At 44.2% G+C, this 121896-nt stretch overlaps 1 protein-coding gene across 1 annotated transcript; it reads left to right on the top strand.

Moving 5' to 3' along the window:
- The first annotated feature begins 36617 nt into the window (after window positions 1-36617).
- On the top strand, window positions 36618-121663 carry EPB41 (erythrocyte membrane protein band 4.1). The gene is made up of 21 exons (XM_069971577.1): window positions 36618-36708; window positions 60380-60839; window positions 62030-62230; window positions 72290-72394; window positions 76167-76209; window positions 84073-84148; window positions 86514-86732; window positions 88809-88896; window positions 91082-91234; window positions 92448-92545; window positions 93351-93523; window positions 95717-95833; window positions 98594-98778; window positions 98863-98922; window positions 100053-100094; window positions 102277-102339; window positions 107932-108111; window positions 119561-119689; window positions 120181-120282; window positions 121334-121414; window positions 121557-121663. The coding sequence occupies exons 1-21, from the start codon at window positions 36671-36673 to the stop codon at window positions 121653-121655; spliced, it is 2712 nt and encodes a 903-aa protein (XP_069827678.1). The 5' UTR covers window positions 36618-36670; the 3' UTR covers window positions 121656-121663.
- The last annotated feature ends 233 nt before the right edge of the window (window positions 121664-121896 follow it).

Below are 121896 nucleotides of genomic sequence, written 5' to 3' on the forward strand. Positions count from 1 at the left end.
TGATTGCGCAAGCGCGTCCAGCGCTAGTGGCTTGTCCGACTGGCATAGGGAATAGAATACTTTGGTCTTCTTGTTCTGACGGGAGGCGAACAGGTCTATCTGTGGATAGCCCCATAGAAGGCAAATCTGCTGGAATACTTCCTGATTTAACTCCCACTCCCCCTGGTGCAGCTGATGTCGGCTCAGGAAGTCCGCTCTGCAGTTGTCTACCCCCTTGAGATGTAGAGCTGAGAGGGAGAGAAGGTGAAGTTCTGCCAGCCTGAATATAAAGTGGGAAATCCTCATTAGTTCCACTGACCTGGTGCCCCCCTGGTGGTTTAGGTAGGCTACTGCTGTCGCATTGTCCGTGAGGATTCTCACATTTCTTCCCTTGATGACTGGAAGTGCCTGTGATAGTGCCAGAAACACTGCCCTTAGTTCTCTCACATTTTGTGACTGTCCGGAGTGCTCCGGGTTCCATACCCCTTGAAGAACTAGTGATTCTGAGTGAGCCCCCCAACCGTATGGGCTTGCGTCTGTAGTTATCGTTAGTAACTCTCGTATGTTCCAAGGTATACCCCTGTTCAAGTTGTTTCTTTCTGTCCACCAGGATAGCGACCTGAGAGTCTGTGGAGATAAAACAAACACATCGTCTAGATTGTCAGTCTCTCTATTCCATACCTCTAATATCTGTAATTGTAAGGTCCTTGAATGATACTGGGCCCACTGAACTGCCGGGATGCAGGAGGTAAAAAGTCCCAACACTGACATTGCTCCCCTAATAGCGACTTCCGGGTGGTCTATTAGTTCCTGGACCCTTTGGATGACCGACAGTATCTTATTTTCAGGCAGAAAGGATCTTTGAGAAACCGAATCTAGGCATATTCCAAGGAATTTACAATACTGTGATGGGGTCTTATTAGACTTTTCATCATTTACTTCCCATCCTAGCCTAGAGAACACCTCTTCCACTATGGAGATGTCTGCTGTCACTGAGGCCATGGACTCACCGACCAAAAGAAAATCGTCAAGGTATGGGATAATAATAATGTCTCTCTCCCTGACATGGGCCATCACCTCAGCCATAACTTTGGTGAAAATCCTAGGTGCCTGGGAAATACCAAATGGCATGGCCGTGTACTGATAGTGAAACACCGATCCCTCTATATTCACTGCTACTCTCAGGAATTTTTGGTGATCTGGATGAACGGGGATGTGGTAATACGCGTCCCGAAGATCAATCGTGGCCATATAGCAATTATGGGATAAGTTTAGAATAGCCGTGGAGATGGACTCCATTCTAAATTTTTCGTAGGAGAGAGCTTGGTTAAGGGGTTTGAGGTTGATAATGGTCCGAAAGGAGCCATTGGGCTTCTTAACCAAGAAGAGGGTCGAATAAAACCCTCTACCTTTCTGGTCCTCCGGTACCGGAACAAGGACCCGCTTATCTATTAATGACCTGACCTCCGTCACCATGGCCGTATGTTTCTCGGGATTAGAGGTAACATTAGTAATAATAAATCTTTCTCCTGGGGAGGACAAAAAAGAAATCTTAAGTCCAGACTTTATTATGTCACACACAAAAGAACTGTTGGAAATCGCAAACCATTCTGAACAAAAAAATTGTAATCGCCCTCCCACAGGAATCTGGCGTCATTGTGATTGTTTCTTAGAGGTATCCCCTCCTGAAAACATAAGACCTCTACCTTTTTTAGGGGGCCTCCAGTCCTTTCTTCCTACTTGGGTGCCACCTCTGCCTCTTCTGCCTCTACCTCTGGAAGGCCTGGTTGCTTGTGTAGAGACTAGTGGGAAGCTCTTTTTCTTATCTGAGGCCTTCTCTAGTACCTTCTCTAAGGCCGAGCCAAATAAAAGATTGCCCTCACAAGGGACCGCACAGAGCTTAGCTCTGGATGTGACATCTCCCTTCCAGTCCCTAAGCCATAGGGTCCTCCTCGCAGAATTAGAAAGGGCTGCCGACCTGGCCGACAATCTTAAAGCATCCGCAGAGGCCTCTGCCATGAAGGAAACCGAACCCTCTATGATGGGAAACTTGCTCAGCAATTCCTCTGTAGTGGCCCCCGATCTAATCTGTTCCTTTAGTTGTGCCACCCAGATTTCTGTAGCCCTTGCTAGCGAGGTAGTAGCTACGAGAGGTTTAAAAGTGGCAGTAGTTGCTTCCCAATTCTTCCTTAAATAGACCTCTGCCCTTTTATCCATAGGGTCCTTCATGGATGCGGAATCCTCAAAGGGCAAAGCATCTTTCCTTGTTAATTTTGCCACCGGAGGATCAATCTTAGGTGCTGATTCCCACGTTGATACCTCCTCAGCATTAAACGGATATTTTCTCTTATACTAAGAAAGGAAAAAATTCAAATAAGTACAAGGAATAATATAAGGTATCCTTTGTATAAAAAAGGAGAGACCCACAGTCTGTGGAACTTACAGCCCGAGGAACAAAGAACTTTCTATCCGGGCGAGCCCATTCGTTTGTAATCAATGTCTTTAGACTCTGATGTATAGGAAAGACTGGACGTTGTCTGGGGGCCAGACCCTCGAACATAATGTCCTGAATGGACTTAGGCTGTGGATTGTCTTCTATGGCCATGGTCTGCCTGACAGCCTTTACAATATTGTCCACCAGCTCAACTGGCATGAGCTTTTTTGCCGTATCTTCCCCCTGGGTTTCTATGGTCTGTGAAAGCTCTCCTGGTTCCTCCAGGCCAGATAGCTGTTCATCCCCTTCAGCCTCTTCCTCCTCCTCATCCTCCACCTCCTCATAGGGAATATTCGGAGCCTCCCCACTAGGACCTGGGATCTCCCTAGGAGGGATCTCCACCACGGGATCTACTGCAGGGGGAGTAGAAGTGGATGTGGAAGGGAGAGAGGCCTGAAATACACAGAAAAAAATGTACTATAAAATATTCTCTTCTCTCTCTCTTTTTCTTTTTAAAAGATAAAAATAGGAATTAACACACCTACCCGAATCTGCCTTTTAATTAATCCCTTCATACTTCTCAAGAATGCTGGTCCCTGGTCATCCAGCACTCTATTCATGCAGCCCCCACATAAGGTCTTTGTGTAGGAACTACTTAGTCTCTTCTTACATATAGGGCAATCCCTAGGTTTAGCCCTGGCTTTAGCAACCTCCTAGATTAATATACAGAGAGAGAGAGAGAAAAAAACCTATTTAGACTCTAATAAGAAACAAGACTTCATTGGGGGGAACCCCTCTTACCCACACCATACCGCAATGGTCTCAGGTTGAGGATTATCCGATTGTTCAGCGCCTTGTGACTCCATGATATTCCTCTTATTGGAACTTTTGGGAGTTTGTAAAGAGAAAACAACCACCAAACAGTGGCTGAGTACACCTGTACTAGCAGCAAGCTCTCCTGGATGTACACTGCCTCAGCGACAGAATCCAGCTTTTATTCCTGGCACCTGCTGATAGAAGACCGGCTGGCTCCGCCCCCTGCCGCGGCGCTGATGCGGCACACCCTCCCGTGTGTGTGGAACCCCACCCCCGACAGGCCGAGGCCCGGATGCTGCCGGCAAGGCCGCAGGATATCCTACTCACAGGCCCCAGCGCGTGACGTCATCTCGGGGCGCCGGCGTCCTGCGTCGTGACGTAAGCGCGTCCCGCACGCACGCCGACGGCGGCTGCCAGGAACCACCAGGGCGCGCGCGCGCCGCCGCGCCCAGAGGCCCAAGCAGGACCCAGCACCAGAGGAGACCACGCTGCTCGGGACTGGAGCGCCGGGGTCACACGGGGACCCTCTCCAGGAGGTGCTGGGGCGGAGGGCAGACTTGGCCGTGGCTCCTACAGCGGAGACTTATACGGCCGGGATGATGGCACTATAGGTACGCCGGGTGCCCCAGTCTTAAAAGCTTCTGAAAAGGAAAAAAAAAAAACAAAAAACCAGCAAGCAGGAGGATATACACTCCTGCACGTCCTGCTCCCATGGACAGGAAACAGAAACTGGCGTGAGTGGGGCGAGATGCTTCTTTTAAAGGTCCAGTGGTCCTGTTTCCTGTCCAATGGGAGGAGGTGGTCCTCTCCAGGGGTGCCGTCATAGGGCGAGAGGAGAAAAATCAGTGTGTGAATCAGGGGTATTCCACTCAAATGTAACTTTTGATATGTTGCTGCCCATGGCAAGACTAACAATTTATTCCATACTTGTTATTATCTATTCAGTCTCCTTGCCCCAGTTCTCAGCTTCTGCTTTCTGCTGAAAAAAAAAATCTGTGTGTGAGCTATTCTCTCTGTCTCTCCCTCCCTTCTGAAACTGGCTGACTGGCTGTATCTGCAACTTTGTAACTTCTTTGTTATGCTGAGAGGATTATTCTGAGGTGAATTTGCTAATGAACTTACTGCAATTAATCCTCCCAGGATTACAAAGAAGGTACAAAATTGCAGATAAAGCCTGCCAGGGACTTTTTTACATAAACTGTCTCAGAAGGGAGGGGGAAGGAGGGAGTGATGGAGAGAAAAACTCACACAGTTTTTTTGTTTTCAACAGAAAGCAGCAGCTCAAAACTGGGGGAAGGAGACTGAAGGGATATTACCAAGTATGGAAGAAATTGTTAGTCTCACCATGGGCAACAACATATCAAGAGTTATGTTTGAGAGGAATACCCCTTTAAAATAATGGCTGCTGTTTGCGAAATAATAGCCACCAATAAACATTAATTTGACGGCCGCTGCAAACAATGGCCATAATTCTATGCATTGTGTGAACGGCTGCTGTTTCCATAGATTTCAATGGAAATCATTGAAAACTGAAAACAATGGGCGTTAAGTGACTGTACCACCAGGCCCAGGCTGGGCCGACCCACCCCCAGTGGGAAGAAACCCCAGCCCCTCCATGACGTGACTCCATTAGAAACAATGGAACCCTATCATAGAGGGGCTGGGGTTTCCTCCCACTAAGGGTGGGTCGGCCCGCCTCCAGTACTTCAGTCTGGGCCTGGTGGTACAGTCACTTTAAAGGAGAAGTCAGCGTTTTCTAAAAGTCGGCAGCCAGCAGGGGCAGCGAGTAAAAAGATTTAAAGTAAGAAATTACCTCTCTCCGTGCCCGCGGTGAGCGTCTTGAGCAGCCCCTGGACCCCCACTAGAAGTCATTTTCCCCCCAAGTTGTGATGACGTCATGAAAATGGCTGCCCGGCTGATGGACTCTCGCTCAGCCAATCAGTGACTGGAGCAGCGTCCTTGGGTCAATCCAGTGGATGAGACAATCCAGCAAGACAATGTGACACATTCACACGTTCCATGTGTCAGTACAGTACTGTGTAGATTTAAACACTTACGGCACTCCCAGCATCATAATGAGGAGGTGTGTAAATCCGGTGTGTTGCACATCTTTTGTGCACGGACCATAGTCACAGAACGTGTGACTGCACCCTTAGAATGCTGGAAATGTCAAGTATTGGTTGGAAGAGAGTGACCAAGCCTTCCAAATACCACGCACACCTCCTAATTCCTCAGACTGGAACCAAACTGAGCATCTGGAAGACCACCTAGGTTAAGGGGAAACTCTAGAGATCCCATAAAAAATAACATGCACAAAAAGCATATAGGTCACTGATCCCCACCGATTGTTTTCCCGCTTGTCTTTGCTGCTCCTAACCCCAGATTCAAACTTTTACAAATGATCCCAGTGTTACATTATGGCAACCGGGCTGGAAACTACATCTCCCAGCATGCAGTGCACCTCAGGGCCAACTACTAAGTATCCGCCCCTGTCTTGTAGAATCTGCCCATCGCTGGCTCAATCTGCTTCTGCTTTACGCAGTTAACAAAGGGGGAGATTTATCAAACATTGTGCAAATGTGAGGATGTTGCCCATAGCAACCAATCAGAATGCTTCTTTCATTTTTTTTGAAAATGCCTTTGTAAAATGAAAGCTGAAATCTGATTGGTAGCTATGGGCAACTGCTCCACTGTCCCTCTTCACAATGTTTGATAAATCTTCCCAAAAGATCTTTCTCTTTATCTACATGGATAGATTAGAAAGAGAAATGAAACAGCAGGGTCGCCTTTCCCCTATACTGCTCAGGAGGCTGTCACTGTTCTGTTGTTTCCCTGCTCTTGGCCAGGTGCTCACTGATTGGTGTGATGTCAGTGGTGGGTGGGGTTACAGATTAGGTTTTACAGCTTCCCTGGCAACAAAAGAGACAGAGATCATGTGACCTCTGTCTCAGAAGGGAGGGGACAGAGGAGTGGAGACAGAGTAAAGCCGGCAGTGAGGATTTTCAGCAGCTTCGGGATGTGAGTCAGGATGTGCTGAAAACGAATGGACCAATTCATGTAATAGAAACCTGTTGCACACAAGCTTAGATTATGGGTGGGGACTGAATAGGGTTAAGTCTTTCTTAAAGTAAATGTACCATCACGTACATAATTTTTCTTTTACATTAGCTGATCGGTGTGGACGCTGGGATCCCGGTGGTCCAGTCCTTTTTTTGAAACGCTGCCCGGTTACCGCACTTGGCGCTGTTCTTTTGCCTTGAACCGCCTCTACTGGAGGGATTGCCGACCCCAGTGTGAGGATATCCCCACTGTGACTCGGCTCCATTAGAATCAATTAGAAGCAGAGTGAATGAGAAACAATTAAAAGAATGCCTTAGAGCGCGGGAATCCGGTTGCATTTGAAAAAAAAGGACAGCAGCATCGGGATCCCCGCGCTGGCGCCAATTGGCTAATGAAAAAAAAAGTGATATACCTGATGGTACATTCACTTTAAAGCGACTCTGTACCCACAATCTGACACCCCTCCCCCCCAAACTGCTTGTACCTTTGGAGCTATTGTCCTAAAAAACAACTTTTAAACTTGCAGCCGTGTGTCAAATTGGCGTGGCCTAGAGTGTCTGTGCCCAAGCCTTGCACTGCCTCTCTGTCCTCCCCATTTTTCCTATTCTTCACTTGTCTGAACACTGCACAGGTGCCTTAAAGGGAACCTGTCACCCCCTGTGCCAGGGTGAAGGCCACCCGACCCACCCTAGAGCCCCGGATACTTACCCCATCTCGCCAAGTCCCGCTCCTGGAGCCAGTCCCAGGACGGAGATATCCTTGTTGGAAGCCCGGCGCACGTGCTGTATAGATGAGCCCAACGCCCATAGAGAATGAATGGAGTCCTCATTCTCTATGGGCGTCAAACTCATCTGTGCAGCACACGCCGGGCTTCTGATAAGGATATCTCCGTCCCGGGACTGGCTCCAGGAGCGGGACTTGGCGAGATGGGGTAAGTATCCGGGGCTCTAGGGTGGGTCCAGCTCATGTGCAGTGTTCACACAGGTGATGAATAGCAGAAATTGTTCTAGGGGCATTCCTAATGATGAAGAGGTTGGGGAGGAGGGACGGAGAGGCGGTGCAAGCCTAGGTCAGGGGTACTCTAGGCCATGCCAATTTAACACAGGGCTGCAAGTTTAAAAGTTGTTTTTTAGGACAATAACTGCATCACCTGCCAAACGGACCCCAGGACAGATCTTGGATTAAAAGCAGCTATCCGAAGGTACAAGTGGTTTGGGGTGGGGGGTCAGATTGTGGGTACAGAGTCGCTTTAAGTGAAGTAACCCATTAACTTGTTCACTCTTTGGATCCTCCCTCACACACCCTCCCCAGCGGTGGGATGCTCTGCAGTCAGCATGGCTCCAGATACCTGTGACAACCCACCAGGACCTTATTGCATCACAGCCTGTCTAGCTGCCGTCTCTGTTGCACTAACCTTCAAAGCAAACTAAAGCAGTGTTTGGTTACATATAATCTTACATTTCCAGCAGTACATTATGTTAATGTAATGAGCCCAAAGCCTCCGTGTCTTATCTCTCGTGGTGTAGGGATGGGTTGCATTCTGCTACAGTAACAGGGGGCTCTGGCAGATCGCTTTTTGCTGTTTCAGCACAAAATACTTTTGCACATTTTGAACATATGCCAGAACAAAGCTACAACTACAAAGCTTTAGCTGTCCAGGCTTTGCAACAGCTGGATATATATTATACATTTTTAATACATACTAAATATATATATATACACACACACTCTCAATATATATATACATATATATACATATATATATATATATATATACACATATATATATATACACATATATATATACACACATATATATATACACACATATATATATATATATATATATATCCTTCAATTGTGACACCACCTGTATCCCTGATTTACCTCAGCAGTGAGAGGGTTAAGCATTAGTCAGTACTTGGAGCAATGAGTCAGCTCTATGTGTTACAGACTGATAACTCTTTCCAGGAGAAGGGTGGAGTGGAGCCGAGTGCTGCGCCATCACTACTGGATAAACAGGACTTTCTGAACATTCTGTAAAACCAATTGATACAGTGAAACATGTCTGACCACAAAGAGGTAATAAATGTGGCTGAGGGGCCGAGCGATCACAATGAACAATGGTACAATGATACAAACGGCTTCCCATAAAAGAGCCGCTATAGAAGTCTACGTTATATGTCGTGCAAAACAAACTAAAGTAGCTGCAAATACAAGACTGTAAGGTTGGACAGAAATCATAGCCTTAACATGGACTTTAGAGTACTTTATAATGTCCCTTAAAGGGGTACTCCGCTCATACATAACTTCCGATATGTTGCTGCCCATGGGGATAACATAACAAACAGCCTATTCTTACCTTTTCACCCCGCCGGTGTTCTCCTTTGGCGCCTTCAGGTCCCATCCATGACAATTCCGCCTCCACTGCTGTGTTGTTACATGTTTTTATGAGCAGGGTGCCCCTTTAATATTGAACCTTTGTCCCACTGAATGGATTCTGATCTATTTTAACTCTATTTCAAGGCACCTATAAAATGCTTTGCAAAATGGAACATGAATACTTTGGTCAAACCTGGTATTGTGACCCTCATATCGGTGCGTATCACGCGCCACATCGAGCCTCGAAAACCGCTCCGATATGCAGCGCACCCCAATGCTTGCATGTGCCGCACTTTACACTATGGGGCTATGTTCACACTACGTATATATATGTAAAACTGCAATCGGCAACAACGGCCGTGATTAATACGAATATATACGTTACTTTTCCATCTATGGAATCCCGGCCGGAATGTATATACATAGTATACGCTCCGGCCGGGATCCCTAGCGGCGCCGCGAGAAACTGACATGTGAGTTTTCTGCGGCCGCTATTCACTGAATAGCGGCTGCAGAAAACCCTATCAGTGCACACAGTGGAGCGAGCGGCTCCGGACGCACGCTCCATAGTGTGCAGTGAGGAGTTTTGATGCGGACGCGCACTGATGCACAATAGAACTCAGCGGTGCAAAAGATCATCCGGACAGTACTGCAGTACAAGGTCTGAACGTGGCCTGATAGTGGTGCCCATCATTCTGAGAATGCGATCTCCGTACATATCGCTTATTCCAAGCCTACTGCTGCAGAAAGCGACAGTCGCCTATTAGCCCCCGAATCATTTCCATGACAGCGAGAAACATACGAGACGGAATAGGAAGCGACCATAGGAATTTCTGACAAGTATCGCATCCTCTAAGGGCAAGTAGGCAGATTTAATAGTATTTTGTAGAACAGAGCACGGTGCCGGTTAGAGAGGTCAATTTCCCAGCTTCCCATCCATCGAAATACAGTTTTGGGCTCGGTTCACAACGGCCGCTGTTTATACATAGTGTGAACCAAGCCTGGATGTTTGTTCTGTAATATGGGATTATAACACTACCTGCACAGTGCTGTCGGTGTATGGTCCACAGAGGGCATACTGCCAGCTTATGGGGTAACTTTTCTGGGTAAGCTGCCTTGTGTACATGGGGAGCAGCACTATTCCCATAATATTTGCTCCATCTATAGGGGTCCTATTACACGATGCGATTTCTAACGATCAACGACTAACGATAGACGATCGCAAACGAGATAGTTTATTGTTAAAATCGTTAGTCATCGTTAGTTATGATCGTTATGCCGCGTTTACACGGAGCGATTATCGTTCGAATTTTTGCATAAACGATCGCATTTGAGCGATAATCGTACCGTGTAAACACAGCAAACGATCAAACGACGAGCGAGAAATCGTTCATTTTGATCTTTCAACATGTTCTTAAATCGTCGTTGGTCGTAAATTCGCAGATCGCTTCGTGTAAACAGTCTTTCACCGATTTACCCTATGTAAAAGATGGGCTTAAGCGATCTTAAAAACGATGGCAATAACGATTTTTCTTACGAACTTTCTAACGATTTATTCGTCTAAACGCTGATCGTTATAAAAACCACATCGTTGCTTCAAAATCGTTAAACGATCGATTGGGAGAATTATCGCTCGGTGTAAATGCAGCATTACTACGATTGTTATTGCGATCGTTACTATGATCGTTTATTCCAACATGAAATTGCCGCCCAGGATAGCCAGCATAGCGTTATCAATACTCATCGTTCGGGGCAGTGCGTCAGCGGAAGTTGTGAAGGAAAGGACAGCGTTGGTCAGCGGACGGCCCGGCAGAGAGCGGTACAGGTAAGTATACAGTTTATGCCGGATAAAGAAGTATATGGAGGTCTGTACAGCAGAACTGACAGGAGCAGAAGTGTCACACAGGTCAGAGGTCAGGAGCAGAGGACAGAATTGTGTTAACCCCTTCCTCCCTATGGGGTATTATTATTATTATTTATAAAGCGCCCTTAATTCCAAAGCGCTAAGCCTATGCTGTTCCCCCACAAGGGTTATAAATCAATTATTTCATTGCTGGACAGGTGGAAAGATGGGGCCCAGCTGCTGTGACCCGCATACTAATGTATATAGGACATCCCAGTGTATGTGCCATCATTTTACCTGCTGACACCTGGGGACAGATACAGTGCTGAACACAAACAACAATAGCAGCAAAACATAAAAAAAAAACAAAGCTTTGTCCGATCCTTCCAGCCCTGCAAGTCTGATCACTCTGTCCTAAGCCCAGACACTTGCCCTGAATGGGTTAACACGTAAAGTCACTGCAGCAAAGAGCTGCATATAGCTCCGCCCAGGTGGGAAGGGCAGCCAATGAGGGCAGGCCCACAGCTGACGAGCCCCTCCCCGGCTCTGCAAATCCTAATACTGAGACGCTCGGGTGGGCGGTACCTTTCCCTAAAAGTGGGCGGGGCGGAACAATGACGTATGACAAGGACGGTTTCAGTGCAGGTGGAAGGGGCCTGAGCTGTCAGCTTGTGGTGACCCTATGAGCACCTTGATGACGTCAGTCAGGTAGGTGCCCTTGTGTATGAGCCGGGCGGGGCGGGACTCGGCGGGCTGAGGGCTGCGGGCGGCCGGGGATCTGTTTAGGATGAAACTCAGAGTGGCTGCGGAGTGATCGGAGTTTGATCGGTATGGCGCCCCCTCCGCCCCGGTGCAGTTTGTGTCCTGCAGCCGTCAGTGATGCCGGTCCCGGTGTCCCCGGCCCCCGCTGTGAGGAGTTCGGTGCGGGGCGGCTGTGTGACCGCGCGGAGACTGTTACCGCGTCCGAAAATAGATGCAGCAGCGGAGCAGCCCACTAGTGTCCGGGGCAAATCCTGAGGCGAACTATTCCAGGCCGGAGGGGGGAGCCCGAGCAACTTCCACCGGGTATAGATCCCGGGCCGGGGGCATGGTGGGGTACGGCGGGGGCATGGTGGGGTACGGCGGGGGCATGGCGGGGTACGGCGGGGGCATGGCGGTCCTTCCCCAGGCTGAGACCATTTATGGGGGGGAAGATCTGCTGTCATCTCCCTGCAGCGCTCTCTTCTCCGCAGCCTGCAGCGCTCTCTACTCCCCGTCCTGCAGCGCTCTCTTCTCCGCAGCCTGCAGCGTTCTCTACTCCCCGTCCTGCAGCGCTCTCTTCTCCGCAGCCTGCAGCGCTCTCTACTCCCCGTCCTGCAGCGCTCTCTACTCCGCAGCCTGCAGCGCTCTCTACTTCCTCCCGTCCTGCAGCGCTCTCTACCCCCCAGCCTGCAGCGCTCTCTACTCCCCGTCCTGCAGCGCTCTCTTCTCCGCAGCCTGCAGCGCTCTCTACTCCCCGTCCTGCAGCGCTCTCTACTCCCCGTCCTGCAGCGCTCTCTACTCCCCGTCCTGCAGCGCTCTCTACTCCCCAGCCTGCAGCGCTCTCTACTCCGCAGCCTGCAGCGCTCTCTACCCCCCAGCCTGCAGCGCTCTCTACTCCCCGTCCTGCAGCGCTCTCTACTCCCCGTCCTGCAGCGCTCTCTTCTCCGCAGCCTGCAGCGCTCTCTACCCCCCGTCCTGCAGCGCTCTCTACTCCCCGTCCTGCAGCGCTCTCTACTCCCCGTCCTGCAGCGCTCTCTACTCCCCGTCCTGCAGCGCTCTCTACTCCCCGTCCTGCAGCGCTCTCTACTCCCCGTCCTGCAGCGCTCTCTACTCCCCGTCCTGCAGCGCTCTCTACTCCCCGTCCTGCAGCGCTCTCTACTCCGCAGCCTGCAGCGCTCTCTACTCCGCAGCCTGCAGCGCTCTCTACTCCGCAGCCTGCAGCGCTCTCTACTCCGCAGCCTGCAGCGCTCTCTACTCCGCAGCCTGCAGCGCTCTCTACTCCGCAGCCTGCAGCGCTCTCTTCTCCGCAGCCTGCAGCGCTCTCTTCTACGCAGCCTGCAGCGCTCTCTACTCCCCATCGTGCAGTGCGTTTCACTCCCTATTCTTCCCGCAGTACACTCAACTCCCCATCCTGCAGTGCACACCCTATTGCTCAGTGCTCGCCCCATCCTGCAGTGCACACCCTATTGCTCAGTGCTCGCCCCATCCTATAGTGCACACCCTATTCCTCAGTGCTCTCCCCATCCTGCAGTGCACTCCGCTCCACTCCCCATCCTGCAGTGCACTCCGCTCCACTCTCCATCCTGCAGTGCACTCCGCTCCACTCTCCATCCTGCAGTGCACTCCGCTCCACTCTCCATCCTGCAGTGCACTCCGCTCCACTCTCCATCCTGCAGTGCACTCCGCTCCACTCCCCATCCTGCAGTGCACTCCGCTCCACTCCCCATCCTGCAGTGCACTCCGCTCCACTCCCCATCCTGCAGTGCCATATACTCTCTATTCTTCAGTGCACAACCTGCCCTGGAGTGCGCTCCACTCCCTGCCCAGCTGTGATGTCCACTCCCTGCAGTGCTCTCCCTATCCTGGCCGGCTCTCTACTCTCTATACACTGTAGCAGCTGTAGTACGATCAGTCAGCAGAATCTCCACCATATGATCCTTGGGCCACAGACTGACGCCTCCGGCATTGTATTTGGTGGACGGGGGTTGAACCCTGCAGCAGTCTGTTTGCTTTCCCCACAGCGACGCTGAAAGTACGGCAGACTCTGGGTGTCAGTGTTCCTGTCGGTAATACCAGGTAGAAGATGGTCCAGAGTATATAAAGGGTTATTCCACTCAGGTATAAAACATGTTGACTCATCCCCTCTTCTGGAGACTAATAATTCGTTCTGCACTTGCAATCTTTTCTGTCTCCTTCCCCCAGCTCTGAGTTGCCACTTTCTCCTGAGACAGTTTGTGTAAACAGCGTCCTTGGTCATCTGTCTCTGCACTCTCTGATGCCGGGAGCGTTAATGACCGTGAGGTCACCAGCAACTTGACCTCTGGTTAAAGTGACTGTACCATCAGGCCTGGGCTGAAGCACTGGAGGTGGCCCGACCCACCCCTAGCGGGAGGAAACCCCCACCCCTCTATAATGCGGTTCCATTGATTCTAATGGAGCCGTGTCAGAGGGTTGGGGGTTTCCTCCCACTGGGTGTGTGTTGGTACATTCACCTTAAAGGGGTTATCCAGCATTAGAAAAAAAATGGCCACTTTCTTCCACGGATAGCAGGACTCCTGTCCCCAGTTTGGGTGCAGGTTTTGCAACTCGGTTCCATTGAAACGAATGGAGCTTAATTGCAACATTGATTCAACATGTAATTTACCTGAGCGGAGTGCCCCTTTAATAATAGCACTAGGGTAGAAAACTGAATTGCCCAAGGAGAGTCCCAGCTATAATTCTGATACTATGGAAGTCACCTGCTATATTATTCTAAGGGATTCCCAACCCCATTACCCCTAAATGTTCTCACTTTCTGGGAACTCCCACTCCTCTTCTTGCTTAAAGGGGTACTCCAGCGAAAATCTTTTTCTTTCAAATCAGCTGATATCAGAAAGTTATATAGATTTGTAATTTACTTTTATTAAAAAATCTCAAGTCTTCCCATACTTATCAGCTACTGTATGTCATGCAGGAAATGTTTTATTTTCAGTCTGACACACTGCTCTCTGCTGACATCTCTGGTTGAGACAGGAACTGTCCAGAGCAGGAGAGGTTTTCTATGGGGACTCATATAAAACCTAGACAGAGTTCCTGTCTCAGCAGTGTCAGACTGAAAATAAAACACCACTTCCTGCAGGACATACAGCAGCTAATAAGTATGGGAAGACTTGAGATTTTTTAATAGAAGTAAATTACAAATCTATATGACTTTCTGATATCAGTTGATTTGAAAGAAAAAGATTTTCGCTGGACAACCCCTTTAAAAGGAACTTGTAGGGCAGGGGTAGGGAACCTTGGCTCTCCAGCTGTTGCAAAACTACAACTCCTATCATGCCTGGACAGCCAAAGCTTTAGCTGGAGAGCCAAGGTTCCCTACCCCTATTGTAGGGGTGGAAATGATTCTATACCTTTATATCCTGTCTGAGATTTATTGCCTGTACCCAATCTATGTATAGGGTGAATTTGCCTCCTTGCCATAGAAGTTGCTGTCTTCCAGGGAGCCTCGGATCTCTCTAATCCTTGTGCTTATTCTGTACATATGTCTCCTCTGGTCACTGTTTACAAATTCCCATTGTAGAAATTTCATGTAACAGGATTATCTGCCAGGATCACCGTCTCCCGGGATAGTCCGGCTCAGAGCAGCAGGCTCACCGACAAGTTCATTCCGAAGCCGAGGATTTCTCCTATAATCTGGCCTCGGCCTGCTTTAGGTGATGCTCATGCAAGAAAACCCCAGGTTGTCTGGCCATTAAATAGACAGTACATTGGTACCTTGGTTTAAGAGTAACTTGGTTTAAGAGCGTTTTGGTTTCAGAGCTCAGTTTTTCAAAATTGTGACTTGGTTTAAGAGCATTGCTTTGGTTTAAGAGCTCCCTGTATTGAGTGGGGGAGGGGCATGGTCTACATAGCGGGGTCTACAGCACTGTACTCTGACCTAGGAAGTCTCCCTCACCTTCCGAATCATAGCAGATCCACTTCAGGCTGGGGCTTACATCAGGGGACAGGACTGTGGGAGTAATCTCTCCATAGCTGTAACCCCTCTCTCCCCGGACAGAGAGTGCTGCATGTATGTGCCCACATCTGCCCTGCTCATTCCTTCATGCTCCCTGCAGTCTCTGTCCGCCCTTGTGTTTCCCATCCTCTCCATTACTGTACAGTAACTTATTCTGCTTCTTCTGAATGTTTTTTCATCTGTTTTACATGTTATTCAGAATAATAAATCATTATTTTTGGGGTGTGGAACCAATTGTCTAAATGTCTATGATTTCTTATGGGAAAATTTGCTTTGGTTTAAGAGTGGATTTGGATTACAAGTGCGGCCCTGGAACAAATTATGCTCGTAATCCAAGGCACCACTGTGAGAGAACCTCAAACACGCTCAGGTTCGTCCAAACCTGAAGGCACTGCATGTGATTACTGGTGGCAGAAGAAGTTTGATGCAGCCCTAGGGAGTCCTGGAAAACAAGACAGGGGACTGTCATAGGCGGAGAGCGATATATGAGTAAGGGTGGTATTACACGTAACGATTATCGTTCGAAAAATCGTTAAATCGTTCGGATTTGAACGATAATCATTTAGTGTAATAGCAGACAACGATTAAATGACCAACGAGAAATCGTTGTTCATTTAATAGAATTTGGAACAATTTTTTTCATTGATCGTTTGCATGTAATAAGACGTTGTTCGCAGTAGCGGCGACAGAACGAATGCAATAACGATCATAAGTAACGATCATCGTTCCTTGTAATTGGGTGAACAATTTCAGGTAATTCATCATAGCAGTCGTTTGAGTTTGTTTATCGTTAATCGTTGAAAAATCGCTTTGTGTAATAGTACCCTAAGGGTATGTGCACACTACAGAATCCCGACGGAAAGTCTGTTGCGGATTCCGCAGCTCATGGCCGCGCGCATCTCCCCCCTGCCATAGACTCCATTCTATGCACAGGCGGATTCCACCGTCCGTCCAAAGAATGAACAGGGGTTATCTGACAGACTTTTGAAGCCAAAGCCAGGAATGGATTTGAAAAGAGGAGAGAAATCTCAGTCTTTCCTTTATGACCTGATCTCTGTTCCTGGGTTTAATCTACCAAATCTCTGTCTAAACACACCATAAAACTATCTAATTCTTAGACAGTGTAAATTTAGAGTACCTTTACACTGAGAGATTTACCAGACAGATTTTTGAAGCCAAAGCCAGGAACAGACTATAAACAGAGAACAGGTTATAAAGGAAAGACTTGGAACTCTCCTTTTCTCAAATCCATTCCTGGCTTTGGCTTCAAAAATCTGTCAGATAAATCTCTGTGTAATAGCACCCTTAGAACAGAAAGGCTAATAAAGTGCCCCATGCTTCTTGTTAAACCTGTTACATTGTTAAGGAGCCCTGGCGCTTTATATAAAAGTCTGGGTTTGGCTGACTGTATAGGGTGTTTGATGGCCTCCTGACTCTCCACCAACAGATGATGTTGGGCGTGATGGATTTTCACAGTTGGACCCTTTTGTTCTCAAAGGGATAAGCCAGTGCCAGAGGGATAACCCCTTCCCTTACCTGGCTGAAAGTTGTTTATGGTGTATAGATACCTTTTTAGATTTCCCAGTTTAAAGTTTAGATTATTAGTTGGCTGAAAGGGGTACTCTGTCAAAAGGTTATTTATATATATATATATATATATATATATATATATATATATATATATATATATATTAATTTTTTTTTTTTTTTTTTTTTTTTTTTTTTTTTTTTTTTTTCATAAGTCAACTGGTTTCAGAAAATTTATAGATTTGTAATTTTACTTTTATTTAAATATCACAAATTTTCCAGTACTTATTAGGTGCTGTGTGTTCTGCAGGAAGTGGTGTATTCTTTCCAGTCTGACACAGTGCTCTCTGCTGCCACCTCTGTCCATGTCAGGAACTGTCCAGAGCAGGAACGTTTTTCTGTCACGGACAGAGGTGGGTGCAGTGAACACTGTGTCAGACTGTAAAAAAAATGTACACCAATTCCTGCAGGACATACAACAGCTGATAAGTACTGGAAGACTGGCAATTTTTTTTTTTTTAAGTTGAAGCAAATTAAAAATCTGTATAGATTGTAAAAGTAAAAACTAGAAATTTTTTCATAAAACTCACCTAAAAACCTTATTTAAACAATAGGTCATTTTGTGATGACACAAAACTGTAAAGTGCAGCCTGTCTGGGCACATACACACCCACAGACACACATATATTTCATACTTACCATCCCTCCGATGACGATCGCCACTTGAATCTCCTGCCGGCCGCGACTCAGTCACCTCCGGCCGGCGTCTTCTGAACTCTCTCACTTCCGGGTTTAAGTGAAGTGAGTGGGAGAGAAAAGGCTGCCATTGGCTGGAACGCATCACATGGCTTCCAGCAAGCTCAGCCAATCAGGGCTTAGCAAGCTAGAAGCCATGTGATGCGGTCCAGTCAATGAAAAGGCTGCTGGTGCGCCCCCTGCTGTGACGACATTGTCACAAAATGGCGCCCGGGAGAAGAGGACGGGATGGACTGTAATTGGGTGGGGGGGAGGGAACGGGGCTACACAGATTATTAATGCACATTACAAAGTTATATAACTTTGTAACGTGTGTTAAAATAAGCTAAAAAAGAAAATGGCCGGAGTTGTCCTTTAAAATAGTTGTTGCTCTCCCCCACAGTATTTTTGATCCACTATGCTGTAATGGCTATGTCCTCTCACAAATCCTATTCTCTACCAAAAAAATTCAAAAATCGACTACTTACACTGTTTAATGCTCTGAGGCAGACTCTATGACTAGACTGCCAATGGGACCACATGGAGGTAAGTATTAGGGCCCTATTACACCAACAGATATCTAACAGATTATCGGAAAGATTTTTACAGCCAAAGCCAGGAATGGATTTGATAAGAGGAGAAACATCAGTTTTTGCTTTATGACCTGTTCACTGTTTATAGTCTGTTCCTGGCTTTGGCTTCAAACATCTGTCAGCTATCTGTTGGTGTAATAGGGCCCTTATACCTCCTGCAGTCAGGGAAAGCGATTGGGACTCCTACGGTCACACTGTAGGCGTCCCGAATAGGTCAGTAACAGGTACCACTCCTGTCAGTGACGTTTAAACCCCGTAATCACTGCGTTTAAGGGGTTAATGACTGGCAGCAGCATGATCGCTGCTGTCTTGCACAGTGAGCTTGTATACAGGCCATAGAGGTAGAGTGCATTATGTATTCTTTTCTCTGAAACAATTGTACCTGCTGATTCAGGGTCTTTCTGTAGTTCCCCACAGGTGGTCTTTGGCTCCTGACAACTCTTATGATAATTCTTTTCACTCTTCTGTCTGAAATTTTGTAGGGAGCACTGGGTAGTGGCTAGTCTATAGTGAATTAAAGGGGTTATCCAGCGCTACAAAAACATGGCCACTTTTCCCCCTACTGTTGTCTCCAGTTCAGGTGTGGTTTGCAATTAAGCTCCATTTACTTCAATAGAGCGGAGTTTCAAAACCCCACCCAAACTGGAGACAACAGTAGGGGGAAAGTGGGCATGTTTTTGTAGCGCTGGATAACCCCTTTAGAGTGCGTTCACACCTACAGGATCCGCAGCGTATTTTAATGCTGCGAGTTTGCAGCTAAATCAGCTGCGGATCCTGTACTGGGAAGCTCAATGGGTCCCATACACGCAGCAGATCCGCTGCCTGCATGGGACTCGGCCCCTTTAACCCCTGCGCCGCTGCCGGCCGCCCGCAGCTTACAGCCCCGGCCCCCTTAACTCCTGCACGCCCAATTGCCGCCCCGCAGCCCCGGCCTTGAGCAAACATCACCTGTTCGGGCCGTGGCTGTGATGCTCCCCTGCACGGCTGCACTGATGCTGATGGGCAGCGAGGGGAGCCGGGAGCGTCACACAGCCTGCGATCGGGCATGCGGGGGCGGTGCGGCGATCAGGCGTGCGGGGGTTTAAGGGGGCTGTAAGCTGCAGGCGGCCAGCGGCAGCGCAGGGGTTAAGGGGGCTGGGTCCCATGCAGGCAGCGGATACGCTGCATGTATGGGACCCATTGAGCTTCACAGTACAGGATCCGCAGCTGATTTCGCTGCAAACTCGCAGCATGAAAATCCGCTGCGGATCCTGTAGGTGTTCTTTCTGCTTCTGCATTATGGCCCCTACAGTGGTCACTGGAACCTTCAGTACTTTAGAAATTCTTCTGTAACCAATGTAATCGGTATGTTTTACAACACTAAGGCCTTGAGGTGGCTCACTGGTTTTACCCATCTTGAGATGTTTTTTTGGGTGGTAATTGCATATCTTAATATAGGTGAACAGTTAAACCAGCTGATATTGTTTGTGACTAATGGTCCGTTTACACGAAGCGATAATTCACCCAATCGATCATTTAACGATTTTGAAGCAACAATTTGGTTTCTATAACGATCAGCGTTTAGATGATTAAATCGTTATTGCGATCGTTTTTTTTAAGATCGCTTAAGCCCATCTCACACATAGAGTGAATCGGTGAAAGACTGTTTACACGAAGCGATCTGCGAATTTATAGCGAACGACCAACGACTATTTAAGAACATCACAATGAACGATTTTTTTCTCCTCATCTTCACGACGGCACCACAGGAGTTAACTCTACCCCCTAGGGATAGGAAAAGCACAAACACGAGAGGTTAAAAGCCCCTCCCCTTCCCACAATCACCAGTGCTTTTCCTAACAGGGCAGGCACGAGAGATGGGGGATCCGTCATGAAGATGGGAGACCCCATGAAGATTGCAAGAAAGTTTTACCCCTCAGCCGGGTTGATCGGGGTCCATCCTCCTTCCTCCCTGGGAGCAGCTGTTGATCTCTGGATCCGGGGTAGCAGGATGGTCCGGTCCGGCTCAATCCTGGTGTGTGGGGTCTGCTGGGGTCCCGTCCTTCGTCCGGCTCTCCCTGGCGCACGCAGACCCATAACTGACCCGCCGCCAGGTAAGTACACTGCCGCCTTGCCTCCGGGTAAGCGCGGCCTGATTGCGGCCTACCTCTGGTGCGGCTAAGTGGGTCCGACGCTACTTCCGGTCACGCGGTCTCACCAGAAGTGGGGCGGCGGGTCACAGTGACGTCCTCATGTTACACCCGGAAGTCTTTGCACTCCGGAGCGCCATATTCAAATTGCGGGGATGGCATATAAGGAGAGCGGGTCGTCCGCCTGATGAGGTCTGACCAGTCAGGATGGATTCCTCTTCTTCCTCGGCAAGTACTGCTGCGGCTGATAAGCCTCCCCATGTGTCCCATGCGGTGAGTTCTCATTCTGTTACTTCAGGTTTGACTATTCTTGTGGGGGTTCTGAAATTTCTATCTGACACCCTCTCCTATTCCTTATTGCACCGGGTGATTACCCCCCCTTGTGTATTAATATCCCTATACCTTCTAGGATAAGGATAAAGATAAGGAAAAGGAGTCTACTCAAAAGGAGAAGTCTAAAGCGGCCCCCACAAGGAAATGTGTCACTTGTAATAACCGCCTATCATCATCCTACAAAAAGAATATCTGCTCCACATGCATTGGAGACATTGTTAAGGAGGACAGATCTTCATTTCTAGCTGAAATAAGGAAGATGATGAAGGATGAAATAAGAGCTTCTATATCTGTACCTACTCCAGTAGTAGTAGTACCTCCAGCTCCTCTTACGTTCCCTATTATTCCTCCAGTGATTCCAAACTAAATCCTACTCCCCTAAACATAGCCCCTCCAGATCCTGCTCCGGCTAGTGTTTCAGGGGATTCCACAAGATCTAAAAGACGTAGCTCTACGTCTTCAGAATCTGAGCCCGAGTCTGGTCAGATATCGGATTCAGTAATTGTTTGTGAGGAGGAGGTTGTCACACAGGAACATGCCAAGAGATACCTCTTTCCTACTGAACGTACTGGGCCATTTATTGAAGCTGTTAGACAGGCCCTAGGTATGGAAGAGATTCAGGAGGACATTGACCCCCAAAGATAAGCTCTTTGCGGGACTCAAAGCAAGGAAAAAGACAGTTTTTCCCATCCATGAAACCCTTCAATCTCTGGTTCTTGAAGAATGGAAGGAACCGGAGAAAAGATTTATTATTCCAGGGGAAATTAGGAGGAGACTACCCTTCAAAGATGAAGATATTGTAAACTGGGATGAAGCACCAAAAATTGATGCGCAGTTAGCTAAAGTTTCCAAGAAAATGGTGCTCTCCTTTGAGGACTCCTCCAAGTTAAAAGATCCCATGGACCGCAAGGCAGAAAGCTTGTTGAAGAAGTACTGGGATATAAGTTCCTTTACCATTAATAACAATATTGCAGCTACGAGTGTGGCACGCGCTATGCATGTGTGGTTGGAACAATTAGATGAGAATTTAAAAAGTGAAGCGAATAAAGAGGATAGTTCTAACTCTATCGTACTACTTAAGGATGCAGCAGCCTTTTTGGCTGATTCATCTGCTGAGTTGGTAAGAGCAGCTGCCAGGGACGGGGCCCTTACTACCGCAGCACGACGAACCTTATGGTTAAAGGACTGGTCTGGGGACAACATATCTAGTCTAAATTGTGTGGCATCCCCTTTGAAGGCAACTATGTATTTGGAACAGCCTTGGATAAAGTCTGTGAGAAGACCTCAGATAAAAAGAAGGCCTTGCCAGAGGTTAAGACCCCAAGGAAAGAACCATATAAAAGACCTAGATACCAGGACCAGACTAAAAACAAAGGCAAAGCTGGGGGTTGCTGGAGCTACCAAAAAGGCGGGAAAAGCAAGAATATTTTTTACCCCGCCAAGAGCTCTTAACATAAACAGTGACCATGTCCCTGTTGGGGAGACTGTCCAGGTATGGGGAAACCTGGAAGCTGATAACTCAGAATCCATGGATTCTGGACATTGTTCATCATGGTTACAGTATAGAATTCACCCAGTCTCCTCCAAGAGATTTCTAATCTCTCGCCAATCCTCCCCTCACACACAGTTGGAACTCAAACAGTGTAAGAAAACTTATCCTTTCAGAAGTAGTATCCACTGTCCCAGTGACGGAACTGGAAGAAGGACATTACTCCAACCTGTTTCTGGTGAAAAAACCAAACGGGTCTTACAGACTAATTATCAATCTGAAACCTTTAAACAAGGCAGTGAAATACAAGAGGTTCAAGATGGAGTCCATAAAGTCTACCACTCCTCTTATCTCAAGAGATGCGGTGATGGCTTCAATCGACCTAACAGATGCGTATTACCACATCCCTATTCATACAGCATCTCAACGCTACCTGAGATTCGCACTGTGGATGGGCGGTAAAATAACATTTTCAGTTTAAAGCTCTTCCTTTTGGGATTTCTTCAGCTCCCAGAATTTTTTCTAGTGTCATGGGGGAGGTTGCCTCCTATTTACACTTAAAAGGGATAGGCATTGTCTGTTATTTGGATGACCTTCTTTTAATTGCAGATACCCCTCAAAGGCTTCTCCCAAACCTGGAAGTGACATCAGACCTCCTAAAGAACCTGGGATGGCTCCTAAACGAGCAAAAATTGGACTTAGTCCCAAACACCCAAAAGGTATTCTTCCAAACAAATGTCTTTTCTTCCTGCAGATAAGAAGTTATCTCTAATAGACAAAGTAAACAACTTCAAACGGAAGAGATCATGCAGAATCAGGGAAGCCATGTCTTTGATGGGATCATTCACAGCCTGCATCCCAGCCGTGCCCTGGAGTCAAGACCACTCCAGAGTATTACAGAGACAGATTTTGTCGGTCTGGAACCATCAGAAATCAGGTGTGGACAAACTAATGTCTTTTTCTCCACAGGTACTCAGATCCCTCCAGAAAATCTATCAAAGGGCGTCCACTGGAATCCAGCTCCCAGGATAACGATGACCATGGACGCAAGTCTGACAGGATTGGGAGCCCAAGTGGAAGATCTTCTCTTTCAAGGCCTATGGTCTCAGGAAGTAAGGGCACGGTCCTCCAATTACAGAGAACTATTGGCAGTCTGGATGTCTCTAAAACAAGCAGAAGATACACTAAGATGTGCAGATTCTCTCAGACAATATCACAACAGTCGCCCATCTTCGACACCAAGGCAGTGCAAAGGAAAATGCCCTTCAGAACATCTCATCCAAGATATTTCTGTGGGCAGAGGAGAACATTCTTTCTATCAGTGCCACGCACCTCAGGGGCTCAGAGAACATTGGTGCAGATTATCTGAGCAGACACATAGTCCATCCAGGAGAGTCGTGCCTCAAGGACAAAATATTCCTGCAGTTAACCAACAAATGGGGTCAACCCCAGATAGACTTATTTGCCAATGCACAGAACAGGAAGACGCGGAACTTCTTTTCTCTGGATCTCAGAGATGGTGCGATGGGAATAGATGCTCTATCCCAGCCATGGAGGTTCAGTCTAGCATATGCTTTTCCTACAATCCCACAGATACCCAGAACTCTTCAGAAAATCCTGAAGGAACAGGTCTCAGTAATCCTGGCCGCCCGCCATCAACCACTTAAACACTGAGACCGCACTGCGGCGTTAAAGTATAAGTGGCCGGAGCATCTCCGGCGTCTCGATCACATGGCCTGACTGCTGGAGGTCTCTTACCTTCCTCCATGCAGTCAGGTCTTCAATCTTCTGATAGTCTGCCACAGACCACAGGCAGGCTCTATCAGAAGCTTACAGATAACACTGATCCCTGCTATGCTATGGTATAGCAGTGATCAGTGTTACTGACCCAATGTATGTAAGTCAGTGCTTCTCAAACTGTGAGGCGGGCCTCACCAGCGAGGCGCCCCCTAGTTGTTGGTGAGGCCCAGCTGGGGAGGCAGTTTGCACAAGAGTTACCAAGATCTGCACAGTCCTTTAGCTGTTTGCAAAAATCTCCATTTTAGCAACATTATTACTTGCTTTATTAGAATCTAGAGCTTGAGAGATGGGTGAAAGGTAGCCCTAGCATTATTTTCAGCTTTTAAATGGACTTTCACCACAGATAAAGAGGCCCAGACACCCTCTTGGCCAGTCTGGTGAGGCCCAGGCCCATTGCCTTAAGGCCCTATTCCACAGAACGATTATCGTCCCGTGAACGAATATCGTCCCACATTCATGTTGGCTGATCGTTGCAGTCGCTTGTTTTTCAACATGTTGAAAAACAAGCGACTGATACAGCAACGATCTGCTGCCGTCGCTCCATTGAATAGGAGCGAGCGTCGGCAGCAGACGCTGCTGTATTCTATGGGCTGCCCGGACGATCAGCGATCACCTGGGCAGCCCCCACGCCCCTCCCGCACTCACCCACTCACTGCAGCCGCGTTGAATAGCTGCGGCAGCGAGCGGGAAACGAGGAGCAAACGAGCGCTGACAGCGCTTGTTTGCTCCTCTAGACGGCCCGTGGAATAGGGCCATAGGTCTGTTGGGTGAGGCTCCAGTAGAAAAAGTTTAAGAAGCACTAATGTGAGTGAATTCGCTAAGGGAACTATAAAAGTTTTACAAAATGTCCCAAAGCCCCTCCCCCAATAAAAGTAAAAATCAACCCCCCCTTCCCATTTTATACATAAAACACATAAAAATAATAAAGTTAATTTAACATATTATATACCGTAGCGTGCTTTAATCGTTGGATCTATTAAAATAAAACAATACTATTCCCGCACGGTGAACAGCGTGAACAAAAAGCGGTAAAAAAACTCAGAAACTGCTTTTTTTTTAATGACATTTTATGTATAAAAAAAAAATAAAAAGCGATTAATACGTTTAATCTAGAAAAAAATTTTACTAATAAGAACTACAGATCATGATGCAAAAAAATGACACCCCATACGACCCCATAGGTGAAAAAATAAAAGCGCTATAAGAGTCACAATAGGGCCATTGTAAATATGCCTGTTGGCAAAAAAAAACCTGTTTTACTGCTAATAAAAATAGTAAAATGTTAGAAAACCTAGTGAACATGCATAGCGCTGTGTTCAGACCGACCTAAAGAATAAGGAGAAAAGGTCAGTTTTACCGTAAAGTGCATTACGTAAACATGGAAGCCCCTCAAAATTTTTTGACCCAAGTTCACCTAATAAATGATATTTTGGGGGTTCCGTCATTCATTTTATGACAGATTGAAAGACGCCATTACAAAGTACACCTGCTCCTGAAAAAAGCAAGCCCTCACATGGCCCTGTAGGTGGAAAAATAAAAGAGTTATGTGTCTTAGAAGGAGAGGAGGAAAAAACAAAAATGCTAAAGTGACAATTGGCCCGGTCCTTAAAGGGTTTGTCCGGCGCTAAAAAATTATTCACAGAATAACACACATTACAAAGTTATACAACTTTGTAATGTATGTTATGTCTGTGAATGGCCCCCTTCCCCGTGTCCCACCACCCCCACCCGTGTACCCGGAAGTGTGGTGCGCTATACATACCTGTCACGTGCCGACCACGGTCTCCGATCCTCAGCAGTGACGTCTTCTTCGGGCGGCCGGCGGATCTTCCTGAGTGCCGGCCGCCCTCTGCAGCGTCATCTGAAGCTCAGCCGCGATTGGCTGAGCATAACTGTGCTCAGCCAATCGCGGCTAAGCGGCTGATGACGCGGCCACATCATCAGCTGCGATTGGCTGAGCACAGTTATGCTCAGCCAATCGCGGCTGAGCTTCGGATGACGCTGCAGAGGGCGGCCGGCACTCGGGAAGATCCGCCGTCCGCCCGAAGAAGACGTCACTGCTGAATGATCGGAGACCGTGGTCGGCACGTGACATGTGAGTATAGCGCACCACACTTCCGGGTACACGGGTGGGGGTGGTGGGACACGGGGAGGGGGGCCATTCACAGACATAACACACATTACAAAGTTGTATAACTTTGTAATGTGTGTTATTCTGTGAATAATTTTTTAGCGCCGGACAAACCCTTTAAGGGGTTAACAATGATTTTAGAGTCCGCTTAAAAGATGCCATTGACACATGAAGGTTTTTTCGATCCTTGCCTGCATACACATAAAATAGGGCCCTGACTTTCACACGATACTGATTTGTTTGCACTACATACACTACCAGGTCAAGTATGTTGTTATTTTTACTACTACTTGTTTATTACTATTTATACCTCTTCCCTGCTGAGTCACTGGGTCTGCGGTCACCTGATCACTTCCTCCATGGACGTGCTCTACTTTATTTTCCTGAATTATCTGCAGTACATTCCTATAGATTTGGGTCAGTGATACTAACCTCGTATTTCTGATGACTTCCGGTTTTTGTAGCTGCTAAGTATAAACTACTGATAAATAGAACAAGAAAAGCCGTGCGGAGTCTGTGAAATCTGACGCTCAAAGTAGAAAGAGAAAAACAAATCCAGAAACTCTGTGCATGGTATTACTGTCCCACAATGCTGCATACGATAGGAAACAACATATTTGTTATATATTCTATGGAACTCTATTAGGACGAAACATCGGCGTGATATTGGTGATATTGATGACACGCTGGTACATAATGGGCTCATAGATCACGGGTGATATTATATATATAATATCATTTATACAAACTCTGTTTTGCAGCAAGATTGGGTGGATGCTGTTTGCTCTTTGTGTGATTTTTATTTTTTTTCCCACATTTAGGGTGCGTTCACACCTTCAGGATCCGCAGCAAATTTACAGCAGATCCGCAGCAGATTTGATGCTGTGTTCAGTTATTTAAATGAAATCTTCTGCGGATCCTCAGCAGAAATTACGCTGCGGATCCAGTAAGTGTGATTTAAATAAACTTCTGACATGTCGCACAGTTAAGATTGGTTGTGGTCTCAGACCCTCTGTGATATAAATACAGCAGGATGGAGTGAGCAGCTATGAAGCCTGCTCAGTCAGATTGAGCGCTAAGCTATATCTCATGATCGTATGGGGTCTCTGCACTGAGACCACAACTAATCTAAACTATTGACATTCCTGTGCAACATGTGAGAAGTTTTATTTAAATGACAGTACTTTAAAAGCGAAGTTATTATTATTTTTTACATATTTTTTTAACATGTTTTTACAGTTTATAGCAAAGGAGCAAATGGCTTTGACTTGGTGCGTTTACACAGACAGATTTATCTGACAGATCTTTAAAGCCACAACCAGGAGCAGACTATAAACAGGGAACAGGTCATAAAGGAAAGACTGGGGTCTATCCTCTTTTCAAATCCATTCCTGGCTTTGGCTTCCAAAATCTGTCAGATAAATCTTTCTGTGTAAACGCACCCTAAGGGCCCTATTCCACCGGACGATTATCGTTTGCATAATCGTTAACGATCTCAAACGACTGCTATTGCGAAAGACCTGAAAACGTTCGGTCATTTCCATGGAACGATAATCGTTACTTATGATCGTAATTGCGATTGTTTCTCTTCGCTATTTATTCGCTATTGCGTTCGTATCTATTGCGAACGACCGAACGATGTCTTATTCAATGCGAACGATTTGCGAACGAGCAACGATAAAAATAGGTCCAGGTCTTATAAAGCGATTAACGATTTCTCGTTCGGTCGTTAATCGTTAACTGCATTTCAACCGAACGATTATCGTTCAGATTCGAACGATTTAACGATAATCTGAACGATAATCGTCCGGTGGAATAGGGCCCTTAGGCTGGGTTCACACTACGTATATTTCAGTCAGTATTGTGGTCCTCATATTGCAACCAAAACCAGGAGTGGATTGAATACACAGAAAGGCTCTGTTCACACAATGTTAAAATTAAGTGGATGGCCGTCATTTAATGGCAAATAATTGCTGGTACTTTAAAACAACGGTTGTTGTATTGAAATAATGGCCGTTATTTACTGTTATATGGCGGCCATCCACTCAATTTACACAGACAGATTTATCTGACAGATTTTGGAAGCCAAAGCCAGGAATGGATTTGAGAAGAGAAGAAATCTGTCTTTCCAGGTTGTGGCTTAAAAAATCTGTCAGATAATCTGTCTGTGTAAACGCACCATAAGGGTACAAACCCACTTGACGTATTTGCTGCGTGAATCAGTCTTAAAAATAAGCAGGCAAAACGCAGGTTGGCTTTATACAATTGTTCTGCGTTAAAATACGCAGTTGCGTATTTTTGAAGCGTGAAGCTTGTTGTTAGCAAAGCATCAGTTGTTAACAACCTGTGCGAAAAACGCATGTAGCTTCATGCTTCAAAAATACGCAATTGCGTATTTTAACACAGAACAATTGTATAAAGCCAACCTGCGTTTTGCCTGCTTATTTTTAAGACTGATTAACGCCGCAAATACGTCAAGTGGGTTTGTACCCTTAGGGTCCTATTACACGGCCCAATAATCAATTAACAAGGGCTGCATGGACATAGTTACTGATGCCCTTGCTTAAACTCTATACATTACCTATCCATGCTGCAGGGCTCCTCTTGCGCTCTGCTTCTCCCCGGGTCCCGCGCGCTGCAGCTCCAGAGCGGCCTGTCTCAGCTGACAGGTCGCTCAGCCAATCACTGGCCGGGACCACCACTCTGGAGCTGCAGAGCGCAAGAGGAGCCCTGCAGCATGGATAGGTAATGTATAGAGTTTAAGCAAGGGCATTGCGAACTATGTCCATGCAGCCCTTGTTAATTGATTATCGGGCGTGTAATAGGACCCTAATGGTGCGATTTTTTTTTTTTTAAGCCACAACCAGGAACAGACTATAAACAGTCAGATAAATCTCTGTAAACGCCATCGTAGCGATGCGCTGTCGGCGCCCGACAATTACAGATCCATACTCCTTATTACAGTCCCCTCTGCCAGCTTTTAAAAATGGCCGGACTTCTCCTTTAATGCATAATGGTTGTGTCTGGTTACTACAGCTCAGCTCCCATTGAATTGAAGAAGAGCTAAACGGCAGTAATCCAGCACAATCACAATGAACAGGCTTCAGGGGTGTATCTACCACAGTAGCAACCATAGCAGCTGCTATGGGGCCCGCCACATCAGAGTGCCCCATGGCCTGCTCCTGCAACACACTGGAGGGGGGGGGGCAATGAAAGATTTGCTATGGGGCCCAGACATTTCTAGTTAAGCCCCTGAAAGGGTGTTCTGCTTCCATACCTTTGTACTATGTACATCCAGTTGCAGCAGCTCTGCTGAATAGCTGATCGGGGGTGCATGGTCGGGCTGGGGGCTTAAAAGGATTATCCAGGATAAAGAGAAGTAACAGTTCCTTGCTCCCAGCGATCCTGTCCTGGGCTGGTTGGAGGGGGAGGTGAGGTATTGTATCGTAATTAGAGTTGAGCGAACTTTGAGCCCGGGTCTGAGCGTGCGGCATTTAAGTACTAGTGGCTGCTTAGGTGGATGCAGCCCGAGGGGGAGTCCTGGAAAACATGGATACAGCTTATGGCCACCGGTAAACAAATGCCAAATGATCCGACTCGTGCATGCTGGAGTCGCGCTCATCTCTACTTCTGACATCATTTTATCCAGTCTGACTCAAAAAAGGGACGCATGCACTCAGGTGAGCAAAGCTGCCTCTTCACTTTACATGGCTCTGTTTACCAGTGTTGCAGCCTTGTCCCGTTCATGTGTCATTGTGTGTTTTTAGGGTGCCTCACACAGGACGGGTCCGCAGCGGATCCCTGCCCTGTAATGTCTACGGGCAGACATACTCGCTGCGGATAGGTCCTGTGTAAAGGCACTCTAAAAGGGAAGGTGTCCTCAGAAAATGACCTATTGTTTTTATAATAAACTTTTTTTTTTGGTATTGGTTTTTCAAATTTTTCATTTTACTGTCTTTAGCATAAAATAATTCTAAAATTTAGCAGTTTTTATTTTCTGAAATTTTCTCTAGGAACGCTACTGTGGACGATAATCAGCTGGTGTAAAAGCGACACCGATCATCCGAAGATGGGCAAAACACCTGATTCTTGGCTGATCAGGTCTTTAGAGCAGACTTTCAAATTTAGGGTGGGTTCACACTACGGAATTCGCGCAGATAAGTTCCGGCGGATTCCGTTGCTAGTACCCGCTCGCATCTCCGCCCGTGCCATAAACGCCATTTTACGGCTGGACAGATTTTGCCGTCTGCCAAAAGAATTGATGTCTGTTCTTTCGACAAGGCGGAATCCGGCCATAGAATGGCGTCTATGGCACGGGCGGAGATGCGCGCAGTCAAAAGCGGTACGAGCACCGGAATCTGCCAAAGCTTATCTGTGCGGATTCCATAGTGTGAACCCACCCTTATAGTCATCGACCACACATCTTCCTGTGTAAACAGGGTTATGTGTGTCAGAGAACAATAAGAGAAAACTGACGGCACAGATATTGATATATTGGGGTCTGGGATATGGATACCCTCTTTCCCTGAAAATAAGACCTACTAGAGGTTTTGCTAAATTGTTTAATATAATGCTGCGTTTACACGGAACGATTATCGTGCAAATTCGCATGATGACGATCGAGTTCTCAAATAGTTATTGATCGTTCGCGAAAAATTTGCAGATCGTTCCGTGTGAACAGTCGTTCGCGGATTTAACCAATGTGTGAGATAGGATATAGGAGATAGGATATATCGTACCGTCTAAACGTTGATCGTTATGGGAAAAAAAATCGTTACTCCAACATTGTTAATCGTACGATCGGGCGAATTATCGCTCCGTGTAAACGTAGCATAAGGCCTCCCCCGAAAGTAAGATCTAGCAAAGTAGACATGTCATTTCTGTGGAGAGCGGAGGCGCTCCATATATAACATTGAGGCAGGCGGAATTCTGAGTTGGGTCCGCTCGGAATTTCCACCTATTTACCGCAGTCTGAATGGACCCTTAAGGATGTGAAGATACCAGAATTTTGAGTTTGAAACCAATACCAGCTTTTTAAATGTGATGTGATGTGACATGTCAATTCTTTTGGCGGACGGTGGAATTTGCCCGCCCATAGAATTGAGTCTACATTGTGTCACATCAGATGATTTAATTATATCATTATGCTGCCATATTACCTATTTGCATTTATAGATATTATTTAGTTATTTCTTGTGACACTTATCCCCCGTCCCTTTCTCCCCCCACAAATAAAAACAAAAAACAAAAAAGAAATTGAAACCTCTCTTCCCAATACACCGCTTTCAAACAAAACACGCAGCACTTTGTTACTCACAATGAGGTTTTCTTCTCCCGAAGCAGAGAGACCCATCACCTTGTGAGTTCTTTGCCCTTTTAGGGTAGGTTCACACTACAGAACCCGAGCGGAGAATTTCCGACAAATTCCGTAGCTTGTACCCGTTTACGGCCGCGCGCCTTTCCGCTGGCTCCATAGACACCATTCTATGGGTGGCCCGATTCCGCTATCTGCCGAAATAATTGACATGTCAATTCTTTGGGCGGAATGCGGAATCCGCCCGTGCATAGAGTGGTTTTTATGGCACTGGCGGAGAGGCGTGCGGCCGTGAACAGGTACGAGCTACGGAATCTACAGTAGGAAGGAAGAGAATTGCTTCGTTCCTATCTGCATTCTGCCCATCAGGCTGCCGGCTTTGAAGTCTCCTCCGCTCCTCCCTGGGTGCTGGGGAACTTCTCCCGGTTTCCCAGGACTGGATCCATCTTTTCCCAGCACCCGGGGAGGAGCGACATGAAGTGGAGCAGACTTCAAAGCCGGCAGCCTTATGAGCGGAATACAGATAGGAAAGATTTTTCTCCTGTGTTCCCAGCTGACTGCAGCCATCTCCAACACTTCCAAATCCATCCCTGCAGTGACAGGCCTCTTAGCCAATCACTGGCTGCAGATCTGTCCAGTCTCGGCCAGTGATTGGCTGAGTCGGCTTTTACAGCAGAGACTGGTTCGGAAGTGTCGGAGGTGGCTGCCATCCAGGAGGGCATGGAGGGACATGGACAGATAAGCAGCATGTTTATTAGTTTCTTTACCCTTTCATCACCTTTTACACCATGTGATGCACGTCCACGATTCTCAGTCATGACTACGTACAACGATCAGCCGATAATAGTTGTCCTTATTATATGTGCAGTTTATGGCTATATTCACACATAGTATTTCTTTGTTTGTTTCCCCCCCCCCCCCCCTTAACCAAAACCAGTAGTAAGTTAAAAAAACAGAATAGCTATATTCCCTCCTCTCCGGGAACACACTGGGGAAGGTGGCCGTCTTGTAACATAGAGGGCCACAAATAATGATCACTATAATCTAATTGAAGAGGTAGTCCAGGGGGGAAAAAAGTAGGAGATTGCAGGTGGGTTCGACCTCTGTACCCCCCAGTGTGATCTCTGTATCGGGCCCGGCTTCTGTGTAATGAATACAGAATGGCACGTAACCCTCGGCTCTATTCAGTCCTATGGAGGGACAGAAATAACGGAGTACGCAGGAAGAGCACTGAACTCTACTCTGCTCCTTAGGAATGAATAGAGCTGTGGGTCACCTGCTGTACCCACGTCTCTATTCATTACACAGAAGCCGGGGCCCGATACAGAGATTACTGGGGGGTACAGAGGTCGAACCTCCCTGCAATCTCATACATTTAGTTTTTTTTTTTTTCCCCTGGTATACTACTTTAGGGTGTGTTCACACATACAGGATCCGCAGCATATTAGAAGTTGCAGATTCAAAGCAAATCAAATCTGCTGCGTATCCTGTACGTGTTAACACACCCTTAATGAGGCTGCTGTTTTTGCCCGATATGTTCCCGAAGTGGAGCATAGCCTTAGGGTGAGTTCAGACTACGGAATCCGTGCGGATCAGTTCTGTCGGATTCTGTCACTCGTACCCGTTCACAGTGGCGCGCATCCCATAGACTCAATTCTATGGGCAGGCGAATTCTGCCAAAAGAATTGACACATCACTTCTTTCGGCGGAATGCGGAACGCCCAGCCAGAGAATAGTGTCTGTGGAGCTGGTGGATATGTGCGCCACTGTGAACGGGTACGAGCACCGGAATCTGCCAGAACTGATCCGCACGGATTCCGTAGTCTGAACCAGCCTTACTGTGCAAATCTCTCCATTATAATTTTGTCCTGTCAGATCCACTCCCGATTTTGGTTGAAAAAAATACTGACGGAAATACTGTGTGTGACCATAGGCCAAAGGGGAATGAACGGCCATTAGATGCAAAATATTATTTCTGTGCCTGAAAGATCTGGTGTGAACAGGGTAGGTGTGCAGGTCATAGCTAAAGCTTTGGCTGTCCAGGCATGATGGGAATTGTAGCTGGAGGGCCGAGGTTTGACACTCCTGACCTACAATGAGCAGGATATATGTGCGGCTTTTAGTGGCTGAATAAAGGAGTGATCATAGACCTGGAATACACAGACTGTGTGCAGTTTATAGAGAAATTAAAGCGAATGTACCATCAGGTCCATTCGCTTTAACATGACCCATGGATAGATCGGCGCCAGTGGCACAGTCCATTTTTTGAACTGCAGCCCGGTTCCTGCGTACAGCGCCGTTCTATCCACAGGTACCAGACCGGGGCTGAAGCCCTGGAGGAGGGCCGGGCCGCCCCCAGTGGGAGGAATCCACCGCCCCTCTATGACGAGGCTCTGTTAGAATCAATGCGACTGCAGGAAGCTGATCTGGCCTAGAAGTCGGCCTCTGTAGCTGCAATGGATCGACAATTGCATTAGCCTGTCTCCAGCAGGCTGAATCATTAGAGTACTAATATAACGGATAATTGCGGTACATATGTACTGCATTGACCTCTGTGAGTAATAAAAGTATTGCTCATAGAAATCCCCTAGAGAGGCTCTAAATGTGTGTGTGTGTGTGTCATACAAATATGAATTGTATATTGTTGTAATTGTACTGACTTGTATGCGATCTAGGTAACATGTCTGATGTACTACATGGGGGGGGGGGGGGGGACGGAAGAACGAAACCTTCTGCACATTTGAATTTGCAGCATATATTATAGAAAACTTGAAAGTCTCAATACAAAGTGCAGTTGGTGTCACAAAAAATAAGAGCTCATAGGGGTGTGTGGAGGAAAAATGGAGGAGCTAGGACATTATAAAAGAGTGTCATTAAAGGGTTAATTCACCCCAAGTTCTAGTGTCCTGAGTCGCAGTGTGGCTGTGCGACTGTATGGCGGTGTTGCTGAGTTACTGTATGGCGGTAGCTTGGTACAATGATTCTAACTGTGTGTTTTTCTCTTTTCATGATCCTGCCCTTACCGACCACCCTGCTGTGACCGACCACCCTGCTGTGCCCAATAACTCTACTGCCGGTGAGTATCTCTTATTGAAGCCTTTATGAATCTGCTATGACATAGGGACTGATGATACTGTACTGTATACTGCTATGACATAGGGATTGGTGATACAGCACTGTAAAAAAACAAAGTGCAACAGCAACCCACAGGTGCAGGGGCTCACCGTATATAGTCCTCCCAGCGTACACACAGTAAACACCTGCTCTGTAGATATTAAAAAGTGAGGATCTTAGCCAACTATTTGATCAGAGTGTACCATGTGACCAACGTTAAGGCATCCTCGAGACATGGACCCTACTCTAGCATTCTCACACTAGCAATGGCCTCTTCTGGGCTGAATAAGCCTACAACTGGGCAGATAGGAGCCAAATGATCTCTTTATGGGTGCCTTCGCACGTACCGTATCGCTGCGTATTTATCGCTGCGTGTTTGGTGTGATTTTTACATGCCAGTTTTGATTTGATACATGAAAATCATATAAAAATCAAAACTCACATGTAAAAATCGCATCAAACACGCAGCGATACAATACGTGTGAAGCTACCCTATATAAACCCACAGGACATGGGTGGAGTGCAGGCCAACAGGAGGTAGCCACACCCCCCCACATCCAACAGAAAAAAGGGGGGTGCTATCTGCCCAGTTGTAGGCTTATTAAAGCCCAGGAGAGGCCATTGCTAGTGTGAGAATGCCAGAGTAGGGACCATGGGGGAGATCTATCAAACACGCTGTAAAGTGAAACTGACTCAGTTGCCCCTAGCAACCAATCAGATTCCACCTTTCATTTTCCAAAGAGTCTGTGAGAAATGAAAGGTGGAATCTGATTGGTTGCCGGGGGCAACTGAGCCAGTTTCACTTTACACCATGGTTGATAAATCTCCCCCATGTCTCTGAGGACACCTTAACGTGGCGACATTGTGCAACCTGCAGTGTAAAGAGTCATAGATGTGCTGCCAAACTTCCCCTTTTTTCTGATACAGCATTGTATACTGCTATAACATAGGAAACGAAGATACAGCGCTGTATACTGCTATAACATAGGAAACGATGATACAGCGCTGTATACTGCTATAACATAGGAAACGATGATACAGCGCTGTATACTGCTATAACATAGGAAACGATGATACAGCGCTGTATACTGCTATAACATAGGAAACGATGATACAGCGCTGTATACTGCTATAACATAGGAAACGATGATACAGCGCTGTATACTGCTATAACATAGGAAACGAAGATACAGCGCTGTATACTGCTATAACATAGGAAACGAAGATACAGCGCTGTATACTGCTATAACATAGGAAACGATGATACAGCGCTGAATACTGCTATAACATAGGAAACGAAGATACAGCGCTCTATACTGCTATGACACAGAGAATGATACCACTCTGTATACTGCTATAACATAGGGATTGGTGATACCTTGCTGTATACTGGTATAACATAGGGAATGATGATACAGCCTAGGGATGGTCCGAACCTGCCAAGGTTCGGGTTCGTATGAACCCGAACGCTCGGCATCAGATTCCTTCTGTCTGCCCGCTCCGTGCAGCGGGTGGATACAGCGAGAGGACCACCTGGAAAACTGGGATACAGCCTATGGATATGGCTGTATCCCAGTTTTCCAGGCGGTCCTCCCGCTGGATCCGCCCGCTGCACGGAGCGGGCAGACAGCGGGAATCATTACCGAGTACCGAACTCTGTTCGGACCATCCCTAATACAGCCCTATATACAGCTATAACATAGGAAATGATGATCCAGCGCTGTATACTGCTATAACATAATGAATTATACAGAGCTGTATACTGCTATGACATAGGGAATGAAACCTCGCTGTATACTGCTATAACATAGGGAATGATACCGCGCTGTATACAGCTACAACATAGGGATTGGTCATGCAGCGCCGGATACAGCTATAACATAGGGATTGGTCCTGCAGCGCTGTATACAGCTATAACATAGGGATTGGTCCTGCAGTGCCGTATACAGCTATAACATAGGGATTGGTCCTGCAGCGCCGTATACAGCTTTTCTTCCGCCGACCTATAATGGCGCCAGATCTCATAGATAATACATTAGGCTGTGCAGTCCCCCGCTTGTCCGGCTGGTGGCAGCAGAGGACCGGGCAGGAGGCTCCAGCCTGGCGGATCAGCTAGCGGTAGTCTCCTGTGTATCGCTGCTGCTGCCGCCACACGTGAGGCCACCTGCTCCGTGTTGTATACCGGGCACCGGAGCTTTTCCTCGCTCCGCTCTTACTATGTTTGATAACCGCACTGAGTGCGCCTGACACGGGCTCATGCCTTCCTATCCTGCACGTAAACATGGCTGCTGCAGGTAGCGTTGTCCCCCTCCCCTCCGCCGTGCCGCACGCCCCCGCTGCACACAATGGCTCGGTAGTAACGCCCTCCCTGTAACGTACAGACCCGCGGCCAATCGGCGACTACTCCAGTGTTTACTGGCCGGGGGCGCGAGCCGCTTGTTGCTTGGTGGCGGCGGTGGCGGGAGAGGTGCGGAGATCACGTGTGCTGAGGAGAAGCGCGGTAACCGGCGCCCGGTGAGAGGCGTACGTATCCGTGTGTGGAGAGCGAGGTGTGCGGCTGTTTCCCGCCCCTTTATGGCCGTGCTTTATCCGTAGCTACACCGGCCTGTATTATGGCTGTGACTGAATGAATGGGGGCGACTAGGGAGCCGGTACCGTAACGTATCCCTGTGTGAACGCGCTGCTGTATTCCCCGGGGCTGTATACACTCCTTGTATCCTCCGTGTATTGTCTACAAGTGGCCGGGGCTCCTTCCCGTAATCTCCGCACACCGGCAGCTTCTAGCGACTTCACCTGTGAGGGGCGCAAAGCAAAGGTCGCTAATAGGAAAACGGGCGCTTTGCCTCCTGCACATTACTGATGTCTCATATACACATACATACACACACACACATATATATATATACACTGATCCTGATGACTGACACACACACTCTCACTCTGATCCTGCTGTCTCTTACACACACACTGATCCTGATGACACACACACACTCACTCTGATCCTGCTGTCTCTTACACACACACACACACACACTGATTTTGATGCTGCACAATCTGACCCTGATGTCACAGGCCCTGATCCCTATGTCACACACCCACACACACTGATCCCAATGTCTTTCACACACACACACACACACACACACACACACACACACACACACACACACACACACACACACACACACTCTCACTCTGATCCTGCTGTCTCTTACACACACACACACACACACTGATCCTGATGACACACACACACTCACTCTCATCCTGCTGTCTATTACACACACTCACACTCTGATCCTTCTGTCACATACACACTCTGATCCTTCTGTCACATACACACTCTGATCCTTCTGTCACATACACACACTGATCCTGCTGTCACACGCCCTGATCCCAATGTCACACACACACACTGATTTTGATGCTGCACAATCTGACCCTGATGTCACAGGCCCTGATCCCTAGGTCACACACCCACACCCACTAATCCCAATGTCTCTTTCACTCACACACACACACACACACACACACACACACACACACTGATCCTGATGTCTCTTACACACACACTGATCCTGATGACACACACACACTCTCACTCTGATCCTGCTGTCTTACACACACACACACACACACACTGATCCTGATGACACACACACACTCACTCTCATCCTGCTGTCTATTACACACACTCACACTCTGATCCTTCTGTCACATACACACTCTGATCCTTCTGTCACATACACACTCTGATCCTTCTGTCACATACACACACTGATCCTGCTGTCACACGCCCTGATCCCAATGTCACACACACACACTGATTTTGATGCTGCACAATCTGACCCTGATGTCACAGGCCCTGATCCCTAGGTCACACACCCACACCCACTAATCCCAATGTCTCTTTCACTCACACACACACACACACACACACACACACACACACACTGATCCTGATGTCTCTTACACACACACTGATCCTGATGACACACACACACTCTCACTCTGATCCTGCTGTCTTACACACACACACACACACACACTGATCCTGATGACACACACACACTCACTCTCATCCTGCTGTCTATTACACACACTCACACTCTGATCCTTCTGTCACATACACACTCTGATCCTTCTGTCACATACACACACTGATCCTGCTGTCACACGCCCTGATCCCAATGACACACTGACACACACACACACACACACACACTGATTTTGATGCTGCACAATCTGACCCTGATGTCACAGGCCCTGATCCCTAGGTCACACACCCACACACACTAATCCCAATGTCTCTTTCACACACCCACACACACTGATCCTGATGTCTCTCTCACACACACACTGATCCTGATGTCACACATACACACGCTCTGACCTCAATGTTGCACTCGCACACACTTATCCTGATGTCACACACTGCCAGTGCCACCTCTCCCCCCTCTAAAACTTATATACAATGCAATACATGGTTTTTGTTTCTGCAGACTCTCCTTGTTCGGATGCTAGCAGCGGGGAGGTTTTTTTTTTTTTTTTTTACACGCAAAAAGTGCAACAGCTCACCACTAATGGCAAGATACAGACGCAATACAGATAGGAAAACCGCTAAACTGCTAAAAAAAAATCTCCATGAAAATAATGAGGCTATTAGTTACCATTTGCAAATAGTGTAAACCATCGCCCCACAATAAGGTGGTATCCCCTTTTTGGTTTTACAAATGCAATATTTTCAGCTGTGACTTTTCTTATTTATTACCCCATTTGTTGCTTTTCTCCTCTTGTAGATCTCCAGTATAAAGTGCATTGTGCTCCCCCCTCCCATCCTCATTCCCCAATACCCTTTCACTAGGAATTCTTAAAAGTGTCACTGTCGTTTAAATTTTTTTTTTCAGATATCAATAGTCCAGGCAAGTTTAAGAAACTCTGTAATTGGGTTTCTTAGGCAAATCTGCCATTATCTGCATTCAAAAAGACTTTCCCCAGGTCCCCCCCCCCCCCCTCCTCTCTCTCATTCACTGCTCATTATCAGGAAATCTTGACTCTTTTACATCAGTCGTGCCCTGTGTAACCTATGGAGAGGGAAAGGGGAAGGGGGGAGATTAGTCGCCAGCAGAGAACAAAGGATCACACAGCAGGACCTGTGTGAAAGCCGGTATTCAGAGTTCAGAGAGGTCAGTGCTGAAGTCGGAGGAGATAGCCTGGTGATGTAGCTGTAAATTAACTCTATGTTGTCCTGTTATGGTGCCTCATCTCCCTCCACCGCTCCCCTCTCCATAGAGAACAATGAAGCCAGGGGGGAGAGGTCTAAACTGCTTTTTCATGATAAAAATGCATTTTTCGGCTAATAAACCCAATTATAAAGTTTCTTAAAATCGCCTGGACTATTGATTCCTGCAAAAAAATAAAACGACAGTGACAGGTTAAGGTGATTTTACCATCAGGCCCGGGCTGAAGCACTGGAGACGGGCTGACCCACCCCTAGTGGGGTTTCCTCCCAGGCCTGATGGTACATTCACTTAAATCACACAATAGTAAATATGAAAACAAAAGCATACTATATACACTATTTCTAATATATATATATTATATATACATACATACATACACACAGTTTGAATCATGGACGGCTAAACTGCATTTTTTCTGAAGGTGTTAGTGTGTTCTTAAGGGGAAAATGATGATATGCAAAAAGTATATATGAATAAAGGCTGAAAGTAGTTTTCTGGAGAAAGCCTAGTGATGGCCGATCCTTAGGGTAGCGCACCAGTATCGGGTCAGTGGCATCTGAACCTCAACACACAGACCCCAATCATCACCTGCTTCAATGGGGCACGGTGTTGCAGCCTTGTCATCCTGTTCAAGTGTCATTGTATGTTTAACCCTCTGTTATCCTCGTAGCATCTTAATAGCCTTTTGCATGTCTGCTTATTGTGCAATAAATTGTTCAAATTTAAAGGACACTTGTCACTAAGACAATGCTATCTAGTCTATCACAGTCATGTTATAGAGCAGGAAGAGCTGAGCGGATTGATATATATCTTTGTGGGAAAAGATTCTGTATAACTTGTAATATGTTTATTAAAATCCCTGATCATTATGTGATAAGGAGTCCAGTGGGCGGGGTCACTCAATGGAGAGGGCTCTTTAGCATGGAAACATCAGAGATTACAATCAATAAATCACAAGTTATGCTGAATCTTTTCCCATGAAGATGTATATCAATCTGCTCAGCTCCTTCTGCTCTATAACATGATGCCGATAGATTAGGTAGCATTTTCATGGTGACTGGTTCCCTTTAAGCGATAATCTGGGGTAAGCGCGGCAACGATCAAACGACAAATAAAAAGTCACTCAGATGTCGTTAATTGCATCTTTTGCGCTGACCTCAAAATCATTAACTGTTTGCAAATCTTTAAGTGTAAACACTCGTCGCAGTCGTTCGCGGTGATGAGTATTATATAACGTTTGTGTTAAAATGTTTCACGGTAATTTATGTTTTCGTCTAAATGCCTATCGTTTAAAAGAGAAAAAAAATTCCTTGTTGTTTGCTAAACAAGCACTTAAAGGAGAAGTCCGGTGAAAAGTATCGTATTGCCCCCCAAAAGTTATACAAATCACCAATGTACACTTATCACGGGAAATGCTTATAAAGTGCTTTTTTTCCCTGCACTTACTACTGCATCAAGGCTTTACTTCCTGGATAACATGGTGATGTCACTTCCTGGATAACATGGTGATGTCACTTCCTGGATAACATGGTCATGTCACTTCCTGGATAACATGGTCATGTCACTTCCTGGATAACATGGTCATGTCACTTCCTGGATAACATGGTCATGTCACTTCCTGGATAACGTGGTCATGTCACTTCCTGGATAACGTGGTGATGTCACTTCCTGGATAACGTGGTGATGTCACTTCCTGGATAACATGGTCATGTCACTTCCTGGATAACATGGTCATGTCACTTCCTGGATAACATGGTCATGTCACTTCCTGGATAACATGGTCATGTCACTTCCTGGATAACGTGGTCATGTCACTTCCTGGATAACGTGGTGATGTCACTTCCTGGATAACGTGGTGATGTCACTTCCTGGATAACGTGGTGATGTCACTTCCTGGATAACATGGTGATGTCACGACCCGACTCCCAGAGCTGTGCGGGCTGTGGCTGCTGGAGAAGATGATGGCAGAGGGACACTGAGCATCCCCCCCGCCATCATCCTCTCCAGCAGCCACAGCCCGCACAGCTCTGGGAGTCGGGTCGTGACATCACCATGTTATCCAGGAAGTGACATCACCATGTTATCCAGGAAGTGACATCACCACGTTATCCAGGAAGTGACATCACCACGTTATCCAGGAAGTGACATCACCACGTTATCCAGGAAGTGACATCACCACGTTATCCAGGAAGTGGCATCACTACGTTATCCAGGAAGTGGCATCACCATGTTATCCAGGAAGTGAAGCCTTGATGCAGTAGTAAGTGCAGGGAAAAAGCACTTTATAAGCATTTCCCGTAATAAGTGTATATTGGGGATTTGTATAACTTTTGGGGGGGCAATACAATACTTTAATAAAAATTTTCGTCAGACTTCTCCTTTAAGCTTAAAGGGGTAGTTTGGTGATTTTCTTTTTGTGCTTAACACACATTACAAAGTTATGTAACTTTGTAATGTGTGTTAATAAGCTGTCTTGGCCCATTCCCCCCCCCCCCCCCCCCGAGAGTGGCAGAAACCACTCTAAACAAACACCTTAAATTAAGCATGGTTTTGATGCAGTTTTTTAAAACCTCTGTCCGTCGATTTAAAGGGGTTATCCAGAGAAAATCTTTTTCTTTCAAATCAACTAGTGTCAAAGTTATATAGATTTGTAATTTACTTCTATTTAAACAATCTCAAGTCCCATACTTATCAGCTGCTGTATGTACTGCCGGAAGAGATGTATTCTTTCCAGTCTGACACAATGCTCTCTGCTGCCACCTCTATTGATGTCAGGAACTGTCCAGAGCAGAAGCAAATCCCCATAAAAAACCTTTCCTGCTCTGGACAGTTCCTGCTGTCTCATACAGAGGTGGCAGCAGAGAGCTGTGTGTCACACTGGAAATGATACATCACTTCCTGCTGGACATACAACAGCTGATAAGTATAGGAAGAATTTAGATTTTTAGTAAATTACAGTAAATTACAAATCTGTATAACTTTCTAAAACCAGTTGATTTGAAAGAATTTGAAAGAAATATTAGTGACCTCACTACTTCAGATGGTTGGTAAGATATTTTTATAGTTCTTACAAAGTTTGCATCTTTTAGTTTCCTTAGATAAACATTGAGGAGCAGTTTGGCTGCTTGTTGTCACTTTGCTGTCTTTTTTTTTTTAAAGTTACTCAATTGATACGGATGTCAAATGAAATGTGTTAAAGGGAAACTGACAGCACAGAATTACTAACATCCGTGGTGACAGTTTTCAATTAAATACTTAAAAGGAAGTACATTTATTACCTTGTTGCACTCTGTCACTTTTTTTAAATTCATTTTTTTTTTTGTTTTGGCTTCAAGGATGAAAAAATAGTCTCAAACAATAGGTAAAGGAAAATCTTCTGATTTTCGTTTTTAAGCTTTAAATTTCAGTTCAACCAGTGTGAGAAAGTTATACAGATTTGTAATTTACCTCTGTTTAAAAATCTCCAGTCTTCCAGTACTTATCAGCTGCTGTGTGTTCTGCAGGAAGTGGTGTATTCTTTCCAGTCTGACACAGTGCTCTCTGCTGCCACCTTTGTCCATGTCAGGAACTGTCCAAAGCAGGAGAGGTTTTCTATGAGGATTTTTTGCTGCTCTGGACAATTCCTGACATGGACTGAGGTGTCAGCAGAGAGCACTGTGTCAGACTTGAAAGAACACACCACTTCATGCAGGACATACAGCAGCTGATAAGTATGGGGAGTTTGGAGATTTTTAAAATTTTTTATAACTTTCTGGCACCCGTTAATTTGAAAGCATTTTTGTTTACACCGGAGTACCCCTTTAACATGACACTGTTTTCCCTCACCTGCTGTGCTATACAGGCATTGCGTATTATTAAAAATAAAAAAAAATATATATTTACATTTATTTTATACAAAACAAAACATGCGTTAGGTTTTTTCCACATCACTTTTTAGAACTATGTCGCCAGTATATTTAGAATACCTTTAAAAAGGTATTCTGATTCATATCAATGTGTATTTTTGGTGCATCCCTTTAATAGACCAAACACTCTATCAGTGACTGTGGTTCGTCCGGACCCGAGCGTGCGGCATTTGATTACCGGTGTCTGCTAAACATTGGATGCAGCCCTGGGAAATATGGATATGGCGTCTGTCTGTATCCATGTTTTCCAGGACTCCCTAGGGCTGCATCCAACTTAGGAATCCAATCCAAAGGATTACCCAGAGGCCATTCAAATCATTGGCTTGTCGATGCGCCTTGTTACCACCCGCCACTAAAGTTGTCCTGATAATAGGAACCTCCTGGAATTACTCAGGATTCCATAACTGGTCATATCACATTGTTTTTTGTTTGTTTTTTGTTGGGGTGACCCATGAATATATTCCTATAAATAGCAAGCCTAGTGCGTTGTAAATGATGCCCGGCTCTCGTCCCTCCCTCACCTCATTGTAAACAATAACCAGTTAAAAATTCAAACTATCCTCCTCCTTCGCCCCCCTGAAGCTGCACGTAGGCTCCAGAATATCTGATTTGTTATGCAAACATTAACATATGTATAATTATTATTAATGATATAATTCGCTTGCTTGTCTTTTGCGGCGCATCGCCTGCCACCAATCCATCTTCTTGCGTCCGTATGGCACGATCACTCTTTGCCTCTTCACCTCCCTCTTGTCTCTTCTCTCCCTCTCTGGGGACCACAGGTTACAGCTGAGCCTGAACTCCATCAAAATAAATAAACCTTCCTTTAGCCATGGTAAACAAAAGCCTCCTCAGCCTCCTCCTCCTCCCCCCTCTTTGATACGCCCCTTACTCCTCCATAACACTGTCTCGCGCTAGATCCTCTTTTGTATTCCTGTAAGATGTTTTCCATAGTACGGAAAATAAAGCAGTAGGACAACAGGACCAGGGGGACTGTAAATAGTGTGGAGACGCGGGAGTGTGCCTATGTGTATGGAAGAGATTTTCTTATTTATCATCCACAAGGATTTTGGGAATAAATTCATCATCTCCTCCCATCTGCTTTCCTGGGGGCATAAAGAAATTTAATCCAGAGAGGTGGAGAGGAGGCGTTGGGAGAGGTATGATAACCTATTAACTGATGGAGCAGCTGGCACCTGGGGTGTAGCTGGCAAACCGAAGATACCCATTGCTGGTGCTTGGTGTTTAAAGGTCGGTGTCATGTTCTCTAGTGTTATTTCTCCATGTATTGCGTCTTGTACCTTTGTCGGAGATACAGCCACAAGTCTGCTTTTCTGTCTTCTTACTTAGTGTTTCTCTTGTTTACCCGTAAGAAACTGTTGCAGTTTACGTCCTCACTTATTTGTCGCTTTTTATGCATAGAGCTAGATTTTTCTCGTTATTTCGTTATTTGTAGATATATGAATCACACCGTCTCCTTTTAAAAATGTCGATTAAAAATGACCGCCACCGTCGTAGTCGTGGCCTTAGCACAGCACTTTTTGTGTTTTGTTTTTTTTATTGTATCTGAGAGCGCACAGTCGTCTCCTATCTGGTAACGTTGGAATTATCTCAAACAAAAGCTGGTGCCCTTTGAAGGAGAAAAGCTGAATAAGACTCCCAGTCACAGGAACATTTCGCTTTTCAGACAATACAGCCCTTTTTTTCTTTGAGCCATGTGTTGGCTTTGGGGAATGTTGTTTGTGGAGCGCGCTGACACTTTGTATGGTTTTGTATAATGCTTTCATTGTACACAGCACTCTACACTGTAACCATCCTGTCACTGCACCGTACCATCAGCTATTTCAGTGATAATAATGATAATTATTCTCTATAGGTCTGGGGGAGTTGTGTGTGTTTATCTATAGTTTAGTGAATGTAATTTTGATAGCACTGACTTCGTGCAGTTGTTGCAATGACCCCTACAAAGCTTTCAATCTAATTTTCCTACTTGAAGTGCTCTCACACGTAGGTCTGCTTCTTTACAACTCTTTGGGGGGGAAGGGGTGCACAAGCTAGAACACCTCGAGGAAATGGATCTCAACACGTTCTATGTTGGCATAAGTGTTGTGTTGTCACCGCTAACATGTAATAGGGTTTTGTTTTTCTACAATGTTCTAGGCAGAAGTTTGTGACTGGGGTGTAGGAATACTACTGTGCTATACACAATACAGTGCCGCTTTATTTGATAGAATTTTTTTACTTTTTAAGATTTCAAACAAAAAAAATAAAAGTTTAGCCATAATGGGGAAGCAGACGTCTCTCTGGCCGTGTACAGCTTTGTGCGATCTCTATTCTCTACCCTAAAGCTTTAGTAGCATCTGCTCCAACTAAAAGCCTCAAAGCTTTTTTTTTTTTTTTTTTTTGTGGTATTTCTACAGTTCAATTCCCTAAATAACAGATAGTTATGTTGTGTTAACACGGTGCGATAATTCGCCAAAATTGAACGATTAACGATTTGGACGTAACAATGTGTTTTTTTTATAACGATCAGCGTTTAGACGGAGCGATATATCGTTTGTAAAATTTGTTATTGCGATTGTTTTAAGATCTCACACATCGGTGAAAGACTGTTTACACGAAGCGATCTGCAAGTTTTCAGTGAACGACCAATGAGGATTTGAGAACTAGTTGAAAGATCACGATGAACGATTTATCATTCGCTGCGTTTACACGAACGATAATCGAACGATAATCATTGCGTGTAAACGCACCATTAGGCTTTCTTATAAAGACTTTTTAGATATAGTTATATAATGAATAGAGATGAGGAAACCTGGAGCATGCTCGAGTCGATCCGAACCCGAACGTTCGGCATTTGATTAGCGGTGGCTGCTGAAGTTGGATAAAGCCCTAAGGCTATGTGGAAAACATGGATATAGTCATTGGCTGTATCCATGTTTTCCAGACAACCTTAGAGCTTTATCCAAGTTCAGCAGCCACCGCTAATCAAATACCGAACGTTCGGATCGATTCGAACCCAAACCCGTTTCGCTCATCTCTAATAATAAAGTATGTCTACTAGTTGAATGTGTTTGCTAGAACGAACACAACACTTTTCTCACCAGTGACACCTGTATAAACCTGTTAATAAGAAGCTTTAGTCATTTTTCTTTGTGTTGGGGTTGCGTGCTACTTTTGGTTACCAGAGGCTGCAGACGTTGGATGCAGCTCTAGGCGGTATCCATGTTTTCCAGGCAGCCTTGGGGCTGCATCCAGCTTCTGCCGCATGCTATACTTGTGCTCATCTCTATAAAATAATAGATATGAAATAATATTGGCTGTGGTAAAGGTGAAATGATCCGCCTAAAACGTTAACTGTGAATGACCCAGATTCTGCGATGAGGGAAATGGTGGGCACACAAGTGTTTGTACTGGGAGTATAGGAGTGGGGATTACTGCCTTGTGTGAGCATTTTGAGAGTAGTGTGCAGTAGTGTACTTAGATGTCGTCTATAGACCACCATCATACCGTGTAGGAAAAAAACAGAACAACTCCTGTACCATTTGAACCCTGAAAAAATAAAAGATTAATAAAAAAAAAACCAGAAGTCTAGAGCATGGTTTCTCAAACTTTTTGTGCTCTGGTCTACCAGGCACTATATGTTAATGGCAGGGCCTCACGAGCACATACTACCCAGCAGGGCCCATATAACAACAATAACCACATACTGTACTACACATGATGTGCCTTAGCAGTGCCAAAAAGTGTGTAGCACAACATACTTGTCCAGAAGTATTAAACAGAGCGGGTCGGTCACTACCCCTGGCCTCCGGTTCTAGAAAATACATCCAATAAGCATGAAATAAGAATTCTGGAACATCTTTTCTTCTAGCTCTGTGATGTGCTGTTCTTCTGTTTCTGACTACAAATGTATAACTGAAGAGCCAACTGCTATTACCAAATAGGTGGTGTGTCCTTATAATTTTTCCCAAACTTACTAGGGCTGCATCAAACTTCTTCAGCCACCAGTATTTAAATGCTGAACAGCATTCTAGCGTATTCTAGTTCATCTCTACTGCCCAGATATGCCACAATTCTGCCCCCCTCTCCCCACCTGGCGGTTTTATCACCCCACCCACCAATAGCAGCATTTTCCTGCTAACCACCACTTCTAATGGCAGCAAGGCTTTTGCCCTTCTCACCCGTTCTTCACCCCATTTTCCTCCTGCCAATGTGATGGTAAAGGACCAAAGTATTAGCAGGGATTGACATCGGGAAAACGAAAGAAAAACTACAGTCCAAGATAAAATTACACAGACATACTATAAGGGTGCATTCACACGTACAGGATCCGTAGCAGATTTGATGCGGTGGTCAGTTATTTAGATCAAATCTGCTGCGATACGGTGTGTGTGAATCGTCCCTGAGGGCCCTATTCCACCGGACAATTATCGTTCGCATAATTGTTAACGATTAACAATCTCAAACGACCGCTATTGTGAAAGACCTGAAAACGTTCACTCATTTCCATGGAACGATAATCGTTACTTATGATTGTATTTGCGATCTTTTTTCCGCTATTTGTTCACTATTGCATTCGTATCTACTGCGAATGACCGAACGAGGTCTTATTCAATGCAAACGATTTGCGAACGAGCAACGATTAAAAGAGGTCCAGGTCTTAGAAAGCGATCAACAATTTCTCCTTCGGTCGGTAATCTTTAACTGCATTTCAACCGAACGTTTAGATTCGAACAATTTAACGGCGCTGCGGCTGTGTGAAGCTCCAGGCTCCCCTTGCACCTTATCAGCCAATCAGTGCCGCCATGCGCTGATTGGCTGATGGGGAGCGAGGGGAATCGGGAGCCTCACACAGCTGTGGCGCCGAGGTAATGTATGCTCCAGGGCTGCAGGCGGCGGGGGGTTAAAGGGGCTGGGTTACATATCCGCAGCGATAAGAAAATTCCGCTGTCGGTATGTAACCCCATAGAACTTCACTATACCAGGATCCGCAAATCTTAGCGTGAAATCCGCTGCGGATCTGGTACGTGTAAAGCTACCTTAAGAAGGAATCTTGACACCCCTGTAGGCAAACACTTCTCTGTGCGTATCCCCTATCATATGAGTGCGTATCTGAGAACCTGCATTTCTCGGCATCCAATCACTTCAGGACCACAGCAGGATACAATGAAAAAGAATCCTGCAGGTGGGCGGTCCCTAGGGTTGCATCCAACTCAGCCACCGGTATTCCAGTGCAAAGTGAGCGGACTCGAGCATGCACTCCACTCTAGTCATGACTATACAGCATGTAGTCCTGGCTCCTGAGCCACTAGTTGGGGACTACAGCCTTAGAGCTTCAGTAGCATGAGCTAGGACTGAACATGTCATCTAGACATACTACCTAGATGTGCTAGTTGCAGAGAAATTATCAGCAACATTGCACGGCTTTTGAGGGAGAAATAGGGGCATCGTTTCCACTGTGTTTAGAACACATAAGTAAAAAAAATCTCCAGTTTTCCAGTACTTACCAGCTGCTGTATGTCCTGCATGAAGTTGTTTATTCTTTCCAGTCTGACACAGTGCTCTCTGCTGCCACCTCTATCCAGGTCAGGAACTGTCCAGGGCAGGAGAGGTTTTCTATGGGGATTTGCTACTGCACTGGACAGTTCCCGACGTGAACAGAGGTGGCAGCAGAGAGCACTGTCAGACTGGAAAAGGATAAACCACTTCCTGCAGGACATACAGCAGCTGATAAGTACTGAAAGACTTTATATTTTCAAAAAGAAGTTAACTGCAAATCTGTATTTCTTTTTGACACCAGTTGATTTATAAGAAAAATACTCGGGAGAACCCCTTTAATATTGTCTGTGCTGTGTGCCATCAAACTGATGTCCGGAACTGAATAACTGCTGTAAATTAAGTAGTTTGTTGCCTAGCTTCACTTTTTTATTGTTTTTATACAGATTCTGAGACCTGTTTTGGTTTTTGACTGCATATATATATATATATATATATATATATATATATATATATATATATATATATATATATAACGTGTACTACTGAGAGAGAAAAATAGGAAGTGTGTGTACCGGAGGTGACTTGATAAAATATTTGCTTGAGACGGCTTTTTGCAATGTGGGTGAGCTATTGTTCAGGGAGGGAATGGCTTTTTTTTCTGCTTTTCTTTTCCTGGGTGTGGGTTTAGCAAAGATCATTGCTGTCTACTCACTGCCTGCTCGCACTTCTCCGTGCATGCATAAAATTGTAGTCCCAGGGGGGATATCACTCTTACTGGTATAAAGAGGTAAGCTTAGCCTGTGATCACTGCTTTTTAAAGATTACTTTTTTTTTTTATTAAGATTGTTATATTATCCATCTGCTTAGCACTTTAAATGACGCAACCCAAGGTAAGAAGTGTTAGTATAGATATTTTGTGGACTTTGCATGGAAACCTGGGCCGATTAGAGTTTCGCACTCGACAAATAATTCAGCGTTCTACTTTCTCAGAAAGGAAATGTTTTATTTGCTCTTGAAACTTAGGTCATATCAGAAAATTCATCCTTTCTAATTTCCTTTGTATTCATAATAATATCGCGTTCGATAAGAACACTTTCATTTGTGGTGTAAAACGCAGAACATAGCGGAGCGCTTATAGGTTTTTGTTTGGACTGGTTACATTCCACCTTATTCATATAAAGATGTAAAATAAAGCATAAGATTGTAACCTTTTTTTTTTTTTCATCCACTCCTTAGTGGCTTGAATTACCTCCGCCCTCCTGTATTTGTCCAGCAGAGTTATTGTCACCCTCTTTTGTTTACCAGTCCATTTGTCTTCCCAGGACAGAAATCTTTCTTAGACTTCTCGCAGCTGGAGTGTACATCTCATAATAAGATACTTGAATGTTTAGGCAGATCATGCACCTGAGACAGACAGACGTAAGCGCTTTGAGACTTCTCTCCATCGGGCAGATGGTAATTTTGTATAACTACTCCACTGAGAGAAAATGGCATCTTTGTATAGCAGGACAAATTCAGAAGAATTAGCAATGCGAGGAGAAGTAATATGGTAGGGGAAATATATATTATAATATCATTTTTATTTTTTATTTTTTTTTGTAGCAAACTTGTCTTTATAACTTTCAAAATCTAAATCAACAGGGATGTGATATAAAGCATGTTTTCCTTTTACATTAATTGTTTTATCATGCTTTATAACAAGACTATACTTGTGTTTAGGTCCAGTCTCCTGCAGGCAGCTATATAACAGCTATACTTACTGTATCCAGGTCCGGTCTCGACAAGGCAGCTATATAACAGCTATACTTACTGCATCCAGGTCCGGTCTCGACAAGGCAGCTATATAACAGCTATACTTACTGAATCCAGGTCCGGTCTCCTGAAGCTTTTTAGTCTTGTGCTGGTTGAAAAAAAAAAAAGACCAAACACAGGAAGTACAGAGTGTCATGGCTCAATGCGTCTGTCAACCAAATGACTGCCTTCTATGTGAGGACCTGGACTTCCTGCGTTTAGTCTCTTGGCATCTTTATTAGATTGTTACAGTACCATAATGTTGACCTTAATACGATAGTGTAGTAGCATCATGATTCTCGGTACCAAAAACGATACTTTGGCAAAGCGTTTCGGCACAGCCACGGTGCCTTCTCGCTCCAGCAGACATAAATGAGTCGTGGTGGTTCATGGGAGTAGCAACAAAGATCATGGCACCAGACATTTCACTCCAATTTTTTTTCCTCTGCTTCGAAGAACAATTTATCTTCCCACCAAGAGAGCAAAATTATTGGAAACAACAGACCTCTGTTCTCTGAAGGTGACTTATAGGCTATGTAGCTTGAGGAATATGTTATACAACCTTTACCCATTAATGACCAAGCCAATTTTTATCAGTTCCATTATTTTTTTAAGTATTTTCATAAGTTTTTCAGGTTTTGGGACTGTCCCTGGGCAACATTGTCAGCTTCCTGCAAAGATTTTCTATTGGGTTCAGGTGTGGAGGCTGGCTAGGCCACTCCAGGACCTTAAAAATGCTTCTTACAGTCATTGACATGCTGGAAGATGCAACCACAGCCCATCTTCTATGCTGCTGTTGGTCGAAATCACACCATACATGGCCACATCCATCCTTCCGAAAAGCCCCCCAAAGTATGATGTTTCCTCAACCGTTCTTCGCAGTCAGTACTGAGTTCTTGGGGTTGTACTCATCCTTCTTCTTCCTCCAAACAGGGCGAGTGAAATAGATGCCAAAAAGTTTTTTTCGGTCTCATCTGACCACTTGTCCCTCTCCCGTGCCTCTTCTGCATCATCCAGATGGTCACTGGTGAACTTCAAACAGGCCTGAACATGTGGAGGAGGAGGAGGCTGCAGATACTGAAGCATCGGGTGATCGCTGCGGGTGCTGGAGCTGTACAGCAGCGACACTATCACCCGATGCTTCAGTATCTGCAGCCTCCTCCGGGAACCTCCATGTGCGGCCGGGAGGAAGCGCGAGTATATGTCTGGCTATGGGGGCAGTTCCGCTGCGGGGTGTAGTGCGGGCGGGAAAAGAGCGCAAGTGCCGGTGGTGTGCGCCCGCGCAGAGCGGGTGCACCAGGTATGTTCCCTCCTGCCCCGGTCTGCTCCATGCCCCTGCCGATCTGCCCTATTCTCCCCCCGATCTGCCCCATGCTCCCCCCAGTGTGCCCCATACTTGCCCCCCCCAGTGTACCCCATGCCCTTCCCCCCCAGTCTGCCCCATGCTCTTAGCTATGTCCCTGACCCTCATCTTTACCTGTACTACTACTACACCCCTCATCTGTACCTGTACTACTACTACACCCCTCATCTTTATCTGTACTACTACTACACCCCTCATCTTTACCTGTACTACTACTACACCCCTCATCTGTACCTGTACTACTACTACTACTACACCCCTCATCTTTACCTGTACTACTACTACACCCCTCATCTTTACCTGTACTACTACTACACCCCTCATCTTTACCTGTACTACTACTACACTCCTCATCTGTACCTGTACTACTACTACTACACCCCTCATCTATACCTGTACTACTACTACTACACTCCTCATCTGTACCTGTACTACTACTACTACACCCCTCATCTGTACCTGTACTACTACTACTACACCCCTCATCTTTACCTGTACTACTACTACTACACTCCTCATCTGTACCTGTACTACTACTACACCCCTCATCTTTACCTGTACTACTACTACACCCCTCATCTTTACCTGTACTACTACTACACCCCTCATCTTTACCTGTACTACTACTACACTCCTCATCTGTACCTGTACTACTACTACACCCCTCATCTATACCTGTACTACTACTACACCAGGCTCATCTATACCTGTACTACTACTACAACACTCATCTATACCTGTACTACTACTACACCCCTCATCTATACCTGTACTACTACTACTACACTCCTCATCTGTACCTGTACTACTACACCGCTCATCTGTACCTGTACTACTACTACTACACTCCTCATCTGTACCTGTACTACACCCCTCATCTTTACCTGTACTACTACTACTACACCCCTCATCTTTACCTGTACTACTACTACTACTACACTCCTCATCTGTACCTGTACTACTACTACACCCCTCATCTTTACCTGTACTACTACTACTACACCCCTCATCTTTACCTGTACTACTACTACTACTACTACACCCCTCATCTTTACCTGTACTACTACTACTACTACATCCCTCATCTGTACCTGTACTACTACCACACCCCTCATCTGTACCTGTACTACTACTACACCCCTCATCTTTACCTGTACTACTACACTCCTCATCTGAACCTGTACTACTACTACACCCCTCATCTGTACCTGTACTACTACTACACCCCTCATCTTTACCTGTACTACTACTACACCCCTCATCTTTACCTGTACTACTACTACACCCCTCATCTTTACCTGCAACCCTACTACTACACCCCTCATCTGTACCTGTACTACTACTACTACACCCCTCATCGGTACCTGTACTACTACTACACCCCTCATCTTTACCTGTACTACTACTACACTCCTCATCTGTACCTGTACTACTACTACTACACCCCTCATCTGTACCTGTACTACTACTACTACTACTACACCCCTCATCTGTACCTGTACTACTACTACTACTACACCCCTCATCTGTACCTGTACTACTACTACACTCCTCATCTATACCTGTACTACTACTACACTCCTCATCTGTACCTGTACTACTACTACACCCCTCATCTTTACCTGCACTACTACTACTGCACCCCTCATCTGTTCCTGTACTACTACTACTACACCCCTCATCTGTACCACTACTACACCCCTCATCTTTACCTGCACTACTAATACTGCACCCCTCATCTGTTCCTGTACTACTACTACTACACCCCTCATCTTTACCTGCACTACTACTACTGCACCCCTCATCTGTTCCTGTACTACTACACCCCTCATCTGTACCACTACTACACCCCTCATCTTTACCTGTACTGCTAATCCCCTCATCTGTACTACTACTAATACACTAGTACATAGGGCACATATTTGGGAAAACTACTTATATGGGGCACACAATGGGCTTGTCTACTACATAGGGGCACGGGAGGAGCACTGTTACACTGGGAAGCAATATGGTTGTTGTCTCAAACGTCTATAAAATAGTTTCTGATGCTGCAGGGAGAAAAATGTCCTGTTTGTTTAGCAAAAAGAGAAAAAAATCGAGATTTAAATCGAGAATCGTCCAAAATTTTTTAAAAATCGATATTTTATTTTTTGGCCATATCGCCCAGCCCTATCTTAAATAGAGAGATCTTTACTGCCTGTGCCAAGTGGTCAGACACAGGGGCAGCCTGGAAAGCAGCAGTGATTTGGGAATGGGTCAGTATAAACATTCATCCCCGCCCCCCCCAGACATACTGCAAATTTTTTTGCATATGCCCCATTCATGTATGTGGGACTTTCAGAAATCTATACACTTGCTGCCTGAACAGCCCCTCTTCAGATTGTGTGGGGATATACCATGAATGTGCTCCCTGCAGCAGACTGTGGCTGGTTGACGGTGCTGTGGCAGTGCTACTGTTGGATATTTGTATCCTCATACATAATGTAGTAAGCTTCCTAGATTTGCTTCTGTATACAGCTATTTATAGCACATTCATACCATTCAAAGGCCTTGAAAATGCTATAAAAAAAAAACAACACATGATTTTTTTTTTTTTTTTTTTTTTATTCTTCGTAAAGTCTATTCTTACAGGGAATTTTATTTTTGATGCTCAATCCACCTGTCAGCATGACTGTGACTGTATGTTTTGTTTTGTGTTGCTGATTAGGGCAAGGTACAGAGACACACACTCTCTCTCTCTCTCTCTCTCTCTCTCTCTCTCTCTCTCTCTCTTTCTTTCTCTCTCTTTTTTTTTTTTGTAACATTTTATTTGATCTTAGTACATTATTACCATCTTGACTAAGCTGCTTCGAACAGCATTTAGAGAGAGAGCAAGAACTGTGGAAATAGGCGCAATAGTCTGGAGCAGACCCTATTCACTTGCATGAGAGAGTTTCTAGGCATGCTTAGCAACTTTTTTTTTGTGGGGGGGTCCTATTATGAATTGTAGCACATCCTCCTTTACCTATATCTGTGTAACTTTTTATTGTAATTTTGTTTGCAGTAAGGGGCCCGTTCACACTACGGATTTGGCGTAGAGACTCCACCGGAATTCCCCCGTCCGCGGACTCCATGCTGAATCTCTCCTGCCATGTCTTTGAATCGAAGGGTTCGTGGGCCTCCGTTCTCCATGCCTCTCCACTCAAAGAATTGACATGTCAATTCTTTGACAAGAGAGCGGAGGCGGGCGAGCCCTCCTATTCAAAGACCTCGCCGGAGAGATTCAGCGCGTGTGTGAACGGGCCCTAAGAAAGGATGTTACAGAACAGGATGTATCATTTTATTTATAAGCTTAGGGGCCATAATGGATACTGTCAATGTCCCATTGAAGTGAATGGAGCCAAGATGCAATATTAAATCCTGGAAAATTTCTTTTAAAGGAAACCTGTCGGCAGTTTAGAAACATCTAACCTGCTAATGAATTCCTATGTAGCACGGGGTGCTAAGGATGAAGCTTACCTTCATCCTCTTACTGTTTCTGTGATATTAGCAGTTTATTCTTGGTGCTTATTATGCATTTTGGTGCACTGGAGGTTGGGCTATTGCCCCCAGTGCAGTGATCCGCCCCTAGGCTGGGCTGCTCTGTTGACATTCATTAGGAGGGGTGGGTGGATTCGTGCACTGTGGGCGGTAGTCCTGCCCCCAGTGCACCAAAACGTCTCATTAGCATAAGGCTTAAACTCCTAATATCATGGAAAAGGTTTAAGGAATGTAGGTAAGAGACTTACCTTTATTTTTGTCACCTTTTGCGCAATAGAGAGCTATCAGCAGGTTAGATATCAATAGTACAGGCGATTTTAGGAAACTTTGTAATTGGGTTTATTAGGCAAATATGCCATTATCTGCATTCAAAAAGACTTTTCCCAGGTCCCCCCCCCCCTCTCTCTCTCATTCACTGCTCCTTATCAAGAAATCTCAACTCTTTTACATTAGTTGGGCCCTGTGTAACCTATGGAGGGGGGAGGAGGGAGATTAGTCACCAGCAGAGAGCAAAAGGATTACACAGCGGGACCTGTGTGAACGCTGGTATTCAGAGGTCAGAGAGGTCAGTGCTGACTGTCAGAGGAGATAGTCCGGTGATGCAGCTGTAAATTAACTCTTTGTTGACCTGTTTTGTGCCTCTTCTCCCTCCACCCCCTCCCCTCTCCATATGAGAATCATGAAGAATAAGAATAATAAACCCAATTACAAAGTTTCTTAAAATCTCCTGTACTATTGATTTCTGCAAAAAAAAAAAAAAAAATTTAAAACAACAGTGACACTTCAAGCAATGTTCATAATGTAAGGACTGACACTCTGTGGGTATGAAGAGTGTATTTTGTACTGCGTTCTTGTCTACCCTGTTTCAGAATAATTTTTTGGGGGGACCTGGTAGGTTTTTGCATCAAGTTACATAAAACTAAAGGCCCTATTCCACGGAACGATTATCGTCTGATATCGGTCGTTACAGACGATAATCGTCCCGTGGAATAGAAGGCAACCATCAGCCGACATCGTTCATGTCCGCCGATCGTTGCAGTAGTTTTTCTTTTTTAACATGTTGAAAAACAAACGACTCCTATAGCAGCGATCTGCTGCTGTCGCTCCTTGGAATAGCAATGTCGACAACAGACGCTGCTATAGCTCCCACCTCACACACACACTCATCCACTCACTGCCGACGCTCCTCAAGTCGGCCCGTGGAATAGGGCCTTTAGTTTGCTTCCGTTCAGCAGCGGCTTCCCCAGCACATCTATTGTGTAGTGCAGTGCTTCTCAAACTGTGAGGCGCCCCCTAGTTGCTGGCGAGGCGCAGCTTGGGAGGAAGTGACCACAAACTGCACTGTCCTTTTCCTGACTCCAACAGTCTCTGCTTTAGGAACATTATTGACTCATTTTGTACTTATTAAATGTTATACAGATATTAGGAGATAAATGGAGAGTAGACTGAGCAATGGGTATACTTGTATTTGCATGGACTTCCACCATAGATAGTGAGGCCCCAGCATCCTCTTGGCCAGTCTGGTGAGGCCTACGCATCATTTCTGTCTGTTAAGTGAGGCTCCAGTACAAAAAGTTTGGGAAGCACTGGTGTAGTGTCATCCAGTAGTACACCATATACCAGAAGCAGGACAGTGATAGGGATGTCCCTGTGTACTGAGGTGACATCACACATCCTCGCATTATGTAATAAACAGATACAAATGTTGTTTGCAGGAAGGTCTTTGTCAGGGCGTGGACATCCAGCAGAGGAAACACAAACTATCGACTATCAGAACATCCCTGTTCTTTATGTGTTCCAGCAACTTTTGAACAGAAATGAGAAAGGAAGAGATTGTGTATTACATGTACATAGTAGATAGAGCAGATGGAAGCACAGATATCTGAAGGAACTGCCACATAGCACGTGCCGTCAAAGGGGAACTCCAGCGGGAAAATTTACCCTTCAAATCAACAGGCACCATTAAGTTTTATATAGATTTGTAATTTACTTCTATTTAAAAATCTCCAGTCTTCCAGTATTTATCATCTTCTGTATGTCCTGCAGGAAGTGGTGTATTGTTTTTTCAGTCTGACAGTGCACACTGATTCTAATGGAGCCACCTCATAGAGGGGCGGGGGTTTCCTCCCACTGAGGACGGGCCGGCCCCCTCCAGTGCTTCAGCCCCGGCCGGTGCCCAGGTATAGTACGGCGTCGTATGTGGAAACCAGGCTGCGGTTCAATAAAAAGGACTGCAGCACTGGCTTCCCTGCGCCATTCTATCCAGGTGTGAATCTTAAAGTGAATGTACTGATGGTACATTGGCTTTAATAATGTTTGGGAAACCCTTCTAATGATCTTGCACAGAAATGTGGTCTTCACTGTACCGCATAATGTTGTATGTCGCTTGCTAGTCTGTAAAAAAATACATAGAGCAAGTTAAAACAGCACAAAGCTTTGTACTTTCAACTACACAGATGGCAGACGGGGGGTGCTCTGCACAATAAGCGTCCATGGGTCACTAGTTGCTCACAATTGCTCAGTGTCACCTAAAGATACTTTGCATTCTGTTTAGTTAATCCGCTCAGTTATGTACAAAAAAAGTTGGGACACTAAACAAATTGTAAATAAAAACTGAATCCAATGATGTGGAGGTGCCAACATCTAATATTTTATTCAGAATAGAACACAAATCACAGATCAAAAGCTTAAACTGAGAGAATGCATCATTTTAAGTGAAAAATGTTTTTTCAAAATTTCAGTGTCTACAAATCCCCAAAAAGTTGGGCCCATGCCGTTTTTACCACTGTGTGGCATCCCCCCTCCCCTCTTCTTCTTCCCAGTTTCTCAAGTTTAGAAATAGGAACGCTCTCCCATTCTTATCTAATACAGGCCTCTAACTGTTCAATCGTCTTGGGCCTTCTTTGTCGCACCTTCCCCTTTATGATGTGCCAAATGTTCTCTATAGGTGAAAGATCTGGACTGCGGGCTGGCCGCCATTTCAGTCCCCGGATCCTTCTCCTATGTAGCCATGATGTTGTAATTGCTGCAGAATGTGGTCTGCCATTATCAATGCAGGGTCTTCCCTGAAAGAGATGACGTCTAGATGAGAGCATGTGGTGTTTTCGAACCTGAACATAGCTCTCTGCATTAATGGTGCCTTTCCAGACATGCACTCATGCCACCCCATACCATCAGTGATGCAGGTTTCTTAACGGAGCGTTGATAATGACTTGGGTTGTCCTTGTCCTCTCTGGTCCGGATGACATGGCATCCCACTGTTCCATAAAGGACTTCAAGTCGTGACTCATCTGACCACAGAACAGTTTTCCATTTTGCCACACTCCATTGTAAATGACCCCTGGCCCAGTGCAAACAGCTGAGCTTGTGGAGCTTGCTTAGAAATGGCTTCCTCTTTGCACTGTAGCTGGCAATGGCGGATGGCCCGGTGGATTGTATTCACTGACAATGTGTTCTGGAAGTATCCCTGAGCCCATTCTGTTATTTCCTTGACATTCCTGTTTGAGGTGTAGGGACGTTTAAGGGCCCGGAGATCACGAGCATCCAGTAGAGTTTTATGGCTCTGACCTTTACGCTCAGCGATTGTTCCAGATTCTCTGAATCTTTTGATGATGATATGTATGGTTCATGATGATAACTTGAAATTCTTTGCTATTTTACGCTGGGTAACAGCATCCTGGTATTGCTGCACTGTCTTTCTGCGCAACAATGGTGGAATTGGCGATCCTCTTACCATCTTGGCGTTAGAGATACACTGACACCCTGAGATGCTCCTTTTTATACCCAAACATGTTGTCAATTCACCTAACTAGTGTTGATTGGTTTTCCAGCTGTTCTTATATACTTAATGTCATTTTCCAGCCACTTCTTGCTACTTGTCCCAACTTTTTGGGGATTTGTAGACCCTGTGAAATTTTGAAACAACATTTTTCACTTAAAATGATACATTCTCTCAGTTTAAACTTTTGATCTGTGATTTGTGTTCTATTCTGAATAAAATATCAGATGTTGGCACCTCCCACATCATGGCATTCAGTTTTTATTCACAATTTGTTTAGTGCCACAACTTTTTTGGAATTGAGGTTGTATAATAACCTCTATCTATGAAGTTGTTTTTTGTTTTTAAGGGGGTATGCACATGGCACAGGGGATGTACATTTCTCTATTGGTTCTATGGAGCATGTTTCATATATAAGAAAAAAGTATATAGTAAAGGTCCCATGCACCACTTATAAGTCCCTTGTAAGATTTTGGTGCAGCCTTGTTTAAAGATATTTTCATATGCAATGGATTTTAACAATAGTGACTTGATCATTTATAGGGGTACTCTGGCGGGAACTTTCCAGAGCAGGAGATGTTTTCTATGACATGTCCATTCTTCATTGTGGAGAGAGGAGGCATGTTAGTCTCCCATAGACTGTCATTATGACAGGGAGGCTGGCGGGATTCTTCGCCACGGAATTCCGCCAGTTTTGCTCCATGTGAACAGAGCCTTAAACATTGCATGCTTCTCTTTGTTACTGATAGATACTTATCTGGTAAGGAATGTGCTTATTTAGTGAAGTTAAAATGTCTCTTACCACAAAGGGCTTTTTTTTTTTTTTTTTAATCTCCTAATTCATTGGTTTCAATCTTTTCACAGTGTGAAAATGACAACAGAGAAGAGTGTAGTTGCTGAGGCAGAAAGTCCTCCCCAGGACCAGAAGCAGGAAGAAAAGGAGCAAGAGGAAGAAGGGGCATGCAAAAGTGTCTCGGAGGAAACCGGGACAGGGGACAAACAGGAGACTGTAGAAACTCAGGGTTCTCCTTCCACAGCATCACCCAGCACCCGCAAAAATAAAGACCGCAACTCTGAGGGCAAGGGTTTGTCAAGACTTTTTTCCTCCTTCCTGAAAAGGCCAAAATCTCAGGTGACTGAAGACGACAAAGACGTTCAGTCGCCTACAGAAAAAGGAGACACTGACCAGAAGGCATTGAATGAAGGTCTGGGAGAGCAGCTGGATGATGAAGTCTTCCTGAAGGCTCCTATTGCAGCTCCAGAACCCGAACTGCGGACCGATCCATCTCTTGACCTACATTCTCTCAGCAGTGCAGAAACCCAGGTGATGTATATTGTGTGAGCAGCTAGCGCTAGCAACTGCCTTAAAGGGAACCTGTCACCCCCCGTGCCGGGGTGACAGGCTCCCGACCCCCCGTTAGAGCCCCCTATACTCACCTAATCCCACCGGGTCCCGCTTCTGGAGGTGGTCGGGTGATGAAGATCTCAGCCGCTGCAGCCTGGCGCGCACGCTGAGAGATGAGTCCAACACCCATAGAGAATGACAGGAGAGTCCAGCGCTCCGTCATTCTCTATGGGTGTTGGACTCATCTCTCAGCGCGCGCGTCGGGCTGCAGCGGCTGAGATCTTCATCACCCGACCACCTCCAGAAGCGGGACCCGGCGGGATTAGGTGAGTATAGGGGGCTTTAACGGGGGGTCGGGAGCCTGTCACCCCGGCACAGGGGGTGACAGGTTCCCTTTAAGGTTAAAATGGGTTCTCCACGCATAGCATTATGTATGTATCTGGAATAGAAATCATTTGCCCTTGCTTGACCTGTCTAAAATACCAGCTAGAAGTCATGCAAAGAAATATAGAGTGACCAGTCACCTTTTTAGTTGTATTACTGGGCTTAAAGTGACTCTGTACCCACAATCTGCCCTTCCCAAACCATTTGTACCATCAGATAGCTACTTTTAATCCAAGATCTGTCCTGGGGTTTGGTTGGCAGGTGATGCAGTTACTTTTAAACTTGCAGCCCTGTGTCAAACTGGCGGGGCCTAGAGTGTCTGTGCATTAGGCTGGCACTACCCCTCTGTCCCTCCTCCCCTCCTTCATCATTAGGAATGCCCCAGGCAGGTATTTTCCTGTTCATTAGCTGTGAGAAGACGGCACATGGGCTGGAGTGTTAAGGCACCTGTGCAGAGTTTACTACAGAGGAATAGGAAAAATCCTTCCAGTGGCATTCCTTATGATGAGGGTGGGGAGGAGGGACGGAGGGGTGGTGCAAAGTTAGGGCACAGATACTCTAGGCCACAGCAGTTTGACACAGGGCTGCAAGTGTAAAAGTTGTTTTTTAGGACAATAACTGCATCATCTGCCGAACGGACCGCAGGACAGATCTTAGATTAAAAGCAGCTATCCAAAGGTACAAGTGGTTTGTGGGGGGGGGGGGGGGGGCAGATTGTGGGTACAGAGTCACTTTAACTCATATAAAATGAGTGAGTGACATGATTTCTCTTTGTGTACTTTCAGCCTGCGCAGGAGGATAGGAAAGACGATCAAGACCCCGAAGGAAATCCAGAGGACGAAGAGGACACTGCCGAAGTAAACTCAGAACAAAAGCTAACTAAAGCCGAAGCAGCAAAGACCACTCAGAAAGTGGTTAGGAGGTCAGCCAACATGCGCTGCAAAGTTTCCCTTCTTGACGATACAGTATATGAATGTGAATTGGAGGTAAGAATTTGAAGCTGTTTGTAGCAATTTTAGACGTTAGGAGTGGCTATGATTTCAGATGAGCCCAACTGGAGCACGCTAGAGTCCCATTGTTTGGCCATCGGCTGTACAGGCATGATGGGAATTGTAGTTTTGCAACAGCTGGAGGGCCGAAGGTTCCCCATCCCTGGTCTATAGATTTGTTACTTTTTTCCCCCCCAAATGTTTTTTATGTATTATTGATGTTTTATTCTTTATAAATCATTTCATATGATGTAATTCCTTTGGGTTGAATAAGCATGACCTCCAAAAGGTTGTTGTTTTCGTTTTTTTTTGTTTCTTTTTTTAATGCATTTTGTCCTTGTTGATTTGGCATTGTTGAAGCAAGTGAGATAGAAAAAGTATAAAAATAATTCCTTTTATTGAAAAAGTTGTGTAAAAATGAACAACAAAAATGCCCATTCCTGCCCATTGAAAATTAAGTTAGGTTTCCAGAATAGGCCTCACTCTAAGGGTGCCTTTACACAGAGAGATTTATCTGACAGATTTTTGAAGCCAAAGTCAAAAATGGATTTGAGAAGAGGAGAAATGTCATTCTTTGCTTTATGACCTGTTCCCTGTGTATAGTGTATGTTTCTGCCTTTTGGCTTCCAAAATCTGTCAGATAAATCTCTGTGTAACGGCACCCTTATACATTAGGTGTAATGAGCGAACTTGGCAAACATTCAGGTTTTGGCCAAACCCGAACACTCAGCGGTTGACTTCCGGTGACTAGAGTTGGATACAGCCCTAGGGCTGCCAGAAAAACATAGATTCAGCCTATGGAGACAAGAGTGGTGCAAAAGTGGCCATGTTTTTGTAGCACTGGATAACCCCTTTAAAGGGGTAGTGCGGCGGTAAACAATTATTCACAGAATAACACACATTACAAAGTTATACAACTTTGTAATGTATGTTATGTCTGTGAATTGCCCCCTTCCCCGTGTCCCCCCCCCCCGTGTACCCGGAAGTGTGGTGCGCTATACATACCTGTCACGTGCCGACTCGTCTACAATCTTCAGTCAGAGATGTAGTCTTCGGCCGAATCCCTCCGTCCGTCCTGAGTGCCGGCCGCCCTCTTCAGCGTCATCAGATGCTCAGCCGCGATTGGCTGAGCACAGTTATGCTCAGCCAATCGCGGCTGAGCAGCCGATGACGCGGCAGAGGGCGGCCGGCACTCAGGACGGACGGATGGATTCGGCCGAAGACGACATTGCTGACTGAAGATCGTAAACGAGTCGGCACGTGACAGGTATGTATAGCGCACCACACTTCCGGGTACACGGGTGGGGGTGGTGGGACACGGGGAAGGGGCCATTCGCAGACATAACATACATTACAAAGTTGTATAACTTTGTAATGTGTGTTATTCTGTGAATAATTGTTTACCGCCGCACTACCCCTTTAAGGCTGTCAGAAATCACTACCCCTAAATCCTTCTCTTCTGAAGTCTTTTCCAACACAGTACTGCCGATGTGATACTCAGAGAGGATTCCTCCTCACCAAGTGCATTATTTTACATTTGGAAACCTTGAACTGCAATTTTTCAATGTTTGGACCACTTATTTATGAAAGCTAAATCATTTTCCATATTACTGACACCTCCAGGAATATCAACCCTATTGCACACTTTTGTGCAGTCAGAAAACAGACAAACCTTACCTGCCAAACCTTCTTCTATGTCACTTACAAACATATTAAAAAGAATAGGACCCAGAACAGACCCTTGTGGCACACCACTTGTAACCAGTCTCTGCTCGGAATATTCACCATTAACAACAACCCTCTGATGTCCCACAGTAAAGCCATGCTGGTTTAGATCCATCAAATTATCAGTACCTGTACTGCTGTGTGTCTAGTATCTCCTCTCTACAGTATAGTGATACTACATGTCCTGTACTGCTGTGTGTCCGGTATCTCCTCTCTACAGAACAGTGTGATACTACATGTTCTGTACTGCTGTGTGTGTCTAGTATCTCCTCTCTACAGTACAGTGTGATACTACATGTCCTGTATTGCTGTGTGTTTAGTATCTCCTCTCTACAGTATAGTGATACTACATGTCCTGTACTGCTGTGTGTGTCTAGTATCTCCTCTCTACAGTACAGTGTGATACTACATGTCCTGTACTGCTGTGTGTCTAGTATCTCCTCTCTACAGTATAGTGTGATACTACATGTCCTGTACTGCCGTGTGTCTAGTATCTCCTCTCTACAGTACAGTGTGATACTACTATTATGGATGCACATAAAGAGTGCTGTCATATTGACTGTCTGCTCTAAATTACAAGTTATAAGTTTATAGTGCGCACTGAGAATCAAACACCCTGACACATTGATGGTTAAGGTGGATCTTCTTTATTCAAAGATGGCAGCCAGTTTATATACCCTGGGGGCGTGTATACTTCTACTAAGGCTCGTGTCAGTACTTTATTGATTGAGGTACAAAAGGAGTTAGTTACGTAGCACTAGTGTTACTAACGTAAGCTTCAAGCAATGTAAATATCTCCACTTGTTTAGAAGGTCAGCGCCATATTGTAATTGCTTCACAAAATATACAAGATATCATGTCTTTAACAGTCCCTCCTTTGAAGCCATTATCAAAAGCAGATGACCTTTATTGCTAGGTCAAAAAGCTAACAATCTGTCCCACTGTGTGTGTTCTGAGGTCTTTATCACATTAGGGACAACCCATCTCTAGCAGATAGGCTACCTTTTAAGGGGCTTATACAAATTAAAGTCAAAAGTCCAATTTTGGTCTGTTCTGAAATGTATGGGGGTGACTTTGCTTCTTCTTTGTTCATTGGAGTCAGAGTTTTTTTTTTTTTTTAATCATCTGACGCTGTCCTGTACTGCTGTGTTTCTAGTATCTCTTCTATAGTACATTGTAATACTACATGTCCTGTACTGCTGTGTGTGTCTAGTATCTCCTCTCAACTGTACAGTGGGATACTACATGTGTTGTGCTGCTCTTTACCTCTGTCAGGATGAGTTGCTCCTTTAATTTAATTTTTTTAAGTATTTAAGTAAGTAATTAAAAATTAAAGTATTGTATTGCCCCCCAAAAGTTATACAAATCACCAATATACACTTATTACAGAAAATGCTTATAAAGTGCTTTTTTTCCCTGCACTTACCACTGCATCAAGGCTTCACTTCCTGGATAACATGGTGATGTCACTTCCTGGATAACATGGTGATGTCACTTCCTGGATAACATGGTGATGTCATGACCCGACTCCCAGAGCTGTGCGGGCTGTGGCTGCTGGAGAGGATGATGGCAGGGGGACCCTGAGGGACACAGGGCACTGGAGGAACACTGAGCATCCCCCTGCCATCATCCTCTCCAGCAGCCACAGCCGCACAGCTCTGGGAGTGGGGTCGTGACATCACCATGTTATCCAGGAAGGGACATCACCATGTTATCCAGGAAGTGACATCACCATGTTGTCCAGGAAGTGACATCACCATGTTTTCCAGGAAGTGACATCACCATGTTATCCAGGAAGGGAAGCCTTGATGCAGTAGTAAGTGCAGGGAAAAAAGCACTTTATAAGCATTTCCCGTAATAAGTGTATATTGGGGATTTGTATAACTTTTGGGGGCCAATACAATACTTCAATAAAAATTTTTGCCGGACTTAATCTTATAACTTGAGGGACCACTCTATATCTCACCAGGTGGGTCTTGTCCATTTGAAATCACATTTAGGTAATCTGGGAGTTGTTATTTCTGCTTTTAGACAAAGAACATACCTTCCCTCCCCTTAATTTGTTAAAAAATAGACCTTATTTAGATGCAGGAACCAAGTGCAAATGAGGTTGTCAGGATACCTCTGCTATCTATTTCTAGCAGGATGGGTACCAGTAAACAGATATTGCCTGCACAGTTTATACTTGGGATTTCCATGACCTTTTGTACTATCAACCAAGGGCTCCTGTGTTTTCCTTGATGTGCTCAACGCACAACCTCACATTTACATCTCCTTCCGACAGTGCAATTACCGCTTGGAAATCGGATTGTTCTCTCTGTCTGTACGTAAGAGTTAGGTGCTGCATCCTGCTCTGATAATTCTCATGTCTAAACATTTCTGATGTCCAAATGATTCGTTTTGTCCTGGCTCGTTGAGGCTGCAAATCCCTTTAAGTCTGGCAACAGCTGTCCATCCATTTACTAATCTGTTTGTTTCTTTATTTTGACTATTTTATACGTGTATAATTTATCAAACTTTTTTTTTTTTTTTTATGCTTTTGTTTCACTTTCTCCTTTTGTTTCTTAGTGGGATTTTGTGGCCTTAACTACTCAGTATTCCGAATGCCTCAATTAATTTCAGTCTCAAAGAGGTGGGAAATGAGAGAGGTTAAATAAAAACGCAAGCTATTTAGTCCCTAATATCCCCTGGCAATCCAGCTGCTACCCTTCAGGCAGATGGAGTAAGCAGGTGCTTCCTTTCAGTATTTTCTCATTATAGAAAATGCTGATTTGTGTGTAGATAAAAGAACGGTAGGTTATAATACAAAACAAAGACAATACAAAAGTTAAGAGAATTGATATGATGGGTGTCATACATATATAGAATGGTCTGGTGGTTTAGTTTTGCCATTACAACTTCTGTGCTTTTTAAATAGAAAAGTAGCTTGTTTCAGTATTCTGCCCTATATCCTAGTATCCTTGCGAGCATGTGTTTCACCATAATGGCGCTGATCCCGGCTCAGTATTCTGTTGCTCTTGGCTGCAGCAATAGAACACTGATCTCATGGATTTATGCTAAAGCTATATATATATATATATATATATATATATATATATATATATATATATATATATATATATATATATATATCATAGATCTCAGTGAAAGATCAGGTCAGTGATACTAGAAGTCCCCCAGGGGGAATAACCCTAGCCCCAGGAGGACTTCTAGTATGTGTGTTAAAAAAAAAAAAAAGAATCCCCTTACCTATTAAAAGTTTGATTCAACCCCCCTTTTCCCATTTTATAAATAAACATGTTTGGTATCGCCGCGTGCGTATTCGCCTGAACTATTAAATTATCACATTCCTGATCTCACACGGTAAATGGCGTAAGCGCCAAAAAATTCCAAAGTGTAAAATTGCTAATTTTTGGTCGCATCAAATCTAGAATTGCAATAAAAAGCGATCAAAAAGTCGCATATACATACATAAACGAGGTACCAATAGAAAGTAAACATCATGGCGCAAAAATGACACCTAACACAGCCCCATAGACCAAAGGATAAAAGCGCTATAAGCATTGTAATAGATCAACTTTTAGGAACATATATAATTTTTAAAAGGTTTTAATTTTTTAGAAGCCATAAAATAAAAGTTATGCACGCTATATATCTTCGTAATCGTACTGACTTGAGGAACATATATAACAAGTCAGTTTCACCCTGGGGTGAATGGGGTTTAAAAAAAAAATTGTGTTGTTTTTTTTTTTTGTTTGTTTTTGTTTTTTATTTTCACTGCGCATATAATTTTTAAATGGTTTCATCTCTCATTGCAAAGTGCAATTAGTGGCGCAAAAAATAAGGGCTCATCTGGGTCTCTAGGTGAAAAACACACACGCTATGGCATTATATACACAAGGAGGAAAAAATGAAAGTGCAAAAATTAAAATTGGCCCGGTCCTCTAATGGTTAAAGGGAAACACTCACATCCAAAATGGCTGTAAAACTATTTAAAGGAGAAGTTTTGCCTCTGGGTTGGGTTTTTTTTTTCCCCAAAAACTGGAAAATAACAAAGGGAATTAAGTCACCTCTCCCTGTGCCTCTTCAGGCATTACTGCTCTAGGCTCTGGGATCTCGGCTAATGGACTGGCCGCTCAGCCAGTCCTAGGACAGGACACCACTGCTGTCACTGATTGGCTGAGCGGCCAGTCCCATCAGCCAGGATAGACATTTTCCCATGAGTCGTGGCGTTATCACAACTTGTGGGAAAATGCTTTCCGGCAGGGGTCCCGGGGCCAGTCAGAGGGCAATTGTGAGCACTTGAAAAAAAAAATTGAGGCAGGAGTTCTCCTTTAAACATTGCAGATACATGATTGCACACACTGCCTAAACATATAACTATTCCCGCTGTCCCTGCCCGCTGTGCTCTGAAAAAAATCTCTGTGCCTTTTGTAAATTAGAGCAAATTACTCATTTGGCCGGTCCATCTGTCCAAACTAGTAATGGTCATTGAGCTTGTCCGGGAGGTGGACTCTGCTGCTCCTAACTTCTCCCATGTCTGTACATTTTCTGACGTTGCGTAGTACAGTGAGGATAGCATGACACTGTACTGTGCATGTCCACCAGAATACAGACATGGGAGCGTTTACGAGCGGCCGAGCCTACCTCCCTCAGCGAGTAGACAGGGCGGTAGTAATGCCCAGAGAGGTGCAAGCCCAACAACTGTAAATAGTTTGGACAGACTGACTGCCCAGGTGACTAGCTCGCCCTAATTTACATACTGCGCAGGTGATTTCGGTGCACAGCGGTCAGGGATAAAGGGAATAGCTATATCAACAGCAGAGAACCTTGGCACTCCAGCTGTTGCAAAACTACAACTCCCATCATGCCCGGACAGCCAAAGCTTAAGCTTTGGCTGTCCAGGCATGATAGGAGTTGTAGTTTAGCAATAGCTGGAAAGCCAGGGTAACCTACCCCTGAGTTATATGTTTAGGCTGGGTAAGTAATCATGTATTTGCGATGTTTATTGGCTTTACAGTCATTTTGGACATGATTGGTTCCCTTTAAAGTCTATGGCTGTGCCTTGGGTACACCAATGTATACCTTTTTGAAGGTATTCTGATGGGCACATGTATATGTGACAAAGCCTTTATTATTTATATCTTGTATCCATAATTTTTTTTTTTTAATAAACACTAATACATACAGTATAGGGTACTATCGCCGCTTCCGTAGAAGATATCGTGCTGTTGACAAATCTGTCTGTTCAGTAACACGTTTCCTGTTGTTGCATTGGTGGACAACTAAGCAGAAATTCCTTTTAGCTTTTATTTAAAAAAAAAATAATAATTTTAAAAGTTGGCATCATAACCTAGCAGTTTTGTCTATTTTATTGGTATCGTAAACCTAGTCATTTCTGTGATTGAACGTATCAATGGATTTTGAAGGTATGTGTCCATCTTAGCAAAAGTTATCAGGTTTATTTAGCGTTGCTTGTTGTATGCATTGAGTTCTGAATTCCCGGAGAGGTACGTGTGTTTGAATACATAGCGTTAGTATTAAAACTGTATAATAAAACGGGGAATTAATGTGCAGTTTCAGGCACCACAAATACATAGCTGCTAGGAAATCAAGCTCCTCAGTAAGTATTACTTGTTTTCTCTTCGGTTAGTCTCCACAAAGAGGATACTGCTGTACTGGTTATGGGTATATAGAGAGTGCATTTTCTCACTGCTTTTATACTTTGTTTACGGGGGACACATCCTTCATTCTATTACAGTTTAGGACACATTTCTGGTGGAGGGTAACTTGTTTCACGGTGTCAAGTCAAATCATTGGATACGGCTTAGGGTGGGTTATACCAGTGTTTGCCTCATTCGTGAACTGATCCGTTCATATTAAATGAACGGATAAGGACAAACTGATTTGCAAAATTATCAGTTTTTTAATGGTCCATTTGCATCCTGGCTTTAAAAAAAAAAAAAAAAGACATTTGTACATCAGTCCGCGTCCATGGTTGACCAGGTTTTTCTGTACGTTAAAAGTAACCATTTAAATAAGGATCCCAAACGGACTGCAAAAACAGCGCAGCGTGAACCTACTCTAACTTGTAAATGAAAATACCTTACGTTTAGATCCGTCATTATTGACTAAACTGTAAAAAAAAAATAGATGTGCACTTGGTTTTTGTTTTTTTGTTTAATGAGGGGGGGAATTTGTTAAGAAAGAAAAAAGGAACACTGATGGGTTTGATACAATTGGAGCACAGTAAAAACCCATTGAAATCAATAGGATGTATGACGGATCCACCAGGTACCGTTTTTCTGTTATCTAAATGGAAAAGAAAAACCGGAATTGTTTTGGAGGGGAAAAAGCTGGTGTGAACCGAGCCTAAGGCCTAAACTTCAAAACTAAAATCAAAACTTCAAAAGAAGTTACTATAGAGTAAGGAAGAGAAATAAAGATTTATTAAAATAAGAACTCTGTAAAATGCACATTTGAAGCACAACATTTTTTATAACCTTTGTGCTCATATAAAGGGTTTACTACAATTGTGTAGTGCATGAAAGAAACCTCTGTAGAAGTTGTGTTCGTATAGACATCGCTCTATTGTGGCATGTTGGTTTCATCAGTAAATCGTTTATGGCCAGAGTTTTGGGCCTAGCCTTAAGGCCCTTTTACACTGAACGATTATCGTTGTCTATCCATAATAGAAGGCAACGATCAGCCGTCATGAACAATGTCAGCTCGTTGCTGTTGTTTGTCTTTCAACATGTTGAAAGACAAAGGACAATGAAAGCAGCGATATGCTGCCGTCGCTTCATGGAATAGGAGCGGCGGCAGCAGACCATTGCAATCCTCTATGGGCTGCTTGGACAGTCTAGCGATCACCCGCACCTCTCCACGGCCCCTCCTGCTTTTACCCACTTGCTGCCGGTGTATGTAATAGCACTGACAGCGCTCGTTTGCTCCTCACAGTCGCCCCATGTAATAGGGGCTTTAGCTGCAGGCTGGGGTGGATTTATATTATACAAGTATCACTTCCTTGAGGGCAGACACCACACTCCTTTGCTGCCATAGGGTGTTGTGCAACCAATAACAATAATTTAATTAGCCACACAAAGATCCAAGCGTCTGCTTCTTTGTTGGTTAGTTGCTGGCCGTTTTACACGGGCTGGTTAATGGTAATGTTATAGCTTCAATTGTACTGACCTAAAGAATTAAAGTAAAAGGCATCTCCATTGTATACAGTGCAATTAAAGGAGAAGTCCGGCGAAAAATTTTCTTAAAGTATTGTATTGTCCCTCAAAAGTTATACAAGTCACCAATATACACTTATCACGGGAAATCCTTATAAAGGGCCTTTTCCCTGCACTTACTACTGCATCAAGGCTTCCCTTCCTGGATAACATGGTGATGTCACTTCCTGGATAACATGGTGATGTCACTTCCTGGATAACATGGTGATGTTACTTCCTGGATAAAATGGTGATGTCATGACCCGACTCCCAGAGCTGTGCGGGCTGTGGCTGATGGCAGGGGGATGCTCAGTGTCCCTCTCAGTGCCCTGTGTCCCTCAGTGTCCCCCTGCCATCATCCTCTCCAGCAGCCACAGCCTGCACAGCTCTGGGAATCTGCTTGTGACATCACCACGTTATACAGAAAGTGACATCACCACGTTATTCAGGAAGTGACATCACCACGTTATTCAGGAAGTGAAGCCTTGATGCAGTAGTGAGTGCAGGGAAAAAGGCACTATATAAGCATTTCATCTGTAATAAGTGTATATTGGGGATTTGTATAACTTTTAGGGGACAATACAATACTTTAATAAAATTTTTGGATGGACTTCTCCTTTAACGTCGCTGCCAGAAGAATTCCATCTCTGGTGTGCACTGGGAGCGAGGCGGCAGGATTTTCACAGCGTATCCGGCCGCTAGAGAAAGACGCAAAGGGGCAAATGTTTAATTCTTTTTGGATTTATAAAATTTATCAGTAATAATATATAATAATTATATGAACCCCAGAATGGTGCCACTACAAAGTACGACTTGTCCCACAAAAAAACATGTTGACAAAAAAATTAAGTTGATACCTCTTAGAATGCATCCAAAATTAAAAAGAATAATGGTTTAGGCAATAAGGCTCTGATTGGTTTGGTTACAGCTATTTACTGTACTTACAGACTGAATGGGACTTCTCTCCAGTGTTGCCATGCTCCTCGTGGTCAGACCAGTGGAGAGTGTCCCACATACGGGCACCTGACTAGTGTCAGCAGTCTATGGCGAGTCCAGTGTGCAAACACAACGTTTTTCCTGACATTTATGCAATGTTTTTTTTCTCTTGTAGAAACATGCCAAGGGGCAGGATCTTTTTAAGAAAGTGTGTAGTCACCTAAATATTCTTGAAGAGGATTATTTTGGCCTCGCCATATGGGAGTCCCCGTCTAACAAGGTAAGAGGAGGAGGATGATAGCAGATCATTTTGTGGTGCACGAAAGATTAATCCTGGTAGATTGGCGAGTTCTGTTCGGGTCACGTTCGGTTAGTCTTGTGTAAACACTGATGCTCTGAGTAGCATTTTCATTGTTCATTCATTGTCTGGTTTTACAGAAAGCCAGTGTCCTTTTCATTAGCTCCCACCAGTCCTTCCTTTCAGACCTCATTGTCCACCAGATTAATCTGCACAGGAAGAGCTTGCGAATGGTTGACCGCACTTCTGCAGCAGGCACTGAGCCCTCTTATGTCTGGATAACTCTGCTCATTGTTGTTCAGTAGACTTTGATTATTCCGTACAGACCTCCTAGCTGTAGTTTTAATATGATGTAAAGAAAAATGTTCAAAATTATCAAAAGGTTTATCTGAAGCCTGTGTGCTTTTGTACGACTAAAGGGGTTATCCAGGATTAGAAAAAAACAGCTACTTTCTTGCAAAAACAGTGCCACTTCTGTCCTCAATTGGTGTGTGGTGTTACAATTCAGCTCCATTCATTTCAGTGGAATTGAGCTGCAAGGCCATACCTATACAGGGGACAGGAGTGGGGCTGTTTCTGGAAGAAACCTGCTATATTTTTCCTATAACCCCTTTAGGGTACATTCACACTTACCGGATCCGCAGCTGATTTTCTGCTGCGCATCCACAGCGGCAGATCCGCAGCAGATTTCATTTAAATAACTGAACACAGCATCAAATCTGCACCAACATCAAATCTGCTGCGGATCTGCTGCAGATGTGAACGCACCCTTAATCTTTTAGATTGGTGACAGGGTGATTTAAGTGCCCTCACTTCTGTTATTGAGCCTTTGAGAAACTCCTCCATGGAGCACAGCCATTTTAGTTTGCCAAAGTTACACACACATGTTCTGCCTTCCCCTTACTGACTGGCCAATCACAGCACCTCACCTAGTGGTTACTGTTACGTCTTGGCATAGTGCTGGTGAAAGTGCACTGGAATAAACAGGATGGCATTGTGCTGGGGATGACGTACAGTACAGCGATATAGATGGTTTGTGGAGGGTGAAGGGGTTACTGATGCACTGGATGTTTAAGGTTCCATGTCAGCTATGTCAGATATGTATATCTAAACTGTGGTATGGCTTCATTATCTATTTATATATATATATATATATATATATATATATATATATATATATATATTAATATTAGTGTGTGTATGTGGCTTTTGTTCTACCTAGGACTAGGGAGTGGACTTGTGGTGGGGGGATGAGTAGCCTTAAAGGGGTAATTGAAACACATTACAAAGTTATATTACTTTGTAATATGCTTCAATCACCTATCTGCCCCCCAACCCCCCACCAGGAAGTGAAGTAAACTCATTCTTACCTAATGACTGTTGACCTCAGGCTGCTCTGTGGCAGCCATTTTGTGACAATGACATCATCAAGAGGCAATCTGGTCTAAGCCCTGTTAGGCCAGCCTCCCTTTGTCAGATGACTCAGGTTGCAGACATCACAGGAGACAAAGTGCGTCATGGGAAAGCCCAAACCAGGAAGCGAAGAAAAAATGAAGACACCAACTGGAGCTTCAGGGACCTTTTTTTTATCAGCGCGGAGTACCCCTTTAAGTGTCAAATAACTCAGGGATCCATTAGCATCAAACACTCCCAGCTAGGTGAATAGCTCATTGTACCAGTATTAACCAATGATGTGACCACCCCTTTCCTGTATGTCATATTTAAGAACTGTTGTACATGTAATAAAGGGAGAACCTTTTGCATTGATACCGAGTGCCTCTGGTGTCTGTGTGAATCTGTATGAGCGCTCATACTATTGCTTGATATAATTTGGATTCTGCACAAAGAGAAGGAATTATCGCAATAAAACCTGTCGGGTTACCTTTCACTTCTCCTCCCCCTCCTAAACTCGTCCAAATTTGTCTTAAGAAGGATCAACTCACTGAGAGATCAGATTATATGCTACCCATAATAGTCTGTGGAGAATGTGGGGGCATGGGGGAGTTACCTGCAAAGTAAGGCCTCATTCACACGTTCAGGATCATATAGTCGTCGTCCGAAATCAAGAAAATATTTATCTGTAATCCTTGTTTTTTTGCTGATGATAGTGATAGTTTAACCCCTAGACGACCTAGGACGTACCGTTACGCCCTGGAAGTCTGTGCCCAGACGACCCTGGGCGTACCGGTACGTCCTGAGCTATGAAGCGCGCTCCGGAGTGGACCACGCTTCATAGCCGGTGGGGGCCGGCTGCAGTGAGCAGCCGACACCTCACCGCTAATGACAGGCTGCAGCGATCGCGCTGCAGCGTGTTATTAACTACTTTAACGCCGCAGTGTTTAAGTGTAAGTGACAGGGGGAGTCACTTACCGATCTGGACCGGTCCCGATCGTTAAAACGGACCGCTGGAGGTCTCTCAACCTGCCCCCGTGCGGTCCGATCGGGGATCTGCTCGCTGAGCCGCTCACTTAGCACAATCTGCAGATGAGAAAAGATCACTTTTTACTTGAACAAGCACCATGATGTATGATATAAAATATGGTATGAAAACTGCTAAATTTACCTTTTATACCAAGTCAGAATGCAAAAAGTGGGGGGCAATGTCACTTTAACTTTTATAGAACACCAAATAAATATTCTCTGGGAAAGGATTTTTATTTTTTTACTTATTTCTATTAGCTTTTTTCTGCACTGAAGACACCATAATTGTCTTCCATAGGTCGAGGAAAGGGAGCCAAGAGCCTCTGCCTCTGCTGCCTCTCCACGACCATTTTCGCCTAGGGAGCATTCACACGTTATGTGAAAAAAACCACAACACTGCAGAAGATTAGGTCGCCATATTCGGTTTCTTTTTTTTTTTTTTTTTTTTTTCACGATTAAAGGGGTAGTGCGGCGGTAAAAAATTATTCACAGACTAACACACATTACAAAGTTATACAATTTGTAATGTATGTTATGTCTGTGAATGGCCCCCTTCCCCGTGTCCCACCACCCCCACCTGTGTACCCGGAAGTGTGGTGCGCTATACTCACCTGTCACGTGCCGACACCAGTCTTCGATCTTCATTCAGCGACGTCTTCTTCGGGCGGACGGCGAACAGCTCCGACTGTTCCGAATGCCGGCCGCCCTCTGCAGCGTCATACGATGCTCAGCCGCGATTGGCTGAGCATATAACTGTGCTCAGCCAATCGCGGCTGAGCACAGTTGTGACGCGGCGGAGGGTGGGTGGGCGGCAGCCACTCGGCCGTCCGTCCGAAGATGACGTTTGGCACAAGATGGCGGACGGCCCTCGACATATATCATGTAATGTATAATGCACCAACACTTCCGGGTACACGGGTGGGGGTGGGGGGACACGGGGAAGGGGGCGATTCACAGACATAACATACATTACAAAGTTGTATAACTTTGTAATGTGTGTTATTCTGTGAATAATTTCTGAGCGCCGCACTACCCCTTTAATCGCTCAGCCCTAACCTCTTCACACTGGTGTCAGCCTCTAGCACCCTACTAATCCGCCTTAGTAAGAGAGCGCTGGAGGCTTTGATAGTTTGTTATACTCTGTAATATTGTGGGGAAACAGATGGTATTTAAATTGTGAGGTAAAAATATTTTTATTTCTTCAGGGTCAATAGATTATTCATCATTTTAATTACATTTTTTTTTTAACAAATAGTGATTATAATTGGTGACTAGGTGATTAATAATGACGATGAATTAGAAACAACCATTAATAAAATCTCTTCCATTTTAGACATGGATTGACCCGCTGAAGGACATCAGGAAACAAGTGCATGGTAAGCATATTCTTACTGTCCTTTTGAGTTTGTTAGAATAAGGGTGGTCGTACCCCTTCTATAACAGATGGCCGAATGATGTGTCAGCCATCAGTTATCTCTCTCCAGCCGCCCATCCTCCCCATACTCGGGAATGTTCAAGCATTCCTGTGTTCTTTATGGGGAGGGGTAAGCCACAGCCAGAGTGCACCAGGGTCGGGAGGTCATATTCCATCATGTCTGACCCCTATCTCCGTCGACAACGGGTGGGCCCCATACACCTTATACTGATGGCTGATCCTGCTTGTTACTGACAACTAAAGGCTAAGGTGTATGAAGACCTTAAAGGAGAAGTCCCATAAAATGAAAAATTGGCAGGAAGGCAGAGGGGTGGGGGAACGTAATAAACAAAGTAAACTTGCCTATTCTTGTGTCCCGTACCACAGTTTCCGGGTCTTGGTGACTCCTCTAGCTGAAACATCACTTACCCAAATGATTGATTTTCCTGCTCAGCCAATCAGTGACTGGGGCGGGACACTGCCCCAGTTGGTGGCTGGCTGAGCAGGCAATTGATCAGCTAAACAGTGACGTTGCAACTGGAGAAGCTGGGTACGTGGCGTACCCATATACTAGCTGAAAATGACAACCGGCGGCAGTCAGCAACACTCGGGAGCAGCAGCCTCGAGGATGGGTAAGTACACTTTATTATGTTCAACCACTCCCTTGCCTTCATGCTTTTATGTATTGATTCATTTGAGTAACAAATTGACTTTGGGCGTTGCTACAGTGCTGTTAGGTACTGTTCTGCTTTTAGAGCAAAAGTAAAATAAAATCACAGCCTTCTTGCTCTAGCTGCTTTTCTCCTTCCCTGCAGTCCTTTCCTTATCAATGTCAGACTCTCTGTCTGACTGAACCCAGGGATTATCTGCAAGTCGTAGAGTGGCCTGAGATCTAAGTGGGAGACAGCTGTAAATTATACTCACCAGTGCTCCACCAGGTCCTGGCCAGCGCTCACAAAACAGAGGGAACCGAGTCAACGAGCTGTCAACTATAGGGGGCATAGTACAGGGCAAATTTTGCTAATTTAAAAGCATTAGCAAAATTGCTTACCTTTGGGTTATCTAACAGTTAGGGAAATATAGGCGGGTAAGAGTACCCCTTTGACTCTCTCTCATGAGGCACTCATGAGCAGTGTCCATTATAAAACAGAGTACCCTGTAACTCCCACAGGAGGGATTTCCCCTCAAACTAAAAAATTTTGTGACTGCCATTGTGGCGACAAGGTGGAATGGGGCTTCTGGCACTGGTAAACCCATATAGTGTCCTTAAGTCGGACGTCCCATTTGGAACAGAGCTCCCATGGCACCTGACCAAGGAAAGTGTCCATTAGAGTCTCTGTAAAAGTAATAGTCGGCCGTGCATTGCTAAGTGTAATAGATAAGCACAGTCGATGGCTGATAATTATAGTATAACATAATAAACCATTAACTCGCCTTACCATTTTCCCTTGTGTTGTTTTATTATTTTATTCTAAAGGCTGGGGCTGCATGGACATCACTTACGATGTCTGTGCAGTCCTTGCTGCCAGATAGTCAGCCCGTCTAATTGCTCTTAAATGAGCGCCGATCTAGCAGATCAAGGCGTGTTCACAGTTTATGATTGGGCCTTGTAATAAGACCCTAACTACCCAGACCGAGTTTTAACTTAAAGTGGATACGAAACCCCTCAGCTCAGCCAGCACACTGCAATACCAAATGCTCCATTATTAAAGAGCAATTGTTTTCAGATCAACTGGCATCAGAAAGTTAGAGATTTGTAAATTGTTTCTATTTAAAAATCTCAAGTCTTCCAGTACTCATGAGCTGCTGTATGTCTTGCAGGAAGTTGTGTGTTCTCTCTATTCTGACACACCACTTCCTGTAGGTTCTACAAGGTAGTATGTCAGAGTAGAGAGAACACACAACTTAGGACCTACAGGAAGTGGTCTATCAAACTAGAGAGAATACACAACTTCCTACAGGACTTACAGCAGCTGATAAGTATTGGAAGACTGACAATTTTTAAATAGAAGTAAATTACAAATCTATATAACTTTCTGACACGAGTTGATTTAAAAAAAAAATTGCCTGAGTACCCCATTTAAGATGTTTAAGAATTGAAACACAATTTTTTTAAAAAAATATTCTACAGTATGTCCCAGTTTTACATAAAGTTGTATAAAAAAGACTGGTGTAAACTGGTTCCCATAACAGCCAATCACATCTTGTTGTGCGGGCTCTCTAGTCATGAGTAACGCGTCCGTGCTTTAGGAACATACGTCCACGCATGCGGTATAACAGAACTAGTTCTAACTTTGTAGTTGTGTTCTCGTTTTTGGGCTTTGTAATCAGCATGATGCAGCTTAGTGATGATGGGACGGGAGGGGCTGCTTAAACCTTTGGCACAGATCTCTGTGGAAGTGGTTAGATGGGAGGGAGCGGGCAGCACTGATCCCTTTCCAGATGGCTCAACGGCCTCTAGACTTAAGCCTCTTTAGCTGATCAGTCGTCTGTGTTGTGTTGTTTCAAGATGAGTTTGCACCATAAGCTGGCCTCCTTTCTCTTCATCTATGTCCTCTTTTCTGCCACAGCACAATGTAATATTTTGCTTTACGCCTGTCCCTTTTATTATTTTTAAAGAGATGTTTCATGCCAGGCCAACTTAAATAGATTGCATGTTATAGTGATCCATATATATACAGTATATATGCAGAGTGTAAAGGTATTGGAACATAGTGATGTAAATTTTATATTTATTTACATTGCTTTTACTCAGACCTCTAATGCTTTAATATTGTCTCGTATCATCTTTATGTTACATTTACTATTATAGCTCATAACTCTCTGAATTAGAATTGTGTGTGTATTGATCAGGAGTGATTTTAAAGTGACGCTGTTGTTTTTAACTTTTAAAATCTAATTCTAAAGTCAACAGTAGATGTGATATAAAGCATGTCTGTAGTTTACAGTAATTATTATTATTATCATTATATTTATTTTTTTTAATTTTTCACGCTGTAAAACAAAGCTATATTACCTGTACAATGAGACACTTTATTAGGAAAAACAAGTTTTTTTTATAGTTAAAGGTCCGTACTAGAGGAACTAAAGGGAAGGTTCAGGGAATGTATTTTTTTCTTCTAGCTTCCCTTGTCTTTTTATAGATCCTGTTTTGGAATCTTAGGCCATGCTTGCACTTTTGTGGTTTGGTGTGGAAGCCACCCTGCAAGTATAAGGGCCCTGTTCCACGGGCCGATCAATAATGTAAACGAGCGCCGATCTGCCAGATCGGCGCTCGTTTACTAGGCCTATTTCACGGCCGGATGATCGTTTAGCGAGGGCTGCAGGGACATTGTTACCGATGTCTTTGCAGCCCTTGCAGCATACATTACCTAGCAGGGCTTCTCCTCTGCTCCATCCCGGTCCCGCTTGCAGCATCAACCCCGGAGCAGCCTGACTGAGCTGTCAGACCGCTCAGCCAATAACTGGCCACGGCGGTCCCGGCCTGTGATTGGCTGAGCGCTCTGACAGCTCAGTCAGGCGGTACCGAAGCTGCTGCTGCGCGTGGGATCGGGATGAAGACGGAGCGGAGGAAAAGCCCTGCTAGGTAATGTATGCTGCTTGAATCGTTGGTCGCCCGCCGTGCATCGCTATTCCACGCAGCGATGCGCGGTGATGACACGATAAGGCCGCTCCGTGGAATAATAGGGAGAGAAAAAGGAAAGGCAGGACGCGGCGCCTCGTTTAATACCGTTGGTGCTTGATAAAGAGAAAGTTGGGCTTTGTGCATATCACCCCTATTTTGGGGTACTGTACAGGGTTCCAACGTGGCTGTAGTGTCCACTTGCAGGCTGCAGAGAATAGCTAGCCAGGAGTGGCGCTCTGGGATGCTCCCAAGCGGAGGCCCGTGTGTACAATAGTGAAAATAAAATAGAAAAAGTTGCCAAACTCCTATAACTGCCAGCGCTGCTGCAAAAAGATCACTAGCACAAAGTATTCGAAAACAACGTGAGGATTTATTAAATATTAGCACAGATATACGCGTTTCAAAAGCAACAGCTTTCTTCATCAGATAGTGTGCATCGCTAGATAGATGCACACTATCTGATGAAAAAAGCTGTTGCTTTTGAAACGGGTTATATCTGTGCTAATATTAAATCCTCACGTTGTTTTCGAATACAGTAGTACCTTGGTTTAAGAGTAACTTGGTTTAAGAGCGTTTTGGTTTAAGAGCTCACCATTTTTCAAAATTGTGACTTGGTTTAAGAGCATTGCTTTGGTTTAAGAGCTCCCTGTACTGGGTGGGAGCGCGAGTGGAGGAGGGGCATGGTCTGCATAGTGGGGTCTGTAGCACTGTACTCTGACACAGGAAGTCTCCATCACCTTCCAATCCATATCAGATCCACTTAAGGCTGGGGCTCACATCAGGGGACAGGACTGTGGAGGTAATCTCTTCATAGCTGTAACCCCTCTCTCCCCGGACAGAGACTGCTGCATGTATGTGCCCACATCTGTCCTGCTCATTCCTTCCTGCTCCCTGCAGTCTCTGTCCGCCCTTGTGTTTCCCATCCTCTCCATTACTGCGCAGTAACTTATAATATCACATATTCTGTTGTTTCTGAATGTTTGTTTCATTTGTTTTACATGTTATTCAGAATAATAAATCATTATTTTTGGGATGTGGAACCAATTGTCTGCATTTCTATGATTTCTTATGGGAAAATTTGCTTTGGTTTAAGAGTGGATTTGGATTACAAGCACGGTCCCAGAACGAATTATGCTCGTAATCCAAGGCACCACTGTACTTTGTGCCAGTGATCTTTTTGTGGCTCCGTGGAATAGGCCCCTAAACACTGCAAAGCCACTTCAATAAATCAGTCACAATTACTGCACATAATTATTAAAGAGGCAGTGTCGCAATATACATGTTTTTTTCTATGTTCTCTATGCTTAAAGGAGACCTGTCACCTTCCGTGCCGGGGTGACAGGCTCCCGACCCCCGTTAGAGCCCCCTGTACTCACGTGATCACGCCGGTCGCGTCACGGAGATATCAGCGCCCGTAGACCGGCGTGAACGCTGACAGGAGAGTCTGATGCCCATAGAGAATGACGGAGCATTGGACTCCCCATTCATTCTCTATGGGCATCTGACTCTGTGACCCGAACGGCTCAGGAAGCGGGACCCGGCGTGATCACTTGAGTATAGGGGGCTCTAACGGGGGGTCGGGGGCCTGTCACCCCGGCACGGGGGTGACAGGTCCTCTTGAACTCCACAAGGACCAATGACGTACCTATACATCATGGAGTACCTAAGGGGTACAGAGAGGGGTCATGACGTGAGTACCATGCTGCTCCCGGCTACGTTTTTTACCCACTGCACTAAACATCTATGCAGGCTAATTAACCATTTAAGCGTTGTTGTCAAAACTGACAGCAGTATGCTGTTAAAAAGCCTTCCCAAGCGGTCTAGAGGCAGGTTGGCTTCTTTTCCTGATTCAATCATGAAAAGCCCAACCATTACGCTTACTGGGCCTCAGCGACACAATGACTCTGGTCCCGTTTGTACTGCGTTGATCCCTAAGAGCAATCAGTCCACTGCTCATAGAAGTCTCCTAGAGGGGCTATAAAGGGATTACAAATTACTGTTTGTGGGGCCGTGCGAGATAGCGGTTTTTGTGTTTTTTTCCTTCAATTTCCCCACACAAATACTTAATTTTTCATAAAATATACTGCAAAGCTGAAAAATAAGTCTGTCATTGCAGTACATCTGATGTCACAAAGAAATAAGAGCTCATATTGGTCTGTAGGAAAAAACATAAGTGCAAAACCGGCTGTGTCCTTAAGGTTACAAACCCACTTGGCGGGTCTGCAGCGAGTCTCCATGCTGCGTTTTTGCAGCGAGACTCGCTGCAGATCCCGGCCCTATGCTTTTAATGGCAGACAAACACGCAGCAGGGATGTACATCCCTGCTGCGAGTTTGTCTGCAGCCCACCCCATTAACCCCCCGGCCGCCGGAGCTGATACTTCACCTGATCCCGGCTCCTGCGGTTCCCGATGTCTTCAGCAAGCCGGAGCGGGGACCAGGTGAGGTATAAGCTCCAGCCAGCCGCCCGCAGCCCCGGCCGCCCGATCGCAGCCCCGGCCGCCCGATCGCCCCCCCCCCCCGCAGCCCCGATCGCCCCCCCCCCGCAGCCCCGATCGCCCCCCCGCAGCCCCGGCCGCCCAATTGCCCCCCCCGCAGCCCCGGCCGCCCCCCGCAGCCCCGGCCGCCCGATCGCCCCCCCGCAGCCCCGGCCGCCCGATCGCCCCCCCTCGGGGCTGCGGGGAAGGCGGGGGGGCGGCCGGGGCTGCGGGGGGGCGATCGGGCGGCCGGGGCTGCGGGGGGGGGGGGGCAATCGGGCGGCCGGGGCTGCGGGCGGCTGGCTGGAGCATACTTCACCTGGTCCCCGCTCCGGCTTGCTGAAGACATCGGGAACCGCCGGAGCCGGGATCAGGTGAAGTATCAGCTCCGGCGGCCGGGGGGTTAATGGGGAGGGCTGCAGACAAACTCGCAGCAGGGATGTACATCCCTGCTGCGTGTTTGTCTGCCATTAAAAGCATAGGGCCGGGATCTGCAGCGAGTCTCGCTGCAAAAACGCAGCATGGAGACTCGCTGCAGACCCGCCAAGTGGGTTTGTAACCTAAAGGTAAAAATTTTTATAAGTATTGTATGGCCCCCAAAAGTTATACAAATCCCCAATATACACTTATTACGGGAAATGCTTATAAAGTGCTTTTTTCCCTGCACTTACTACTGCATCAAGGTTTCACTTCCTGGATAACATGGTGATGTCACTTCCTGGATAACATGGTGATGTCACGACCTGACTCCCAGAGCTGTGTGGGCTGTGGCTGCTGGAGAGGATGATGGCAGGGGGACACTGAGGGACACAGGGCACTGGAGGGACACTGAGCATCCCCCTGCCATCAGCCACAGCCCGCACAGCTCTGGGAGTCGGGTTGTGACAGCACCATGTTATCCAGGAAATGAAGCCTTGATGCAGTAGTAAGTGCTGGGAAAAAGCACTTTATAAGCTTTTCCCGTAATAAGTGTATATTGGGCAATACAATACTTTAATAAAAATTTTCGCCAGACTTCTCCTTTAAAGGGTTAATTCAGTGTTGTTAATATGGCCACTAGGTGTCTCCCTTCACTGCGCATGTGTACAACTGCTGCGCATCCACATTCAGTTGCGCCCTGTATAAAGCATGTGCTCTTACATGACCCCCCAGCCCCCCCCCGACAATACTATATTTTATTATGCAGTGTGGTATATACAGTACTCGCTTTATATTTATAGTACAGTACATTGATAAACCTTTTATGGTTGCTTGAATGTTTTTTTTTTTTCTTCACTGTCATTTTTCTCTGTACTTTTCTACAGAATTTCAAAACGTTCGGAAGGAAATAAACGTTCAGTATGTCACAACACCCCCTCGCCCCACAAGAAAGCTTGTACAAAATGGCACTAACATTGAAATGCATGACACATAGGTTTACAACACAGAAAAAAAAAAGGGTAAAGTTCCTCTGTTCAACACGTCAGGCGTGCCAGACTCTGAGCTATAAACCTACGGATCACAGCGGCGTCTGAGACAAATCTCAACTGCTGAAGCTTAATAATGGCAGATGTAGTTGATACTTGTCCGGGGCCTCTGGCCTCTCACTACGACCTCTTTACGTTGAGAACATTTTGGTTATTAATGCTTTTTAATTTCGCCAACTTGTGTATATATTTTTTTTTATCACTATTGAATTATAGATTTATTTATTTTATTTAACTAAATGTGATTGTTTATTCACAGGAGCCCCAATGGATTTCACCTTCAATGTAAAATTTTATCCGCCTGATCCTGCTCAGCTTACAGAAGACATAACAAGGTAATATCGCCTTTGTCCTTTTACTCAATCCTTCACAGGAAAGGTTTTAGCTGTATGTCCCTGAAGGGCTACACTACATGGACCCTCAGTCACAGGTGTTCCACGTGATGAGGTGAGGAGGAGTTTAAATGGAATGGTGCTTAAAGAGGATGTACCGAGGGATAGAACGGCGCCCTCACGGGGAAGCTGGTGCCTCGGTCTATTTTTTGAACCGCGGCCCCGTTCCTGTGTACGGCATCGTTCTATCAACGGGTCTCGGGCCGGAGCTAAAGCACAGGGGGGAATTCCCTCCCTTCTATGAAGCGGCTTCATTAGACTCAAGGAGCCGCATCATACAGGGGCGGGGATTCCTCCCACTGGGGCCGGGCCAGCCCGCTTCCTGTGCTTCAGCCTCGGCCTGGGACCCGTTGATAGAATGGCGTCGTACACGGGAATCAGGCCGCGGTTTAAAAAATGGGCTGAGGCAACAGCTTCCCCTTGAGGGCGCCGTTCTATCGCTGGGTCAGATTAAAGAGGATGTACCTGATGGTACATCCTCTTTAAAGGGGGTACTTTTTTTCTTTAAAATGAAAAGGTGTAAGAAAGTTGTATAGATTTGTAAATTTACTTCTATTTAAAAATGTTTGGCCTTCTAGGACTTACCAGCTGCTGTATGTCCTGCAGGAAGTGGTGTGTTCTTTCCAGTCTGACGTAGTGCTCTCTGCTGCCACCACTGTCCATGTCAGGAACTGTCCAGAGCAGAAGAGGTTTTCTATGAGAATTTGCTACTGCTCTGGACAGTTCCTGACATGGACAGAGGTGGCAGCAGAGAGCACTGTGTCATACTTGAAAGAATACACCACTTCCTGCAGGACATGCAGCAGCTGAGAAGAACTGGAAGACTGGAGATTTTTTAATAGTAGTAAATTACAAATCTGTATAACTTTCTAACATCAGTTTATTAGAAAGAACAATATTTCACTGGACTGCATTTCAATTTAAACCCTGACAGTATATCGCTTCCTCTAATAGGACCCTTACATTAGAAATGGTAAGAACAGGAGTGGATGGATAAAAAGAAGTTTGACTTTAGACTGGTGACGGGATGGTGATCGTGGATACGAACAAATGCAAACAAAGTTGTGCAAGAGATTTGGCACTGGCCAAAGTTGCCGCAGTGAAAATGTTTTTATTGCATGTCCAGGACAATGTACGTGATAATGGAACGTGTTTCGGCTTAGCGCCTCTTTCATCTGTAAGCGTACTTTGCCTTGGACATGCAATAGAAACCATGTTACAGCTACTAAATTGAGTGGCAACTACAGTGAAAGTAAAATACGGACATGGAGAGAAAGGAGCTGCTGCACCTCACACCTATGGCTGACACTAATGCCTCTCGGCTACATTAAAAAAACAACGCCAATGTGTTGGTATATAATTTGATAAAACCATATTGCCTCCTGTACCACGTGCAGGTCTCCTCGCCCACATGAGTCCCTACACTAACTCAACACTGTGTCTGTCAGCGACCGCCAACCCTGCAAAGCAAGCGCAAGCAGGAAGGGGGGCCATAGAACAACCCTGCAACTCCGATATCACAGGACCAAACACTGTTGGCGGTCACTGACCGACACAATGTTGATTTAGTGTAGGGACAAGGGACCTGCATGTGGTATATGAGGCAATATGGTTTGATCAAATTACATACCAACATCCTGGCGCTGGATTTCAAATGTAGCCGAGAGGCATTAGTGTCAGCCCTATGTGTGAGGTGCAGCAGCTCCTTTCTCTCTATGTCCATATTTTACTTTTCTTTCTCTTCTGAGTGGCTAGCACTCCTCCTTGTAAGTCCCATGTGACCCCAATTAGCAGGAAGCACCTGTGCACACATGGCAAGTACCTACCATTTCTCCCATTCTACCTCCGGTGCAGTCGTGAGTAGTAACACCTTGTTCACACTTGTGTTGCTTGGTGGCCACTTTCTCCGACGCCTGCTGCGTTTGGGGGGGGCCCTTGGGGTTTGGTCCTGTGACATTGGGGATGCAGGACCGTTCTATGGCCTCCCTTCCCTGCTTGGGCGCACTTTGTGGGGTTGGCGGTCGCTGACAGACAGTGTTAATTTAGTGTAGGGACTCATGTGGGCCAGGAGACCGGCACGTGGTACATGAGGCAATATGGTTTGATCAAATTATATACCAACATCCTGGCGTTGGTTTTAAATGTTGCCGAGAGACATTAGTGTCAGCCATAGGTGTCAGGTGCAGCAGCTCCTTTCTCTCCATGTCCGTACCGTGAAAATAAGTTTGTGTGTGTGTATTACACCATGACCTCTGTGATGCTGCCATACATGTACCAGTAGCTGACTTTGATTTTTCTGCTTCCCCAGATATTACCTGTGCCTCCAGCTGCGTAAGGACATCCTCAGCGTCCGCCTGCCATGCTCCTTTGCTACTCTTGCCCTTTTGGGTTCATACACCGTTCAGTCAGAAGTGGGAGATTATGATGAAGATCTTCATGGCACGGATTATGTCAGTGAGTTTAAACTCAGTCCAAATCAGACCAAGGATCTTGAGGCCAAAGTTGCAGAGCTACACAAGTCATACAGGTAAGCGAGCAGAACACTTGTCACCATCTAAATAAGCTCTTTTTATCTTTGTTTCATGCTGCAAAGACAGTCTGCAAAATACCTGTCCTCTTCAGTTACCATTGATTATGTCATCTATAGAGATGAGCACAGCTGGAGCAGGTTCAAGTCTGATTGTTCAGCAATTGATTACCGGTGGCTGAAGACGTTGGATGCAGCCCTAGGGAGTTCTCGAATACATAGACATAGAATACATAGGCTATAGGCTGTATCCATGTGTTACTGGGCTGCATCCAACTTCCTAAAGGGGTTATCAAGTGCTACAAAAACATGGCCACTTCCTTTCAGAGATAACTCGACTCTCGTCTCCTCCAGTTCAGGTGCGGTTTACAATTAAAGGGGTTGTCCGGCGATTAAAAAATTATTCACAGAATAACACACATTACAAAGTTATACAACTTTGTAATGTATGTTATGTCTGTGAATGGCCCCCTTCCCCGTGTCCCACCACCCCCACCCGTGTACCCGGAAGTGTGGTGCGCTATACATTACCTGTCACGTGCCGACCACGGTCTCCGATCCTCAGCAGTGACGTCTTCTTCGGGAGGCCGGTGGATCTTCCCGAGTGCCGGCCGCCCTCTGCAGCGTCATCCGAAGCTCAGCCGCGATTGGCTGAGCATAACTGTGCTCAGCCAATCGCGGCTGAGCGGCTGATGACGCGGCCACGTCATCAGCTGCTCAGCCGCGATTGGCTGAGCACAGTTATGCTCAGCCAATCGCGGCTGAGCTTCGGATGACGCTGCAGAGGGCGGCCGGCACTCGGGAAGATCCGCCGGCCTCCCGAAGAAGACGTCACTGCTGAGGATCGGAGACCGTGGACGACACGAGATGCGGTGAGTATAATGCACCACACTTCCGGGTCTAGCGTGGGTGGGGGGAAACACGGGGAAGGGGGCCATTCACAGACATAACATACATTACAAAGTTGTATAGCTTTGTAATGTGTGTTATTCTGTGAATAATTTTGTATCGCCGGACAACCCCTTTAAGCCCCATTCATTTCAATGGAACTGAGTAGCAAAAACCCACCCAAGCTGGAGACAAGAGTGGGGCTGTCTCGGGAGGAAAGTGGCCATGTTTTTAAGGGGCAGCAATCATTGCCGCAAACATAATAACCTTGGTCTAGCACTCTTCCTTTTATTAGTATACATATACTGGGTCTATACCTGGCTTCCTTCAGGGTAAAGTTTTTTTTCTACTCCTGTCCTGTGTGGTGGGGTTCTGCTGGCAGCCATTGCTGTGGCAGTGCGGTGTCTGGTCTGGTGGTGTGGCCAAGAGCCCAGGGTGGCTATGTCTTGCAGAATTGGGGTTGCTGGACATCTGAGTCGCTCCCTCTTGTGAGCGAACCGGGTTCAAGTTCGAGTCGATCCGAACGTTCGGTATTTGATTAGCGGTGGCTGCTGAACTTGGATAAAGCTCTAAGGTTGTCTGGAAAACATGGATACAGCCAATGACTATATCCATGTTTTCCACATAGCCTTAGGGCTTTATCCAACTTCAGCAGCCACCGCTAATCAAATGCCGAAAGTTCGGGTTCAGATCGACTCGAGCATGCTCCAGGTTCGCTCATCTCTATGAGGGATCCATGTGTATCAGGAACCTTGAAGCAGTATGTGGGCTTATGCATGTTGATCAAATAGTAACTTACTCCTGATGTTAGTAGTATATAGTGCTGATAACCTCAGTGATGAGTATATGGATGTGCTACCATATACTATATATCTGTGACAGTCTGTGTTCACCTCCTGATTGTCCTGATTAGTTGTTAGACATTTTATTTCCTATGTAATGTATAATGTAGTTATAGTTTTTATGCCATTTGGGAGGACTAACAGGTAAAACCTGTCTGTATAATTTTTAGATGCAACAAGCAAAGGTTGAGCTTCTCTTTTAACCCTTTACCCTGAACTTCCTTTCTTTGTATACACTTCTTCACATATTCTTTTGGATGGATTCTGATGTATTGGTGCAGTAACCTGATGGAAATGGGGCCTAACAAATATGAAGTTTACTAATTCCGTGATTTGTGTTGATCAGATCAATGACTCCAGCCCAAGCTGATTTGGAGTTTTTAGAAAATGCCAAAAAGCTGACAATGTATGGTGTGGACATTCACCAAGCCAAGGTACGTTCTTTATAATTCAGCTATTCCTATATGTTTTATTCTATAAGGAAACTTATTTTCTCAACTAGTACATTTATGGGACATTACAGGGGTTGTCCAGCGAAAATCTTTTTCTTTCAAATCAACTGGTGTCAGAAAGTTTTAAATAGATTTGTAATTTTACTTCTAGTAAAAAATCTCAAGTCTTTCTATATTTATCAGCTGCTGTATGTCCTGCAGGAAGTGTTGTTTTATTTTCAGTCTGACACAGTGCTCTCTGCTGACATCTCTGGCCAAGACAGGAACTGTCCAGAGCAGGAGAGGTTTTCTATGGGAATTCATAGAAAACAGAGTTCCTGTCTCAGCCAGAGATATCAGCAGAGAGCACTGTATCAGACTACAAATAAAACATTTCCTGCAGGACATACAGCAACTAATCAATCAAACTAGGTAACACAGAAACTTTCAACAGCAACCAATTACAGCTCAGCTTTCATGTTACCAGAGCTGAAAGCTAAGCTGTGATTGGCCTTTAGGGGCAGTTAACACCAGTTTCTGTTTTACGCACTTCGATAAATCTGGGACAATATTTATCAGATCAAGACCCATGCGAGCACACACATATACACACACTAATATATATATATATATATATATATATATATATATATATATATATATATATATGTGTGTGTGTGTGTACATATAATATTTATAGTAAATTACTTAATTATATTTATATTATATTATTCTTACCTACAGTCCTCCCTATAGGATTATTACATTGCCTCAGGAGGGAGGATTTACTACCAAGCCTCAACCCTCTACTGCCATCTTGTGGCCACAACCAGAACAACTTTTGTGTAATGTTCCTTATGAGAGAGACTTCAACTGGGAGCCTTACCCTAGGTTCTTTCAAGAGTATTCCCATAAGAGAGAAGCTCTCCACCGCCGGCATTTCTTAAAGGGGTTATCCATGCTTAGACAAACATGGCCGCTTTCTTCCAGAAACGGTACCACTCTTGTCTTCAAATTGGTTGCGGTTCGCAGCTCAGTTCCATTGAAGTAAATGGAGCTGAAGTGTAATACCACACACAACCTAAGGACAGGGATGGTGCTGAAGTAGCTGTGTTTTTTTTTTTTCTAATCCTAGATACCCCCTTTAATTCTATTTCAATGCTTGGAGGAATGCCCCTCCTGCATTTCAGTATGCTGTGCTTCCCTAAGATGAAGAGCGTGTGCGTGACATCTGGCAAGCCTTATTTAGCCAATAACTCTCTGCCACATCTGCTGGTTGATGTGACCATGTAGCAAACCGTAATGTCTTCGAAGTTGGTAGCTCGCCTCTACTATGTTATCAGAATAAAGGCGTACAAGAGAATCCTCTAAATCTTCCCCAGCTCATACTGTTCAACCATATTATCCTTCTGCTTTAGAAGTCTTGTGCTCCACTCACCATCTGTACACTAACATTGCCACCTTACCTGCTTGTGAAGAGCTTGGTGATGTCAAGCACAGAGCTTCTCCTCCTACACCTAATCTAGACTGTCTGCAGCCATGGACTCATTCACTAAACAGCTGCATGAATCTGACCAAAAAGCTTCTCACCGAGAGCCAAGAATGGACAAGGTGGCTGATACTTTTGAGATGGATAAAGGCCAGCTCACCAAACATGATCCCAAGATCAAAATGCAGGAGTTGAAGCTGGAAGGCCTTACAAATAGGTTGAGAAGGGCGAATCTCTGCACTAAAGGGGTTGTCCAGCGAAAATCTTTTTCTTTCAAGTCAACTTGTTTCAGAAAGTTATATAGGTTTGTAATTTACTTCTTTTAAAAAAATCTCCAGTCTTCCAGTACTTAGCAGCTGCTGTATGTCCTGCAGGAAGTGGTGTATTCTCTCCAGTCTGACACATTGCTCTCTGCTGCCCCCTCTGTCCATGTCAGGAACTGTCCAGAGTAGCAGCAAATCCCCATAAAAAAAACCTCTCCTGCTCAGGACAGTTCCCGACATGGACAGAGGTGGCAGCAGAGAGCACTGTGTCAGACTGGAATGAATACAGCACTTCCTGCAGGGCATACAGAAGTTGATAAGTACTGAACACTGAAGATTTTTTAAATAGAAGTAAATTACTGCTGTTTTGTACCAGTCAATTCCTGCATAACTTGTTGGAATATATGTTCAATTGTGCAACTTAATGTTTTTCCAGGACTTGGAGGGAGTAGACATAAAACTTGGAGTCTGTTCTGGTGGACTGATGGTCTTTAAGGACAACCTAAGGATAAACCGTTTCCCGTGGCCAAAAGTGTTGAAGATCTCCTATAAAAGAAACAGCTTTTTTATTAAGATTCGCCCTGGTGAGGTATGGAAATGACACATTATCATTATTTTTCAAAAATGCATTGGTTTAGCGTCTTTTTTTACGTTTTTCGATAAAAAGCCGAGCAAAGTAAGTTAGTGACTGGCAGCTGGTCGATTACTGCTTATCAAGCGGGCTTCCCTAAGGCGGTGTTCACACTGGTGTCATTGGTTCCATTTATATAGTTTTATGCTAATCTTGACGGAGATGACTGATCCATCTAGATGTGTTAGATCGGTTGTAAGACTGGGTTCTCTTTGCATTTTTGCAGTCCGTTTAACATACACATTTTAAGGGGGTAAAAACTGATGCACAAATTGATGCAATTGTGTGAATGTGTTTTGATCCGTTCTTCCATTGACTACCATTATAAAAAAAAAAAACTGGATCAAAACTGATCTGTTATTAAATGGTTCCTTTTAGTGTACAGAAAACCAAGTGTATGGTCAACCAAGTGTATGGTCAACCAAGTTTTTGTGTACACTAAAAAAAAAACCTACTGCAAAACCTCAGTGTGAACCTAGCCTTAGGGTCCTATTACACGGCCCGATGGGGGTCCGATATTAACTGTAAACGAGCGCCGTTTACTGGGCCTATTACACATCCCGATAATCGTTTACCGATGTGCTTGCAGCCCTTGCTTAAATGGCATACATTACCTATCCAGGCTGCAGGGCTCCTCTTGCGCTCTGTTTCTCCCCGGGTCCCGCACGCTGCAGCGTCAAAGCGGCCTGTCTTAGCTGACAGGCTGCTCAACCAATCACTGGCTACGGCGGTCCCGGCCAATGATTGGCTGAGTGGCCTGTCAGCTCAGACAGGCCGCTCTGAAGCTGCAGCGTGCGGGACCCGGGGAGAAGCAGAGCGCAAGAGGAGCCCTGCAGCCTGGATAGGTAATGTATGCACTTTGAAAATCATCAGATGCCGGCCGCGCACCGCTATTACACGTAGCGGTGCGCGGTCAGTGCACGACAATTATAGGTCCAAACCTATATCAACGATCAGCCGATGATCGTTGTGCTTATTACACGGAGCGATAATCGGCCGCCTATGGCCAATTATCGATCCGTGTAATAGGGCCCTTAGCTGTTAGGGTGGTATGTCAGTGACCGCAGATTTTTGCAGTGATCACAGCAATGAGCCACAGTTTCACAACTGTGTGAATATTCTCCAAATTTTGCTAAGTATCCAAATAATAACCCAACGTTTCCCTTTGTAGCAGGAGCAGTATGAAAGTACAATAGGATTTAAGTTGCCAAGCTACAGAGCAGCAAAGAAGCTTTGGAAGGTCTGTGTTGAGCACCATACCTTTTTCAGGTAAGTTATGATTTACGTTCAGGCCCTTACACCAGGAGTGCAGCACTAGTGGTCCGGGGGCCACATCCATCCTACCCCTACCCCTGATCTAGTACCTTCCATGTCAGAAGGGAGTGAAGCTGCACACAAGCAGGGGCACTGTGATTGTCAGTCATGGGAGGCTTTGTCTGCACCAAACACTACTTAACTGGCATAGTGGGCTCTATTTTTACAGAAGTACTCCCACGAGTTTTTGCAGGTTTATTGCACACTCACCATCCCTATTCCATCTCCCTCAGTGCTGCTCTGCTGTATCCACATATTTCATTTCTGAGTCATGTGACCTTCTATCTGCTGCCAGTTTGCAAACTGCATTCTCTCCTTTTCAAATCATTGGTCCTATGATGCATCACATGGCCGCACATCCTTTGGGGGTTTAGGGGTCGGGGTGTCTTGCAAAGTTAACAGCTTAAAAATAGCATTGCATTATGTTTTCTCAGTTTCACCTTACAAATATTTTTTTCCATCCTTTGCTGCAAATCTTATGGTTAGGTAAAGCATGCCATTTATAAGGTTTTGTTGGGAGTGATAGAATCCAACAACGTGGTCTTTAGACCAGTAATTGTTTTTTCCCTCAGTGCCTAAAGGTGCCTATGATGTCCGCCATCGAGTTTATGTATTTTTATATAATCTGTGACCCCCTGGCAGGCGGCACTGGTGCTGCATAGATATCAGTGATTATATAGGTATTCATGCCAGTTTTATAACAATATGTGTTTTGTTCAACAGTTCCTTAAATACTAAAATATATACTGTGTCTTTTTAGGTTAACATCTACAGAGACCATTCCAAAACATAGGTTCTTGTCATTGGGATCCAAGTTTCGTTACAGTGGGCGCACACAGGCCCAGACGAGACACGCCAGTGCTCTCATTGATCGGCCCGCTCCCCAGTTTGAGCGAACTGCCAGCAAAAGAGCCACACGCAGCCTTGATGGAGGTAAGTGTGCAGTAGCCTGTCCTACACTTAGCACACGGAGTGAGTACTAAATCAGGGACATAAGGGTTAGAACATTAGGGTTAGATTAGGAAGGAGATGTAATATAATAACTTTAAGGGTGCCTTCACATGTACCGGATTCGTAGCAAATCCTGGTAGTGTGAAGTTCTATGGGGTTACATATCTGCAGCAGAATTTTCATTCTCCGTGGATATGTATCCCGGCCCCTTTACCCCTCTGCCACCCGCAGCCCCCGATCTGGAGCATACATTACCTGCTCAATGCCGCGGCTGTGTGTGAGGCTCCCAGCTCCCATCTGTGCCCATCAGCCAATCAGTGCGCGGCAGCACTGATTGGCTGATGGGGACCGATAAGAGGTACCCTAAAAATAATATCCATTTATTATGGGAGAACCTGAGTTGGAGAATTCCATATTTTATTATAACCGTTCTCCAGGGTGATTTGCCAGTATGCAAGCTCATTATAAAATCCTAATAAAATACAGAGATCACACACCTTGAAAAGTGATTATATATAAAATCTCAAGGTTGTTGACAAGTGTACGCTGTATATTTTCTACGGAACGGCAGCAATATGTGAAAAGTTTTCCATGGACAGAGTACCCCTTTAAGGACTTTTAAAAAATTAAGGCACGTTTTGTACTCCTTTAAACTTTTGTTTTTAGGTGTGTTGTGTGTAACTTTCTGCTGGTCATAAATATTCATGAATCCTTGCAGTGATGTCAGTGACACTTGTGCAGTAAGATTCCTATCATGGTGCTCCTGGAGTCTTGTGCACAAGCCCAGGAATACCAGGTGCTTGCACAGATGCTGGGATTCATGAATATTTACAAGGAGGTACACCGAGCGTGCAGCCGAAGTGCTACACCAAATTAGCTCATTTACTTCTTTTTTTTAAGTCAATATCTTCGATTAAGTAGATTTACATGAGAAAAGCATGGCTGCAATCTGTGTTGCCTCGTACATCACTACATAGCGGCAGGTTAGTATGGGGTCAGGTGGTGATGGATTTCCTCTAAATTAAAAAAATAATAAAAAAATATTTATATATATATATAATATATATATATATATTTAGTAAGGAAAATCCATCACCACCTGACGCTATACGAGGGGGGGGGGGACATCTTGAGACTGGTTAGGGGAAAGATCAGAAACAACACAAGGCAATATTACTTTACTGAAAGAGTAGTAGATGCTTGGAACAAACTTCCAGCAGATGTGGTAGGTAAATAGACAGTAGCTGAATCTAAACCTGCCTGGGATAAACACAGATCTATCCTAAGCTAATAAGAAGGGAAATACTAAAAGGGCAGACTAGATGGACTAGGTGGGCTTTTTCTGCAGACAATCTTCTATCATTCTAAGTGACAGCAGCCGCCACCTGGTGCTCAGCCCAAGAACGGCCCAAAGGAAAAAGGTGATGGAGATATGAACCTAACCTTAGTTTTAAGAGGTATTCCAAGAACAAAAATGTTATACCTATAAGGGTTCATGATGGTGGGAACTAATGTACTCCGCTGTTGCTGATCCCCAGAGGAAATTAGGACGTGCTCTGGAGCAGGGATCGGTGGTGACCAGTCCCTGCTGCTGCTGCGCACTTCCTGCTTTCCTTGTGACACTCGCGAGAAGCCATTTTTGTTAATGCTACTGTGGAGCATTCCAAGGTATTCCTATTTTTTAGGCACTTTTTTCCATAGGCTTCTCAATAAAACTTAGTAAAAACATCTGTGGAAAAAACAAACGTGTGTCCACTGGGATGATGGTATTTCATCAGTGGCAGCAGTAACATGTATAGAGACCTGGTCAATCACCTGGCTTGGTATATGGCAATAGAGAAGTCAGGATCGTTTGGCTGTGCCCAATGTTCATGTGTATAGGAAGATTAGGAGAGAACTGTCGGACGAAAGGAAAATCATAAAAAAGGCTTTTTGAAGGTGTCCAGTCAATTTGCACACTGGTAACCCATAGCCTATGGCTGTATCCATGTTTCCCAGGCTCCCTAGGCCTGCATTCAACTTCTTCAGCCACCGGTATTCAAACGCAGAGCGTTTGGGTTTGGATAACGTTGCCGAAACCTAAACATATCGACAGGTTCGCTCAACACTTCTCTCTAGTATTTACTTTTTTGTACAACATCCAACATTTTTTTTTTTTTAAACTTTTTGCCTTAGTGGAGAAAGGGCAGCAGCCCTCCTATAAATTCATGTCCCCCGAAGAGGATAATGATGTTGAAGTGATTGAGTTAAAGGTACCAATTCATACTGTACCGGCAGCTGTGCCACACAAAGGTATAATATACAGCTATTTTTGTTGCACGTGCTGCTTTTCCTTTATACTGCCCTTTGCACTACATTATGCTGCATTCTATGCATTTCCTGCTGTGAAGCTGCAGTGTGTATGCGGCCAGGCCAGCTTTTTAAACTAACATTTTTTTAAGCCAATGAGTCTTGTGGGGGTTTGTTTTGTTTTTTTCTTTAATGCTTTTGTTTTACAGTTTTGCTTATTGGCTAAAATAACATCTATATTTATGCTATTTAAAGGATGTGATATATAGATTAGATTTATTTTTATATATATTTTAGGCTATATTCTCACAATATAAAAATGAGGGCTAAAACATTGTATAACCATTATTGTATAACCCCTATGATGCTATCATTAGAGTGAATATTAGTCAAGCAATGCTTAAAGGGGTATCCGGGTTTAAAAAAAAAAGTTCTTTCAAATCAGCAGGTGTCAGAAAGTTTTATAGATTTGTAATTTACTTCTATTTGAAAATCTCAAATATTCCATTACTTAGCAGCTGCTGTATGTCCTGTAGGAAGTGTATTCTTTCCAGTCTGACACAGTGCTCTCTGCTGCCACCTCTGTCCATGTCAGGAACTGTCCAGAGCAGGAGAGGTTTTCTATGGGGATTTGCTCCTGCTCTGGACAGAGGTGGCAGCAGAGAGCACTGTGTCAGACTGGAAAGAATACACTTCCTACAGGACATACAGCAGCTGTTAAGTAATGGAATATTTGAGATTTTTAAATAGAAGTAAATTACAAATCTGTGTAACTCTCTTACACCAGTTGTTTTGAAAGAAAAAAATTATTGGAGTACCCATTTGATGTAACCAGTTAGGCCATCTCCAGAGACCTTGGTATCACAGTTTAAACTGTGCGCAGTGTTATTAAGAAGTTTGCTAAACATTGAACCGCCAAGAACCTCCCTGGATGTGGGGGAAAGAAAAAATTGAGAAGAGATGTCCTTGAAGATTGATAAGAGTGGTAAAAAAACACTACATCAAACATCCAAAGACCTAAAGTCCAACCTGGAACAGTCTGGGGTCGCGGTTTCAACAAGTACTATACACTGCACACTAAACCAAGCAGAGCTTTATTGGCAACGGCCATGGAAGAACTATTGCTAAAAAAAAGAGATAATAGGAGCCACTGATCTTTGATAAAGAGTACAGTGACAAACCCCAATCCTTCTGGGAAAGTGTTTCATGTCATGTTCGTGTTTGCAACGCAAAGCAACAGTTTGTTTACAGATGGCACAATGAAGCTTATAAGGAAAATCTTTCAAAATCTAAATCGGCAGTAAATATGATATAAAGCAAGCTTGTAATTTACATTCATTATTTTTTTCCCCCTAGTTAACACAGCACTTCCTGTGTTTTGGACTTTTTTTTCTTCCCCCCCCCCAAGAGACTAAACGCCCCTGGGCAGGATTTCTCCTCAGTTGTCTGAACACTGCACATATGTTTGATTGTTAAGGCACATGTGCAGTGTTTAGACAAGTGATGAATAGGAGAAATCCTGCTTGCGGCGTTCCTAATGGTTAAGAGTGTGGGGAGGAGGGACGGAGATGCGGTGCAGGTGTAAGGCACAAACACTAAGCCACGCCAATTTGACACAGGGCTGCAAGTGTAAAATTTGTTTTTTAAGACAATAACTGCATCACCTGCCGAACGGACCCCAGGACAGATCTTGGATTAAACGCTGCTATATGACAGTACAAGTGGTTTGGGGGGGACAGATTGTGGGTACAGAGTCGCTTTAAATCAAAAAAGTGAATGTGAACATTACTCCTGTCTATTGGGTTCATTGGGATTGTGCAGAACCAGATATAATATTTACAGTGGTGAATGTTTTTGGTTTGTCTCCTTCCACATGCATCATTGCAAGAAGGGGGGAAAAAAATATTTGCCCCAACCCCAAACAGCCCCTTGTAACTGCTGAGTGTGTACATAGATCTGCTGTGCTTTCATATGCAGCCAATTCATTGTCCTTGCTGTTCAGCTCACCCTGTAGTCTAACAATTCATACTGATAGATTCCCATTGCAAGTCATCTGGGATTTTATTTATTTTGCTTGCGTATGATTGGATTGACTATTACAAGATATTTTTCTTCCATAGATTAAAGTTTGAAAAAACTTAAAAGTGTCACTGTCGTTTTATTTTTTCTTTGCATAAATCAATAGTCCAGGCGATTTTAAGAAACTTTGTAATTGGGTTTATTAGCCGAAAAATGCATTTTTATCATGAGAAAGCAGTTTGAAGCTCTCCCCCTGTCTTCATGATTTACTGTGGAGAGGAGAGGGGTGGAGGGAGATGAGGCACCAAAACAGGACAACAAAGAGTTAATTTACAGCTACATCACAATGTTATCTCCTCTGAAGTCAGTACTGACCTCTCTGACCTCTAAATAGAGGCTTTCACACAGGTCCCGCTGTGTGATCTTTTGTTCTCTGCTGGCGACTAGTCTTCCTCCTCTCACTCCCCTTTCCATAGAACAGACAGGGGCACGTCTGATGCAACAAGACATGATTTCCTGATAATGAGCAGTGGATGAGAGAGAGGAGGGGGGGGGCATGGGGAAAGTCTTTTTGAATGCAGGTAATGGCATATTTGACTAATAAACCCAATTACAATGTTTCTTAAAATCGCCTGTACTATTGATTTCTGAAAGAAAAAAAAAAATGACAGTGACACTTTAACGTTATCCCCTATAGGATCTATCATTTATTGTCTCTCCAATCTCTTTTCTTGTATGTAATAGCTGCAGTGGCGACCCCTGAACGCAACCCCCGTCCTGTCTCTGCCCCGGTCATCACTCAGAGTCAGGTTGTCGTACAGCCTACACCATCCAGAGAGTCTGCAGCCCGTAAAGTGGAGGAATCCTTGACTAGAAACGAGGAGAAGAAACTACTGGACCAGGTCAAGGAGGCAAAGAGCTCCCCGAAGGTGACTGTCAGTCTCCAGCCATCCAGTGTGAGCTGCAGGATTTGCTTATATCTTATGTCCTCTATTATGTTTTCTTTTACTCAGGAGCCAAAAACACCTCCACAGACCAATTCTTCTCCTACTGTCAATGGAGATCAAGTACAGGTCAGTTCATGTAATGCCTTCTATAACTAATATGCACATGTTCGCGTAACTATATCTGTAAACTCTGCAAACTTTTATTAGATGTATTGCAAAACTTGGGTTCTTTTTCTCATCGAGAAACTCTTTTGTGGCACAATTTATGTGTCAGGAAAACTGTGGGCTAAAATTATAATAGGGGGTTCAGGGAAGGACCTAGCCAAAGGATGGCTCCTGTACAGAGATTATCACAACCACCATATTAAGTGGCCCCTTCAGTCAATATCCAACCCAGTTACGAGCTTGATGATATGACCACAGAAAAACCAAGGCCAGTTATCCATCCACAGACAGCTCTTTCGGGGGTGTTGCCCCTCATCAGTGTAGAGCAGGATTCTGGCTAGGTGGGAGCAATGCTTAGTAGTCCAATACGGCCCTTCGCTGGAGAAATACCTGGCTAGTCCAATGTTTTGTGACTTGTAACGGAGGCTCCCCTGACCTTTTTGCAGATTGAAACCATTATAAACATCTAAGTTGTCGTAGTGGTTACCAATGTGTGACATTAAAGAGACGCTCCCAGAATGCACCCTCATCATCACCGTTACTGCAGGCCCTTCGGTGTCATCCCGGCTCTGCTGCATCCATACATTTCATTACTGTATCTGGGTCTGTAGAAATATGATCACCATCTTTGCTATCAGTATCATGATACATGAGCACAGCATACGGCTTGTACTAGTTAGATTGTGACTTCATCAGGAGCACAGAAACAATGTAATTCACCCAAGGAAAGTATTCCAGGTGTTTTCAGGTAGAAAGGAACTAATTAATGAGGTAATGCTAGTCACCGACTAATGGTGCGTTTACACAGAGAGCTTTATCTTACAGATTTTGGAAGCCAAAGCCAGGAATGGATCTGAAAACAGGAGAAATCTCAGTCTTTCCTTTATGACCTGATCCCTCTTTATAGTCTTTTCCTGGCTTTGGCTTCAAAAATCTGTCAGATAAATCTTTCTGTGTAAACGCACCATAACTGCATAATGGATAATAATCTGGAAGTGTTTTTTGTTTTGTTTTTTAACCATTTTATATATTCCAGTTTTTTATTATTTCATAGTATTAATTTGTCTTTTTTTTCCCCGTGGCTTTTACAGCAGCCAGCTGAGAAAGAGGAAGAGGTCATTCGCATGAGGAAGGTTAGCACAGTGTTTTTAATATAACTGTGTTTTTTAGTCAGTTCACTGCAAATGGGGGGGACCCATTCCATCGATATATCTAGAAGTAACGTTTACTTTACCTGTGTACATATTTGGTTTATTTTTATTTAAGATTCAGCAAGTTATTAATATAGCGGAACAGTCAGGTATATAGTAACCTTACCATGATAATGGCCACAATGTTTATATTGATGCATACGAGCGCATCTTTCAAACTTTAGATACAAACATTTATTTTTCCCTTACCAAATATACCAAATAGACGTTAGGTTACTTACTGGGAGAGGCCTATAGGAACAGGTAACCTAGGCAAGTACTGTTTGCTGAAAATGCTCACTGCTAATGTTGTCAGTTTGGTTGTGCCAGCTGCCTATTTGCCGTAGGCACCAAAAACGCTGCTGTGGATGCGGAAAATAAAGGTATGGGGTAGATACTGATTCTAAACAAGGACATCTGTGTCCTCCACTAATATAAAAGGTTCTTGAAAATCTTTCCTTTGCAAGGGCGAGTAAGCCTTTTGGCTACGGGTGAACAACACAATGTCATAAAAGCAATGGCCATTGGTCGACCCAAAGACTAACAACCAAAAGCATGGGAATGTGAATATAAGCTAACCAAACAATGGTTAAACAGCGGGCCTCACTTATTAAGACTCTCTAGAAGAAAACCTATCTTTATTTCCTATAGAAACTAATTACCTTTTCCTAAACTGCTGTGGAAACATTTAAGTGTTACTGTAGTTAAAGTGTACCTGTGGCAATTTTATTTTTTTTTAAAGAAATTAACGGGTTGTTATTGGAAGCAGTTTTGCAATATACTCTCTTTACTTTATTTGTTTTTAAGTTTTCTATGTTTAAATCAACTTTGTACATACAACCAAACTGTTGTTAATGCTCCCTCCATGCTGATATTTGGTCTTTTCTCCGTTCAAAAGAGACCAAACACAGGAAGTCCCAGTCCTTTGTGGGCTACACTAGGAAAGACACCTGTCCATCATGCAGGTTGTATATCAACTGAGGGCAATTAACTTAGGCTAAATATATTGTTAACTTTTACTAATTCTATTCTCAGCTCTGCAGCTTACCAGGAGACAATGCTCTTTGTTATGTAACAATTCATTCAGTATAATGTCACTGTGTGGTTACAGAGGTTTTGGTGCTGTGTGACAGGAGAGCTGACCATACAATGTGAGCACCCCCAGGATTCTCTGCTACTGAATATGGACATGCAGCAGCTGTACACATGGGCAGTGAAGGGAGACACCTAGTGGCCGTATGTTGATTTAAACATAGAAAACTTTTTAAAAAATGGAGTATATTGGAAAACCACTTGTGATCACAACCCCTGTGGAATTATTAAAAAAAAAAAAAAAAAAATAAAAATATGACGACCCTAAAAGAGACCTGTTTTGCTGTTACAGTTTTGATAAGTAAGGCCCTGTGTTTACTGTTAGTAGCCGCATCTGAGGCATTGCATAAACACAAACACAGCTTTAATCACCTACTTGATATACTATATTCTCATTTTGTATTTACAAAGACATGCAAAATCTGTTCCTTTTGCATGTGCTTATGTTACATGTGTTTTCTTTTCTATATACATTTTTTTTTCTCTACCTTTTTTATTTTTTTATTTATTTGGTTGAGAACGATTTTAAGTCAATCCTAAGGGATTTATTAATAGAATAAAACAAAGCAGTGCAATAAAATGTGATGGTTCCATGAGATAAGGTTTTTTTTTACCACCATCTTTAATATAAATCTCATACCTGCTCCATTTACTGGATTAGGATGTATGACTATCACTAAGGGGAGCAGACTTTATAAAGCAGATGTCGCTAACAACCAGTTGGATCACTTATTTTTTCTTTGCGGCTAGAATCTTGTTGCTATGGGAAAATCCGCCATTTTAGTCTGCGCTGGTTTTTATACACTACACCGTGATTTAATTTATCTTTAGAAAATTCGCACTCGAGGCACTTTTTTTTTTTCTTGTTTTAAAGTCGTCCCCAGCTAAGTCATGCATACATGCATTATATTGAATGCAAGTATATAACTTGCCGCACCATATATTCCATATTTCTGTCACTTTTGCCACTGTAGGATTAACTATTTTAAATTTTTATGTTTTTTTTTTCTATTTATTTTGTTCATGTTCACAGAAAAAAGCAAAGAAACTAGAGGGTGAAAACATATATATCAGACATAGCAATTTAATGTTGGAGGTTGGTATTAAATCATGCAGTTCACACTTATTTTTTTTTATTTTTTTTTTTGTTCCATCTTTCTTTTGTTTGTGCAGACTTCGTCTGCATATTTGTTAGTTCATTTTTGCATGTTTTTTACATGTTATTTTTTTATTCTTTTTGTTGCATGTTTGCAAAGCAGAGTCTTCAGTTTGACTAACTTAATCCAAAAGATATTTGAATGCTCCTGAACTTATTTTTTTTATTACCCCAATGTGTCTTATTTAAAAAAAAAAAATGAAGCTATAGCTTTGTTTTTTTGGTTTTTTATTTTGTTTTTACACATCCTATGCATTTCTATTATAACAGACAACAAACAAACCCTGTGTGTTCTGAATCTGTAGTCGCTCTACCTTCCACCTGTTGTCAGGATTGTACTAAGATACATTTGAATGGAAAAGAGTTTGACTGCAAGATCACACTACACACTGCTTGCTTGGTGGTTTAATTTTAAATTAAAGGGGAACTCCAGAGATTCCAACAATTGTTTTGTTGGCTAGTACATTGCTTTAATAAAGTTTTATATTAATTTGTAATATAACTTCATTAAAATAAATGTATAGCTTTTTTTTTTTTTATCTAACGTTAAATTTCCATTAAGTGGCAACTGTAAGTGACGTCACGGGTCCCTTTTGTTGCCAAGGTTTGTGATGGGAACTGCAGGTCTGTCTAAGCCTTGCTTTCTGATCCCCAGCTCTGATCATGTGCTGCCACCCTATGTACAGTATTTACTTATATAAAGTCCCTCAGAGGAGGCTGCCCTACACAAATTCTATGTGCGGCAGCCTTACTGCTATGCTCTGCTAGTGGTTCTAGTCACCGCTGACTCTGCAGAAGTTGACACACATAGCAATCATATTGGGCAGCCTCCTTCTTCCTAGGTACTGTATCTAAGAATAAAATTGATCATAGCAGAGGTTTGGGAGCTTCAGGTTTGGGAACTGCTTAGACAGCCCTGCAGTTCCTGACACAAATGGTGGCATATATGTATATACACACACACACACGTGTGTGTACATGTGTGTGTATGTATGTATATATATATATGTATATATATATATATATATATATATATATATATATATATATATATATATATATATATTTACACACACACACACACACACACACTTACATACATATAAATATGAAGGCTTATAGGACCCATCAGAGTCCTGGCTTTGCACCTGAACTATACATCTGATTTTTATATAACTGTTTAAAATAGAAGCAGATCTACCTACAGCAACCAATTACAGCTCTGCTTTCATTTTACCAGAGCTAAAAGCTGGGCTGTGATTGGCTGCTGTGGACAGTTTACACCTGTGTCTATTTTACACGGTTTGATAAATCTTGGGCCTGTGTATTTCTTTTAAAGGTGTATTAGTTACTTTACCTTCTAAGTTCAGGAGCAGCCAAATTGTAGTTAGTTGACGTGTTCGCTAGGGATGTAGTATATTACGTTTTTATGTTGAGATCTCTGTCGCTTATTTTTCGTTGGCATAAAAGAACATTTTAATCTTTTTGTTTTAACGGGGGAGTATTGCTTTGTGCTAACAGCTGTTTTGTCCCAGTGAAGCCGGTCATAACGTTGTGTTCTGCATCTTTGTGCTTATACGTGTTATAACAAGGTACATTGTGTGTGTTCCAGCTAGTATTTTTGTGATGTGAAGCTCTAACGCATGCCAGTAACCTGTATCTGAGAATCCGTAACCGTTCTTCAGTCATTTTAACGGCTTTTGTCTCTTTAACCCGTCGCTATAAAATACTTTACGGCATTGTGGTTTTCTTTGAGCCTCAAGGAAGGTGTGACACTGTGCTACTGTGTAACTGATAGGAATAAATGGGGTACACAGATTAGTGACTCTGTAGGACAGGTAGTCTTAATGTTAAGAGTGCCCATCTCAGGTATTGGCAAGATCTTGCTTTCTGCCACCCACTTACTGCACAGCTCTTGTATTGAATGTTTATAATAATAATAATAATATATAATAATTCAGTAAATACTTTCACTTACTTGTGTTGTCTTTGAGTATGCTTTACTGTGCACAAAACAACATTTTTCAGTTTTCGTTTAGGTCACCGTCCTATCCCAATCCTATCAACTAGAGTTGAGCAAACTTTGAGCGTGCGCCATTTGATTACCGGTAGCTGAAAAAGTTGGTTGCCGCTCTAAGGGGCCTATTCAACAGAGCGGTAACACTGGTCAACAGCAAAGATTCCGACATGAAAACAGTTGAACTTAACTAATTTTGGGGTGCTGAGATGAAAATGATGATCAAATTTATAAATTGGCTCTAATTTTCAAGATAGACGTTCTTTCTATATTTCTCACAGCTTGTGATACAATACTAGGAAAAGTTTGCATCATCAGTATTGTATCATCATCTGGTATATTGCATCATCTTAGAATGACCAATAGAATGTCAATGCTTGCAGATTACTGTTAGACAGTTATCAGAGACAATCCCATGTATGAATACAAAAGACATCTGTAAATGCACCGAGAAGCCATTGAATAAGGAGCTACATTCCAGAGTTCAATAAACATAATTAATTTGTAAAAATTCTTGGATATGTCTGTAAACTGTAGTTGATTTCAGATAGAACTAAGTTTCCTATGAATATATTTCAAAAGTTTATGAACAGTAAACTTGCTTCCTTATGATTGCAGAAGTAATAAATATGTCTGCTATTATACTGTATTCTATACAATTCACAAAACAGTAACATGAGAACTCTTCCATATCATAGAAACTAGAGCCAATTCACATTTTTCCTTGTGATATTTGAATTCAGCACATAAAAATCATTAAGAAATGGCTAATTTTATTTCTGAACTTTTGAAAATTTGACCAGTGTAATTGGCCGAATCGTCCCAATTCGGCTGATTATGGCTCCGTGGAATAGAGACAACGATCAGCCGATCGTGTCATCGGCTAATCCTTTATTTAGGTTCAAAACTAAAATCATTGGACACCGACCGCGCATCGCTACGTGGAATAGCGGTGCGCGGTGGGGGACCGACGATTTCACAAGCACCATACTTTACCTAAGCATGTTGCAGGTCTTCTCCTGCACTCCTTCTTTCTTTCGGTCCCGAGCGCAGCAGCAGCAGCTTTGGAGCGGCCTGTCTTAGCTGACAGATCGCTCAGCCAATCACTGGCCAGGACCGCCACGGCCAGTGAGTGGCTGAGTGGTCTGTCAGCTCAGACAGGCCGCACCGAAACTGCTGCTGTGCGCGGGACCAGGAGGAGGAGGAAGGAGTGCAGGAGAAGACCTGCAACATGCTTAGGTAAAGTATGGTGTTTAAACAAGGGCTGCAAGGACGTCGGTAATGTCCATGCAGCCCTCGCTAAACGATTATCGGGCCGTGTAATAGGCCCAGTAAACAAGCGGCGATCTAGCAAAATCTGGCGCTTATTTACATTATTGATAGGGCCCTCATCGGCCCGTGGAATAGGACCCTAAGGCTGCCTGGAAAACATGGATACGGCCATAGGCCATTTTCCAGGATTCTCTGGAGCTGCATCTAACTTCTTTAGCCACCGCTAATCAGATGCCGCATGCTCAAAGTTTGCTCAAGCCTAGTATACTGTCAAAAAGGTATTCCACCATATACATTGGCGTACATTTAAGGCCCAATTCGAAGGAAAAAAAGGGGAAAAGGGAAGAAGGATCTTGGGGGGACGGAAGGAGATGGGAGGAGAAGGACAAGGAAAGGATAGGAGAGGGGGAAAAAAAAGAGAGAGTGTGTGTGTGTGGGGGGGGGGGGGGGGGGGGGGTATTCATTACATCAGTGCTTCTCAATTCCAGTCCCCATGGCTCTCCACCCAGTCATATTTTGAGACTATCCCATACAAAAAAAACCTGTGTTTATATGAGTATAACTATACCCCTGTGAAATACAAAAAAATTGTAAAAAAAAAAACATGACCTGTTGATGGGCCACAAGGACTGGAATTGAAAAGCACTGCAGTACATGATCTGAAGTAGGCCTTGAAGGTAATATCAGAGTGATATTAGGAAGGTAGATGGGGTCAGTTCCCTAGTGAGGTATGTGACCTGCTCAGTCACATGCTTAAAGAAGAAGTCCGGCGATTGCTAAAATCCTGCAGCTGGTAGAGGGAGGGGGGAAATTGAAGTAGGTACTTACCTCTCTCCGTGCCCATGGTGAGCGACTGACCTCCGCCAGAAGTCCGACTTGAGATTATACCCCACTTCCTGCAGGATATACAGCAGCTGATAAGTGCTGGAAGAATTGAGATTTTAAAATAGAAGTAACTTCCTAAAACTGCTAAATTTGAAGGAAGAAGAGTACCCCTTCAACATCATTCATAGGGCCTTGCTAAAATCTAAATTTTAAGCTAAGGGATATGGTGTCACTGTTTATATTGTAGAATTAGTTACGGGGCGTAGCACATCATATGGTAGAGTCTGGTGCATCTGTTTGCTATGACTACTCTTATGAATACCAGAAATTCGATGAATGAAATAGTTCAACATTGCATTTTTTGGCAGTAAATGACAATTGCTTAAGCAATAGTCATTTACCTATTTAGGGGGCCTTCACGCGTACCGGGCACGGTCTGTAATTGCAGATGATGTGCAATGGAACAGGCTTCAGAGTTCCCGGCATAATTCATTCATTAAGATGCTGGGAGCTCCAAAACCATTTCAGTCTTCGTGCTACTGTACTGACACACTTATTACGGACCGTGCATGGTATGTGTGAATGTCCCCTTGCTCCTTACTATTAAAGGGGCACTCCAGACAGGAGGCCTTTTTTCAGCATCACCGGTGGATGAAAACAGTGACGTCCACTTACCTCCCTGACTCCAGCACTGTGTGACACTGCTCCAATGCCCGTTCTTCTCCCGTTTCCTGGTCTAAGACTGGCCCTGACACAAGACGTCTTAGGTCCCCACAGCCATTCAGTAGCAGAGAGGGGACCCACTACATCTGCTGAAGGGCTGAGTGGGCTGCCTGCGTCATGTCTCAGGGCCCGTCTCACACCAGCAAGCGGCAGGAGGCCAGGAACAGTGCCCAGCGCTGGAGCCAGGGAGGTAAGTGGACATCATTTTTTTCATCCTTCCCTTCCTGGCGATACTAAAAAAAAAGGCCTCCCGTCCTGAGTCCCCTTTAAGCCCATAATCCACAGACAATGCAGTAAGGTGATGAGTTGTGTGCAGTTGTAAGAGCTGCTTATCTGCGCTGGGTATGAGTATGTTCAGTCTCCTCTTTTACTTGGTCCTGGATAGATTTCCCCTGATTTTGTTCACGTTTGATCCATTCCTTGCTTTCCCATGTGATTTGCACATATAACTTGCTTAGCACATTTGCTGTTTTCTGGGCACTGACCATAAGATGTAACAGACCATGTAACCTTGCTTCTGCTTCAGTATGTCTGTGTTCCTGGGTTCCTATGGTCTCGAGCGGTGACACACTTAACATGATAATTTTCTTTGCTTCCTTATTCTCCTCTTTCTTCATTCTGTTGGGCATTCTCCAATCCTTGCATCTTCTTATCCCATTGATCTTACTATCCACTATGCCATCAAATTCTGATAGGACTTAGAGAAGACTCAAGACGAAATAATTCGCCACCATGCCAGTATCCGTGAGCTGAAGAAAAGTTTCATGGAGTCTGTTCCTGCACCGCGGCCCAGTGAGTGGGATAAACGCCTCTCTACCCACTCTCCTTTCCGTACTCTCAGTTTCAATGGACAGGTCCAAACAGGCAGTGATGGGGTAAGTCTCAATGTTGGTACGCATAAATTATATAGTCAAATTTTAAAATTTATTTTGTAGTTTTATCAGCAACTATTTTTATGTGTAAATTTTTTTTTTTATTAATCCAAGTCTTTGGGTCTGTATTCATGTTGGTCACAGACCATACGTAGTGTTACCAAGTCATAGTGGGTCAAATCTGATTATTCTGACCTGCTGAAATTGTAGCCGTCCTCCCTGTTAGGTACAGACTGGGATATGTGTCCATGCATTGATACTAATATCAATCAGTAATATTCTATCTACAGCTATGTTTGTAACAGATAAAGCCACAAGGCCTCATCTATCCATCATTGATATAAAGATGGATAGTAAGTTGTGGAAGGGCTGAACCCTGAAGCTTTCATAATTCTATCTATCTGTCTATCTAAAGGTATAATTGCATGACAATTAAAGTCTACCTTGAGAGTGTTTGTGTGTGTGTGTGTGTGTATATATATATATATATATATATATATATATATATATATATATATATATATATATATTATATTATATATATATAATCTCCAGCACAGCATAACCAGTATCACACGTTGCCCTGGCTAAAGTTTAGACCAAAACACAAGAGTGTATCTACACGCTGCAATTGTGAAGACATTCTGTATACACAGAGTATGTATATATATATATGTCAAACTGCTAAATTTGTGTGTATCATCCCACCACGCTAAGGTGACCTCAGAGGGATGGTCCTATACTGACACTGGCCGCTCTTGGGCTGATACTAAGCCCACACACTGGGCATGCAGGATCCATCTAGTCTCGTGGGTGGGTTCACACGTAACGGATCCGCAGCGGATTTCTCGCTGCAAATTTGCAGCGAGACCCGCTGCAGATCCCTGCCCAGTATACTCTATGGGCAGACAAACTTGCAGCAGGATGGACATCCCGCTGCAAGTTTGTTAGCAGCCCGCCCCATTAACACCCTCCCCACCCCACCCCCGCCGCCGGAGAGTATACTTCACCTGGTCCCCACACCCACTTGCTTCGGGGGTTCCTGGCACGTCCCGCTTGGCCAATCACTGCGCTGCCCCGCCGCAGCGCACTGATTGGCTGAGCGGGACGTGAAGACAGTGGGAGCCCCAAAGCGGGGACCAGCTGATGTATAGGCTCCAGCGGCTGGGGGGTTAACTGGGCGGGCTGCTGACTAACTCGCAGTGGGATGTCCATACTGCTGTGAGTTTGTCTGCAAATTCGCAGCGAGAAATCCGCTGCGGATCTGTTAGGTGTGAACCCACCCTAAAGGGGTAATTCAGCATTCGAAAAACATGGCCACTTTCTTCTAGAGACAGCACAACTCTTGTGTTCCAGTTTGGGTGGAGTTTTGCTACTCATTTCCATTGAAGTGAATGGAATTTAACTGCAAACCACACCTGGCCATGTTTTCTGGGTAACCCCTTTAAAATATCCACTGGAGATGGGTGAAGTGCCTGAGTGCACAGAAAAAAAATGTTTTTGTTTGTTTTTCTGAGACTGAAAACATTAGCTACAAAATAGTGTGAACATTTCCTTGTGCCTATGAAAATGAGAAATCCATAGAAGGTGTGGGGAATAGAACCTTACATACTTTTTGCAAAGTTCGGAACAATTCTCAGTTGGTAAGATTGAGTTCGCTCGTCTCCGGTTATTATGAACAGGTAAATCAATCTGATCATGTATACAACGTTGCTTACACTGTTTATATTGATTTTTGCTTTTATTGTTCCTATTGGATCCAGGTTAAACGCGCTCTTGTTATACCTACTGAGCGGAAAGTATGCGGGTCAGAGGTAAAGCCCATGCTAAGATCATGCTCTGGCCAGTCATTTACACGAGCTGGCATTTTGCAATCCATTCTTAGCTTCTTTTTTTATTATTTATTTATTTGGCAAATAGAAGCCAGGATAAAGGCTGCCAAGGCGCTCTGTCATCGCGATTTCACACGAAAGTTGGCGAAAAATGAATACTTGCATGGCATATAAGAATGGCGACCTGCTTAGGGGAGGTTGGCTTCTATAGGCTGCAAGGTCGGGCATTGTCTGCTGACAGGCGGGTTGCATGTTTGTTTTTCAGTACCTGCAAAATGCTAATGGGACCCAAAACCACATGATGCTTTTTCGCAGGAGCCTGTGTGTATAAGACATTTGGCCTTATGTCTGATGGAAGTCTAGGAAGACAATTTCTCAAATATAAACTTTTGTGGACTTTTTTGGGTGCTATAGGATACAATACAATTCAATTGCCAACATGGGCTATAATATTGCCAGCATTCTTTTTAACCTCTTAAGGACGCATGATGTACCGGTACGTCATGCGTCCGCGCGGCGACCCCGTTTTGAACCGCCACAATTCCGGGTGCCCGGGACCGCGGCTATTAGCGTGCACAGTCTGATCGCCGTGCCCGCTAATTCAGTAATCGGATGCAGCTGTCAAAGTTGACAGCTGCATACGATTACTATATGCAGCACTTCCCTGGTGTCTAGTGGGGTGGATCGCTCATCCGGGACGTTGTCACGGAGGAGCGATCCACACATCCAAAATGGCGCTGATCCCGACTCTGCACTCGGATGCTTTCGGCTGAAGCAGCCGAAAGCAAATGAGTGCCGATCTCATTGATCTTTGCTGTACAGCAAAGATCTCAATGAGAGATCAGTGCACTTATACTAGAAGTCCCCCAGGGAGACAAGTGTAAAAAAAAGAAAAAAGTGTTGTTAGTAAAAAGCCTCTAATAAGCCCCTAATAAGTTTGAATCACCCCCCTTTTCCCATGTTTTAAATAAAAATGAATAAATAAATAAACATGTTTGCTATCGCCGCGTGCGTAATCACCCGAACTATTAATTAATAACATTCCTGATCTCGCACGGTAGATGGTGTAAGTGCAAAAAAATCCCAAAGTGCAAAATTGCGCATTTTCGGTCGCATCAAATCCAGAAAAAATGTAATAAAAAGTGATCAAAAAATCGTATATGCGCAAGCATGGTACCGATAGAAAGAACACATCATGGCGCAAAAAATGACACCTCACACAGCCCCATAGACCCAAGGATAAAAGCGCTATAAGCCTGGGAATGGAGCGATTTTAAGGAACATATATTTGTTAACAATGGTTTGAATTTTTTACAGGCCATCAGATACAATAAAAGTTATACATGTTACATATCGTTGTAATCATAACGACATGAGGAACATGCACAACAAGTCATTTTTAGCCCAGAGCGAATGGCATAAAAACAAATACCCCCCAAATAAAAGAAATGCGTTTTTTCGTTCAATTTCCCCCCACATTGATTTTTTTCCTGGTTTATGCAAAAATTCAGCCTGTCATTGCAAAGTACAATTAGTGACGCAAAAAGTAAAGGCTCATGTGGGTCTCTAGGTGGAAAAATGCAAGTGCTATGGCCTTTTAAACACAAGGAGGTAAAAACAAAAATTGGCTCCATCCTTAAGGCCCTATTCCACCAACAGATCTGACGACAGATTATCTGCCAAAGATTTGAAGCCAAACCCAGGAACAGACTATAAACAGAGATCAGGTAATAAAGGAAAGACTGGATTTCTCCTCTTTTCAAATCCACTCCTGGGTTTGGCTTCAAATCTTTGGCAGATAATCTGTCGTCAGATCTGTTGGTGGAATAGGGCCTTTAGGGTGCGTTCACACCTACAGGATCTGCAGCAGATTTGATGCTGTGTTCAGTTATTTAAATGAAATCTGCTGCAGAAAATCAGCTGCAGATCCTGTAGGTGTGAACGCACCATTAAGAAGTTAAAGGGGAACTCCGGGCAGCTTTTTTTAAAAAAAAAAAAAAAAAAAAAAAAAAACTTCCTTACAATGTAAGCTTCTTACCTATGTTCCCCCCTGACTTTCTTTATGTAGTTGTACAGATGCAGTTTTCCGCCTGCTCTGTCTCTTTCTGTTCCTTTTTCCGTGCATTGCTATTGGCCTTTATTTCCCAGTAGTCTTTGTGGTGCACACTCAGAATGTCCTGCTTCTCCCACCTCCATAGCCCAGCTACCCTCCTCGCCCCCCTGCTCAAACCCCGCCCCTATCCACCCATGTCCCACCCCATCTCCTCCCCCTGTCATGTCTGCATCCTCAGTCTGTGCTCAGACAAAAAAAAAAAAAATGTGGTCTCCTGCGTGTGGGGGGGGGGGGAAGCAAAGGGATAATTATTTTCCCTATCCGGAGTTCCCCTTTAATGTCGGCCTTTGTTTTATACTGAATTGAATGGTTAATATTACTGTGTCAAATTTCAGTAATGCTACAGCAGTTCTGAGAATCGGAACAAACTTTGGAACTAATACCTTGGTACTTTTTTCTTTTTTTTTAACATGTTTTGTGATTAAATATGATGTGGAAAGAAATCTTATATTGGTTTATGGAAATATTGACAAGGCTCCTGCGCAAGAAACGGAATTCATGGAGAAATGAGATTGCTTGCTTTGGACGCTCTGGCTTAGTCATTCAGCTATGTGCTTTGGGCTTCTGCGGCATTTTTGTCTGACACTTCTTGATATTTGCACAAAAATCCCTTCCCCGTTGAGGACTGCAGGAGATGGGTTACCACCTAGTCCAACTCACCAGACGACGACTTCTACGACGGTAAACCATCTTCTGCATCACATAAGGGATCTCGGATGTTCTCACAGCTTTGCCATGCTGAGTATAACTGTTCCCTTCTCTTTTCTTTTTCTTTCACTCTGTTCCCTGCCATCTTATAATTTTTTTTCCCTGTTTTGACACAAACTTTTATGTTTTCTTTTGCTTCTTTTTCATTTTTAATTCTAATCTCTCACAATTATTTTGTTGGCGCTGCTCAGCCGCCTGGCCGCAATGTCGCAGAAAAATGTAACTCAGGGATGTGCAAAGAACCATCTGCTAATCCACAGAGTAATCCGCATACAGGCGTCCCCCTTCGGGAGCTAAGGGCTCAATTCTTTTTATCTTAAAGACCATGCAATGGCCCGTAAAAGGTCAGCGTGTACTGGGGGGAAGAGAAAAAGCTCTATTCTTTCCTTGAGCTCTTCAGATGCATTCCTCATTTACACACAGACTTTCCTCCCTGTTTGTAATACAGCTCTCTATATACTGTAATATACCTGCCTCTGCTCGTGATAGGGCCAACGCTACTGCCACATAGTTATCGGTGATATCTTACTGCCATTTGTATACCAGTGGCCCTGATATACCTATGCTTCACGATAACATTGAATACTTTTACATCACCTGCCATAAACTTTGCACATACCTAAGAAGTACTTCTATTCTCCTGTTCCATTTGCCATCTGTATTTTTTTTTTTTTTTCGGTTTCACCTGTCTCTTTCTCTTCTGCCGTCCCTCTGTGGGCAGACCCAGGGTGAGTCTCCAGGGCAGGGTGAAGACTTTGTAAAACCAACTGGGAAAGACCATCGGGGAAACCTCCCGAAAGTCTCCATCCCAATGCCAGAGGAGAAGTCTATGGAAAAGTGCCGCCTGCACCCACTTTTACTACCAAACCCTCGCCTCCCTTTCCTCATGTCTCTTGTAATATTTTTGGCGGTGACGCTCTGGTGGCTGGTGTTCTTATGAGTGCTCACGTTATCGGAGCGCCGTCTCGCTCAGTGTATGCATGGCTAAGTACTTCTGGTTATTACATACATTCCTTTTTGCTCTTTTACACACGATGGGATAGCGACATTCCTTACCTATGTGAGCTGATAGAAAAAACTTGATGTTTCAAAAAGTTGCCTTTTTGTTTTTCTTCTACAGCTCTTCCTTGTGATGTGCGACATGTTTTATGTGCATTGAGTTTTTTCCTTTTCTAAATTAGGACTTTTTTTTTTTCTTTCTTTTTCTGGAGTGTTTGTATATAGAGAACTCTTGTGCTGAACCTTTTGCATTACACTGCCTTCCCACTTGTTCCATGTTTTCAAAGCCAAGAATCCCTTCTATACTGGACTGTGTCTCCTGTATAATGGACTCTACTCCTTACCAGCTGGGGACGTTGCTGTTTCCTTTAGGCTTCCGCCTTTCAGATGATGATTAGAATTTTTTTTTCCTTTTAAAACCCTGAAATATATTACAGATATGTTTGTTTTCTTGTAGTTTAGCAGGGCACACAGACCATATAAGCCCAATGTGTCTGCTCTGTATTGGATGTTGCTTGTTAGTCCTGTACGCTCATGGGTTTTATGTCTTCAGACATGGGACATGTTGCTGCCTAGTACGATAAGCATTGGTATTAATTCCTGTGACTACAGTGTATTTACATAACCTGTCTGTGTGGAATAGAGTACGTATGGAATATTTTGCCACGAAAAATAGCATCTAAAGTCACTGTATATGACTAAAGTAGCAGGAAACGTGGCTTCAAGGACGCTTTAATAAACGGTAGTGCCTTTTTACAGATCTGTGATGTGAGTGTCTACGTGAAGGCAAGTTTTGCTGTTTTTTGCATAGTTATTCTAAAGGTGCATTAGCCCAGAAATCTAAAAGGTTTACACGATGCCTTTTTAGGCCTTGTTCCGTGCGCAGTCTGAATATACAGATGGTGTGGAACAGAACTTTAGGCATCAGGTATCATTATGAGGCCAAAAGCTCCCATACAGTTAAAAGAGGTTTTTCGGGCAAAATTAACTTGTAGGGGATAAGGGTCCGACCTCTGTACCCTCCGCCGTTCTCCATACTGGCCCCTGGCTTTCTTGTTATGAATACAACCGTAGCTACTGCATTTGACCCGCAGTCCTATTCCACGGAGCGATAATCGGCCGAATCGGGCCAATTCAGCGGATTATCGCTCCGTGGAATAGAGACAACGATCAGCCGATGATCGCGTCATCAATCGTTTATTTAGGTTCAAACCTAAAATCATCGGGCACCAACCACGCATCCCTGCGTGTAATAGCGATGCGTGGCGGACGACCAACGATTTCACAAGCACCATGCTTTACTGACAGCTAACTGAGCGCTCAGCCAATCACTGGCCAGGACCAGTGATTGGCTGAGCGGTCTGTCAGCTCAGACAGGCTGCACCGAAGCTGCTGCTGCTGCGCACAGGACCGGGAGGAAGAAGGAGCTGCAACATGTTTAGGTAAAGTGTGGTGTTTAAACAAGGGCTGCCAGGAGATTGGTAATGATGTCCCTGCATCCCTCGCTAAATGATTATCGGGCCATGTAATAGGCCCAGTAAACGAGCGCCAATCGGCGCTCGTTTACATTATTGATCAGGCCCCCATCGGCCCATGGAATAGGACCCTAAGTAACTTTTTGGCTTACTCTGCTCTTTCTGGCGAATCCATAGGAATGAATAGAGCCGCGGGTCACATGCCATAACCACAGCTGTATTTATAACAAACAAAAAAATGGGCCCGGTATGGAGGTTGGAGCCCCCCCTGTGGCTAGGCAAATAAATTTTGCCCAGACAACCTTTATAAATCTTTTTAATGCTGTACTGACAGTCATGCTGTTGTATCAGTACAGTAAAGTAATGATGTAAACTGTTTCTGAGCTCCCGGCATCATAATGGTACAAGATGCCTGAAGTTCCGATGTTCCATTCCACCTTATCCGTATATACTGGCAGTTCATGGAACGTGGGAATAACTCCTTAGAGTAAGGTTGCAAATAGTCTCTGCGGCATTAGGAAACCTTGAAAACCTGTTGAAAAACAGTAATTTTTTTATTCTTTGTTGATTTTTTTTTTTTTTTTTTTCACTAAATGTTTCTTAACATGAGAAAAAAAAACCTATATTACATATTCATGGGTGGGATTTGCCTATATAGAAGAAGCCATGACGTATGCATTTAGTTGCCTGCTGCTTGAGCTGTGTACGTATCTAATGTTAGACTGGTTCATTACTGGATATACCTTGTCAGTGCTGTCTTAAGTATTCCTCAGGTAGTTTGTCGTTGTTTACTGGCCTAGCCACAAACAGTTTCTTATTGGTCCTGCCAGATTTCTAAAGATGAGTAAATGTTGGTGTCTGATCCCGACTTTTTACATCTTTTTTTTTTTTTTTTTTTTTAAACAGAATTTCTCCGTATTGCTTACCATTTAGGGCCAATAGTGTTAGAAATGCTTTTATTGGTTTGGGTTTCTTGGTATGTTTTATCATCTTACTAGTCTTTTGATGTGATTTTTCTCATTGGTTCTTGTAAGTCCTTTATCGTACAACTTTCATGTTGTGTGGTTTTGTGTTTTTTTATTTCAATGTCCTTTCACCAATTACAGTCTTCGGTAAGCTGCCTACGGGAGAGACTTCTAGCGCCGTCATATAGTAAGATTCTCTTTGTTGCCCATAACATCCAATCACAGCTCAGCTTTCATTTCTCGTATTGCTCTGGTAAAATGAAAGCGGATTGGTGTAAGCAACAAGGCAAATCTTTGACCGCTTTATAAATCTCCTCCTATGTTTGTATCTTTAACTTTCAAAGAAGAAGCTGAAGCAAGTTGGAATATGTGATATGTATGCTAATGGGAAATAAATACGGTTTATTATTCTAGGTGTTTGTGCCATCATTTATTGTCTCAGTGTGTAAAGGAAATGTTCACAGTTTTATGCCAAATAAAGCATATTTACTCTGCATTCATATGGTCAGTGAATACAGTCTGTGCATAGAAGATGTGATGTTCCGTCAATACAGTCCATGTATAGATAGAAGATGTGCTACAGTCAGGATTTACGGCCCTTTTGGTATTGTGTAGCATTATGATGCCGGGAGCACTGTAAATCCTCGTAATACTGTACTGACACAGCCACGCTGTATCAGTACAGTAGAGCGCACATTTAAACCGATTCAGAGCTCCCAGCATCATCATGAATCCTCTGAATCCTGTCTGTAGCACATCTTCCGTGCACGGACCGTATACACAGAACACGTGAATGTGACCTATATCTAGACCAGGGATGTAAAACTGCGGCCCTCCAATTGTTGCAAAAGTACAATTCTCATCATGCCTGGACAGCTAAAGCTTTGGCTGTCCAGGCATGATGGGAATTGTAGTTTTGTAACAGGTGGAGGGACTGAGTTTGACACCTGTGATCTAGACCAAGATTCACTGATCCAGAAAGTCTGAAAAAAACTGAAAGTTCTTTACTATTTCTGGTACTGTAATTGTTATCTGCTCGCCTGATGTAACTGAATTAGTTCACTTTTAGAATCTGGAAACTGAGTTGAATTGAGGTCTCTGGTTAAAGAAGACTTATGTTTGGTGGAACTACAGGGAACTAGGGTCTTTGGCCCAGAATGGCACTTCTCCTTTGTAACACATTCTACAGCCATTAGTTGGACACAACTGTAAGATATCTTTAATCGCAAGATCTAAATCTGATTCACTAATAGCAGAGATTATGCTAGAAAATTTCTTGTCACCTTAAAAACCTGTATGATTTTGTTAGTTCATGGCTGTTACTTATCCCCTGTCCCTCCATGATGCCCAGATTTTTCTCATTCTTTATATTCCAAAGAGGCAAGACCTGAGCAGGGCTGTTTGCCGGTAGTACACACATAAGGACTTCCTCCCTTACTTCTCTGGCCAAGCAAAGCACAGCACTTCTCTGCTATGCCATAACTTAGTGCTGGTAAAGGTGCACTGGACTGAACAGGCTACACTTTGCTATGAATGATTTACAAAGTACACTTCTATAGAGAGTATGTGGAGGGAGAGGGGGTTACTGATGTACTGACTTGGCAAATGCTGTGTGAGCAGTGATGAATGAAACAGCAGCAGCACAGCAAGGAAGGAGTTATATTAAGCACTGAATTACTGATGCTGAGATGAGAAGGAAGCCTTGATCTACCCAGTGTCGGACTGGGGTATCTGGACCCACCAGAGGAAATTATCCTGGGGTCCCACCAATGAAGAACCAGTGAGAAACCTCTCACTGTCTGACTTAAGAGCTATTTTTCAGGAGCAAGGAACATTTTTTGGTAAATGAATTGATTTACAAATTCAGTATGTTACAGATCAAAAGGAGAGAAGTTGTTTCAAATAACAGTCACCACTAGGTCTGAAACTTAAGCTGAGACTTATAAGACTGATGAGAGGAGGCTGCTGTAAAGTGATCTGTACAGAATTGCAGCATCAGGTGACATCAGTACATAAATAGCACTAGTATAAGACATTGGCAGCTCCCTGTGGAATGACGTCTTTAAAAGTCAAAGAGCACGCATAGTAGTGTTTCACATTTTTCTCAAGGGGACAGGTCCTGTCTATTGTTGTCTGTTTGTCTTGTTGTAAAGCATGTCACTAAATGCTGTTAAAACAGCTCTGGCAAGGTGCTGCCCCCCCCCCCTCATAACAATGGGAAAAAAAATAGAAACAGATTAGAAAAAAAAGAATGTTTCACTATCTGACTCTAATTTGTAATCTAGGAGATACATTTACTTTATATACAGGTGAGTTAACTATAAATGTCTGAATGTTTTCCCTTAAGGAGGCTGTGAAGGTTCAAAAGGGCCCCCCCTGTATGAATAATTTACTTGCCCATAGTAACCCATCAGAGTTCTGCTTCTATTTTCCACACTACACTGGAAAATGTTTCGAGAATATGGTCCGTGCTTGGAAGACGCGCTATGGACAGGATTCACGGACCTCCCGCCATCATGTAGCATTATGATGCTGAGAGCTCCGATCCAGTTTAAATCTTTGTGGTAACCTACTGACACAGCCGTGCGGCTGTGTCAGTACAGTACCGCAAAAATTTAAACCGCTTTGGAGCTCCCAGCATCATAATGCTACATGATGCCGGGGGGTCTGATCTTAGTTCCATTGCACACCGTCCATATATACGGGCCATGGAAAGAAAGTGTAAAAAAAAACCCTAATGATAGGTTAGTATGTCTGACTTAAAATCTGAAACCTGAGGCTGAGGGTACTATTACACAAAGCAATTATTGGCCATACTTGGCTAATTACCGGCCGTTCCGGCCGACAATCGCTTTCTGTAGTAGCTCATGTTGTAAAAGAGCCATCAGCAACCGCGCAGAATGTCGGCTGATCGCTATTTTACAACAGGAACCAAAATCCCGATAATGATAGCGACGGTCTGCTATCTGTCGCTCCGTGAAATAGAGTGGCAGCAGCGGCTATCTGTAACGGCTACTCCCGCTATCTCCTACGGGCTCCCCAGATGATCTAAAGATGCCGGTTCCATGACATGCAAAAAGGGCAGCTTTGTGCACAAATATCCCCTCCCTAGGGTGAGGCACCTCCTTCAGAATCAAGTCTGGCTGCGTCACCCAGGAGAGGGGGAGACTGTAGGTGCTGGGTCCGCTTCCAGTGCATAGAGCTGCCTAATTTGTCACAAAAGCAGTGCAGATGGCGGGAACTGGGTGGCGATTTAAAAAAGGGATCTAGGCGTGGGTGCCAAGCAGGTCATGTAAAAAGAAAAAAGTAGTTTATTCACTTCAATGCCTTTTAAGTAACTATTTTCTTGTTTCCTTGTAGCCCCCATTGGTTAAAACACAGACCGTAACCATCTCCAATGCATCAACCAGTGAGAAGGGCCAGATCCCCACCAAAGAAGTCCCCTTGGTGCATACAGAGACTAAGACAATTACTTATGAAGCAGCAAAAGTAGGTATTCCGCCCTGACTGTCAGTATAATTAATTAAATTTTTTTTAAAAAGTACCCAATAATATCTGTATCCCTTACCTCGTAGTTCAACTAAGGCTGGGTTCGCACTGCATTTTTAAAGCCGTTATTTTTCATCCGTTTTATGCAAAAAAAAAGATTTAAAAAAAAAAAGATTGCATTTGTGTGCATTTATTTTGATCGGTTTTCCCATTGGAAAAAAAATATATTTTTATTTTTTTCATTATAGAAGTCAATGGAAAAACGGATAAAAATGGACGCCCTAAAGTGCGTCCTATTTTTTAATAAATCAGATGAAAGAAGAAAAAAAAACGGATTGCAAAAACGCAGTGTGAACCCAGCCTAAGCAAGACACAAGACATTAGGCTCCAGTATGTGTATGTATATATATATATATATATATATATATATATATATATATATATATTATAATACCTTTACATTTTGTAACTACAAACATTTATGTCTATAGAATGATGATGTTAACAATGATCAAGAACCTGGTATCCTGCTTACTGCACACACCATTACCTCTGAAACAACCAGCAGCACCACAACAACCCAAATCACTAAGGTAAATCATCACATTATTAGCTGATTAGTTATCTACATATAATAAATCGTCTCTGGCTCTATTATGTTCAGTGTGTAGAGGGCACCACTAGTATAAGGCCACTGACCTCTTACCTGCCTTCCAGCCTCGGGTGGTTCTTGACAGACACTTAATTCATCATGTTTATTAATTGGCCATATTACACTCGCCTGAAATCAGTTCAGTAATACACATGATGAATAGAAACACCTAAAACTGAAAGCATCATAGTTAGCGTTATTAGACCCACAGTCAGGCCTGGACTTGTGACCATGCTATCATCCTCAGAAATTGGCTATTTGTGAGGTAGTCCCAAGCTTAGGCCTTGTTCCCATGTTCCGTGCATAGTCTGTATATACGGACGGTGTGCAACGGAACAGATTATTGGAACTCCGGGCTTTATGTATCAGCCACAAGGCTGTGTCAGTACAGTGAAGATTTAAACCAATTTTGAGCTCCCAGCATCATGATGATGCATGATTCTGGGAGTTCCGATCATTTATTCCATTGCACACCATCTGTATATTTCCAATGTGCACGGAACATGGGAATAAAGCCTTTATTCCTATGTCCCATATTCCATGGATCCTAAGGACGGGGAAGCCCCGTAGTGGACTCTCTTCCTGCCCCCGGCATCATGTATGTATATGATGTAGAGAGCGAGGGGAAAGTGTTTGAATCTTTGCGGCACTGTAATGACTGAGCCGCGCGGCTGCTTCATTACAGTGCCACAAAGATTCAAACACTTTCCCCGATACCGGCATGATATTGATACATGATGCCGGGCGGGTAAAGAGTCCATTACAGGGCTTCCCCGTCCTTAGGATCCATGGAATATGGGACATGGGAATAAGCCCTCAATTAGTTTTTTTGTACTGACAACCAGAAATTACAATGCTTTGCTAAACTGAAAACTAAATCCTAAATGTTATTACATGCACCAGATTGTGGTCATCCTGTCTATGTGCTATAAATGTTAATGGGTCGGTCAGATATATTTTTGCTTACATCCACTTAAATTCCTCTCGTGCAGACCGTGAAAGGAGGTATCTCAGAAACCCGAATAGAGAAGAGGATAGTTATTACAGGGGATGGAGACTTGGATCACGACCAGGTACTTTAGCCAAATAACAGTTCAATTTGTCACATGGGAGATATATATATATTTATAAATATAAATATATATATATATATATATAATTATTTATTCTTTTTTTTTGTTATGCATATTTCTAAGAGTTTCCCATTTTTCTCAGGTGCTGGTGCAAGCAATCAAGGAGGCAAAGGAGCAACACCCGGATATGTCTGTGACCAAGGTGGTGGTCCATCAGGAGACAGAAATAGCAGAGGAATAAAGGGAAAGGTAGGCATCAGGTCACAAATCAGATGAGTGTTCTGGTTTACCCCATGTTTCGCATTATTTGCCGGTCTGCAGATTAACCTGTCCAATGGAATAGTCATTTTCCCATTTTGATCTTTTAAAATTGCTTAATCCGTAAAATAATGCACCCTACTGGATGGGAAAGAACAATCTTCTTAATTCTCCCGTCTTCACCGTTGACATGCTCGCTGTGCGCGTGTGTTTTTAGTTTTGTT

Source organism: Dendropsophus ebraccatus, chromosome 5 (genome assembly GCF_027789765.1).
Source record: "Dendropsophus ebraccatus isolate aDenEbr1 chromosome 5, aDenEbr1.pat, whole genome shotgun sequence".
Lineage (NCBI taxonomy): Eukaryota > Metazoa > Chordata > Amphibia > Anura > Hylidae > Dendropsophus > Dendropsophus ebraccatus.

What these genes read in the sequence shown, in the direction of transcription:
- EPB41 (XM_069971577.1), top strand. Translation starts at nt 36,671, where the DNA reads ATGCCTTCCTATCCTGCACGTAAACATGGCTGCTGCAG. An exon ending in TATATGAATGTGAATTGGAG is followed by an intron (nt 62,231 to 72,289) that starts GTAAGAATTTGA and finishes TTTCTCTTGTAG; the next exon opens with AAACATGCCAAGGGGCAGGA. An exon ending in CAACAACCCAAATCACTAAG is followed by an intron (nt 120,283 to 121,333) that starts GTAAATCATCAC and finishes CCTCTCGTGCAG; the next exon opens with ACCGTGAAAGGAGGTATCTC.